The sequence below is a fragment of the Schistocerca piceifrons genome, chromosome 3 (assembly GCF_021461385.2).
Source record: "Schistocerca piceifrons isolate TAMUIC-IGC-003096 chromosome 3, iqSchPice1.1, whole genome shotgun sequence".
Taxonomy (NCBI): Eukaryota; Metazoa; Arthropoda; class Insecta; order Orthoptera; family Acrididae; genus Schistocerca; species Schistocerca piceifrons.
Window position 1 is genome coordinate 886,852,465 of NC_060140.1, and position 126,386 is coordinate 886,978,850.

A 126,386-nucleotide genomic window follows, 5' to 3' on the forward strand; every position below is an offset into this window, starting at 1 on the left:
ATCCTAACACTTCTTCGGCCTTGCAGCAAGTTAGGCATAGTGAATCTGTCCCGATTCCAATTCGACCTACCGTTCTTGAATATTTGCAACAAGAGAGCAGCTCAGAAAATGAATGTGATGACAGTGATATTTACAAGTCGAAAAAAGATTGTGCACCAGAATTGTGCTCGTAACGTGAAAGAAGTGGTATTTGGTGACTTATCAGCAGCGTATGACACTGGCAACCACTATCTGTTACTGGGGCCGAGTCTAGTGTCCTTTCCTCAAAGTCTTCCGTAAAAAGGTTTGCTACCAAAGGCGAGAGAGGACTGAGGCCTAGACTCGGCAGAACTTAAACCGAAAGTTTTCTGTCGATGTGTAGATGACACCTTTGTAGTGTGGCCCCATGGTGAAGAAGAACTGTCACGATTCTTGCAACATCTGAATGCAATCCACAAGAACATCCAGTATACGATGGAAGTAGAGAAGGATGGTTGCTTGCCGTTTTTGGACGTCTTGGTTACTAAGAGAGTGGAGGGGTCATTAGGGCATTCTGTCTACCGTAAGCCAACACATACGGACCTTTACCTGGAAGCGTCGAGTTGTCATCATCCAGCACAAACTACCGGCGTCCTTAGAACGTTGGTGCACCGGGCTCTTGTTGTTTCTGATGGAGACAGCCTTACAAAGGAGTCGGTGTTCAGAGGCAATGGTTACTCTCCACGTCAGATTAGATCAGCGCTAAGAAGGAAGAAACGTGGCCACCTACAAAATGAAGAAGATAAGTAGCTATTCAAGTCCAGGGCGTTCCTTGCATACGTCGGCAACCTTTCATCTAAAATTGGCAGGATCCTAAGGAAACAATAAGTTAAAGTAATCTTCCGACCACCGGCGATGATTAGTGCCCTTCTCGGTTCAGTAAAGGACGATCTGGGTCTGCGGAAGGCCGGGATCTATAAAATTCCTTGCCAGTGTGACAAAGCTTACATCGGTCAGACGACACACACAGTACATGAAAGGTGCGTTGAACACGAACGCCACACTCGCCTTTCGCAGCCCAGTAAGTCGGCCGTAGCTGAGCACTGTATTACCACAAGACACGCTATGGATTTTTCTGCCACGAAAATCTTGGCCCCAGATAAAACTTTCTGGGATTCAGTAATTAAAGAAAACGCCTAGCGCAAAATCTCATAAATCGTGATGGCGGTTTAGAAAACTGGACAAGGCTTGGGATCCGGTGATTTCTCTAACTTCCTCTGAGAGAAGACATTTTATTCATAGTGACACGTCTGGCGACATCTGACGTCCGTTTTTAGCGCCGCAGACGCGCATTCCGACAGAGGGCGGACATGTAGTTTTCACCTTTACGCATGCGCCTGCGCGCCACAGATAGAACAGTAGCTACAAAGGGCGCAAATTTCCATAGAGGACGCTCCTGTGACGGAGGCCAATGCGCATGCGTCTTCGCGCCAATTTTTTGCTATAAAGCTGACTCCGAGAACTTGCAGTCTCCAGTGACGGACACTCACCTGAAGATGGCTCGACGATTGCCAGCCGAAATATCGTGGCAAGAAGTCTACATGATCCGGCTGCAATCCCGAAGTCTCATCGTTCAACTGCTTCTTTATTTACGGTTCAAAATGTGGGCGAAGATATGAGGTTGAACACACAGTCTGACGCAGAGTCGTTCATTGTGTTACTGGTCAAACAAGGCACACGGTATCTCAATCTCCAATACCTTCGTGCACCAAAGCTACACTGACGGAAACGGAAAGTGTCACACCCTGAAGCACCTATCTAACTTTGTGTAGACGTTCTTCAGATAACAAGTGCGAAATTATTAAACTTTCATTTCATTCGATGAAAGCCCCCAGATGCCATCCTGAGGAATTTCTTGCAGCGCCTGAAATATAGCTGTATCAATTTATGAAGATCGCTGGCCGGAGGCAGGTATGAATTTTAGTGACTGGGAAAGAAAACGCAGAGAATCCCTCAGGGCTGAATTTTGGGACCACTCCTATTCCTTATATATGTCAATTAGCTTCCACTTCAACATTCAACAAGCAGAATTGGTACTTTTTGCAGACGATATTAGTGTTATGATAAATCCCATTAGAAAGCAACAGAAGATTTGATGAATGATATTTTCCAAAGAATTACTTAGTGGTCCTCTATAAATGGACTCTGCCTAAATCATGAAAAAACAGACAATATTGAGTTCTGTACAACAAATAGAGTCATACTAATAATTGATGTAGCACAAGAGCAGGGATCAGTAAGTTTGATACAGTGCTCCACATTTTTAGGTTTATATACCGATAAAAACTTGTACTGGAAGTCGCATTTTACTGACCTTTACAAGCAATTAAATTCAGATACTTTTGCTCTTAGTATAATTGCTACTCTTGAAAACAAACGTACCAATTCCTGGTACAGTTTGCGTGCTTCCTATGGAACAATTTTCTGTGATAGCTCATTACTTACACAGAAAGTACTGACTGCACAAAAGTTGGAAGTAAAAATGATATGTGTTGTTGACACACGGACTTCACGTAGGTACCTCTTCAAGATGCTAGGCATTTCGGATGCTCCGTCACAATACATATTTTTGCTAATGAAATTCTTCATAAATAATACATCAAAATTTGAGAAGAACAGTGATGTACACACCTATAACACTAGAGGGGAAAATGATCTTTATTACCCATTGGTAACTCAGTCAGTGGCTCAGGAAGGAGTTCAATATAATGCAACAAAAATTTTTGATCATTTGTGCAATATCGTAAAATATCTGACAGATAGCGAAGCAAGTCTTAAATCTAATTTAACATCATTTCTCCTGGGCAACATCTACTACTTCATTGATGAATTTCTACTTAAAGACTGCTAGCCAGTGCTTGAGTAGGGCTAAAAATAACAATTTGTTCATTAATGTTAACACTAATCATGTATACATATCCTGTAAATCGACTCGTGAAACATCATTTCGATAGTTCAAATGATGTATAGAACATGCAGCTAACTACCTACATCTTTCCGTTGTACTCCCGACATGTTCTAAGGAAATGAAGTGACTAGGCAGTTTTGTCAAACCTCCGCACATCCCTCAAGGCGTTTGTGGTGTTAGCTGCAGCTGCAGCTGTTAGCTTGCTTTATCCTGCTTTAATATGCCTTTTGGTGCACTAGTGATGATATATAAGAACAACATGTTCAACAATTACCAAATCTGTGCTGTTATCATATTCAATAGGTTCCCACACGATGGAACTGAATAGGTATAGGTCTTGAGAATCACTGCTTCCCATGACCTTTCACCATGTCGTCTACGGACTCGTTGACGTCCATCTGAGAGCCACAGGCAGACTCACCGCTAAACACCGCAGAATGCCATTCAGTTTTTTAGATGACACAGGCTTTACATCATGCAAATTTCTGTTGTCTGCAGTACAGTGTCAGAGTTAAACGACGTATGGTAGCTCGATTCCGACTTCCGAGGCCCTAATGAAATCCCAGTTCAGTTTTACAAAGAATACTCTAGAACATTGGCACCTTACTTATCATGAATCTCTCGCCTTGAACAACGTTCCAACTGACTGGAAAAATGCCCAAGTCACTCCTTCATGCAAGAAGGGTAAAAGAACGGACCCACAAAATTAGAAACCAATATCTTTACCATCCGTTTGCTTCAGAATCCTTGAACATATTCTCAGTTCTAATATAATAAATTTCCTTGAGACAGAAAAGCTTCCGTCCACAAATCTGCACTTTCTTAGAAAGCATCGCTCGTGCGAAAATCGGCTTGCCCGTTTCTCATATGATACACTGCGAACTGTCGATGAAGAGCAAAAGGCAGATTTCTTATTTTTAGATTTCCGTAAAACGCCTGAACAGTGCTACACTGCCGACTGCTAACGAAGTTACCAGCATATGGAATAGGTTCCCAGTTAAGTGGGTGGCCTGAAGACTTATTAAGTAACAGAACCCGGTCTTGTACTCGACGGTGAGTGTTCATCAGAGACAAGGGTATCGTCAGGAGGTCCCCAGGGAAGTGTAACAGGACAGGTGTTATTTTCTATACACATAAATGATCTGGCGGACAGGGTAAGCAGTAGCCTGCGACTGTTTCCTGATGATGCTGTGGTATATAGGAACATATCGTCATTAGAGAAGCCTGGAGATACTAGAAGGTATCAGATAGATTATATAATGGTAAGACAGAGATTTAGGAACCAGGTTTTAAATTGTAAGACATTTCCAGGGGCAGATGCGGACTCTGACCACAATCTGTTGGTCATGAGCTGTAGATTAAAACTGAAGAAATTGCAAAAATGTGGGAATTTCAGGAGATGGGACCTGGATAAACTGGCAGAACCAGAGGTTGTAGAGAGTTTTAGGCAGAGCATTAGAGAACGATTGACAGTCGAAGAACAATGGGTCGCTTTTAAGGATGAAATAATGAATGCAGCAGAGGATCAAGTAGGTAAAAATACGAGGGCTAGTAGGAAACCTTGGATAACAGAAGATATATTGAATTTAATTGATGAAAGGAGAAAGTATAAAAATACAGTGAATGAAGCAGGGAAAAAGGAATACAAAAGTCTCAAAAATGAGATTGATAGAAGTGCAAAATGGCTAAGCAGGGATGGCTAGAAGACAAATGTAAGGATGGAGAGGCATAACTCACTAGGGGTAAGATAGGGACCTTTGGAGAAAAGAGAACCACTTGTATGAATATCAAGAGCTCAGATAGAAACCCAGTTCTAAGCAAAGAAGATAAAGTAGAAAGGTGGAAGGAGTATATAGAGGGTCTATAAAAGGGCGATGTACTTGAGGGCAATGTTATGGAAATGGAGAGGACATAAATGAAAATCAAATAGGAGATATGATGCTGGGTGAAGACTTTGACAGAGCACTGAAAGATCTGAGTCGAAACAAGGCCCCGGGAGTAGACAACATTCCATTAGAACTATTGATAACCTTGGGGGAGTTAGCTGTAACAAAACTCTACCATCTGGTGAGCAAGATGTAAGAGGCAGGCAGAATACCCTCAGACTTCAAGAAGAATATAATAATTCCAATCCCACAGAAAGCAAGTGTTGACAGGTGTGAAAATTAGCGAACTATCAGTTTAATAAATCACGGCTGAAAAATGCTTACACGAATTCTTTATAGACGAATGGAAAAACTGGTAGAAGCCGACCTCGGGGAAGATCAGTTTGGATTCCCTAGAAATATTGGAACACATGAGGCAATACTGACCCTACGACTTATCTTACAAGCTACAATAAGAAAAGGCAAACCTACGTTTCTAGCATTTGTAGACTTAGAGAAAGCATTCGACAATGTTGACTGGAATACTCTCTTTCAAAATTTGAAGGTAGCAGGGGTAAAATACAGGGAGCGAAAGGCTATTTACAATTTGTACAGAACCAGATGGCAGTTATAAGAGTCGAGGGGCATGAAAGGGAAGCAGTGGTTGGGAAGGTAGTGAGACAGGGTTGTAGCCTATCCCCGATGTTATTCAATCTATACAATGAGCAAGCAGTAAAGTAAACAAAAGAAAAATTCGGAGTAGGTATTAATGGAGAAGAAATCAAAACTTTACGGTTATCTGATGACATTGTAAATCTGTCAGAGACAGCAAAGCACTTGGAAGAGCAGTTGAACGGAATGGACAGTGTCTTGAAAGGAGAATAGAAGATGAACATCAACAAAAGAAAAACGAGGATAATGGAATGTAGTCGAATTAAGTCGGGTCAATCTAATTAGATTAGGAAATGAAACACTTATAGTAGTAAAGGAGTTTTGCCATTTGGAGAGCGAAATAACTGATGATGGTCGAAGTAGAGAGTATATAAAATATAGACTGGCAATGGCAAGGAAAGCGTTTCTGAAGAAGAGAAATTTGTTAAAGTCGAGTATAGATTTAAGTGTCAGGACGTCGTTTCTGAAAGTATTTGTGTGGAGTGTAGCCATGTATGGAAGTGAAACATGGACGATAAATAGTTTGGACAAGAAGAGAATAGAAGCTTTCGAAATGTGGTGCTACAGAAGGATGCTGAAGATTAGATGGGTAGACCACATAACTAATGAGGAGGTGTTGAATAGAATTGGGGAGAAGAGGGGTTTGTGGTACAACTTGACCAGAAGAAGGGATCGGTTTGCAGAACATGTTCTGAGGCATCAAAGGATCACCAATTTAGTACTGGAGGGCAGTGTGGATAGTGCAAATCGTAGAGGGAGACCAAGAGATGAATACACTAAGCAGATTCAGAAGGATGTAGGTTGCAGTACGTACTGGGAGACGAAGACGCTTGCACAGGATAGAGTAGCATGGAGAGCTGCATCAAACCAGTCTCTGGACTGAAGACCACAATGTCCAAAATCGTCATTGACTGACTGTAGAAAGATACAAGATGACAGGAAAAATTTCTAGTTGGAGTGATGAATGGCACCTAAATCTAAGTGGAAGAAAATGTAAATTAATGTGTATGAGTAGGAGAAACAAAACCACACTGTTCGAGCACAGCATTAATACTGTGCTGCTTGACACAGACACATTGGTTAAATATCTAGACGCAACGTTTTGAGTTCAATATGAAATGGAATGATCATATTAAGATTGTGGTAGGGAAGGTGAATGGTCGACTTTGCTTTATTGGGAGAATTTTAGTAAAGTAAGGTTCATCTGTAAAGGAGACTTCACTTATGATACTGGTGCGACCCATTGTTGGCTTGTGTTAGAGTGTTTGGAATTCGCTCCACGTCGGATTGAAGGAACGCATTGAAGCAGTTCAGGGACAGACTGCTGGATTTATTACCGGTATTTAGAATAATGTGCAAGTATTACGTAAAGGCTTCGGAAACTCAAATGGAAAGGTGATGTTCTTTTCGAGGAGCACTATTGAGAAAATTTAGGGAACAGGTAGCTGAGGCTGACGGCAGAACAGTTTTACCGTCGCCGACGTATATTTCGCATAAGGACCATGAAGATAAGGTTAGAGAGATCAGGACTCGTCGGGAGGGACACAGACAGTCGCTTTACCTTCGCTCTGTTTGCGAGTGGAACAGGAAAGGAAACGACAAGTAGTCTTACAGAGTATTGCAAGGTACCCTCCGCCACGCACCATTCGGTGGCTTGCAGAGTATGTATGCAGAAACAGATATAGATGTAGAACTTCCAGTACTATTCGCGAAGTTCACAGTGGCAGTCCGACTGGAACCTCTTCCTGGATTTCAATTATTATCACCTGTCTGTCAGAGCCAGTCGAACAATCCTACAGTCTTCTCGTGAAGTAGTTCTTTTGGAAGGACCTGTGGCTATTCTTCTTACCGGAATACTGAACCAAGTCCATTTCGTCACCACTTATTCTGCAGTCATTGCACTACAGATAAAGCGAGCGAGGTGGCGCAGTGGTTAGCACACTGGAGTCGCATTCGGGAGGACGACGGTTCAATCCCGCGTCCGGCCATCCTGATTTAGGTTTTCTGTGATTTCCCTAAATCGGTCCAGGCAAATGCCGCGATGGTTCCTTTGAAAGGGCACGGCCGACTTCCTTCCCCGTCTTTCCCTAATCCGACGATGACCTCCCCCAAAAGCCAACAACAACTACAGATATGTATTTGTGTGATCTGTCGGCATGATGTAGCCACGTCCCTCGTACAAATGGTTCGAATTTTCTCAGATTCCGTCAGCCGGTGATAAGTTTAATGTGCACGTTCTCCGGCATGCTGTTTTGCGGTCTCCACGTAGAAAGTTCCATTAACGTTAGACTCACCCAATCCTATCATGTACTCCATCCGTTCGTCATCCGTAGCAACGGCTTTTGTGTACTGAAAGTACTCAATATAAGTTCGTAAACGAATTACATCTTCGTTGTCATACCCACAGTTACAGCAATACTGGAGAGTATCAGCTCGGTGGCATGTGGTCAAAATGTCGGTGGTGTTCACACTTTCCACATCCATTAGTGTAGTAGAAATCTCTCACTCCATCCAAATTGTGAGCTTTACTCCACTTAACAAAATGAGATGAAGGCATGAACGGTGTTTGTTCTCAGGATTTTTTTTATGAAATACCAAATTAAACAACATGATTTTTTATGTGTTACATAAGCCACTGTGGTGGAAGTAACAAGTGGTTGATGATAAAACTTTTGTGAGCAATATATTGGGATCAGACACTTGCCACATTTGTTGCAACAGCCCGATAACTTGAGGTTCAACATACAGTGTACTCTGTCCGCAATGAAATTTATTTGGCATATCTGTCTACAGTCATATCAAGAACAATTACCACCGTTTAGGGACGCGAGCAAACGACAGAGAAAGAGCACGCATACGCACACACAAACACACACACACACACGCACACAGAGAGAGAGAGGGGGGGGGGAGGGAGAGAGAGGGGGGGAGGGAGAGAGAGAGAGAGAGAGAGAGAGAGAGAGGAGAGGGCTACTTCCCTGTTGTTCCCAGAAACCGCGACGGCGGGTCAAGTAGCGAACCTGGTCGGCCTTGCGTGTTTGGCCCGCCGGGGCATCGAGCCAGGTCCCTGGCTGGAGGTCTACAAGGTGGGCCGAGTGGACACGCCCTGTGCCGCCCGCGCAGAAATCCACAGTTCCAGAATTCTGGAAATAGCACGTCACGTACACTATCGCACCACGAAAGACGTCCATCACTGTTTCCTTGGTCACATTTTCTTCGAAAATATTCGAAAAAGTAATGTACTCTAAAACAGTCTCACATTTAAGTAAAAACAATTTACTTACCATATCACAGTTCGGATTTCAGAAGGGTTTCTCGTCTGAGAATGCTATTTATACATTCACTCGCAACTTAGTTCAAGCTTTAAATAATAAAACATCGATAGTTGATGTTTTTTGTGAACTTCTCGAGACGTTTCATTGTCTGGATCATGTTGCACTCTTACAAAGGAAAACTTAAGTTTTATAGAATTTTTGGCTTTACACAGAACTGGTCTGAATCGTACTTAATAAATATAATGCAGAAAGTTGTGCTGAATAATTCAGACAATGTTGGAAAGTAGGAGAGTTTAGTGACTGGAGAGAAATCACAAAGGGAATCCCATAGGGTTAAATTTTGAGTCCAGTTCTATTCCTTATATGTGTGAATGACTTCCCACTTAACATTCAGCAAGCAGAGTTGCTACTTCTTGCAGACGATACTATTATAATAAATTCCATTAGAGGGAAAGCAAAAGAAGAAAGTGTTACTGATGTTTGTGAGAAACCACTACATTCAGTTGTCTACAACTAATACTGTCATATCAGCAGTTGATATAATAAAAGAGTAGGAGTCACTGAACGATGCAGAATGTTCCAAAATTTTGGTTGGGCGTATTGATGAAAACTTGAACTGGAAGAAGCACACCACTGAGCTTCTCGAACAATTAAGTTCAGGTACTTTTGTTCTTCATATAATTGCTGGTCTCGGAAACAGGTGACTCAGTCTCCCGACATATTCTGTATGTTTCCATTCATTTATGTCTTGCGGAATAATTTTCTACGGCTACTCAACACTTAGGAAAAAAGAACTGATTGCACAAAAGCGAGTAGTAAGAATAACAGTTGATGATCGCCCTGGTTAGTCATGTAGGTACCTCTTCGAGAACTTGGGTGTTTTAACTGTTCAAATGTGTGTGAAATCTTACGGGACTTAACTGCTAAGGTCATCAGTCCCTAAGCTTACACACTACTTAACCTAAATTATCGTAAGGACAAACACACACACCCACGCCCGAGAGAGGACTCGAACCTCCGCCGGGGCCAGCCGCACAGTCCATGACTGCAGCGCCTTAGACCGCTCGGCTAGTTTTAGCTGTACCAACACAATATATACGTTCGTTAATGGAATTCATGGTAAATAGTCCATCTGAATTTGAGACGAACAGTGATACCCGTATCTCTAATACTAGATGGAAAACTGGCCTTTCCACGTAAAGAGGGAGATGAGGGGCAGAGAGTCAATTACGCTAAATACGATGTCTGTCCAACACTATTGGTGTAGCGTAGCCCCACTTCCTCTACCTGTGCTAGTGCACTCCTTGCTCAGCGCGCCTTGTTAGTTCAAAATACATTGTGCTAGCTTAGTGGCCGCTGCTTTGCTCCCGTAGATCATACACTGAAGTGACGAAAGTCATGGGACAGCGATATGCACACATACAGACGATGGTAGACAAAGTATAAAAGGGCCGTGCATCGGCGGAGATGCCATTTGTACTCAGGTAATGTTCGTGAAAAGTTCTCCGGCGTCATCATGGCCGCACGACGGGGGATTAACAAACATTGAACGCGTTTGGGCTAGACGCATGGGTCATTGCATTTCGCAAATCGTCAGGGAGTTCAGTATTCCGAGATCCAGTGTGTCAAGAGCTTACCAAGAATACCAGATTTCAGGCATTGCCTCTCACCACGGAGAACGCGACTTCACTTAACGACCGAGAGCAGAGCATCGGCGTTTGCGTAGAGCGAGCTGTCAGTGCTCGCAGACCAGCAACACTGCGTGAAATAATCGCAGAAATCAATGTGGGACGCACGACGAGCGTACCCATTAGTTCAGTGCGGCAAAATCTGACGTTTATGGGCTATGGCAGCAGACGATGGACGCAAGTGCTTTTGCTAACACCACGATATCGGCTGGTGCGCCTCTCCTTGGCTAGTGGCCGTATGGCTTGCACCCTAGACGACTGGAAAATCGTGGACTGGGTGGACGAGCCTAAATTTCAATTGTTAAGTGCTGGTGGTAGGGTTCGAGTGTGGCGCAAACCCACGAAGCCGTGGACCAAACTTGTCAACGAGGCATTGTGTAAGCTGGTAGCAGTTCCATAATAGTGTGGGCTGTGTTTACATGGAATGGACTGGATCCTCTGGTCCAGCTGAACCGATCATTCAATGGCAATGGTTATGTTCGGCTACTTGGAGACTGTTTGCAGCCATTCATGGACTTCATGTTCCCAAACAACGATGGAATTTTTATGGATGACAATGCGTGAAGTCACCGAGCTACAATTGTCTGCGATTGGTTTGAAGAACATTCTGGGCAATTCAAGCGAATGATTTGGCCATCAAGATCGCCCGACATGAATCCCAGCGAACGTTTGTGGGACATAATCAAAAGGTCAGTTCGTACACAAAATCCTGCACCGGCAACGCTTTCGCAGTTATAAACGACTATAGAGTCAGCATGGCTCCGTATTTCTGCAGGGGACTTCCAACAACTTGTTGAGTCCATGCTACGTCGAGTCGCTGCACTGCGTGGAGCAAAAGGATGATGATGTTTGGTTTGGGGGGCGCTCAACTGCACGGTTATCAGTGCCCGTACAAATGCCCAACCCTTGCTCAGTCCAGTCTCGCCACTTGCAGGAATGATGATGAAATGATGAGGACAACACAAACACCCAGTCATCTCGAGGCAGGTGAAAATCCCTGACGCCGCCGGGAATCAAACCGAGGACTGGGCTCGGGGAGCGAGAACGCGACCGCGATACCACGAGCTGCGGACCCGAGCAAAAGGAAGTCCGACAAGATATAAAGGCGTATCCCATGACTTCTTTCACGTCAGTATATGATCTGCACAGACTTTCGTTTGCTGTTCTTTAATCGAATTTTTATGTTGTACCCTAATTGCAACAGCTTCTGAACTTTGCACACTATTTAAGCCCTTAGAAGCACTGTCTTTTCCGAATGCACTTCTGACCAAAAAACAATTCTGGTCTCTAAAGTCGTAGGTCTCCGTTACTCCTGCCTTTGAGTTGTAATATTTCCATAGAAACTTTCATCCCCTAACACATATTTCTTTAGATGTCAAACACAAATTTTTAGAGATTTAGCTGTAAAAAGGTTTTAATATAACGAAATAATTTCATTCTCCATTTCAGCCCCTTAGGGATTGTATTTGCAAAACCCACTATTCCACGTATTTCGTATTTGTAACCGAGAAGCCAAATATAAATTTTCAGAGATTTAGTTTGAAGATGCTTTTGTAATGAGACATTTACATAACAACTTTCATCCCTTATTTTACCCCCTGCATGGCTGAAATTGGAAAAACACTGAAACGCGTATTTTTTTATTTGTAACCGAGAAGCCAAATGAAATTTTCTTAAAATTATCTTTAGAAATGCTTTCTCTATAAATTTTTTTAATTTTCATCTCTGCTTCCTCCATCACCTCTTTAGATGTTGAAGTCCAATAGCAACTTTCATACATGTAGATTTAAAAAAGCGTTATTAGTACCGGTACTATAATAATCATTTATTTTCAAAAACTTTCGGCCACTATGCTACCCCCTTAGTCGTTGAATTATTTGTGACTGAGAAACGAAATACCAGTTTTCCTATTTTAGCTTCAAATTTGAAGGGAAGAAAAAGTCTGATCCCCTACTTCACCTCCTTAGCGATGGGGTTTCGAAGCATCCCTTACTAAACGATGCCTACAGCATAACATCAACGCTCTCACCAGACCTCAAGTTTCTATCCTTAGCGGTTTGGGCTGGGCGATGAAGAGACAATCAGTCAGTGAGTCAGGACGTTGCCCTTTGTATACAGAGATTGCTAGCAGCAGTTGCAAGTTTCACTGCCGCACTACTGTTGTGGAATATCCCTCCTGCCCAACATCAGTGAGTGCCACCAACAGTAGAATAAATGAAACAAAATGAAAAGTAAATCATATTGATCAGTATGATCACGAAATTTTGGTTCCAAATTTATAACTACCCCCAGTTACTGCAGAATTAAAATACGGGCAGATAGCTTTGGCGAGCGGAAGTGTCACATGATGACGATGAGGATATCAAAATAAGGATGGCGTTTGAGAAAGAAAGTCTTACAACCGACATAAGCCGTCTGGTTTTAGTATGTATAGGGTGAGACTAACTTTCTTTTGAAAGACATAACCAAAGAAAGTTTAAAAACTGTAGGGGAGTAAGCTCTTACGAAGTGTATCAGTTTAATAGTTTGCAGCCGACCATAATTTCATAATTGTTGTATTAATTAAAATAATTTTTATTTATAGACGGAATCACGTTTATGTTTTAGGATAAATGGAATAAAACTGTTCTCTCGAGATCAGTAAGTCGAAGTGTAGTCATGGAAACCATTAATGACAATTCATTACCAGCCTAGGCACCATGTTCATCTGTGTCTGCAGATAAAAATTATTTACCTAAACTCAGAGATTAACATTCTCTTTACTTCATTGACTTCCATTTTTACAACTATACACCTACTACCAATGTATAATAAACTCCCTTGTCCTATTCACAAATCTGCATTATGGGTACACCATGATGTACTTAGCCAACAACGACCGTGTTCATGATGTTCTGTACAAAGATGACAACACATCTGAAGTATAAAAACATACGAAATCCAAGGAATTAAAGATATTAGTCTCCAGTGGGCGTCGATGTAATCGTATATCAATGGGGCAAGTTGAAAATTTAAGCCCAACCGGGACTCGATTTCAAGTCTTCTGTGTACTAGTCAGATACACTGAGCACTATGTCATCTGGACATAGTGGTCACCAGAACCGCATTGATTGTCCTAGCACGTCCCCCGTCAGACCAAAATTCTCAACTTACACCACACACTACTGATGTAGTGCCATTGCTCCTTGGCTTGGTATGCATCTGCACTGAAGGGATCATTGGCCGTTCTAGCTTCTTTCCACTTCTTGTTTGTCCTGATCGTCCACACTTCACTTCTGTACAAGCAACACTCCTCACAAATAGGTTCAGAAAACACTCCCTCAAATTTATTAAGCTGTGATACAGCGACTTGCGCTTCCCGATCTTCATAACAGTTTCTTCACCATCTGATTCACGAAAGTTCTTCTATTTATTGTGACTAGTTACGGTTCTCTTCGGAAACCATAACCGGCACTTAAGGGCTCTTTATCATGTGCAGTTAAACAAACATGACAAACAAGCCACGAGCTCTGACAATGGTTTTCAAAGCGAAGCAACTAATTTGCTATCCAAATTGTGGAAAACTATTGTAACCGTAAATTTATTTTAGATGTTGAGCTATTTTCCTTTTTCCAAAACCATTTCTAGCTAATGCCAGTCTAGATTTTCTATCTTCTGTCCCTTGCCCACCGTCTGTTATTTGTTGTCTAAAATAGCAAAACTTATTTACTACCTTTACTGTCTCATTTATGAACCTAATTTCCTCAGCGTCCCTGACTTAATTCGACTACATTCTCATTTTTGTCGACGTTCATTTTATAACCTCTTTACAAGACATTATCAATTCCGTTGAACTGCTTTTCGGAGTCATTTGCCGTCTCTGATAGAATTACATCGTCATCGTCATCGCCAAACGTTAATATTTTTCTTCTAACTGAATTTCAAATTTCTCTTTGGTTACCTATTCATCTTCCTCAATGTACAGCTTGAATAACATGGAAGATAGGATACAACCGTGTCTCACTTTCGTCTCAACTATTCCAACCCCCCCCCCCCCCCCCCCTTCGTAGCAGCAGATAACTTTTGCTCTCGGCATTTTATCCCCACTTTTTTCAGAAATTCAAAAAATATGTTCCAGTCAGCATTATAAAACTCAGGAAAGAGAATCGATGAAGGGATATGAGAACGTGAAACATGCTTACAAAAATCAAACAACATACTGTCAGTAGTTTGTAGGTTACGTATAAAATTTAGCAAATTCTTCTACATGCATGTTAGTGAACAAATCACATGAACTGAAACATCTCGAGTGAGAATACTGAACAACAGCGATGAATACATGACTACTTTGGATATGTTTCATACGTACCACAATCATCTACAGATCGAAAAAAGTACCATATCACAAACAAGAGCAGTCGTCAGCACAGTTTGAGGTAATCCCTGTAGGCACTACAAATACAAACCGAGCCGGGTAGGGCAGTGGCTAGCACACTGGACTCGCATTCGGGAGGACGACGGTTCAATCCCGCGTCCGGCCATCCTGATTTAGGTTTCCTTGGTTTCCCTAAATCGCTTCAGACAAATGCTGGGATGGTTCCTTTGAAAGGGCACGGCCAATTTCCTTCCCCATTCTTCCCCAATCCGATGGGACCGGTGACCTCGCTATTTGGTCCCCTTCCACAAATCAATCTGTAAAATTTTGATTAAGAAGATAGAGCACTATTTTGTTTTCTGAGAAAATTTAGAAGAGATGGTATGATTTTCACACCACTATATTTCAAAGAGTTAAACTACCTGGTGCTCTGTTAGCCTCGGATGACTCAATAGAATGACACTGTTTCGACAGAAAATTGCGTCAGCCGTGCGTTTACGCACAGACAGAAGTGGCAGTCGCCTCTCATAGTTAGTCCGTCTACCATAAGGATACGACGTGCAAGTGAGTTGTGCATCCAGTGGCAATAACAAAGCTCGGGACGAGTGTTCTAAGCAGTTACGTATTGCGTGTGACGCTTTGCTTGGCAGAAGTTACTGACTCGTACAATTCAAGTTAATGCGTAAACGTCGAGCGGTATAACCTTTAACAGCTGCATGAACTATTTATATTTCCTCAGGTGTTCAGCGAAAATCAGTTGTTTTACAACGGAAAATGAGACGTCGTTACAAGTGTTACACACGCCTCTATGCATAATCGATTAGTTTTCGACGAAGTGGGTCTTTTCCTTCGTGCAAAACGTGAGTACTCAGTGCTACTTAAAAAGTGACCTCGTTCGTGTTGGAACCATTTAGGAATAACAGTATTATGTCCGTATTGTCACTTTCGTATGAATTCAATTTTGACGTAGTCAGATTTTACTCTAGTAAATTTTACTTTCGATGTATTTGTAAGAATAAGATATATTTTCGTCGCTATTTGGAACAGACCAAGAATTACGAGTATCTTTATTTTGGCACAGTATTCTGCTACGACGAATGTTCTCAAACAAGTAGTTACGTTAATGTGGCGAACATTTTCTCTAGTGTTTTCCTTAGTTCTGGTCGATTTGTTCCACTTCTAGAATTGTATTGCGTAAAATTCCAACTTAAACAACTTGTCTTTATTTCATTGTAGATCTCTTTGTAGATGCATGTGGCGCTTCTGAATCCTCAACGTCTCCGCTTCCTCCTTTCGTATTAGAGGAAGTCTGAATTCTTAGTTAATGCATCACTTCTTCAATAATATTGGTACGACTGAGAATTCTTCAAATTTTTCAAAGGTCTCTTCGTCGAACCATTTCTACGAATTACTCTTATTTCACTAAATACCTTCATTTTTCCGTATCTTCTTCGGTAGTAATGAACAATATCACATGATTATTTCATGAAGTCAAAACGTAAAAGATGGGTAAAGTTACGATCTACGACATCATACACATCTACATCACTACTCTGTAATTCGCATCCAAGTGCATGACAGAATGTTCACGGAACCATTTTCAGGCTATTTCTCGATCATTCCACTCTCTAACAGCACGTGGGAAAAAGGAACAGCTCAGTCTTCCTGTGCGAGCTCTGAATTCACTTATTTTATTATGACCGTCTCTAATGACCTAGTTGTCGACGGGGCATTAAACACAAATCTTCAATCCTTCCTTTTTATTACGATAGTCATTTCTCCCTATATAGATGGGAGACGACAAAATATTTTCGGGCAGGAGAAAGTTGGTGACTGAAATTTTGTGTAAAGGTCTCGGTGCAACGGACGAACGGCTTTGTTTTAATGACTGCCATCCCAGCTCATCCGTCATACCCGTGACACTCACTCCCCTGTATCGTGATAATACAAAACAAGCTGCCCTTCTTTGAACTTTCTCGACGTCCGCCGTTAATTCTATCTGGTAAGGATCTCATACCGCACAGCAGTACTCTAGCAAAGGACAGGCAGATGTAGTCTTGCCATTCTCTTTAGCGCATTCTTTTGCTTCTTGTAAGTATTCTGCCAATAAAACACAGTATTTGCTTCGTTTTCCCACAACATTTTCTATGTGATGGTACCAATTTAAGTTGTTCGTAACTGTAATCCCTTTAAATTTGTGTTATTTATCGTTTTACCGAAATTTAACGGGTTCTTTTTAGAACTCGTGTGGAGAACCTCACACTGTTTATCCCTCTTGGCCAATTATCACTTTTCACACCATACGTATATCTTGTCCGAATCATTATATAATTCACATTGATCTTCTGATGAGTTTACTAGACGGTGAATGACAGCACCATACGCAAACGATGTAAGATGGCTGCTCAGATGATCTCTTAAATCATTTATATAGATCAGGAACAGAAGAGGGGCTACAACGCTTCATTGGGAAACGCCAGATATCACTTCTGTTTTATTCAGTGATTTTCCGTCACTTTCTGTTTGACAGGAAACCACGAATTCAGCCGCATAACTGAGACAATACCCCATAGGCATGCAAACTGATTAGAATATTCCTGTGAGGAACGATGTCAGAAGCGTTCTGGAAATCAAGAAATATGGAATCAACATGAGATCCCCTGTCGATACCACTCATTACTTTGTGCGAATAAAATGCTAGTTGTGTTTCACAAGAATGATATTTTCTGAATCCGTATGACTATGTGTCAACAGAACGTTCTCTTTGAAATATTTCATAATGTTCGAACACAGTATATATACCAAAATCTTACTGCAAATTTATGTAAGTGGTACGGGTCTGCAATTCAGCCTATTAGGTCCGTTTCCTTTTTTGAGTATTGATGTGACCTCCGCAGTTTTCCAGTCCTTAGGTATGCATCTTTCACTGAGCGAGTGGTTGTATAGGATTGTTAAATATCGAACTCCTACATCATTAAGGAGACCCAAATTGGTTCGGGTCGGAAGATTTACCTTTACTAAGTGACTGGAAGATTTGCTATTATTAAGTGCCTTAAATTGCTTCGCTACACCGGGGGTATAGCTCTACTTCAAAGTTAGTCATGCTGGCAGTTGTTCTTGGCTTGCATTTTAAAACATTTACTACGTCTTCTTTGATGTGGAAATTTCGGAAAACCTTGCTTAGTAACTACGCTTTAGTAGCGCTGTAATCGCAACATTATTAAATATACGTTGCTCGCGAATTCCGAAAATTCTTCTACTTACTTTGCACCGAAGCAACGTTGTTACGAAATTCAGAGATACTTGATGATGATTTGCACCAAGGCAAAGATTGCCAGCTTCCCTTCAACATAAACCAACGCACTGTTACGCGCGAAAAGAGACGAAAGGATCCGTGCAGTTTGATTATGCAAATGGACAATCAACTGCTGTTATCAGTCGCAACTTTCAAGTAACTAGAGGTGTGTGTCCTGGGCGTTTCATTGTGAAGCGAAAACATAACTACATTCATGAGGAAGACGGAAGACTAACGCCCCAGATTCACATTTAGTGGTGGCAAGGAAGTGTAATTCAACTTCGTTCGGTCAACTTTTTAATATTGTTCGAAGGTCTGGGACCGTTACAAAGATAAATCAACGAAGAAAATTAAATTAATGAAAAAATTCAAAGAAGACCTTCGAGCTTCGTCACGTATTCCTTCAGTAAGCGTGATAGTAACCAGGGGTGCTCGACCAACAGCAGTGGGAGCCGCTACAAGAAAGACGTGGCGGATTGCACTTACGTGAAAGAGTCACGGAACATATCACTTCCTCCAACTTAAATCCAGTTCCTCCAACTTAAATCCAGCGTAGTCACCCAGACAATTAAAAGTAACCAGGCTCATAAAGGTGGTCAACAACCTTTCTTTCCGCATACTGTATTTGAAATGAATTGGAGGAAACGGTACCGGTGATACAGTACGTACCCTTCACCACACACAGCGCTGTGGCTTGGCGAGTACGTGTGCAGGTGTAGTTATGGAGGCTGTTGCCCCAATTAGTTGTTCTTAGCATCACAGTCTTTCACTAATCATCTTCCTATCGGAGGCAGCGTGGAGTAGCCGCGCGGCCTGGGCGTCTTGTCACGGTTCTCGCGGATTCCCCCGTCGGAGGTTCGAGTCCTCCTTCGGGCATGGATGTGTGTGTTGTCCTTTCCGAAAGTTAGTTTAAGTTAGATTAAGTAGTGTGTAAGCTTAGAGACCGATGACCTCAGCAGTTTGGTCCCATAAGACCTTACCACAAATTTTCCTACCGGATATGTTACGCCGTGGCTAGTTCTGACCTTTGAACTGACATGCCCAACCAGTTATAAGGAACTAATAGTTTCAAATTGATTCCGAATCACGGTCCGATTTGTTATTTTTACATATTCAAAACACTGTCACAGGCGAAAGACGTGATACATTAGATAAAAAAATCCGAGGGCTGGATGAGGATTTAGCCTAGAACGACTGGGGCTTTTAGTATGCCATTTACTGTCTTATATATTTACATACTAAGCCACACTGAATACTATACGCTAATTTTAAGTATTCAAAATTGATTATTAACTTTCTCTCAAACATTCCTCTTTTATCCCTTGATTCTGACCTTCGAGCGCCTATTATTTTAATCTTTCTGTCTTTCAGAGTCTTTAGTTTTAATACTTTGATTCTGAAAGCATTTCTTTCTGCTGATATTTCTTTAATATTATTTATTGCTGGGCTTCTTTGTAAGTTCTAGAAGCCAGTTTGTCGTTAGTTTCTTTTCCCCGCAGCAATTTATGGCCACTTTTGTTAGCTTGCAGTCGACCTATCTAACATTCATTTATATGAACTTACACCAAATAATTCAAAAAATGCTTCGTTTGGTATTGAAACTGTCACAAAAGTTCAAAATTTTTGGCGTCATTACATGAGTCCCCAATTGACCATGAAACAGACAAGATTCTATCTGACGAAGCAATGAGACGTGTCGCTCGGGAGCTGGCAAGGGACTTTTCTTCTATCTTTTCATAACTGACGCCTTTGGGGAAGCCTGACTGTTAGGAGTGTTAAAAGGAACGGTCGAGTGTGTGACTAATGAAAGTGTGGGCAGTGCAGTGTTGTTGTCTTGTTCATGTTCTTCCTGATAATGAGAAAGCCCGGGGATGATATCAGGTGGTTGCGCATAAACATACTTCTCTATAGTAACAACAAAGGGTCAGCCAAACGCAACGCCTCTACCTGACAAAGGGGTCGCCATCAACAGTGTCCCATGCCCTCACTCCTCTAGACGCTACGGAGAGGTTTGGAATTTATTCCAGAACACGGGTGCAAAGTCTGGTAGTCGGGAATTTTACGCCGCCGCCATGACCACCTCACCGCTCTTGCAGACCAAATACTGCTGATGAAAGCAATTTTAGGATATTCAGCCCATTTATCAATCGTGTGATTATAGCCACAATATGTTTCGGGACAACATTATTCCATTTTCAGACGCTTAGAACTTTTAATGCCATTAGGCCTCGTCACAACGCAAAAACAAGCTGCACAGGTGCGCTGTCAACTCAGCCATAACACATGAAACATCACAAACCAGTGCATCCACCGTTCCCGAGGTGCAGTCGCAACTGTGACGAGGCCTAATGACATAAAAAGTTTGAAGCACTTGAAAATGGGATAACGTTGTCTCGAAACAGTTTGTGGCTATAATCACACAACTGACAACTGAGCTGCAAATCCTCAATATTTGGTGGATGACAGTTGTGTGATGGCTTCACACCAGTTATACTGCCGCTGAAAATCAATTCCGTCTGGAGCCGCGCTGCCGCTACGGTCTCAAGTTCGAATCCTGACTCGGGCACGGATGTGTGTGTTGTCCTTAGTTAGTTTGGTTGAAGTAGTTCTAAGTTCTAGGGGACTGATGACCTCAGATGTTAAGTCACATAGTGCTCAGAGCCATTTGAAGCATTTGAAAATCAGTTACACCACTGCGATTCAAACAGGATTGAGAGCCACATTATAAGGGTGCGTTCGTGACCTCGGCTGTAGTGCGCAATTTCTGCCTGAGAACGATAAGATTACAGCAGGTCGACGTGTAACTACCACTGATACAAATGGGAAGACGTCGTAAATTATCTGCAAGAACACAGCTTTGTTCGTAAGAAACCAGCCTGTAGTGTGAATGTGTGCGTCACGACATTGCAAAAACATCATAATCATAAACTTTGAGTGACTGCAGCTACTTATGGAAAGAAGGTGGAAAATAGTACACGTCGTTGTTCTTGAAATACAACGCAGCGCACGTCGCGGGATACTGACAATTATTAAATTTATTTATGAGATGGACAGAATCTTCTCCATCATAAATGTTGATGGGAAGAGAAGTTTTGTAGAGTTGTTGGTTATTAACAAGGAGAGCTTTTGCATGAGACAGTGTGGCCATAACAATGTATATTTATACGATGAGACTCTTACTACGCCGGCCGAAGTGGCTGTGCGGTTCTAGGCGCTGCAGTCTGGAACCGCGAGACCGCTACGGTCGCAGGTTCGAACCCTGCCTCGGGCATGGATGTGTGTGATGTCCGTAGGTTAGTTAGGTTTAACTAGTTCTAAGTTCTAGGGGACTAATGACCTCAGAAGTTGAGTCCCATAGTGCTCAGAGCCATTTGAACCATTTGAACTCTCACCACCTGTTTTAGTTGCTGGCGAATCTTTCGGGTTGTACGGTCGTGCTCCACGAACTATCGTTCCTAACATTTCGTCCAGAGCTGCGTTGGACGTCTTTAGACGTGTCCCTGGCTCCGCTAAGTCTTGTCGACTTTCCCAGCCCGACGAGAAGCACCTCTTCGATGTCCAACGCAGCTCCGGACGAAATTTTAGGAAGACAAAATTACACTTCTCTCGAAAGTCTAGTCAGGACGACGCACTCCGCCGGACGAAGGTGTGGGGGCAGTGTCGTAACGCTCGTGAGCAGAGGTGTTCATGACGAAATCGCTAACGCGCACGTGTGCTGTGACGTTCGACTCGGAGGTACCGCTATCCAACCTTATTGCTGTTCAGCATGAGAATTTGAGCAGGAAGGGTGTAATTAGCAGACAGTGATCCGTTCGTCGGATGGGTACTTTAAGCTCGACGTTAAGCTCGTGCTGTTCGTGAGGGGTGGGAAATGCGCCGCCACCGTTTTCACCCGCTTCCTTCGCTTCACCCATACCGATACGGTAACTGCACAACGCTCCATAAGCACTCATCACAACCATCCGCACTAGAAAGATGTGTGGGAGGCAACATAATGGAGGAACGGAATGGCAGTGCTCAGGCCGTCAATTCTGGATTGCTGCATCGTTTCCTGAGTATGCGTTTGATTTGGACATGTGTTTGTGTACCTGCTTTAATTAATACTGTAGAAAGTATGTCCCGATGGGTTTCGAATCTTGAGCATTGCAGTGATTGGGATCTGAAAGTTTCTGTGGGTGACACTCGTAGTACGGTGATGGAAATATCCCCCGCCCCCCCCCCCCCCCCTGTACAGATGAGACAGGTCACAACCCTGTCCGAACCTGACGCGAGTGAATACTCAAATAAAGCGGGAATGTTTGTTTTTTGGAAAGATTTTTATTTACTTGTCCAGACACAGCTCCGGAACGTCTGGCGTTAGGAACTTGCTTATTAATGATGGTGATGCTGTAACTGTTGGTTGGCAATATTTACTGACAAAACGCAACCTAACGCTAGACTGCGTACTTACGGCTATCCTGTGTGGCCGTTTTTTAGTACGAATTTAAAAGAGAGAGAGATTATTAATTGATCACCGATTGTGTTCAAGAGACGTACGGATTGATTACGCGAATAATTGACTTTTGACCCGGACTGCCTTCACGCAATCGTAATCTTCGATGAACATACCTATGGGACCTATTTGAATATAAAAATGGAAATGAAAGCAAATTAGTGGAATTAACAGATCGGAAGTTGAACACATTAGTGGTCTCCCAAATACAATCGAGACAAGGCAATAAAGAGCGAACTGTAACAAAGCTCATATACAATTTGAACATCATTTTTGGTTAGTGAAAGAAAAGAAGAAGAAGGAAATTACTGCATCGTAAAATATTAATTAATGTAAATTAATGTAAATAATATAAATTAATATAAATATTTTGAACAAATTGACATTAAACTTCTAAACATTGACAAATAGACAATAAATGGGTGACTTACATGTGAAATTTGTTTTGTGGATGGCGCAGTCCAATAATCGCTGCTTTGTCAGTCCGTTCCTTCTTAAAATTAAATGTGCTTGCGTGTACGTAAATACATTGTATCCACACCCGAGTTACCGAAATGTATGTTTGTCGTTTCACATAGTTTTTACACAAAATAAAAATACAACTTGTAGCAATGCTATGTAGTACGTCTTAACATATCGGCGACCAAAAGTACAAGGGATAATGAAGTCTCTAAAATATTTCTTAACAAAAGATAGATTGTTCTTTCTTCTGTTTCGCTGCTTCTTGCTATCAAGCGCTGCGGCAAAGATTTTAAACATCTGCGCCCAGCGGGTCGTAGTGTTTATTTAGAGTATTTAAACGCTGGACGCGCGTTTTGGTATAGGCGCACATTAAAAAAATATTTCCTCTCTTTACTCTCGCGCTGTGATGCTTGGCATCTTTACGAACTACAGCTCGTTGGCTGTCCTTTTCTTTAATGACAAATATCTCACATGCAAAGTAGCTGAAATCCAATAATATTACAACCTCGATGTTTGGGATAGCGTTAGCTCTCTCAGCGATGCGTTTTTAATCTCATCTATGCTTGTAAGAAGACGGCTCTTTAACGTGTCCTTTATTTTTGGAAACATGGGGTTATGTATCACGAATACTGAGACTGCGACTTCATTACCGTCTTCGTGACACTAAACGTTTCCACTGGAACGACTAAGCCATCTCATCGAAGGCAATAATGGAGGAATGCAGAGGCAATGCTCAGGACGACCGTGAGGGATTCCTGCATCGTTTCCTGAGGGTGGGTATGATTTGGACATGTATATGTATACCTCCTTTGGTTAATGCTGTAGGAAGTATGTGCTGCTGGATTTCGAATCTTGAGCATTTTCATGACCAACTGTTCTACATCTACTTCTACATGGATACTCTGCAAAACCACATTTAAGTGCCTGCAGAGGGTTCATCGAACCACCTTCACAACTCTCTAATATTCCAATCTCGTATAGCGCACGGAAAGAACGAACACCTATATCTTTCCATACGAGCTCTGATTTCCCTTATTTTATCGTGGTGATCGTTTCTCCCTATGCAGGTCAGTGTCATCAACATATTTTCGCATTCGGAGGAGAAAAATGGTGATTGGAATTTAATTAGAAAGTTCCATCGCAACCAAAAACGCCTTTCTTTTAATGATATCCGGCCCAAATTCTGTATCACTTCAGTGACACTCTCTCCCATATTTCGCGATAACACAAAACGTGCTGCCATTCTTTGAACGTTTTCGAGGTACTCCGTCAATACAATCGGATAAGGATTCCACATTCGCAGCAGTATTCTAAAAGAGGACGGACAAGCGTAGTGTAAGCATTCTCCTTAGTAGGTCTGTTACATTTTGTAAGTGTCTTGGCAATAAAACGCAGTCTCTGTCTCTGTGTCTTCCCCACAACATTGTAATTCCAAGGTATTTAGTTGAATTCACGGTCTTTAGATATGACTGATTTATCGTGTAACCGAAGTTTAACGGATTCCTTTTAGCACTTATGTGGATGACCTCACACTTTTCGTTATTTAGGGTCAACCGCCAATTTTCGCACCATTCAGATATCTTTTCTAAATCGTTTCGCAATTTGTTTTGATCTTCTGATGACTTTATTAGTCGATAAACGACAGCGTCATCTGCAAACAACAGAAGACTGCTGCGCAGATTGTCTCCCAAATCGTTTATGTAGATAAGGAACAGCAAAGAGCCTGTAACAGTACCTTGGGGAACGCTTGAAATCACTTCTGTTTTACTCGATGACTTTCCGTCAATTACTACGAACAGTGACCTCTCTGACAGGAAATCACAAATCCAGTCACATAACTGAGACGATATTCCATAAGCACGCAATTTCACTACAAACCGCTTGTAAGGTACAGTGCCAAAAGCCTTCCGGAAATCCATAAATACTGAATCGATCTGAAATCCCTTGTCAATAGCACTCAACACTTCATGCGATTAAAGAGCTAGTTGTGTTTCACAGGAACGATGTTTTCTAAACCAACGTTGACAGTGTGTCAATAGATCGTTTTCTTCGAGGTAATTCATAATGTTCGAACACAATATATGTTCCAGAATCCTGCTGCATATCGACGTTAACGATATGGACCTGTAATTAAGTGGGTTACTCCTACCTTTCTTGAATATTGGTGTGACCTGTGCAACTTTCCAGTCTTTGGCTACGGATCTTTCTTCGAGCGAACGGTTGTATATGATTGTTAAGTATGAAGCTAATGCATCAGCATTCTCTGAGGGGAACCTAATGCGTATACAGTCTGTACTAGTAGACGCTTTTATTAAGTGATTTGAGTTGCTTCACTACTCCGAGGATATGTACTTCTACGTTACTCATGTTGGCAGCTGTTCTTGGTTCGAATTCTGTAATATTTACTTCGTCTTCTTTTGTGAAGGCGTTTCGGAAGGCTGTGTTTAGTAACTTTGCTTTGGCAGCACTGTCTCCGATGGTATCTCCATTGCTATCGCGCAAAGAAGGCATTGATTGTTTATTGGTGCTAGCATATTTCACATACGACCAGAATCTCTTTAGATTTTCTGCCAGGTTTCGAGACAAGGTATCGTTGTGAAAACTATTATAAGCATCTCGCATTGAAGTCCGCGTTAAAATTCGAGCTTCTGTATAAGATCGCCAATCTTGGAGTTTTTGCGTCTGTTTAAATGTGGCATCTCTGTTTCATTGTTTCTACAATAGTATTCTGACCCGTTTTGTGTACCAAGGAGTATCAGCTCCGTCGTCTGTTAATTTATTTGGTATAAATTCCTCAATTGCTGCCGATACTATTTCTTTGAACTCAAGTCACATCTGGTCTACACTTATTAATTTGGAAGGAGCGGAGATTGTCTCTCAGGATGGCGTCAAGTTAATTTTTATCTGCTTTTCTGAATAGGTATATTTTTAGTTTATCCCTGTATCCGTTTTGATGCTCGTTATTAACTCAGGATTATTTGTTGCTAAGAGGTCAAGTGTGTTTTCACAACCGGTTACTACTTGCGTGGGCTCATGAGCTAACTGCTCGAAATAATTTTCGGAGACTGCGTTTAGCACAATTTCGGATGATGTTTTATGCGTACCTCCGGAATTAAACATGTATTTTCGCAAAAATATCGAGGGTCAATTGAAGTCACTACTAACTATAATTGTATGAGTCGGGTATGTGTTTGAATCTTATAACCTTTTAGCAACTGTATCATCTGAATTGGTAGGTCGGTAAAAGGATTCAATTATTATTTTATTCCGGTTGTCAACAATGACTTCTGCCCATACTAACTCACAGGAACTATCTACTTCAATTTCGAGACAAGATCAACTACTTCTAACAGCAACAAACACGCCACCTGTTGTTTTATCGCCTGTTACTACAAGATATATTAGATCTGCATCTTCGCTGACTTCATCTAGCAACTCCTGAACAACTTGCATACGTCGCTGTTTTTGTTCGAAATTCAACAATATTGCTCACACACGTCACATATCAATAACACCAGAAAAAATTTTATGGCATGAAGCAATAATATACCAACATCATCAGTGGCATCTCTGACTGTGATTCGATGATGGTTCATAACCGTTTCTTCCACTTCTTCCACGATTTCATACGTTGATGATGTGCGGGTGCTTTCGTCATCTTCAACGTCTTCACTGCCTTCTTCGAAACGCTTTTACCACTCGTAGTCCCTTATTTTACTCACAGGAGATTCGCCAACACCAATAGTTAACATTTCGAAAACTTTGCTGCATTTTATTCCGTTCTTACACTAAAATTTAATACAAATTCCGTGATTCATTTTTATACAAAATAAATAACCGCCGATACTACCAAAACATGTGCATTTTTTGATACCTGTCGTCTAAATATCCGGTATAGCTAACCCTGTGTAGATACTTAACTAACTTTCTCACCAATATAACAAAGAAAAATCGCGCATATCGGACTAACAGAACATGCGATATTGCAAATACTCCCATCACCTTTAGACCCACTTCGTACGTCACCATTGCGCATAAAACCTTACGGTGTGTGGTGGAAGGCTCTTTTGGCCCCTCTATCTTTTCTTCCTTCTTGTATAGCGCTCAACAATCTGGCCTGAGAGAATCTTGTAGTGTAGAGACATGAGGCTGATCTTTCGCATAGCCTCACCCTTTCGTCAGTTAGGAGAATACGAGGGTCATTCAGTAAATAACGCATGAAGTTTTTTAGAGGCGTAAATATCTCTAGTGAAACGTCTCTTTACGTGCTCCAAATTTGATATTTCTGCTGCACATGTGCGAAATTTTGAACAATTCCGACAGATGGCTGTGCCATGGTAAAGCATCAGGAAACTCGTTAGAAGGAACGTGCTATAATTAAATTCTTAGTTGTGGAAGAAGAAATCGTTGTGAACATTCACAAATGATAGTGCGTACTACATGGTAAGTATACAGTTAATTGAACTATTGTTGGGCGATGGATGAAGGTAGGTACAGCACCAGGAAGTGTAGACACTGAGCTACTTGATCGATCATTTTCGGACGTCCTGTGACTGTCACCGGTCACGAAATGGTGAATCGTGCCATTATTTGTGCAGATGGGCGCATCACAACTCGAAAATTGGCGTTATCTGTCTCTCAGCTTTGGAAACCCGTTTCAAACGTCAGAGACTCTTGGATATTCAAAGGTATCCTCAAGAAGGGCTCCACGAATGGTGATAGCAGCCCACCAGATTCAAAGAAAAACCGCTTCATCTGAAGTGCTGGAGCAGTTTCAGATCAGTGGAGGGGCCTTTCTGCAAGGCGTTGTTACAAATGACGAAACCTGGGCACTTTGAACCAGAAACAAAAAGGTAGTCACTAGAGCGGTATCGCCCACAATCACCAAAACAGGTGAAAATTAAGGCAGGTCTTTCTGCTGGTAAAGTCATGGTGACACTCTTTTGAGATAGTGATGGTGCCATTCTCATGGATGTGCTGCCAAAACAGACACTCATTAGTTTAAAGACGTACGTGAAGACTCTGAACAAACTCAAGAGCCATTTCTGACGTGTTCGGTCTGAAAAGAATCCAACAGATATCATGCTCCAAGACGACAATGCGCGTCCACGTATGTATCTCAGAACGTGGGGACACGCTGCCAAAATAGGATGGACATCACTGCCTCATCCACCATTCAGCCTAGACCTGGCGCCCTCAGACTTCCAGCGGTTTCGCCCACTTCAGGTTTCTCCCCGTTGTAATGCACCTCTTTCTCCGGGGGACAAATATTAATTATTATCAATAGTAGCACATTAAGCTACAAATTATCATTTTAAACCCGTGTAGTCTCCCTGGTGTGCCTAGTTGACCACAAGTCCCCGTCAAGCTCTTCATTCTAACAACAGAGTACATACAGGATTGAAGACATGGAGAAAGAAAGGTATCGTCACAGTTTGAATTTAGAGTAATATAACTTTCTTACCTTTATTGGTCGTTGTTGCACGCTCGTGGTCCAGTGATGAATCTCGCCATCCGCTGTTTGTTAAATTAATTTGAGGTCTAGGGTGTGTATTCTGCTGCGTAAGAACTGACACATATTTGAAATTCCAACTTTTATTTTATAAATGCTGATCGTGACGATATTCAATAATTTTCAATGCAACAACTTTTCCAATGCATCATTTCGTTCCCTCTTTCCTTGACCTTCTCAAAGCAAGAGTATTACAAGACGTCTCAACACCAACTGCCTATTGTCTCTACACCCGCCAACCACCGGCTCCTGTTCACAGAGCTCACAAACTGTGCAGTACTGCCAGCTTTGGTTGTATATCGCACGTATACATATATGAAAAACATAGTATGAAAAATGAAAAGTGTTTATAATATAGTTCTGTGGCAATATACCTCATGATTGTCCTCGTATTAACAGTTTTGTAACAAAATAATAATATGTTTATGTTTACGCAGTTAAAGTTCACTTGCTCCTTCAAGTTGATTGACGGCACCGCACACCTGGCCAGCCGGTGGTATCGGTAGTTTCAGTAGTCCGTTACATTACACCGTGGAGCACGTGAAGATGATTAGAGAGTTATTAATGCAGTGAAAACGTGGCTATGAGCAGGGACAAGTGCTTTTACCATGAGAGGATAGATACTTTTACATGCCACTGGCATATGGCCATAGAACACGATGGAACTCATGTGGAAGAATGGTACATATAAAAGAAATGTTGATTGATATTGTCCCCAAACGTCCTGAGAAGAAAACTGTGTGTCATTGTTTACTGAATGGCCCTCGAAACTGCAGACGGCAGAGCCACGAGCGGGCGGGTCTCTTGCCGGATGCGACATTAGGGCGGACCGCGCAGGAGGTCGCGTGTGCTGCGGGCAGCCTACCGCGGGCCCGCAGGGGCGCATAGGCAGCCACGCCCTGGCCCCGGGCAGGCGCCTGTGTGTGTGTGTGTGGGGGGGGGGGGGGGGGGGGGCGGACGCCGGCACGCACCGGTTGGCATTGCAAAGTGGCGCGTCACGCGCCAGCCACGCACCGGCCCAAAATAGTCCGCCCACCGACACGTCCGCCGGGTTCTAAGTGGCCAGCTCTTTGTTCCGGTTTTTGTTACCGTACCACCAAACGGAGCTTTGTCATTCGCTGGAACCATCACACTGCACATCATCAGACACTACTAGTCTACTTATTGGGAAATTGTTGCTAATTTCATATCTCTATAGCGTTTAGTTTCACGAATGTGAGAAAATATTCTTGTGAAACAAGGCTTGTTGTCTGACGAGTGTTATCGACACTCAAACACAGAAGAACTCAAGGGCATTCCATGTTCCTATAGTTTTGTTCCTCGAAAAGGGTTTCTAATCGAATTGCTAGCCTATGGACAATCGCCTAAGTTATAGTACTGGTTTCGTAATTTCAGGTCAGATAGGAAACAGTATGTAGCAACTGGAGTGAACTCACATGAGCAAAAAAATGGTTCTGAGCACTATGGGACTTAAGAGGGGTAGGACGTCAAACGGGACGACTTGGAGCAGGAGAGACACCACAGGAATTTTTAAGTTCCACTGTCTATACTTTTAAAAATAAATTCATAAAACTTTGTCAGAATGACCAGAAAGGATTCAGGATTTACACTTATAGTGGTGGAAGTTCAAAAACATAAGAAAATAATTTATTTTTTTACATTTGTATTTCACCTTTTGTTCACTTACCATTCGCTGCCGTTGTTGCTATTGGCACACTTTTCTTCATAAGTAGAATTTTCCCACTCTATTAAAAACTGTGGTAAACATTGAGATAATTAACTATAAAATTTGAGTTTTCTCTAAACATAAAGTTTAAAATGTAACAGCACATTCATTTTTTCATAAATTTCTAGAGTTTCATACACTTGTAAGTATGGTTTGTATGCAGTGCAAAATTCATCGAAGAATCTCTCTTACTTATGAAGAAACGTATACCTATAGCAACAAACGCAGCCGATAAAGTGAGAAAATGATGAACTTTCACATGTAAAATTTTTTTTCTGTTTTCTGTTTTATTCTGTTATTTTTTTGAACCTCCAGTGCTGTGATTGTGAATCCTGAATCCTTCCTGGTCATGCTGACAAAGTTTTATGAATTTATTCGTAAAAGTATAGACAGTGGAAATTAAAATGTTCTGTGGTGTCTCTCTTGCTCCAAGACGGCCCGTTTGACGTCCTACCCCCCTTTAACATCAGTCCCCTAGAACTTAAAACTACTTAAACCTAACTAACCTAAGGACATCACACACATCCATGTCCGAGGCAGGATTCGAACCTGTGACCGTAGCGGTCACGTGATACCAGAATGAAGCGCCTAGAAACGGTCGGCCACAACGGCCGGCCTCACATAGCAGCTGAGATATATCTGTCGATCCCAGAGAAGTATGAGGGGCTACTTGCTTTAACTTGTGACATAAAGTTACGCAGGGAACATGTAACCATTATATCATCTACGATTTTTTCCTTCACGTGGACCCACAGCCTATAAGACTTACAGGAAGATACATGATGTGATCAAAAGCATCCGGACACGTGGCTGAAAATGACTTACAAGTTTGTGGCGCCCTCCATCAGTAATGCTGGAATTCAATATTGTGTTGGCCCACCCTTAGCCTTGATGACAGCTTCCACTCTCGATGGCATACGATCAATCAGGTGCTGGTAGGTTTCTCAGGGAATGGTAGCCCATTCTTTACGGAGTGCTGCACTGAGGAGAGATATCGATGTCGGTCGGTGAGGCCTGGTACGAAGTCGGCGTTCCAAAACATCCCATAGGTGTTCTATAGGATTCAGGTCAGGACTCTCTGCAGACCAGTCCATTACAGGGATGTTACTGTCGTGTAACAACTTCGCCACAGGCCGTGCATTGTGAACAGAAGTTCGATCGTGTTGAAAGACGCAGTCGCCATCCCTGAATTGCTCAACAGTGGGAAGGAAGAAAGTGCTTAGAACATCAATGTAGGCCTGTGCTGTGATAGTGCCACGCAAAACAGCAAGGGGTGCAAGCCCCCTCAATGAAAAACACGACTACCTCATAACACTATCGCCTCCGAATTTTATTGTTGGTAGATGATGTTCACCGGGCATTCGCCATACCCACACCCCGCCATCGGATCGCCACATTGTGTATCGTGATTCTTCACTTCACACAACGTTTTTCCACTGTTCAATCGTCCAATGTTTACGCTTCTTACACAAAGCGAGGCGTCGTTTGGCATTTACCGGTGTGATGTGTGGCTTACGAGCAGCCGCTCGACCATGAACTCCAAGTTTTCTCACGTCCCACCTAACTGTCATAGTACTTGCAGTGGATCCTGGTGCAATGTGGAATTCCTGTGTGATGGTCTGGATAGATGTCTGCCTATTACACGTTACGACACTCTTTGACTGTCGGTCTGTACGCTTTTGTGGTGTACGTATCCCTTCACGTTTCCACTTCACTGTCACATCGGAAATCGTGGACCTAGGGATGTTTAGGAGTGTGGAAATCTCGCGTACAGACGTATGAGACAAGTGACACCCAATCACCTGACCACATTCGAAGTTCGTGAGTTCCGCATAGCGCCCCATTCTGCTCCCTCACGATGTCTAATGACTACTGAGGTCACTGATATGATTACCTGGCAATAAGTGGCAGCACACTGCACCTAATATGCAAAACGTATGTTTTTGGGGGTGTCCGGATACTTTTGATCACATAGTGTACATGTACAGTACAATTGCAGAAATAATAAACAACTTACGTTATAGTGTAGACAAGCAACCTCAAATGATAAAAACAGTAGAAGTATTCAAGAAGCATCGCACCCAATGGTGTCATCAGAAAAATGAGCTTGTCGTATTAATAAAAATTGTATAGTCCGATACTTTAGAACAGTTGACATGATTTAGCTTAAAACGGTTATCTGGTGTATTTTAAAATTATATTGCATTTTTTCAGATAAAATGATAAAAGTAAACAATAACACAACAAAGTCAAGTGAGTTTTAAAACATTTATGCCCAGTGACGTCATGAGAAATTGAGCGTGTCGTAATATTATAAAATCGTGCAATCCGAAAATCTGTTAACTTGGTTTGCTATAAAATACGAGTAGTTACATTCTGACTTGTCTCAGTATTACAACTGCATGCTTTTAAAAATAAAAGCTGAAAGCAGTTATTTGGAATTAATAAAAGTATAAAATAGTTACAATGGATTAAGTGTCCAATTTGAGAGAGTAAAGGTATGACATCTAAAGAGTAAAATGAGTACCACAGGGAACTATTGAGGGCTATTGCATAGTTTTGATGCATCGACGATTGCTTACAGCTGCAGGAGGGAATGGATATGGAGAGGGGGATGAGAGGCATAGGTAGGAAGAGAGGTGGTTGGAGTATATGTTAAGAGACGGAGGAGAAGGAGGAGCTGGACAGATAGAGAGAGAGGGTGTAAGACGAGATGGACAGAAAGAGGGGAGGATGAGATGGACAGAAGGAGGAGGAAGAGATGGACAGAAAGAGGGGAGAAACGAGGAGATAAACTGAGAGGTGGGAGGAGGAGATGCACGGATAAGGAGTCAAGGTGATTATGAGCAGAGAGGGGCAAATAGGAGGTGGATGAAGAGATGTGCACATTACACTGATAAGCTAAGACATTAGGACCACTGCCCACCATGACATTCGATGACGCCTGGTGGCGTTGCGGGCACATGACGCGATAGCAAAAGTATGTAAGCAGTGCAGGCACGGACCTGGTATCACCCTAACGAAGATATGGGTTGCAAATGTGGAAATCCAGATAGATAAGCGACTTTGACAAAGGGCAGATTATTATTACGCAGAGTCTGTGAACGACTATGTTGAAAACGGCGAAGCTGGTCGAATGTCCATGTGCTACTGTCGTAAGCTTCCACACAAAGAGGTAGAAGGACACTGAAAATACCACTAGGAGCTAAATGGTTGGACGTCCACGACTCCTCATAGAATTTGCGGTGTGGAGACTTATCTACTCTGTAAAGTAGGATAGATGGTGATCAGTGGCATCTCTGCTGATGCACGTACAAGTGCTTCAGAGCACACTGTCCATTGTACATTGTTGAAAATGGAGCTCCGCACCCTTACGTGTTCACATGTTGACCCAACGACATCGTCAAGTACGATTGCAGTATGCACGAGACCATCGGGATTCCACGGTCGATCAATGCAAACGTGTCGGCTCTTCAGGTGAACCACATTTTTGCTACACTAGGTCGATGGTCGTCTCCACAAACGCCGTCATCGAGATGAACGGCGACTCGAAACATGCAGCGCCCTTGGATGCAGGCTGGCGGGAGTAGCATTAGCTATGGAAGACATTCTCCTGCGCCTGCATGGAACCTGTGGTAGTAATCGAACACACCCTGACAGCTGCGAATCACCTGCGTTCCTTCATGATTGACGTCTTTCAGACGGCGATGTGATCTTTCAGCGGTATAACTGTCCATCTCTCGGAGCCAGGAATATGCTACAGTGGTCTGAGCAGCAACTCACGATGATGTCTCGGCGACCAAGTGCGCCTGATGTAAATCCTACAGAATCCATATGGGTCGCTATTGGGAGCCACCACCGCGTATGCAAATCAGCGGCCCGTTATTTACACGAATTACATGACCTGTGCGTAGGTATCTAATGCCACATACCTCCATAAAACTACCAACAAACTTTCGGATCCCTGAGACGCAGAATCAATGCTGTATTTCGTTCAAAAGACGGACTAACAAGCTATTAAGCAAGTGGTCATGATGTTTTCGCTAATTAGTGTGTACGTGACATACACGTATGCAGGCGAAGCCGCAGGGAAAAGGCTAGTCTTAAAATACAGGAACCTCAGAATATGTATGCATACTGGTACCCTCTCCGAGGGCCTTCGAGCGAACGTCTTGTGCTGAGAGGACGAAGATAGGGGGGAGGGGGCCTACAATAGTTAAGGAGATACTGACGTGAAACATTTTAAACCCAAGCCGTTATAGGCGGAGCCATATACGCGGCCCTGCACGACAGGTGGGATGTGTGAGAATAGTATCGCCCTACACTATCCCACCAGCGTCTGGGACGTCTTCAGAAACTTCTTTGGCCTGAATTCTCTATGACTGGAGTACATCTGTAATCGGTGATGAGTCGGACTTCGAACGGGGCCCGATGAACAGTGAAGATGTCTCTGGAGACGCCCCAAAAAGTGGGCGTGGGAGACACGCCTGCCTATTATCTGCCTACAGCCCGCCGACCAGGAGTGATGGTCTTTGGTGCCATTTCTTCCCATAGCAGGACCGTTTTGGTAGTCATCCGCGGCACCCTTACAACACTAGAGTATGTGGACGATATCCTACACCCCATTTTGTTTCCCTTCATGTCGATCCATCTTGGACTTATACTTCAGCGAGATAATGCCCGTCCACACATGGCGAGAGTTTCTGCTGCGTGTCTTCGTGCTTGCCAAACAGTAATCGGTCACCGAGGGTGGATGATCTCTCCCCAGTTGAGAACATTTGGAGCATTACGGGCTGGTCCCTCCAACCGTCTCCGGATTTTGAGGATCTAACGCGCCAGTTGGACAGAGTTCTACACGATACCCCTCTGTAGGACATCCAACCACTCTATCAATCAATGCCCAACCGGATAACTGATTGTATAAGGGCCAGAGGTGGACCAATGGGTTATTGATTAGCTCAGTTTGTAAAGCTCTTTCTCTTGAATAAATTATTCAGTTTAACTGAAATTATAATCATTTGTTTCTATCTACATGTATATCACGTCCTTTTTTTATCATAGAGTGTATATCCAGAATTAATAAATACATCGAGGTGTGGTTTTCGCCTCGTTGTAGTGAACAGTATGGCGAATTTCCTGACGTTTGCAAGTAATTTTTGCCGTTTCTAATCGCAGAATTACTACAACGACTTCGTTTCTTTCTAATGGAACTATAAACCTCTTGTGTGGCGTTTGAAAAAAACTTGTAAGAGAACTTCAGCGACACAAAAAAATCGTTACTGGTTCAGCACAGCTTTTCCAAGCATCATCGTCGTCAGTCAGATGGAGCGTTATCTGAATATGGCCTACAAGCAGAGGCCGAATCTGGGCGTATCTTTAATATATGACTGTGTGAGCAAGATCATTTTTTAATAATATTCCTTTATTCACAGATCACTATTCCCAATAATTTTATCTAAAATTATTATTTTCAACGGCATAACATGTATGGGACTTGATCACACACCATCAAGATAACAGCGCCGCAAACCACTGTCCCGCCGTCAGGAGAAGAGGTTCCACAAACACCTGGCTTGTTATACCAAATGTAATGAAACACATAAGTCAGGTTTGGTTCTTGTGTTTATCTGTGCGCTTGAAGAAAATCAGTCTACGCTCTGCTGCTGTGGCAATCTGATGACTTGTTGGTAAAGGTATTGAGACTTTCACAATTTATACGACAGTCGAAAATGTGAGTATCGTCTACGGCGAATGTCATCAAACTACACTGAAGCGCCAAAGAAACTGGTACAGGCGTGCGTATTCAAATACAGAGATATGTAAACAGGCAGAATACGGCGCTGCGGTCGGCAACGCCTATAAGACAAGTGTCTGGCGCAGTTGTTAGATCGGTAATTACTGCTACAATGGCAGGTTATCAAGATTTAAATGAGTCTGAACGTGGTGTTATAGTCTGCGAACGAGCGATGGGATACAGCATCTCCGAGGTAGCGATGAAGTGGGGACTTTTCCGTACGATCATTTCACGAATGTACCGTGAATATCAGGAATCCGGTAAAACATCAAATCTCCGATATCGCTCCGGCCGGAAAAAGATCCTGCAAGAACAGGATCAACGACCACTGAAGAGAATCGCTCAACGTAACAAAAGAGCAACCCTTCCGCAAATTGCTGCGGAACCATGCAGCCTGCGAACCATTCAACGAAACATTATCGATATGGGCTTTCGGAGCCGAAGGTCCACTCGTGTATCCTTGATGACTGCGCGACGCCTCGCCTGGGCCTGTCAACTTCGACATTGGACTATTGATGACTAGAAACATGATGCCTGGTCGGACGAGTCTCGTTTCAAATTGTATCGAGCGGATAGACGTGAACGAGTATGGAGACAACCTCGCGAATCCGTAGACCCTGCATGTCAGCAGGAGACTATTCAAGCTGGTGGAGGCTCTGTAATGGTGTGAGGCGTATGCAGTTGGAGTACTATAGGACACGTTGGTACGCCTAGATACGACTCTGACGGGAGACACTACGTAAGCATCATGTCTGATCACCTGTATCTATTCATGTCCATTGTGCATTCCGACTGACTTGGACAGTTCCAGCAAGACAATGTGACACCCCACACATCCAGAATTGTTACAGAGTGGCTCCAGGAACACTGGCCACCAATCTCCCCAGACATGAACATTATTGAACATATCTGGGATGCCTTGCAACGTGCTGTTCAGAAGAGATCTCCACCCCCTCATACTCTTACGGATTTATGGACAGCCTTGCAGGATTCATGGTGTCAATTCCCTCCAGCACTACTTCAGACATTAGTCGAGTCCGTGCCACGTTGTGTTGCGGCACTTCTGCGTTCTCGCGGAGGCCCTACACGGTATTAGGCAGGTGTACCAGTTTGTTTGGCTCTTCAGTGTATAAGAGCAGCGGTGTGGTTGTATGCCGAAGAATATCCGGATCGTGGCACTCATGATCTGTCTTTGCAAACAAAAGTTCTACTAACCTGAAGTGTCGAGGAAAAAGACGAGCAACTGACGAAAGAAATGTCACTAAGAGGCCTCTCGGAAGTCCGGGAGGGATAGACCAAACGAGTGCTCTGCGAATAGTACATTCCATTGCATTTGGCTCTCTTCACATTTCGCTTCGCCTACAGCTTCAAGCCAATCACTTCCAAAATTAGTTATAGTTCTGTGAATGTTCTCCATGATAAGTGCAAAGTTGTGCGGCAATCCTATGGAAAATTTTGTTTAAGGAAGAAGGGTCGTCTACAAATCAAGGGCAATTAAGTTTTCGCATTATGCACTAACCGTCAGTTAAACTACCATGCTGAGTCAAAGGAGAGGATAAAAACAACGCTCTTGGTACCGTTGGTCCCAGTTTTATTGACGGGAATCTAAATATACTCAAGTACCTCGAGTTCCTAAGAGATGCTGCTGACGCAGTTATTGGTAGACATCTCACTGGACGTAAGGCTATCAGTGTTGTACCAACATAAAGGATGTCCCTCCCATTCCGGACATGTAGTGACAGACCCTCTTAAGAGAACATTTAGAGAGTATTGGAACGGTCGTTCAGGAAACTTAAGCTTATCAAACATAATACTTCTGTACTTTTATCTGCAGCGGAAATTAAAACAAGACGCCTATTAGGAAACACCGACGACTCCCAAAGGCATGTGTGCTGCTGTTAACTCCAGATTAAATTCAACATTCAGTATTGTTTCTCCAGAATCTCTTTATAGCGTGTAGCACTGCTCAGTTTCAACATTTTAAGAACTTGGTATGACAGCAGTGACAATAAACACCTGAGTTACGTGACTGCTTACATTTGGTATAATAGGGAGGACATTGGTTGCCAGATTTCTCAGTACGTCCCCGGTTTCGTGGTCGTCAGACTGTCAGACAATAAAAAACGCATCTCAAATTGTAACATAAATTACGTTTGTTAAGAATAAATACAAAGATACAATCAAAATTTACACGTATGTACATACGAACATACACATCAACTGTACTTATAAAGACATCAGGTATATATGTCTTTAGGAACAAAAACAATAAGCTTAATATAATCTCATATATTTTACAGGCTAACTAAATATCACATAAATAATCCTGAACTTTTAGCCCTTTTCTATGTGCTTTGCCTTTGACTTGGCTGTTTTTAACACAGCCTCATTATTTAATAAATAATCGTGCATTTCGGGACAATCAAAATCATAATTTTCCAAGCACAGATGAATACTTTCAACAGCGTCGACTGAAAGTTTATTCCACTCGTCCGTCCACTGTAATCCATCACGGAAAATATTCTTATATTCTTTCTACGTTACCGCTGTGGCGTGGTATGGAAAAAAGATTGTTGCAGATTCAAAATAAATCTTTATATTTCTCATGGAATTCTGTTTCTAGTTTGGAAAATACAACTATCAATTTTTTGGGAAAATGTGTTGTTTTTCCAATCTTTAGACCGTAATTCACACGTTAGAAAGGTTTTTACTATGATAATTTACTTAAATAAAAATGTGTCGTTTACAGTAACATTATTTGTTTCCAGTGTTCCTCCGATTTTTCTACATACTTCGATTCAGGTATTTTTTTCCAAAGTTATCTCCGAAAACACCAGGTATTTCTAAATGAATTTGTCCACGATTCCGAACAGTCAATCATTAATTTATAAAATTTTAATACTTCTTCACGAAAGACGTCAGTTCGTTTCTTGGAAATTACTCCATTTTCTTGGCGTTTACTTAACACTGTATTAGCCTGAGAATGTAAAAAATCGATTTTTAACTCTTTCATTGCTGCGTTTTCCGCCGAGGTAATAACATTTAAAACGTGTATAACAGACTTTTTTCTTCATTAAATTTTTAGTACTTGGAAATGAAAAGTGCTGCATCGGCTGTGAAGAAACCAAAGAGAGACTTTACTGAGAGGATTTCTGAAAAAATCAAACAGAATTTTGGGCGCTTTGCTTCTGACAAAAAAGGTTTAAAGCATCAAATAACTTTATTGTACGTTCAGTGACTGGTAACAACGATATCCATCTCGTTTTAGAATATGGAAGCAAAGATTTACTTTCTGTTTTAACAAATTTACGGACATCTTTTAGCCTTTCTGTCCTGACAGTGTATGTAGCAAAATAATTAAATAACTTTTCAATTATTTGATCAATGTCACACGATAATTGGTGAACTGCTATTTGTAACGTATTTTGTAATGTATGAGTAGGGCATACAATTCCTTTAGTATCTGCTTCAGTTTCTAGTTTCAGGTTATTGTATACTTTGTTAGTTCCATGTCTCTCTCGCCCCCCCCCCCCCCCCGCCCACCAAAAAGAAAAACTGACGTTAGCATTGTCGCCTCCAAACCCAATGCTTTTCTTCAAGTCAATTTTTAAATCTTTAAAACCTTTACACAAAAATTGACTACCATATCTGACGTCTCTTGTCTTAAGCTTCCTAGTATCGAATAAAAATGGATTTTTTTTCATTTTCATGGTTACATGTGTCGGTGCTAATGCTATAAAATGAGCAACTTTGAAGTTCATTACGAATGACATCAACTGAATGAGGTGCAAGAATTTGCTTAATCAAACATGTTGTTTTTGTTCTAGCTGAGACATACAGAGTGGCGGTTTTTGGTTCATTAGACGTTTTTGGTATTAACTGTTAAGACAGTCTTTAGAAGCAAAAGATTGATGTTTTTTGATCACATGGCATGCAAAACATACTTCTGCTACAGCCTTTTTTTTCCTTATAAACTATCGTGATTTACTAGATTTACTAAGTAATTTGTGGGAGTTTTATTTGTACTTGAGGATGATACGTTGAATATATGATTCTGCTTTCCAATGCCATCCTTTATATCTGCAATTTCTCCATTATCCGGTCTTAAAAATGTATTACAGAGTTTGCAGAACGCTTCATATTTTGTTCTGCCTTCTTTAATAAAGGGGTATTTCTTGCTATATTTGTCAGAAAATTTGTACTTTCTCTTTGACCATTTGGACAGGGGTAAAAAATTATAAAATACGATATATAGAAACTTCGTCATTAATTTAAAAAACTATATATTTTACGCACAGTAAGACAACTTTTTAAAGAGTTCACTTTAGAGGGAAGTGACTGGGAAGGGGCAGTTCATGAGCAAGCTGTTAACAGCAGTTCGTGCATTATGATGATTACCTGACATTGTCAGCTGTATCGGAGGCGATCTTACAATCTAAACGCAGTTGTTGTTCTTATTACAGAAGTCCATTCGCCAATATTGCATGAAAATACACAATGATTACTAGTTTCAGCGAAATTGGATCGTCATCTTCAGATCATTTGCACAGAAATAATTTTTACATGGCCAATCCATTTCGTCGATTTAATTTCTCTAAAACTAGTGATCACTGTGTACCTTTATGCGATCCGGGTGAATAAACTTCTGTAATAAGAAGAACACCCGTGTTTATTCTGTGCATTGCTGACAACATAAACTTTGGCTGATCATCCGCTACGGTAAAAATGTCACACGAAAATAAAAAGGGTTGGCGACTGCGCACTGTAAGGACGTACACATTCAAATCTGATATTATTTGTAGTAATAAATATTAAAAAATAACTATGACTCAATAAGAAGAAAACCAATCACGATTTAAACTACATGACGTACTATTAGATAGCAAGTGTTGGGAGCAACGAGGGAAGTCACGTTATTTATCGATTTATACCGATACGAACAGAGTGGAACTAAGAGTTCTATAAAGAGACGTCATACTGTAATTGCTAGCTTTAGTAAAATTTACTTACATTGGTAGCAAGCTGTAGACAGAAGCTGAAGAAAGACACAATATGATATCTACTTTGTCGTCAAACACATTTTAAGCATCTGAATATAATAACAATCAGAACCTCTGTGTGTACATTTGCAGACTAAGTGTAGAGTTGGTGCTACAGGTTTGACAGTGCAAACACGGTTAAGAATCAAAAAGGCGATAAACCTGAACATTTCAACATCCCGAAAGATGTAACCGGGACAACAGAACTTCAAAACCGCGACAATCCCGATTAATCTGGACGCCTGGCAATCCTAGGGCAGGCTTTAGTGACATCTCTTCTCCTGACGGGGCGACAGTGGTTGCGGCACCGTTATCTTGATGCTGTTTCATCAAGACCAATACATGTTATGTTATTGAAGTTCTCTGAGACGCATCTTCCAAATTTCACAGAAAAAGTATACAGAGCCATCGCAAAAAACGAAGTCAGTCTCGTAATTCGGCGACCAAAAACGATAAAAATTACATGCGGACGTCAGGAAATTCGTCGTATTGTCCACTACAACTAGGCAAAAACCACACCTCGATATATTAATTTTATTACTTTTGGATATATCTGGGGTGGCATACTTTAGCTACCTCACCCTTTGTAGAGGGGCTACACAAAGGAAATGATCGCGAAGACAACATTATAGATATGAATTGGGAAGTAGACAAAGATGAGGTGCGATAAGTAATGTGTTACTGCGAGAAGAATCTGACAGAGCACCGAAAGACTAAGTCGAAACAAGACCTCTGTGGTAGACGGCAATCCCTTAGAAATACTGGTAGCCTTGGGAGGGCCAGCCGTGACAAAACAATTCCATCTGTTGTGCAAGATGTGTGAGACAGACAGAATACCCTCAGACTTCAAAAAAACGTAATAAATCCAGTTCTAAAGAAAGCAGTTGCTGCCAGGTGCGTGACAGGTGCGAATATTATCCAACTTCAGGTGTTGGACAAAACTATGGAAATTCGTCGAAAATTGCATGCTTGAACATAAATGCAGATTCTAACCAAGCCTGCGTGTAGGGTTGTTGTGTCTGGCCAGGAATGGCACCTGTAGAATGTCTCCAAACGTTTCATGTGTAAGTTGCGGTCACAAAAGTGTTTTGTGTAGTTGGTGTTCTGTGTAGTTGTGAGTGCATTATGTTGGGTGCATTATGTCGGACCTAAGTGAATCCGAATGTGGGCAGAAATGTTTGGTGCTTCAAGAGGCGCCGTATCAAAAATTTATACCACATACAGGAAAGGCGGGAAAACAACATTCGTCAACTCACAACACGGACGAATGCGTGTGACGAGCGATCGTGACGGGCTGTCATTGAGGAGGATTGTCACGAAAAATAAAAGGACGACAGCTGCAAATGTCCCTGCAGTACTGAACGTCGTATTCCCAAATCCTATTAGCACCCAAACAACACAAAGGAAACGCTATGTGCAGGAATTGCTTGGCGAGCTGGAATTTCAAAAACCACTCATCAGTGGTACAAATGCCTGTAACAGGAAAACTTGGTGTCGAAGCCATAAAACCCGGACTATGCAGCAATGGAAGAATAAATTTGGTAGCATGAGTCTTGTTTCCACTGTGTAACCTCCCCCTCACTTATCGACCTTAATGACAGTAAAAATTAAACTGCGTGTACTTAATGGAAATTTGGGAAAAGCAATCGTCACCGAAGTTAATCTGTCGGTAAAGAGGGAGGAAAGGATTGCATCTAAATCAAAGGAAAAATGCAAATGAAACTGGTGGAAATTAATTTTGAGAAGGGGTAAAGTTAATAAAGAAAGTAAATGTGCGGTCGTTGCGTTAACAATTAACTGGCGTTAATTAGATATTTGAGATTTGGGGAAAATTACAGTCGCCAGTCCTATAGACAACTACTATAATAACTGAAAAAGAAAGGTTATTGCACATATAATTAGCACTAAAAGCGTGGCAACAGAAGGTTGACACGTGTTGTCTGAAAACTGAATGTTTGTCAGAAGTAATAAATTTCGCTACACTCTGACTTAATTTAGCAAAAGAATTAATAAAACCAGAAAACTGAAAGTTAATTTAGTGACTGGAATTAATAGTGAACTTTGTTTCTGAAGCACTACGAAATTCAATAAAATAAGGTTAGGCTTGGGCTACCTCAACAATCATTTCAAAAGCTACTAGAATCTACGCAATTTAGAAATAAGAGATTTAACTTTGAACTTGAATTAAATGATTCTTAACAATTAACAATAGTAAAATTTAGTACGTACCAAGCTGAGCTGCAGTCACAGGTAAGCTAAAATATGGTAACAAAACTCACACTCTTAATTTGTGCTTGTGTAATCTAAATATTGTAGCCAGCTATGAATACGTCGACTGAACTTTGAAATTAAAGCAGTGAAATCGAATCATATTACTTTAATGCTGGCGTTTGAATTTCAATGACACTCGAGTTCATTTCGGAAAAGGAAGTGACCATGCTTGGTAATGCAATTGGGACAATGAGCAGCAAAGGTTCATGCTAAGTTGCTGTATTTTAGTGATGCTAATGGAATAGTTTGAAAAGCTAAGGTGTGCCATATAGTTCTAAAACTTCACGTGCTTTCAGTCTTCCTTGGTCGTTGATTGAAGGTTTGAAGTCGTCGATCGAGGAGGTGGCGACAGTCACTCATTGTCGGCCGTAGCTGTTGCAGAAGCTGCATGTTGGTGGGACTTCTTCTCGACACGGTCACCATGCGAAACGGGCTCTTGATGTGTGCCTGCTAATGTTTCCCGTCCGCGGCACCGTGCTAGAAACTATCATAGCAAGTCGAGCGCAATTACATGCTGCCAAACCCCGAAAGCGCGGCAACTCGCGGGAGCGTCACACAACACACCTGCTCCACTGCACTACTCCAGCCAGACTCTCCTCTGCCCGCGATCCACGCGACAGAGTTAACACTACCAAAGATCCTAAACACATTGGTTTTCCACACGACCTATTGATGTAATCGTTCGATAGGATAGTTTTCCCTAGGAAAGACCCAGCATAAAAATACAAATAGTATTTACAAAACAAACCAATTATACATCGACATAAATGCATATTGTAATTGTTTTATTATTTGTATATACAGGGTGAGTCACCTAACGTTACCGCTGGATATATTTCGTAAACCACATCAAATACTGAGGAACCGATTCCACAGACCGAACGTGAGGAGAGGGGCTAGTGTAATTGTTTAATACAAATCATACAAAAATGCACGGAAGTATGTTTTTTAACACAGACCTAGGTTTTTTTAATGGAACCCCGTTAGTTTTGTTAGCACATCTGAACATATAAACAAATACGTAATCAGTGCCGTTTGTTGCATTGTAAAATGTTAATTACATCCGGAGATATTGTAACCTAAAGTTGACGCTTGAGTACCACTCCTCCGCTGTTCGATCGTGTGTATCGGAGAGCATCGAATTACGTAGGGATCCAAAGGGAACGGTGATGGACCTTAGGTACAGAAGAGACTGGGACAGCACATTACGTCCACATGCTAACACCTTTTATTGGTTTTTTTCACTGACGCACATGTACATTACCATGAGGGGTGAGGTACACGTACACACGTGGTTTCCGATTTCAATTACGGAGTGGAATAGAGTGTGTCACGACATGTCTGGCCAATAGATGTTCAATTTGGCGGCCATCATTTGCTGCACACAATTGCAATCTCTGGCGTAATGAATGTCGTACACACCGTAGTACATCTGGTGTAATGTCGCCGCAGGCTGCCACAATACGTTGTTTCATATCCTCTGGGGTTGTAGGCACATCGCGGTACACATTCTCCTTTAACGTAGCCCACAGAAAGAAGTCCAGAGGTGTAAGATCAGGAGAACGGGCTGGCCAATTTATGCGTCCTCCACGTCCTATGAAACGCCCGTCGAACATCCTGACAAGGGTCAGCCTAGTGTTAATTGCGGAATGTGCAGGTGCACCATCATGCTGATACCACATAGGTCGACGCGTTTCCAGTGGGACATTTTCGAGCAACGTTGGCAGATCATTCTGTAGAACGCGATGTATGTTGCAGCTGTTGAGTGGTACTCAATCGTCAACTTTAGGTTACAATATCTCCGGATGTAATTAACATTTTACAATGCAACAAACGGCACTGATTACGTATTTGTTTATATGTTCAGATGTGCTAACAAAACTAACGTGGTTCAATTTAAAAAAACCTAGGTTTGTGTTAAAAAACATACTTCCGTGGCATTTTTGTATGGTTTGTATTAAACAATTACACTAGCCCCTCTCCTCACGTTCGGTCTGTGGAATCGGTTCGTCAGTATTTGATGTGGTTTACGAAATATATCCAGCGGTCACGTTAGGTGACTCACCCTGTATATATATATATATATATATATATATATATATATATATATATATATATATATATATATATATATATAATAAAACAATTACAATATATAAAGACACAGAAATGTCATATCTTCAGGTAACAAAATAAGGAAAAATTTATAGTACAATAGATGGAAATAGGAGGATATGAATTTCCGGCGTATTACTGCCAAGGATTACGTGACAATTGTGGCTGATAATGTCCATCGCAATGTACAGTGTTTGTTCCCCAATGGTGACTCACTGTTCCAAGTTGACAGAATCTCTGTTCACACAGCCCACATCGGGCAGGACTGCTTTTGTGAGTACGAGGAGAACCTGTCGCATTTCCCGTGGCTACCAATATTATAGAGACTTGGTGGTCTGGCGACATAGCCACCACCCATACAGTTGTGTACTGTCCGTTGCCGCATCTCCAGCCCACTAAGGAAATGTCGTCTGAGCCTTAGACAAAACAATCCGCAGCAGCACACAGACACGCCAGGTTATTTACTACAGAATATCCAGCAGCCACCAAGCAGTATCGCCGCCAAAGGCTTAAGCATCGCTGCAAACAGCACTGCCATTGCGGCACTACCTCGCCGTTGCCTTTGGCGGACGGATCGACCTTCCAAGATGACGCGTCTGCATGTCTCTTTCTCAGGTTTGCTCCTACCAGTCTCATCCGAGCCGTATTCATCCGTGGCGGGCACATTGAAGCTACCTGCCATCAGCCAACGCTTCCTGGATGCAGACCTCTACTTCATAAGCACTCAGGAACCGCCACCCCGACTCTGGGGCATCTTCTCCCTACATCTTCTTCGAGACGGCTACACCATCTCTTCCGTCGGGGGGTGGGGGGGGGGGGGGCAGGGATAGATGGATAGTGCATCCCCTGTCGACCCAGCCACCAACACGAACATGCAAGGTTATTCACAACTAAACATCCAACCGCCGAAAAGTAACTGTGCTGACCAGCCTCGCTGCCAGATGAGTAAGCACCGTCGCAAACAGCGCAGCCATCGTGACGCTGCCTTCCTTCCATGTATCACGGGCCTCCGTTGGTATCCTTCCAACAGACGAGTATTCAGGTCCCATCCGCTTGCTCTGCAGTGACTTCGCCCTCCAAACTTTACACCAACCCCGTCTAATCTGAGTGCCTTCGCCGAGCGGACTCTATGCTCTGGGCACTATGCTGTCCATGACTAGTAGTCCATCAATCGGAGTTCTTCCGCTGAGTACTCGGTATGCTCCATGCTCTACGCTGGCCACGTCTAGTGGTCCATCAGTCGGATTCCGCTGCAACTCAACGCCTTTCGGGACTTTGTCTCCGACTCATCTCCAGGCTCACCACCACATGAGCCACTATCACCACGGACTTCGTCCACATATGAACATTCCAGTGCAATGGCAGTGATTATCTGCTAGGAAATTCCAGTGTAACGTAGTGATTATCTCGTAGGACATTCCATTGCTTCAGTTATTTGTTGTCAGGCTGAACCGAGTAATACAGACTCACGTACCAAACAACTTTCATTGTACTTAGTTTATTAGGTTCAATAAAGTTCCATTATTATTGGCTACCTGGGAAGGTTAAGCGTAATGTTTGGTTCCCCTCAGTCACGGATGCTACAATACGGTGCAATGTGTAATATCTTATAGGACTTAACTGCTAAGGTCATCAGTCCCTAAGCTTACACACTACTTAACCTAAGTTATCCTAAGGACAAACATACACACCCATGACCGAGGGAGGACTCGAACCTCCGCCGGGACCAGCCGCACAGTCCATGACTGCAGCGCCTTAGACCGCTCGCTACAATACGGAACGTAGTCGAATTAAATTTAGTGACGCTGAAGTAATTAGATTGTAAGATGAGACACTAAAAATAGACGTAGAGTTTTGTTATTTCGCCAGTAAAATAACTGATGACAGCCAACATGGAGAGGATATAAAATGTAGATTGATAATGACAAATAAATCGTTTCTGAGTAAGAGAAATTTATTAACATCTAATATAAATTTGAGTGTTAAAGAGGCTTTTCTGAAGGTGTACCCTTGTCAGGCGAGATAAGCGAACGATAAGAAGTTCAGACAAGAAGAGAATTGAAGTTTTTGTAAAGTGGTACTAAAGCATAATGCTGTAGATTAGATGGGTAGATTGCGAAACTAATAAGAAATTAGTGAATAGAATTTGGGAGAAAAGAAATTTGTGGCGTAACTCGACAAGAAGAAGGGTTCGGTTGATAGGACACGTTATGAGATATGAAGGAATCGTCAGTTTACTACTGGGGCGAAGTGTGGAGGGTAACAATTATAGAGACCAAGAGACGAATGCAGTGTGCAGGTTCAAATGGACGTGTGTTGCAGTAGTTATTCAGAGATGAAGAGGCTTGCACAGGAAGGAGTTGCGTGGAGAGTACTTTTTCCATTAATTTTAGATCAGTTACCTGGAAAGTCTAAACAAGTCGTACATATTTAGTACTCATGGTGGCATACAATATTTTATATCATATATATATATATATATATATATATATATATATATATATATATATAATTACAAATTTATTAACAGCAACCATTGTTAATATTGATGCAGAAACAGAACAGAATATTGAAAAAACATCCAAATAAAAACAATATAAAATAAAAGGAATGTAATTCTAGTTCCAAGCGAATAATTTCCAGTTATATATTACTTCGTCTCTTACTGGCAAGCTCGGGAGAGCTCCAGTTTAGCCGACTAACTACGAGTATAACTACTCCTAGACCTATTGTTGCTACACTATTCTACATTTCCCACAGTGGTATATGCGTGCTTCGGCAACACTCGAGTCTACGCATACCCGTGCGGGTGTCAATCGTTTTTTTTTCTTTTTTCACATTTTTTATTTTATTTCTGTTAATTATTTTTATTCATGCCTATCATTTTCTATAATGCGACTGGCGCGAAATTTGAACAGACATCATCTTTCAGATGTAGAAAGACACCTACCAACTTTCGTTTATGTCGCACAACTCCTTCTTGGTGCAGCGATTTCTTTCTGTCAGTGTATATGAAAATACAAATATGCACTCTAATAGTTTTGGCTACCGTCGAATGACTGAAAATAAAGCTGACGATAAAAGGCGAAAATGTTAAAGAAACTGTGTCATTCGAAAAATGTCACATGCAGCTCGAATTTTTGCCACGAGGTGCTCTCCAGCCTCGACAGGTGTACCGCACATGGCTTTTCGCATGATGCCACACCAAGGAATCAAGGTGTCATTTCAGGTGAACGAGCAGTTCACGAAGACCTCACATTCATTCTGTCTTTCAGGCAACGTCTCCCAAGATGTTCACAAACAAAATGTGCAGATTCAGTTGGCCATCATCATTTTTTTAACCCGATACATCCATGGAAGGCCACGCCATCTGTAGTGTATTAGTAGCGTTGCCTATCCCCATTTCTCGTCGTTTACGTTTACATATAATCGTCGGAGTTTCTCATCCTACAATGTTCGTTATTACTCACATAATAGCCTAAATCAAAATATGACCTCGTGCAGACAACTATTCGTAGTTTAGTTTAGTTTAGTTATGCCATGTTCCGCAGATCATTTTCACGATTATTTTATCGATATGATGTGGAACAAGTCAGATTACAAGATATATACACACACATGAATAGTGCTAATATTAATATTACTGAAATTTTTAGTTCTACATATGCAACTACATTTAGAGGTACAAATTATTATTTATTATTATTATTATTATTATTGTTATTTTGCCAGTTCTGAAACAGAAACTCGTCCATAGAATAGAAGGAGTTGTCCAAAAGAAATGATTTTAAGCTAGATTTAAAACTTGATCTGCTACCTGCCAGACACTTTATGTTGTTGCGCAAGGATCAAAGATTTTTGTTGCTGAATAATGTACTCCTTTTTGAGCAACTGACAGCTTCAATAACGGATAGGAAAGCTCATTTTTTCCTCTAGTGTTGTACGTATGAACATAACTGTTCTTCGCGAACTGATATGGATTATTTATAACGAATTTCATTTGCGAGTATATGTACTCTGATGGTGCAGTTAAAATATCTAACTCCTTTAATAGGTGCCTACATGACGTCCTTGGGTGAACACCACTAATTATTTTCACTGCTCTCTTTTGTGCAATAAATACTCCATGTCTAAGTGGTGAGTTACCCCAGAAAAGTACTCCATAAGACATTATTGAGGGGAAATATGCAGAGTACGTTAGGAGGCTGATCTGTTTATTACCAAGACTAGCGATTATACGAAGAGCGAAAGAAGCTGAACTTAATTATTTGAGAAGCTCAGTAATATGCTTCTTCCAGTTCAAGTTGTCATCAATGCGAACACCCAAAAATTTACAGAAACCTACCCTGTCAACTGAGCCCTGTTCATATGCTACATCAAGTGTTGGTATGACTCTATTCGATGTACATAACTGGATATAGTGAGTTTTTTCAAAATTAAGGATGAGTCCATTTTCTGAGAACCACTTAATAATTCTCTGAAAGACATCTTTAGCAATATCCTCAGTTGATTTTTCTGGAAAGGGATTTATTATAACACTCATGTCATCTGCAAAAAGTACTAGTTCTGCTTGCTGGAACAGCAGAGGAACCAAAATTGAGCCCTGTGGGACTCCCTTTGTGATTCCCCATTCACTAGAATTTACCACCCTCTCAACATTATTTGTGGTATTCAGCACAACCTTTTTGCTTTCCGTTCGTTAAGTATGATTCAAAGCAGCTGTGTTTATACCCTTCAATTCCATAAGACCTGAGTTTTCCTAAGAGTGTGACATTTTCCACACAGTCAAATGGCTTGGAAACATCACAAAAAACACCACCTTGCGATAATTTGTTATTTAGGGCTTGTACTATTTGATGGGTAAATGTGTAGATAGCATTTTCAGTCGAGTTTCTCGTCTCACTTTTCATTTCTTAAATTTCGATTCAGTCATTTCTGTACCAGGACCTCTTATCTCGGACTGGTAAGTTAGCTCTTCTGCGTCATTCGTGAAATTTTGTAACAGCATCAACTAAACAGTCTACACATAGGACGCAGAAAAAAACTGATAACTTCAAAGTAAGATAGCAGACATCGAATCGAGCAAAATTCGCCATCCCTACCATACGCTGTTCTTAATACCAGCACTTTTCAGATGGTTTTCCACTTTCGTTGTTTCCTCTTGGTCCTTGTACATACTGTTTATTACCTACTTTTGTCTGTAGCGTTATACCTACGTTTATCAGAATCTCAAACATCTTACAATATTTCAGGTTCTCGATAAGACAGTAATGAAACATGTAGAAATGTCAACCACTTCAACAGCCGAAGGAGAAAAGTTGCGCTAATGACTGAGTCGCGAGCGCCACAGTTAAAAAAAACTAGGAAACAAGTTCAAAAATAGGCAGTACGTGGGTCCCGCTACGTTACGTGATACTCCTGGTTGGACCATATTAAGGAAACCTGTCCGCACAACCTCTGTTCGCGGCAACACCAGTCAATTAACGGAAGATAACGGCTTTCGCTACATTCGACGCAGGCAACGGGCAGAAAGTAAGAGATGTGAAGGATATGCATAGGCTTCAGAACACCAAAAGTTGTCCAGTGAACAAAGCAACAATATAAATCACCCAGCTCCACGGATTTTTATCTTCGCGGCAGATTACGGAGGATTACATTCGCTAAACGCACTATGTATAAGTAAAATTAAACTCACAATAAAGAAACATAAAATCTGAATCGCACAAAGTTTGGTATTGGTCTTCTCCTGTTCCCAGTGCTTCTTTTCTAAAAAAAAAGTTTGAGGGTACTCCGACATGGGAATAATTCTGCAAAAATTAGTTATAACTGAAGCATAGGATACCATCCGTCTGCTTTTAGCTATGACGTCATCAACATGTCGAACTAAAAGAAAATGGTATCGGACTCTTCTGTTGACTTTGCTCAAATGAAGCACGCGATACCGAGAAACACATACAAGAGAATTTGGTATCGAACACTTCAGTTTACATCGCCTCAAATGAAGCATGCGATTTGAGCGTACGCATATCCGTTTAGCACTACCAACGCCCACTATTAGTGGGCGAGGGCACTACATGCTTGTCGAACTGGCTGCCAGCGATTCAGTTGTCGAGAACGGTTGCCGCAGCTTCAAAATACTTGAAACAGTAAATGACATCGATTTTCCCACCAAAAACTGCACTAGTATCATTCGTATTGCAATTACCAACACGAAAAAATGAAATAAAAAATTTACGTCCGTGAAATAAATCTTTGGCACACTTCCAAGTTCTCAACATCGTAAAAAAATTACTTTGTCAACGAAAAAGTTTAGGGGTACGCAACCCCCAGCGTTCCCCCAGAAAAACAGCACTGCCTGTTCCTCATCTACAAAAATCACCTTCCGGTGTTTAAAAGGGCTACTCGAAAACTATAGCGTTTTTTGATGGCGTAAGGATATTAATAGACAACCCAGACCCAACCATACCAGGCACATCCGGGAGAAGGGATGGAAGAAGCTAATACATATCTATAAATAAAAGTCATCTGCAGGTATCAGAAATAGACTTTAATAATTACATGCAATGTGGTGTGCGAAGTTCCAAGCTGTAATGCTGTCTCGTGGCGAGCTGCGGCGTTACGATCCTTTTAAGTTTCATCAGCAGCCATGTAGAAGGTCAAAATGCTAGCACAGCTGCACCAAACGTGCTGGCTGCGAACCTAACAGCACGCGTCTGACACTCGTCGGAAAATGGCGGTAGAGTAGCGGACAACATCAAGTTGTGGGCGAGAATTCGTAGAATTCTACCTGAATACTGAGGGGCAGGTCCCTGGTTGCTCCACCTCGACAACGCCCAGCCAACAAAGTGAAGATCATTCATGAGTTTTTGGACTGCAAATGGATCACATCCTGGATCACCAGCCGTATTCGCCGGATTTGGTCCCAGCTGATTTCTGGTTGTTCCCTAAATTGCCGTTGACAATGAAAGGACACCGTTCCGACACAGTTAAATACATCCAAGAAAATTGTACTGCAGTACTGAATGCAGTTCCCGAACAGGAATACAGTGACTGCTTGAAAACAGTTTTGAAACAATTTCAGTGGTGTGTTGATTCAGGAAGGGACTATTTTGGATAACCACTGTGATTTTGTGAACATAATCTGTGACTTATTTTTCATAATCACTGTCCTGACGGAACTGGAACACTCTGTCTACAGTAAATAAAATAGTATTAGGGTAATTCGTTTAGGTAAATGTGTATAACAGGAAAAAATATAGTCAGCATTTACAGGCTGATCTCGAACTCCACTGACAAAATTTCAGAGGTTGTTCCGGGACATTTGTTGCGTATTTAGTGTAAGCGACGCGTGGTGTCCGGTGGCACGTTACCCAGCAATTGCATGCCTTTTAATTTCCTCACTCCAATTTATCTTTGTTTCTGTGCTGAACTGGAAACATCTGCACAACAGCGGAATGATCGACGGTATGCACCGTATTGTGTGTGGAAGCAAACTTGTTCCATTTGCTAGTGGTACTAGCTGTCGACAACGGTAATGCCCAGTTTACTCTTAACCGTCAAACTTGCATTCAGTCTCTAACTTGTTTTTCTGGCAGTCTAAGTTGTATAGTAAGTCACTGTAGACTCTGCCGTGATCATGGTGGGTGACATTTTGAGCGATACCAGTAAGAGAAGATTTCTGCATTTGTTGTGTACTGCCAGAACAGGTCGAACACATTCTGACAAAAGTATACATGTTTCGTCTGAAGATATTACATTACTCCATGTTTTGTGTTGTAAATTTCGGTGATTGCATATTACAGGCTTTATAACTGACGTGAAGGTATTTTCATACAAACGCGGGTAGCTGGAGTAATAAACCAAATACATCATAATTACAGTATTACTCTATGACGAGCCAACGAAGACCACGGATCCCTCATACCAAATTACTCAGAAATTATGCTTGAACAACCTCCAAAATTTTGCAGGTGTGTGTTAGGGTTCACTCCGTAGATTAGAGCTGGTCAAGAAACCGGCAAGCGAGAGGACTCTGACTCACATGCCTCAGCTTTCTCGCCTGGCTGCACATCTGCCCCCACAGCCACACAAGGCCCCGTGAGACAGAGAGAGAGAGAGGCGGGGGGGGGGGGCGGTGGAGGGGAAAACTGTGAACGTGCACCATTTAAATGGCAACGCACTCGCTCTGCATGCGACTTGGTTTCTATTTCGTATTTCTCAACAACATAAATCACAAACAAAACAAAATTTCAGTATTATTTCATTATTTTTGGCGTGCTGAAGACATAATATAATTTTTATCTGGTACGAACTTTCAACTTATGGACAAACGCAGAAAAGTTCACATATTTTCGCACTCAGGTTGCCGTGTAATCTTGAATTACATAGTTTCAAAATCGAAAAAAGCCTTCTACAAACGTATGTTAATCGAAATATCTTATCATGTTTGCAACCTCATGGTGGAGACATAGAAACTCTTCCCAAGGAGCCGGCCGAAGTGGCCGAGCGGTTCTAGGCGCTACAGTCTGGAACCGCGCGACCACTACGGTCGCAGGTTCGAATCCTGCCTCGGGCATGGATGTGTGTGATGTCCTTAGGTTAGTTAGGTGTACGTAGTTCTAAGTTCTAGGGGACTGATGACCAAAGTAGTTAAGTCCCATAGTGCTCAGAGCCATTTGAACCATCTTCCCAAGGAAAACAACGTATACCTCCAGGATAGTTTTAACGTAAAAGAATTTATCTCTTAAATGGGAATTACACTACACATCAATCAGTTCCATCTGCACATGCGTAGGGGCGCTTTGAAATGAAATAGCAAATGGTCTCGAAAACAGCTCGAAAACGGATGTAACATCGGCATCCTTGTAACTCTTTCAAGGCCACAACAAATTCTTCAAACCGCGCGTTTAGCTTAACGCCAGTGAGCTTACGGAAATCGACGGTGTTTTTTTTTGTCACAATTTGTCCCTTCCTCATTGTGATTTTGTGTTTAAACGCATCCTCATAAAATCAGAACTAAGTTATTTCTCAGCTTGGAATGTCTCACTGAGGGCAGTGTGCAGTCAAGCCCACTTAAAAAGCGACGTCTGCAATCCAATAAGGATGTTCTAATTTTCGTTCCTCCTCTTCTTTTTCCTTCGCAAATTCAGTAATAGCGGGTTTTAAATCAAAACTTCATTCCAGGAATGCCCTTGACTTAACCAACTTACTATGCGACGATATATAAAGTCTCCTTACTCTTCAGTCAATTGCGTCGAAAACTGTTGCAACACGTGCTGCAAATCATGTCTGCAAATTAGCACCAAGTGCTTCTTCTTATACAAAACAATGAATCCCGTGTTTCAATCGCTGTAATTTTTCCTCTTTCATCGTTAACGAAATCTTTTTCTTTTTTTGCGTCGTGGCTAAATCACAGCAGCTGTCAATTATGTAGCTGCATATCGCGTAATAAATATTAAGAATTTAGACTCCTTCTTCTCTGTGCAAACATTCACTGGACCTGTGTACTTCTTTTACACCACAAACAAATAGCGCTAACAGCACGATTCTGCCAAACTGAAGAAAATCGTGCAGACCGAACAATGCCACACCACAATGCTATATGAAATGTGGTGCTGTACCGAATGGTTACGAGAAGTACCGAGCAAAATCGAGACAGAACATCGTGCCCGCCTGCACTTTGGAACGTCATGGCCAACCCTGGTTTAAATAAAATTATCAGGGAACTTTGTTTGATATGTTCTACACTTTAAAGAATCTGCCTCTGTGTTGACTTATAGACCAGAAGCGGTTGCTCATTTTACACTTTCACTCTCTTTGCGTTACGAAATCATCTCTTGGGATAATACATCTAAATTAAAGAAAGTATTAAGCGGGCAGTAAGAATACTTTGTAAAGCATATGACCACACGTATTGCAGAAGCCTCTTGACCACCACATTCAGTACTTACGTCTTGCTAATAATAAAACTGGATCACTTGAAGTGCGAATTTCACGACCACAGCAAAAAACAGAAAAAAATTACACCTCGACTTTGAACCCTTGCCTGGAATTTAGGGTGTTGCTCTGTATTATAATAGTGTGAAGACTTTCGCGTATCCAAGCTGACCGATGAAAGAAATCAAGAACCTCTACAAATGCAAAGCAAAATTAAAAACATACCTAATTAGCAACTCCTACAAATTAGCCGATTATCTATGTTCTAGATTCCTGTTACCTACGAGACTAGTAACACTGTTCATTTTAAACAAGTGTCTATTCTCAGAAACCACAGATTATTCTCGTTCTATGATAAACAGCACATAGTCTTGTAGACCTTAATCTAACAATGGTATGAGGCGTAGCGCCGTATACCGATCCTGCCTTAGAGGCGGTTAAGTAGGAGATGTGTCTCAGAGCTGGATAGTGACAGACGGTGATGCGAGACTGGACGCACACGTAGTTTATGTATCAGCCGATAGAGGACAGTATTGGATAGGGGACTGATTTAGTTTCGATTGTGCCCACTAGAGTGCACTAAAGTAATAGACTGTTTTTCATAAACTGTTCTAGTATTTTCATAAAATGTTATTATGTCTTTTGTGTATGTAAAATGTTATAAATGTGTTTTAGCAGTATGAATGATGCGTGAGTGTGGTTTAAGGTTAATATGAAGATAAATGTTTAACGAGTTATGTAGTGGGATTTAGTGTGGGAACATTTCGAAGAAGTATGGATGTGGACAAAGGGAATTTTTGTAGAATAGATTTGTAAAGTAAGTTTATGGTAAAGGGAAAGTTAATTCAGGTATAAATAACAATAGTAAATAACTTTACGCGTAAACAAAACTTCAGCATATTAGATATTTACGTCGGTAAAAAGTGCAGTCGTTAGGTTTACTATTTTGCAATTGGTTGTTGGTGAAAAGGGCGGATTGACGCGGGCGAATGTTGTTTTGCTATTGGCTGTTGAGTAAACTGACCAATGGTAAAGCAATATTCTTCGCGCGCCTTTCTCTGCGGGTAGAGAAGACTTAGAGTATTCTAGAGAAGAGTCGGAGCCTAGCCATGAAACATTTCGGACGTGTGTAGTAGTAGTTCCGATGGAAACGATAAGTTGCCCGATCTAGCAGTGTTTCATACGTCAAAAGTGTGGTAAAGTGACCGCATAATTATTCGGATGGGCGTGTAGAAATTTCGGAATTTTTAAGTGAATTTTATGACGAGAAAAGACATATATTCTGCGTGGCGTATTGAGCAGGTCGGTGGCTAAAAACTGTGACTGCATTTGGTACCGACAGACTTAATATTTGGCGAGCATTCTCAATCAAAAACAATCAGTATTTTTGTAGCTATTGCGTTTTCGGGAAATGCAACACCATAAACATGCTAGGGATTGTGAGTGCCTGTGTTAAGACTAGCATGGGCTTGGCAGTGATACTTGTTCACCTAAGTTTCAGAATATAATAATTGAGGACAAAATCTCCAACCTTTCATTTCGTGTGAAAACTTTCTCCCGAAACGTAGATTAGTGAGTTTAATTGCAGCCTGGTTCACGTCGAAGTACAGTAGGTTTCACTCGGCTTCCCTACTGATGATATGCTAAGACAATGTTCACAGGTAGGTGCAGGTTCGTTGTAAAGGGACGGAAAGAACCGCGCCGCCGCAGGTAGATAAAATGTAAATATTCAAAGCACTGTGGAAGTAGCACTTTTGTTCTGTTAATTTTACTATCTTAAATTTAGCAGTAGCACCCAAAAATGGTTTTACAGCATTTTAACGATAGTTAATAATCATTGGACTTCTGACAGTTACTTCACTTCGTTAATATACGTGTGCATTGACTCGTTCCACGTGGCTGAAGCCGTTTGTTGACATAATTTATCAGAATACGGTGAACGAATGAATTGAGTGTTTTTGTTTCATTACATAAATGTGTATGGTACATTTATCCGTAAATTTGAGTCGCTTCAATAGCAAATAAAAGGTTTTCATAGCTGTTGTTGTCTTCAGTCCTGGGACTGGTTTGGTGCAGCTCTCCACGCTACTCTATCCTGTGCAAGCTTCTTCATCTCCCAGTACTTACTGCAACCTACGTCCTTCTGAATCTGCTTAGTGTATTCATCTCTTGGTCTCCCTCTACCATTTTTACTCTCCATGCTGCCCTCCAATGCTAAATTTGTGATCCCTTGATGCCTCAGAACATGTCCTACCAACCGGTCCCTTCTTCTTGTCAAGTTGTGCCACAAACTCCTCTTCTCCCCAATTCTATTCAATACCTCCTCATTAGTTATGTGATCTACCCATCTAATCTTCAGCATTCTTCTGTAGCACCTCATTTCGAAAGCTTCTATTCTCTTCTTGTCCAAACTACACTCCTGGAAATTGAAATAAGAACACCGTGAATTCATTGTCCCAGGAAGAGGAAACTTTATTGACACATTCCTGGGGTCAGATACATCACATGATCACACTGACAGAACCACAGGCACATAGACACAGGCAACAGAGCATGCACGATGTCGGCACTAGTACAGTGTATATCCACCTTTCGCAGCAATGCAGGCTGCTATTCTCCCATGGAGACGATCGTAGAGATGCTGGATGTAGTCCTGTGGAACGGCTTGCCATGCCATTTCCACCTGGCGCCTCAGTTGCACCAGCGTTCGTGCTGGACGTGCAGACCGCGTGAGACGACGCTTCATCCAGTCCCAAACATGCTCAATGGGGGACAGATCCGGAGATCTTGCTGGCCAGGGTAGTTGACTTACACCTTCTAGAGCACGTTGGGTGGCACGGGATACATGCGGACGTGCATTGTCCTGTTGGAACAGCAGTTCCCTTGCCGGTCTAGGAATGGTAGAACGATGGGTTCGATGACGGTTTGGATGTACCGTGCACTATTCAGTGTCCCCTCGACGATCACCAGTGGTGTACGGCCAGTGTAGGAGATCGCTCCCCACACCATGATGCCGGGTGTTGGCCCTGTGTGCCTCGGTCGTATGCAGTCCTGATTGTGGCGCTCACCTGCACGGCGCCAAACACGCATACGACCATCATTGGCACCAAGGCAGAAGCGACTCTCATCGCTGAAGACGACACGTCTCCATTCGTCCCTCCATTCACGCCTGTCGCGACACCACTGGAGGCGGGCTGCACGATGTTGGAGCGTGAGCGGAAGACGGCCTAACGGTGTGCGGGACCGTAGCCCAGCTTCATGGAGACGGTTGCGAATGGTCCTCGCCGATACCCCAGGAGCAACAGTGTCCCTAATTTGCTGGGAAGTGGCGGTGCGGTCCCCTACGGCACTGCGTAGGATCCTACGGTCTAGGCGTGCATCCGTGCGTCGCTGCGGTCCGGTCCCAGGTCGACGGGCACGTGCACCTTCCGCCGACCACTGGCGACAACATCGATGTACTGTGGAGACCTCACGCCCCACGTGTTGAGCAATTCGGCGGTACGTCCACCCGGCCTCCCGCATGCCCACTATACGCCCTCGCTCAAAGTCCGTCAACTGCACATACGGTTCACGTCCACGCTGTCGGGGCATGCTACCAGTGTTAAAGACTGCGATGGAGCTCCGTACGCCACGGCAAACTGGCTGACACTGACGGCGGCGGTGCACAAATGCTGCGCAGCTAGCGCCATTCGACGGCCAACACCGCAGTTCCTGGTGTGTCCGCTGTGCCATGCGTGTGATCATTGCTTGTACAGCCCTCTCGCAGTGTCCGGAGCAAGTATGGTGGGTCTGACACACCGGTGTCAATGTGTTCTTTTTTCCATTTCCAGGAGTGTATTTATCGTCCATGTTTCACTTCCATACATGGCTACACTCCATACAAATACTTTCAGAAACGACTTCCTGACATTTAAATCTATACTCGATGTTAACAAATTTCTCTTCTTCAGAAATGCTTTCCTTGCCATTGCCAGTCTACATTTTATATCCTCTCTACTTCGACCATAATCAGTTATGTTGCTTCCCAAATAGCAAAACTCCTTTACTACTTTAAGCGTCTCATTTCCTAATCTCATTCCCTCAGTATCACCCGACTTAATTTGACTACATTCCATTATCCTCGTTTTGCTTTTGTTGATGTTCATCTTATACCCTCCTTTCAAGACACTGTCCATTCCGTTCAACTGCTCTTCCAAGTCCTTTGCTATCTCTGACAGAATTACACTGTCATCGGCGAACCTCAAAGTTTATATTTCTTTTCCATGGACTTTAATACCCACTCCGAATTTTTCTTTTGTTTCCTTTACTGCTTGCTAAATATACAGATTGAATAACATCGGGGACAGGCTACAACCCTGTCTCACTCCCTTCCCAACCACTGCTTTCCTTTCATGCCCCTTGACTCTTATAACTGGCGTCTGGTTTCTGTACAAATTGTAAATAGCCTTTCGCTCCCTGTATTTTACCCCTGCCACCTTCAGAATTTGAAAGAGAGTATTCCAGTCAACATTGTCAAAAGCTTTCTCTAAGTCTACAAATGCTAGAAATGTAGGTTTGCCTTTCCTTAATCTATTTTCTAAAATAAGTAGTAGGGTCAGTATTGCCTCACGTGTTCCAACATTTCTGAGGAATCCAAACTGATCTTCGCCGAGGTCGGCTTCTACCAGTTTTTCCATTCGTCTGTAAAGAATACGCGTTAGTATTTTGCAGCTGTGACTTATTAAACTGACAGGCATCCCTGGCACAGGGGGGTTGCATCAGAGGCTGCCATAATTCGCGCTGCCAGATCCTCATCAATCTTAATAGGTGTCCAGTTAACAACTGAGTTTTCAGGCGTACCCAGACGAAAAAATCAAAGAGCGTCAAGTCGAGGGAATGCGCAGACCATGCCACTGGCCCACCTCACCCTATCCACTTCTCGCTAAAGGTATTATCCAAATGATATCACACCGCATGAGTCAACTGTGCAGATACACCATCATGTTGGAGCCACATGTGCTGTGGCACATAGAGTGGTGCACGTTCCAATAGCTCTGGGAGTGTTTCCCTTAAGAAGATCTGTTTGCGTTCAGTCATTGGAAGAGCGTATGTGACCAAATTATCGCCTAGCAAACCAGCCCAAACGTTGACGGCGAAACGCTCTTGGTAATGATGAGCAGAGATGGTATGTAGATTTTTATTTTGAACATACGTTTTTAAGGATGCCTCCTCGCTAAAAAAAAGTACGAAGTGTGAGACTTAGATTGAATGGCATACTTCTGCAAAAACCACTGGCAGAAGTCAATACGACATGGAAAATCAATCTTCTGCGTTAAAGAGCTTCAACTTTCTGAAGGCAATGAGGGTGCAAATCGTCTTCATTCCGCACACACCAGACCGTGGAATGGCTTACATCCATTTCTCAAATAACACTCTGCGAGCTTATTGAGGACGTGTTTTGTAGCAGTGCTAACGTTTCCTCTTCAAACTCTGGTGTATGCACCGTGCGTTGACAACCACATCTGTCCGTCCTCCATACCTATATCAGAAAATGAACGCTTCAGGTTTCGATGTAGGCCTTAAATATACATTCGCCATTACATCACCTAGTCAGTCGACAGTTCACTGCAAGAGAATCCGTCTATCATAGGAGTACATGGATCTGGCACTCGACAATTCGGAAACCGATAAACACAACCGTTTAGCAGCGAGAGCATTTTCAACCGCCGTAAGCCCAATCCATGTCTGCCCTTTCCTCTAACAAAAGCGCCCCATTTTCCATCTACTCTGCACAGTACCAAATGCAACAGCGTCCCCGTTCGTTGACTCACTGACGCAGGTTGAACCACACTCTCCAGCGTGTAGAGCTGCCGTCCTCTGCGTGACATCGTACCCAAAAAGCATTTGCACTGCGAAACCAAACGTGTTCGCGCCCCAGCAGATACCGAAAGAAACTCCGTGGTGTTGTCCCATCAGGAAAACCTGCTGTCATTTCGATTCGGATGGCGAGTTGTACGAGTTTACGTACCTTCCTGGCGGAGCGTAACACTATTAAGTGACACCTGGCGCCAAACGCAGACGTGGGTTGCTATGTGAAAGTTGGTGCATTGTACCTATCAACATGAGGGGGAAGGTGCCAGATGCTGTAATCACATTATCTAGACCGATCACACTACTGCCATCCTTTTACAAACTTTATAATGCATGATTAAACACAGACTGGATTGATGGGCAGAAAAAAGAAATTTTCTCCCAAACGAGTAATCAAGCTGTAGAGAAGATCTTGGCACCTCAGATGGCCTTATTACTTTAGTTACTGACATCCAGATTTCCCAAAGTGACACCAAGTACACTACTGGCCATTAAAATTACTACACCAAGAAGAAATGCAGATGATAAACGGGTATTCATTGGACAAATATATTACACCAGAACTGACATGTGATTACATTTTCACGCAATTTCGGTGCATAGATCCTGAGAAATCAGTACCCAGAACAACCACCTCTGGCCGTAATAACGGCCTTGATAAGCCTGGGCATTGAGTCAAACAGAATTTGGATGGCGTGTACAAGTATAGCTGCCCAAGCAGCTTCAACACGATACCACAGGTCATCAAGAGTAGTCACTGGCGTATTGTGACGAACCAGTTGCTCGGCCACCATTGACCAGACGTTTTCAGGTAGTGAGAGATCTGGAGAATGAGCTGGCCAGGGCAGCAGTCGAATATTTGCTGTATCCAGAAAGGCCCATACAGGAACTGCAACATGCGGTAGTGCATTATCCTGCCGAAATGTAGGGTCTCGCAGGGATCGAATGAAGGGTAGAGCCACGGGTCGTAACACATCTAAAATGTAACGTCCACTGTTCAAAGTGCCCTCAATGCGAACAAGAGGTGACCGAAACGTGTAACCAATGGCACCCCATACCATCACGCAGGGTGATGCGCCAGTATGGCGATGACGAATACACGCTTCCAATGTGCGTTCACCGCGATGTCGCCAAACACGGATGTGACCATCATGATGCTGTAAACAGAACCTGGATTCATCCGAAAAAAATGACGTTTTGCCATTCGTGCACCCAGGTTCGTCGTTGAGTACACCATCGCAGGCGCTCCTGTCTGTGATGCAGCGTCAAGGGTAACCGCAGCCATGGTCCATGCTGCTGCAAACGTTGTCGAACTGTTCGTGCAGATGGTTGTTGTCTTGAAAACGTCCCCATCTGTTGACTTAGGGATCGAGACGTGGCTGCACGATCCGTTACAGCCATGCGGATAAGATGCCTGTCATCTCGACTGCTAGTGATACGAGGCCGTTGGGATCCAGCACGACGTTCCGTATTACCCTCCTGAACCCACCGATTCCATATTCTGCTAACAGTCATTGGATCTCGACCGACGCGAGCAGCAATATCGCGATACGATAACCCGCAATCGCGATAGGCTACAATCCGACCTTTGTCAAAGTCGGAAACGTGATGGTACGCATTTCTCCTCCTTACACGAGGCAGCACAACAACGTTTCACCAGGCAACGCCGTCAACTGCTGTTTGTGTATGAGAAAACGGTTGGAAAATTTCCTCATGTCAGCACGTTGTAGGTGTCGCCATCGGGGCCAATCTTGTGTGAATGCTTTGAAAAGCTAATCATTTCCATATCACAGCATCTTCTTCCTGTCGGTTAAATTTCGCGTCTGTAGAGCGTCATCTTCGTGGTGTAGCAATTTTAATGGCCGGTAATGTATTTGCCGGCTGTTTATACGGACCTTACCAAAGCCTACGACTTTGTCCTGTTCCAACAATTAGCGCAAAATTTAAAGAATATTGGCGTGACAAGTATGTTTATCTGCAATCTATATAATTTTCTGGGCAACAGATCATTAATGGCACGTCAAGATAAGGGAAACATAGGGCCCCGATACTAGAGGAAAGGTTTGCCCCAGGGTTCGACCTCACCGCCACTATTACTTAATCTTTACACTGTAGATTTACATTCACATCTGCCAGAGTGTCGAGATGGCACAATACACAAACGATCTATGCTTTCACATTACAAGTTTTCACATTACTACGTATGTCTCTCACTATAGATAAGTTTCAGCATCGGAAGTTTTTACACATATGACCAGACAAATCCGTCGCTTACGTTCATACGCGACATATACGGCAAGAAACAACAACGATTTTATTGAGTCCATTTCATATAATAGTCAAAAAAGTTGTCATGTAATTCGGCCTCTGTATCGACCAGAAGCTTAGACCATCCATATGACATACACTCTGCAAAAAAGTGAAAAGGCTATTTATATCACACGTTCAATTACAGGAGTTTGATAGGGGTCAGCCCAAAATACAGATGTAGATGGACTGCCTTCACCTTTGCTATGGTTCTGCCCTACAAACGCTTGACAGACGCCAGTACAAAGCGAACAGATGCCATGCAGTCTACGCCTCTTCTTGTCGGAGATAATGAACCTCCACACGAACACAGTGCATTGGTTCGAAATACCTACTCAAATACGCACAATGTGGGCGACCAACAGCCTTTTTTCTCGAGGATACATCTGTTGGCGAAAGGAAAGAAGGAAAATTAGAATTTAAAGTCCCGTCCACAGTGCGATCATTGGAGACAGAGCATATGCTTGGATTACGAAAGGTTTTGGAAAGAAAAAAGCCGTGCCATTTTCAAAGGAACCATACCGGAATTATCATGGAGCAGTTTACGGAAACCACAGAAAGCCTGAATCTGAATGCCCAGACGGGGATTTGAACTGTCATCCCCCCTGACCACCGCGCCGCCTCGCTCGGTGTGTTCTCCAATAAATGCTTCAATAGCAGGTACTGACTCATAAAGTAACTTCCATCACTAGCATACGTCTTTCGTAATATTTCACCACTGTGTCATCGAATTGCTAACGTCTCGCGCCACCGTTGTTTCATGATAGAATACAGGCATACCACAACATATTTAGACATGTTAGGTTCCACGTATAGTTCATCCGTGCGAGATGCACCATATGTGGAACCTAACATGTGCCTGCGCCTGGTAAAGGACTTTTGAAGTGGGCAGGAACGTGCGCACTGTCTCTACACTGATGGATAACGTATTATTTTGTATAGTGTCGGAAGTGCATATTATGATGAGCAGATATGCCAAAGCGGCCAATTCCAGCTCTCTCTGGAAGTGTCGGTACTTGCAGAGCCCCTTGTAATACGACATGGGCTTAAATACGCTGAGATACAATGATTATTCCGGCAGACTTTCGATCGGCAGTATAGCTCATACGGAATCAAGTCGCCAGTAATATCAAATTTACTTGGTGCATCAGATTTTACACCGTATAGCAGAACTACAGCATGTAACAAGAAAATCGACATGCTGTGGATGAAGTGGCGTGATGGTATCACGCTCTCACTAAGTGTGGCATCCACCGTGGAGCAAACACGTACGAATCTCTTCCTTACACGGACCTCTTGCTAGACGTCCGGTGGAAGATCAGAACTTTGTGGAACAATACGTTGGACCTTTTGTACCAACAAAAGGGGAAGATCCGAGCGAGATGTCGCAGTGGTTAGTACACCTGACTCGCATTCGGGAGGACGACGGTTCAAACCCACGTCCGGCCAACCGGCCAACTTGATGTAGGTTTTCCTTTATTTCCCTAAATCGCTTCAGCGAATGCAAGGGTGTTTCCTTTGAAAGGGCACGGCCGATATCCTTGACATCCTTCCCTCATCGATGGGACCGATGAACTCGCTGTTTTGTTCACTCTTCCAAATCAACCAATCAGACTGGGAAGACATTATGCAGATGTACTACCAAGCATCCCTGCATGACCGTGGTACTCCCTTGGTATGTACCACAGAAAGTTTCTGGTCACCATGTTCCGCCGCCGGCCGCAGTGGCCGAGAGGTTCTAGGCGCTTCAGTCTGGGACGTGATGTGCGTGATGTCCTTAGGTTAGTTAGGTTTAAGTAGTTCTAAGTTCTAGGGGACTGATGACCTCAGATGTTAAGTCCCATAGTGCTCAGAGCCATTTGAACCATGTTCCGCCTCCGCTTTAACTACAAATGGTTCTCACTGCACCTGTATCAGCTGTAGTTGAGTGACTCATCCCTATGCAATTATTCCGTGGAGGATGACATCGACCACATCACTTTCAGTTGCCCACTGCGATACTACGCGACAAACAAGTCCCTGCAGTTTTTAACGCTTAGTGAGTAACAGCTTCCCACCAGAATAAAGATGCTGCTTACAACGCATGATGTGTCACTTTCTGAACATATACTGGGTGAATCGCCTAAAACTTACACCGCAAATATTGCTACTGATGTACGGTTTTAACAAAATGCTTTGGTAGGCAGGAGCTCGTATTTTTAGCCAATAAACAGATTGTAATAATACAGTGTATTTTTGTATAAACATACACTTTTTTAAAATAGAACAATGCCTATTAACATTCATCATCAGTGTTCTGCCAAAAGTCAAGTTTTCACATGGTAGTTCTCCAAGTTGTCCAGTCTTCTGCCATCTCTTCAAGTCTGCATAATTTCCTCTTCCCTTTATGTCGCCTATCATCTTGTATCTCCTTCTTCCTCTCAGTCTTCTCCCACAAACCAGTTCTTCCAAAGCATCTGCTAGCAAGCACTCCCTTCTCAATGAATGTCCCAACCAGTTCTTTTTCCTTTCTCTTACAACCTTCAGCAGACATCTTCTCTCACCAATCCTTTCGAATACTCTTTCATTACTCACTCTTTCAATCCAGCTTATTCTCTCCATTCTCTTCCACATCCACATTTCAAATGCTTCTAACCTTTTTTCATCCTCTCGTCTCAGCGTCCATGTTTCTGCCCCATATAGTGCCACACTCCAGACAAAACATTTGCCAAGCCTTTTCCTTAGTCCTTTATCTAATTTGCCACAAAGAGTCTCCTATTTCTGTTGAATGCCTCCTTCGCTATGGCAATTCGAGTTTTCACCTCCTGGTGACATCCCAAGTCTTCAGTTATTGTGCCTCCAAGATATTTAAATGTAATAACAAACTAAAATTAGGGCAAACTAGAATGTGAGAGCTGACTGTTGGAGAATTCTAGAGTGAGCCGTTTACGAGATATCGTACTTTGAAAAGTTTCCACACCGACATTCGTTTGTGGCATTCAACCTGCGCAGTTGCTAGCTACAATGTTATTATGTTTGCTTACAGTGTTCTTATGGGTTCCTTGAGAGCATTGCAACTTGCTATTCAGTTAGTGTGTGACAGTCCAAGCAGTAGGCCGCGAGTGGACGATGGGTTTTTTTCTCTTGGTGTTCCCACAGTGTAGGAAGAATGCAGTTCATTCTTGTACACTGTATGCGACAAGATATCCCAATAGACGTCCAACATCTCGGCAATTATTTATCAACCTCTTCAACGTAACGGAAGGAAACAGGTGACGACAGAAGAGGGGGAAATTAATGTTCTTGGTGCTGTTGCAGTTGATCCGCACGTTAGCTCTTGGGCAATAGCACGAGGAGGTGGCATGAAATAGACAAGTGTTCTACGCGTTGTCCATCGGCACACGTTCTAAGCTTAAGACATTTCTTTCCCTCAAGAGCTGCATGGAAACAATTATGAGAATCATGTTAACTTCTGTACATGGGCATTAAGACCGGATTCTCCAGATGTATCACGTATCTTGGTGATGAAGGTACATTTACCAGTCATGGATAGCTAAACCGTCGTAAAATGCACTATTGGTCTGTTGGATTCGTGAGGTGGAATGTCGGCGTCCATGGAGTGTAAACGTGTGATATTGGATATAGAACCATCAGCTCATAGACCATTTTTCAGAGGCGGAACAATGAACGTGCCCAAGTATCGCAGCCTCCTAACGATCTCCTTCCACGGATGCTAGAAGACGTTCCTCTGCAGGCTAGGAGCAACCTATGGTACCAACAAGATGGCTCTCCAGCCCATAGAGCACTAAGTACTACAGCATTTCTTCACGAACTGTTTCCAAATGGTTGGGTTGGACGCAGAGGACCTGTACCTTGGCAGTCCCGTTCCCCGGATTTGAGCCCTGTAGACTTTTTTCTTTGGGGAAATTTGAAAGACGCTGCAAACCGCTCAGACATCTGCGCTGAAATGCTAGCACGCGTGCAGCAGTCGTTCCAAAACCAGACTGGAAGCGCGAACTGCCGCTGCCGGTGCTCATTTTGAACACAACCTGTGATGGTCAATTGTCTCGTTACTGGTCAGAATCCACATAACAGGTGTATGCACTTGTGTTGGTCTTTAGTAGGTATTGCACAAGTGTCGGTGTGGGAGCTTTTCAAAATACGACATCTGGTAAACACTCGCACTAGAATAATGCAACAAATGCCACTGACATTCTAATTTACCCCACTTTTAACCTGTTAAGATCAACAAACACTGTTCCATTTCAAAAAGTGTGTGTTTGCCCAAAAAATACACTTTCTAAGTATTATTATAATCTTTTTGTTGGCTTAAAATAAGAGCCCCTGACTACCGAATCTATTCTGTGAAAACAGCACGTCAATAGCACTTTCAATTTCCGCAGTATCTGCGGTGCAAGTTTTAGGAGCTCCACTCTGTATATTAATGCCTCCACGCGTCATTAGATAATTACATGCTTACAAACAAAGTAATGTCAGTCATGAGTGTATGCCTCCATCCGTCATTAGATAATTACATGTTTACAAACAAAGTAACGTCAGTCATGGGTGTATGTGTGTGCAGATACGTCATTTAATATGTAGCTCATCATTTGTCAAATGCAGAAAACAATGGAAACCACTGCATAGAAGACACATAACGAGTATCCACATGACACGTGGTCTGTAATTGAAAAAGTGTAATGACGATCTCTCCATTGGCAAAAGATTCCGGAATGGTCCCACATTCGGATCTCCGAGAGGGGACTGTCAAAGGGGAGGTGACAACGGGAAAATGACTGAATAACCAACGAAAGGTAACGTTCTACGAGTCGAGGCGTGGAGTGTCAGAAGTCTGAACGTGTTATGGAAGCTAAAAAATCTCAAAAGGGAAATGCAAAGGCTCAACCTAGATAGAGTAGGGGTCAGTGAAGTGAAATGTAAAGAAGACATGGATTTCTGGTCAGATGATTATAGGGTAATATCAACAGCAGCAGAAAATGGTAAACAGGAGTAAGATTCGTTATGAATAGGAAGGTGGGCAAAAAATGTGTTACTTTAAACAGTTCAGTAATAGGGTTGTTCTCGTCAGAATCGACAGCAAACCAAAACCAATAACGATAGTTCAGGTAGATATACCGACGTCGAAAGCTGAAAATGGAGAGATAGAGAAAGTATATGAGTACACTAGTGGCCATTAAAAATGCTACACCAAGAAGAAATGCAGATGATAAACGGGTATTCATTGGACAAATATATTAGACTAGAATTGACATGTGATTACATTTTCATGCAATTTGGGTACAAAGATACTGAGAAATCAGTACCCAGAACAACCACCTCTGGCCGTAATAACGGCCTTCGTACACCTGGACATTGAGTCAAACAGAGCTTGGATGGCATGTACAGGTACAGCTGACCATGCAGCTTCAACACGATACCATAGTTCATCAAGAGTAGTGACTGTCATATTGTGACGAGCCAGTTGCTCGGCCACCATTGACCAGACGTTTTCAATTGGTGAGAGATCTGGAGAATGTGCTGGCCAGGGCAGCAGTCGAACATTTTCTGTATACAGAAAGGCCCGGACAGGACCTGCAACATGCGGTCGTGCATTATCCTGCTGAAATGTAGGGTTTCGCAGGGATCGAATGAAGAGTAGAGCCACGGGTCGTAACACATCTGAAATGTAACGTCCACTGTTCAAAGTGCCCTCAAAGCGAACAAATGGTGACCAAGACGTGTAACCAATGGCACCCCATACCATCACGCCGGGTGATACGCTAGTATGGCGATGACGAATACACGCTTCCAAGCTTCCAATGTGCGTTCACCGCGATGTCGCCAAACACGGATGCGACCATCATAATGCTGTAAACAGAACCTGGATTCATCCGAAAAAAATGACGTCTTGCCATTCGTGCACCCAGTTTCGTCGTTGAGTACAGCATCGCAGGCGCTCCTGACTGTGATGCAGCGTCAAGGGTAACCGTAGAAAAATCAAGACACGTTCATAGGATTTGTTGACATGGAAAAAGCGTTCGAAAATGTCAAGTGGTGCAAGATCTCCAAAAATCTGAGAAAATAGGGGTAAGCTATAGGGAGAAACGGGTAACGTACAACATGTGCAAGACTCAAGAGGGAATAATACGAGTGGCCGATAAAGAATGAAGTGCTCGTATTAAAAGCGTTTAAGACAGGGATATATTCCTTCGCCCCTACTGTTCAATCTATACATCGAAGAAGCAATGTCGGAAATAAAAGAAAGGTTCAGGAGTGGAACTAAAATTCAAAAAGTGGTTCAAATGGCTCTGAGCACTATGGGACTTAACATCTGAGGTCAACAGTCCCCTAGAACTTGGAACTACTTAAATCTAACTAACCTAAGGACATCACACACATCCATGCCCGAGGCAGGATTCGAACGTGCGACCGTTGCGGTCGCGCGTTTCCAGACTGAAGCGCCTAGAACCGCTCGGCCACACCGGCCGGCAACTAAAATTCAAGGTGAAAGGGTATCAATTAGATTCGCGGATGATATTGCTATCCTCAGTAAAAGTGAGGAAGAATTACAGAACCTGCTGAATGGAATGAGCAATCTAACGAGTACAGCATACGGACTGAGAATAAATCAAAGAAAGATGAAAGTAATGAGAAGTAGCAGAAATGAGAACAGCCAGAAAGTTAACATCAGGATTGATGGTCACGAAGTAGATGAAGCAACTGTGCTACCTGGGCAGCAAAATACGCAACGATGGACGGAGTAAGGAGGACATCGAAAGCAGACTAGCACTGGCAAAAAGGGCATTCTTGGCCAAGAGGAATCGACCAGTATCAAATATGTGTCTTAATTTGAGGAAGACATTTCTGAAAATGTACGTTTGGAGTACAGCAATGTATGGTAGTGAAACAAGGGCTGTGGAGAAACCGGAACAGAAGAGAATCGAAGAATTTGAGATGTGCTGCTACAAACGAATGTTGAAAATTAGATGGACTGATATGGTAAGGAATAAGTAGGTTCTGCGCAGGATCGGAGAGGAGGGGAATACATGGAAAACACTGACAAGAAGAATGGACAGGATGATAAGACACATATTAAGAAATCAGGGAATAATTTCCATGGCACTAGATGGAGTTGTAGAAAGTCAAAACTGTAGAGGGAAACAGAGATTGGGATAGATCCAACAAATAACTGAGGACGTAGGTTGCAAGTGCTATTCTGAAATGAAGAGGTTGGCACACGAAAGCAATTGTGGCGGGCGGCACCAAACCATTCAGAAGACTGATGACTAAAACAAAAACAAAAAGAAAAGAAAAAAATCATGTTTCAGATGCTGACCGAATGGATTATGTCCGAAGGCCACAATCGCTGAGGGCCTAACGCTAGTTAGCGCTATGATTTTTCGTAAATAATTTTATTTTGTTATCAGTAATTGACCTTGAATCTGATCACCCTGGTTCAGAAGTCTTGTGAGTCCCATTAAGACGGTGCTGGAAGGCTACCCAAAACAACGTCGGGACCGCTTTTCTCCAGCATTGTCCTCCAATAGAGCTGGTGAACCGTTCCTAAAGATCCCAAAGCCTGAGTTATATTACACTTTAGCAGATCTTGTCAGTGAGAATCTCAAAATAGTAGTTATTAATTGCCAGTGTATTCCCTGCAATGTCTCTCAAAGAAAGCAGTCGCCCCCACAGATTACGTACTGAGAGTTGGTTGAAACCCTAAGTGGAAAGTAGGGAACTTTTGGACAATACTTGGAAAGTATACTGGAAAGATGGATTAGACTCTCCAGGAGGACTGTCTATAGCAACAAGCAGAAGCATTGGATCTTGCGAGGTGAAAATGACTCCGACTGCAAACTAATAAGGCCAAAGGTAACTGGAGTTATGTGTTTATGCTGACCGCCAAATACAGATATATCTACATCTGTATCTTATGTAGATACTCTGAAATCCACCTTATGGCGCGTGACGGAGGGTACCCCGTACCAGTACTTGTAATTTCCTTTCCTGGTTCACTCGCAAATAGAACGAGAGAAAAACGACTGTCTGTATGCCTCCGTATCAGCCCTCATTTCTCGTATCTTTATCTTCGTGCTCCTTATGCGCTATGTATGTTGGCCGCAGTAGAATCGTTTGGCAGTCGGCCTCAATTGCCGGTTCTCTAAATTTTCTCAATAGTGTTTCTCGAAACGAACGTCACATTCCCTCCCGTAGCATCTCCGTAACATTTAAGTGTTGTTCAAACCTATCGGTAACAAATCTAGCAGCCTGCTTCTGAATTGATTTGATGTCTTCCTTTAATCCGACCTGGTACGGATCTCAGACGCTCGAGCATTACTCAAAGACAGATCGCACTAGCATCCAACATGCGGTCTCCTTTACCGATGAACCACACTTCCCAAAATTTCCCCAATAAACGGCAGTCCACCTTTCACCTCCCATACCTTAATCTCCATATGTTCGTTGCATTTCATATCGCTTTGCAAAGTTACACCCAGATATTTAAACGACGTGACTGTGTCAAGCAGGACACTAGCAATACTGTATCCGAACATTACAGGTTTGATCTTCCTACTCATCCACATTAACTTACATTTTCCCACATTTAGCCCCAGCTGCCATTCATCACATCAACTAGAAATTTAGTCAAAGTTATCTTTTACCCTCCTACATTCACAGTCGACACCTTACTGTAGACCACAGCATCTTCAGCAAACAACAGCATGCTAACTCTAGTACACACTAACTCTAGTACAGTATAAAACGTATATTACGGAAACTTACTTAGTATCGGTTTATCAGATGTCTTTTTCATAGAAGCATAATACCATTGTATGTCCAGAAATGCACACATTGTATGTGATTATTTTGAACACTGATTGACAATTTAGAGTAACTGAATCACGTCTATGTATTGTTGTGCTAGCAGCAAGGAACATATATAAAAACATATAAGCATTCTTTACATACCTTGGTTATACAGGGTGGCGCAGGGGAACGGGAAATTTTGAACGTTACAGTTGGCAGCACTGCAGCGCCGGCAGATATTCGAAACTTTGCACAATTGATGTGAACGCATTGCCATTTAGTAATCATGGATCATTGGACTGGTGCGGAACGTGCAGTAGCTGTGAGAGCGTTTTACAAAAATGGTGATAGTGCGACTGCCGCGCAGAGAACATTTCGGCAGCATTATCAGCTTGGACGTCATGGACGTGTCCCATCTGCGCATGCGATTACAACGTGGGTGCGTAATTTTGAAGAAACAGGATCTGCCTTGAAAAAGAAACCTCCAGGTGGTGGCATTCCAACGGTACGTACCCCAGAGAACATTGCAGCTGCAATCGAGAGAAGTCCTCGCCGCTCCGTTCGACAGCATGCATCTTTGCTAGGGATTAAGCGAAGAAGCTTAAAAATAATACTGCACGAATTAGACTTCCATCCCTATAAGTTGCAGATTGTGCAACACTTACATGAACGAGACCCAGCGTCACGCATGGAGTTTAGTAGCCAGATATTGGCTAAAAACAAAGAGGACGCGAATTTCCTTGGTAACTTATGGATATCAGACGAAGCCCATTTCCACCTGAACGGATTCGTGAACATACAGAATTTTCGTTATTGGGCACAGGACAATCCTTGTGAGTTTCACCAGCGACCATTACATAGCGCCAAGGTCACAATATGGTGTGCTGTATCATGTCATGGTGTTATCGGCCCTTATTTTTTTGAACGTGAGGATGGTAGTGCAGTGGCAGTAACATCCGCTCGATATGTTGAAATGCTTCAAACATTCTTTACACCGAGACTGTACGAGCTTAATCTTAACGTCGAAAACACGTGGTTTCAGCAGGACGGAGCCACGTCACACACTGCTCGACAATCGATGACAGCAGTTCGTCAATTGTTTGGAAGACGCATTATTCACGTAACGGTGACATTGCAAGGCCTGCGAGATCCCCTGATCTTAGTGTGTGCGACTTCTTCCTGTGGGGATATCTTAAAGGCAAGGTGTACCGTACACGTCCTGCAACAATCCATGAACTGAAGGAGAACATTGAAAACGAAATCACTGCCATTCCCCAAGATTTGTTACACCGCGCATTCCAGAGTTTTCATAACAGGCTGTTAGTGTGAACGCCGAATGGGAGCACATCTTTCCGATGTCATCTTTAAAAAGTAAAGAGATAGTTTTGGACATTTTGATTGTAAAGACATACTGAATAATGGCATACTGAATACATTCACTTTCGTTAATAAATTACTAGTTTTATGAATTTATTCATGGAAATGACGTTATTTCGAAATTTCCCGTTTCCCTGCGCCACCCTGTTTTATTATGCATGCTTTTATATATGTTCCTTACTGCCAACACAACAGATAGATGTGATTCGGTTTCTGCACCACAATTTCTAGGCGCTTCAGTCCGGAACCGCGTTGCTGCTACGGTCGCAGGTTCGAATCCTGCCTCGGACATGGATGTGTGTGATGTCCTTAGGTTAGTTAGGTTTAAGTAGTTCTAAGCCTAGGGGACTGATGACCTCAGATGTTAAGTCCCATAGTGCTTAGAGCCATCTGACCCATTTTTGATAATAGTCTGCTATTTCGGTGATGTACTTGGTGGGCCAATACACCCGCCAAGTGTAGCTATCCTCATCTTTGGATATATATACAGGATACTGTTGTACATCCTGTAACACTTTCTCAGCTTTCCTCCGACTTTATTCATTTCGTTATGCTTGATCTTCACTATTTTCAAGCATTCGTCCTTGATCTGATAACGACGCATATTTTTACAAATATTCTCTATCTTCTTTCGTCCTTCTACGTCTTGATAGTAGGACAATCTCAGAACACCTTCAGATTCGTCTTCCACTATTCGCTGATCAGTTTCAGGTAAACGGGACAGTGCATCCGCTATGCAGTTGTCTGTACTTTTGCATAACATATATCATGATTAAACTGTTGTAAGTAAAGGGACCATCTTGTCAGTCTTTCGTGCAATAAAGGACAATGTTTGAGATAAGTGAGCGCCTTACGCTGTTTGTAAATTAGTACTTTTCGCTCCCACAAGTAATCTTTAAATTTCCTAAAATGCCATACGATTGCGAGACCTTCCTTCTCAGAAATCTTATAGTTTCGCTCACTTTTCGTCAGCGTCCGACTTGCGAACGCAACTGTCCGGCGTTCCTTGTTCTCTCCTTCTCCTACCTCCTGGAACGGTTGCGCACCTAAACCGTAATTTGACGAATTCGTTCCCATGTGAAATGGTAACGAAAGGTCAGGACGGTACAATATATTACCCTGTAACAGCTCGCTTTTCAGTCTCTCAAGTGCGGCCCGACACTCGTTAGTTCACACAAGCGGTGTATTCTTGCATAACAAGTTGCTAAAGTTTGAACACGAAACGCTTGCCCCTGTACAAATTTGCAATAAAATCTGGCTAATCCAGTAAATTTTTTAATTGTTTTCTAGTCTTAGGAGGTGGACAATTAGCGATTCCTGCAGTAATAATCACGCGATGAAGAAAATTCAATTCTTGCTTCACAAACTCAGACTTTTTCAGTTTCACGGTCATTCCACCCTTGCGTAACGCATTGAAAACCTCGTCTAAAAGGTCGTAATGTACTTGCCACGGTAGAGAGACAGCCTGAAGGTGGTTCATTGAACCCTCTGCCAGGCACTTTATTGTGAATAGCGGAGTAATCACGTAGATGTAGATGTAGACGTCGCATTCGCCAGCAACAAATCGTCCACGAACACTATCAGTTTGTAACATAGGGCCACACCTAGAACTTTATCGAGTGCCCAGATAAAGACAGACACTGATATGTTCAGTCCAAATGGCACTACCTTATTCTTGTAACACCTACCTGCAAACAAAAAAGCAGGGTATTTCTTAGATTCTTCCTTGATAGTGATCTGCCAGTAGCTTACGTGAGGTCGAGGCTGGTCAAAAATACACATTATGAAATCTTTGCAGTATCTCCTCCATACTTTCTGGTCCATCCTTTTGACGTTGAACAACGTTTTTCAGTCTACATTTACATCTACATGGTTACTCTGCAATTCACACTTATGTGCTTGGCAGAGGGTTCATCGAACCATTTTCATACTACTTCTCTATCATTCCACTCTCGAATGGCGCGTGGGAAAAAGGAACACCTAAATCTTTCCGTGCGAGCTCTGATTTCTCTCATGTTATTATGATGATCATTTTTCCCTACGTAGGTGGGTGTCAACAAAATATTTTCGCATTCGGAAGAGAAAGTTGGTGATTGAAATTTCGTAAGTAGATCCCTCCGCAAAGAAAACCGCGTTTGTTTCAGTGACTGCCACCCCAACTCGTGTATCATATCGGTGACACTCTCACCCCTACTGCGCGATAACACAAAACGAGCTGCCCTTCTTTGCACTTTTTCGGTGTCCTCCGTCAATTCTACCTGGTAAGGATCCCATATCGCACAGCAATATTCCAGCAGAGGACGGACAAGTGTAATCTAGACTGTCTCTTTAGTGGTTTTGTCGCATCTTCTAACAAGGGAATCTCCCCATCGCACCCCCCTCAGATTTAGTTATAAGTTGGTACAGGGGATAGGCATTGAAAAACTGAACACAGGTCAATCGAGAAAACAGGAAGAAGTTGTGTAGAAATATGAAAAAATAACCAAAATATACAAACTGAGTAGTCCATGCGCAAGATGGGCAACATCGAGGATTGCGTGTACTCAGGAGCGCCGTGGTCCCGTGGTTAGCGTGAGCAGCTGCGGAGTGAGAGGTCCTTGGTTCAAGTCCTCCCTCGAGTGAAAAGTTTAATTTTTAATTTTCAGCTAATTACCAAATCAACTTCGCTCTCCAAAATTCCAGGACATGTTCAGATTTGCTTGGACATATGCAGGATTTGACGGTCTACACACGGAAAAATTTGAAAACGTTAAAAACATATGTTTTGACAGAGCACAGGGAAAACTGTGCGACTGTGAAACTGTTTGCATTCATTTGTTGCAGTTTATGTGACAAACTCTCACGTTTTCATCACTTTTTTAGGAGTGACTATCACATCCACAAGAAAACCTAAATCGGGGAAGGTAGAAGAATCTTTTTACCCATTCGCCAAGTGTACAAGTTAGGTGGGTCGACAACACATTGCTGTCACGTGACGCACATGCCGTCACCAGTGTCGTATAGAATATATCAGACGTGTTTTCCTGTGGAGGAATCGGTTGACCTATGACCTTGCGATCAAATGTTTTCGGTTCCCATTGGAGAGGCACGTCCTTTCGTCTACTAATCGCACGGTTTTGCGGTGCGGTCGCAAAACACAGATGTCAATGAACGAACGGACAGATCATAACTTTGCGAAAACAAAGAAGGACCTCTCGCTCCGCAGCTACTCACGCTGACCACGGGACCACAGAGCTCCCAGCCTCACGCTCTCCTGATGTTGCCTATCTTGCACATGGATACTCAGTTTGTATATTTTGCTTATTTTTTTCATAGTTCCATACAACTTCTTCCTGTTTTCTGGGTAGATCTGTGTTCAGTTTTTCAAGGCCTATCCACTGTGCCAACTTATAACTAAATCTGAGGGGGGTGCGATGGGGAGGTTCCCTTGTAAGTGTTCTGCCAACAAAGCGCAGTCTTCGCGTCGCCTCCCCACAATATTATCTATGTGGTCTTTCCAATTTAAGTTGTTAGTAATTGTAATCCCTAGGTGTTTAGTTGAATTGACAGCACTTAGATTTGCGCCATTTATCGTATACCCAAAATTTATCGCATTTCTTTTAGTACCCACGTAGATGACCTCGCACTTTTCTTTGTTTAGTGCTAATTGCTACTTTTCGCACCATACAGCATTTCTCTCTAGATCATTTTGTAATTGGAATTGACTATCTGATGATTTTACTAGATGGTAAATTCAGCGTCATCTGCAAACAATCTAAGGGGGCTGCTCAGATTATCACCTAGATTATTTATATAAATCAGGAACAGCGAAGGGCCTATGACACTACCTTGCGGAACGCCAGATATCACTTCTGTTCTACTCAATGATTTACCGTCCATCGCTACGAACTGTGACCTCTCTGAGAGGAAATCACGAATCCAGTCACACAACTGAGACGATACTCCATAGCCGGCCGGAGTGGCCGAGCGGTTCTAGGCGCTACAGTCTGGAACCGTGCGACCGCCTCGGGCATGGATACGTGTAACGTCCTTAGGTTAGTTAGGTTTAAGTAGTTCTAAGTTCTAGGGGACTGATGACCTCAGAAGTTAAGTTCCATAGTGCTCAGAGCCATTTGAATCATTTGAACGATATTCCATATGCACGCAGTTTGATTAATAATCGCTTGTGAGGAATGGTATCAAAAGCCTTCTGGAAATCTAGGAATATGGAATCGATCTGAGATCCCTTGTCGACAGCACTCATTACTTCATGAGAATAAAGAGCTAACTGTGTTGCACAAGAACGATATTTACTGAATCGTTGTTAGTTACATATCAATAAGCCATTTTCTTCAAGGTGATTCATAATGTTCGAGTACAGCATATGCTCCAAAATCCTACTGCAAATTGAGGCCAGTGATATGGGCCTGTAATTCAATGGGTTACTCCTATTTCCTTTCTTGAATATTGGAGTGACCTGTGCTACTTTCCAGTCTTTAGGAACATGCCTTTCGTCAAGTGAGCGGTTGTATATGATTGCCAAGAAAGGGGCTATTGTGTACTTGCATCTATCACTGTCCTGACACTACCATCTCTCTTTCCTACTACAATCAAGAGATTGTTATACGTACTTTATAACATTCATTTCCAGCATTCCATCTATTTCTTGCTGTACAGCCTCCAGTAAAAAGCTCTGAATTATCCGGAAACACTTTTTATTTCTCATAATTACGTTATACTAGTCTCGTTTCTGTCCAGGTGTAGCATTTGGTACACCTTCTACAATACTCTCTAATTCGTCTTCCAACCTATTGTCAACATTTAGATTCCACATACTGTAGTATTCCACATTTCTGCCAAAACCAATCTCACCAGACCAAGTAACAACGTGAGTAGCTTGGCATTGACTACTCAAACCATCACCTTTTTCTTTAAAACTCTCACTAATTTCGCTCTTATCTTTTGAAATGCACAGTCATTTGCTGCGTGGTATTTCATTAATCAGTTTAAGCCAGTTATTATCTCGGTGCTCAAATCTGGCACGACGATAAATTCATGTTCAAATTGTTTCCCTTGAATTTCGAAACAGACAAATATTTGATGGGATACAGATTTGCTACTCTTTCCAGTAGCACCGATTATTTTAACTCCCGCATTACTGGCAACGGCCTTGCCGCAGTGGATACACCGGTTCCCGTGAGATCACCGAAGTTAAGCGCTGATGGGCGTGGTCGGCACTTGGATGGGTGACCATCCAGGCCGCCATGCGCTGTTGCCATTTTTCGGGGTGCACTCAGCCTCGTGATGCCAATTGAGGAGCTACTCGACCGAATAAGTAGCGGCTTCGGTCAAGAATACCATCATAACGATCGGGAGAGCGGTGTGCTGACCCCACGCCCCTCCTATCCGCATCCTCAACTGAGGATGACACGGCGGTCGGATGGTCCCGGTAGGCCACTCGTGGACTGAAAACGGAGTGCTTTATGGGCATTACTGCTACTCCTAGTCTTTCTTTTAACAAATGGAAAATTTTTCCAGACATAGCACTTGGCTCTGCACCAGTATCAATTAAAACGTGCATTTGTACACTGTGCTTATCGACGGGCAGTATTATTTGTCTAACCTTATCTGTGTATAGTTCTTCGTTTCCCCATAACAATTCCTCATCCACATCAACGTCATTCCAGAAAAATCCGTCCGGGTCTGATACCGATAGCGGTTTATCCGGTGGTTTTCTAATTTTCTTTTCTTGGATATTCTTAATTTCTATCTACCTGTTCTGCGTCTGTTGAAGCCGTTTCAACCCCCAACACGGTTACCTTTTCATCAATTTCTTCGATTAACGAACCTTGTTTTACCAACAATTCGCTGACTGTCAAGTCAGGTGCATTTTCTTCGGAAAGATGGCTATCATCTTCCAAATTGCTTGGAGGAATGTACTCTGTTTCTGCTTCTAATTCTTCTGCAGGGCTTACGCAACCCACACCTCATCTTCTGACTGTATGACGTCACTCTTAACCTTGTAGATGTCGTAATCTACTTGGCATTCAGTTAGTTGACTTAGTTGTGTCCGGTCATCATCAGCAAACTTGTCTTGCCCCTCTTCAGAAATTTGGCCTCGGTTTTCTTTAGGATCAACGTTGGGGTTGACTACTTCAATTACTACGTCATTTGGACAAGCCTGCCTCTTCGGTACAGAGCTTTCTGTTTTTCCACAAGCGCTAATTTCGTGCGGTTCAGAAGCATCAAATCTTGTCCGCTATCCCAATTAGCACATCTCCCATACAATCCTCTATACGTCTCTGGTTCGTCGTATATCCGACCGAACTGACCAAGCCACAGCTCTTCGCGTTCCGTGTTGCCCTGAGCGATAACGAAAGTTTTATCCGATATCGGCTTCTTTAATTCCGCCGGTGAATCACACTGTGTTGGAGCCTGCGGTATTGTTGCTGCTTTAAAAGCGACCGCCCCTTCCTTACTGACCGGTACTCTATTTTCATATTTATTATGAAGAGTGATCGCTTTTTCTACTGCCGCTTCAACTTCAATTATTCTTAACCTAACTGCGTTACTGCCTCTGTCTTAATGCACATTCTCCCATCGCTAATTTATCTATTCCGACCTGTCATACCGACGTTAACTAAGCTTTTTTCTGGGCCGCCAAGATCTTCCCACGCCCGGTGGCCCCCAAACCGGAGCGACTAATCGTTTCCCTGATGAAGTACTGCAAGGCCGTTTCTATCAGCCTGTTGCAACTGCTGTTTCTGTTCCCATCTGCCATCTCTCCACTGAGAACCACTTACCATATTCACCTGACACTGTCATTTCTGTTACTGTTGTTCCCACTATGACTGTTATGTTATGGTGGTGTGAGTTGTTACTATCATGGAGGTTGTTACCATTATTGCCATGCTTATTGTTATTATGGTTGTTGCTGTAGTGGTAATTGTTACTATTACCGCGGCTTTTACAATTATCGCGGTTATTCCGCCAGTTATCTTCATCTTCTACCTTTTAATGGAGTAACTATGCTGTAACTATTGTCTATGTACCTCTTGGAATCATCTGGAATCTTCTTCCTCAACAATCTCTGCTTCAGTCCATCGATTACGCAGATATCTTAATTTGCAGATCCAATTTTCACAAAATTCTTTCATCGAGACGCGGTAGTTCGCGTCATAGGGTTTGGACGCCACGAAATCGCACCATTCACTCTCCTGCTACTGCTCTGACCAATATTCTTTCAAGAATGCATTCTTAAATTTTTGAAAACTCAAGTTCACAACATCGAAGTTTAAGCCCCATCTCTTAGCCTCAACCGCTAGCACGTCGATTACAGCATTAATTTTTCTCTTATCCGTCCACTATTCAGGCAACACCCTTTCGTAATTTTTAATGAAGTCGGTTGTGTGCAGTCCACCCCGCCTTTTCGCTTCTCCTTCGATAAGATTTCAATATTATGTGCGTGGTATGACACATGGCGCGGGTTTTCGTCTAATCTCTCTTCTAGTTTGGTTACTTCTGTAGCTACTTGGCAAGTGGCCATTGCTAACGTTTCAACTTCCCTCTTTTTCTGCCAGCCGCTGTGGCCGAACGGTTCTAGGCGCTACAGTCTGGAACTGCGCGACCGGTACAGTCGCAGGTTCGAATCCTGCCTCGGGCATGGATGTGTGTGATGTCCTTAGGTTAGTTAGGTTTAAGTAGTTCTAAGTTCTAGGGGACTGATGACCTCCGATGTAAAGTCGCATGATGGTCAGAGCCATTTTAACCATTTTTTTTTTTCCTTTTCTCATTACTCGTAGTCAACTGTTTCTTCACTCTACTATCTAAGTCTGATATTAAAGCTTTCAAATTTGTAAGCTTTTCCAAATTTGTAACGTTTTCCCTTTCGTCTTTTCGTGCTGTGGTAATTCTACCTTTTCAATTACTTTATTTTCAATAATGGGATCAACAGCCTTTTCCAGTTCCTGTTCGATCCTCTCTACTTCTGTCTCAAAACGACTGTTTATGCTTCCTATTTTTGACTCTACCTCTGTCATCTCTTGCTTAAGATTACCTATTTTGGTATTCATTACAATTTTCCTTTCTTGATTGCATCTACTTTCGTGTTAACAACTCCAATATATTATTGTTAACAATCTTGATTGCTTTGTCCTGATCACCCATTTTACTTAATTGTGAATCAATTTTACTGTTAATTGATTCGGACTGAGTATTTATTAATTCGAACCGAGCATTAATTTTACTGATCAACATCCACAACAAATCGTTTATATTTCCAGATATTACTGGTTTTGCCTCTCTCTCTTTCTTTCTTAATGACTTCCTCGTATCCACTGTCAATGGATTCGTTTTTTATTTTTATTCCGAATTCCATAGCATCTGCAATCTTTTTTCAGCTTCTTTGTTTCAGTGGCAGCGTCTGCGATGCTAGCTGCCGATTCCTCAACAATGGGTTCCGCTTCCAGCGTTCCCCTTTGTTCTATCGACTGTTTCCCATTAAGTACAATCAAATTATCAGTTTCATTTATGTTCATAATGTTGCCTGTTTTACTGATTAATTCAAATTTAGAAATTTTGTAGCTTATTTCCACCACTTAGTATTGTCGTATATAATCGATTTCATTCGAGCAAAAGGGTTTAATTCATTACGAATCTTCACACTGAGAAACTCGTGCTAAGAACAATACTAAATCAATAGTGTCCTGACACTATCATTGCCACATGTAACCTCCTCTTCCTAAACGGCCTACTGGATTGCGATATAAATGACAGTGATCGCGTATGCCAAATGAAATTTTTAAAATGAGTAAGGCAATCGTCACCGAAGAAAAATAATACCGGTTACTAGGAGGAAAGTGTACAACACACTCTTCTGAATGAAGAATCTATTCTAAACCTAATCTAAATACTGTTAGTTTTGAAATGGTGGAATATAGTGCAATCGCTCACGGACCACACAGGAAAGGGGGGGGGGGGGGCGGGAGGGTGCCACATAATATTTAATGCAAAAAATAATGATTAGAAAAAAAAGGATAATTAAACGGTCGCCAGGCCACTATGGCAATGAATATCCAGACACTTCAGAAAATAACGGCAAAGAAAATTAAATAAACATTGGCGTGGCAACAGAAGTTTACCACGTTCTTCCACAACACAATAGTTCACGAGAAAATAAATGAATCAGAAAGCACTGATTTTGCAGTTACTTATTCTGAAATACTAGATTTTGAAAGTAAAGCTAAATGAAGTCGCTGGTAAAATGAATGACTGACTGTGAAAAAACTTTGTTACATAAAGAATTACTTTCAGTAATCTCAGCGTAACGTAATGTAAAATTTGGAAAAACGCAAGCAATTTACTTTTAATTATTGAAAGACTGAATTGAATTTATTTTAAACAAATCAGCAACTGATTCACTTTTAACATTAGAACAATAAAATACATACCAAGCTACCAGAAGTGACTTGCTAAGCTAAATACAGTATAAATGAAATTGCGCACTCTTGATTTGCGCTTTATCTTTAGTAATTAGTTTTGCCAGTGAAATTTTACGGTACTTTAGGTGGGTGAAGTTAATACTCAAAATCTCATGTTAGTTACGCCTCTGTTATGCAGTACAAGAATGAACAGTTACTGAGGCAGCAAAATTTAGACTGAAATTGGTCATTAGCAAACAAACAAGGCTGACAGTTCAAATGTGTATGAATTCCTAAGGGACCAAACTGCTAAGATCATCGGTCGCTAGAGTTACAACACTACTAAAACTAACTTATTCTAAGAACAATACACACACCCATGCCCGAGGGAGGACTCGAAACTCTGGCGGGAGGGGCCGCGCAATCCGTGACATGGCGACTCAAATCGCGCGGCCACTCCGCGCGGCAAGAATGGCAGTAAACAGTTAAACAGTTCTCATATTTTTACGACACTTGGTGATTGCGTGGAAAGGAAACGGGACCCTCCTTGGTAATGTCTGAGGTCAATGACAACGAGGTGCCCTACAAGTTCTAACTATTGCAGGTTATAACTCAAGAAAGTTAGTTATTCAAGTTCGCGAAAGAAATGCCACTGGGTAATGCCTGTACAATATTAGTTATACTTCGTCAGTTAGTCTTATGATATTGTATCTGTGCCGATGACGAAAAATGTAGGTGACGACAAAGCTGAGCTGCTGCTATTGCTGCTGGTTGCGAATCACAAGTCGCTTCCAGAGCTACGGATAATGATGGGACAGGCAATAGCTGCAGCTTCCTCGCCTATCCACTCAGACCACATTCTCAATGCTCGCAGGTTAACCAAGTCCTGTCTACACGGGCGCGATCATAGATGCACACCGCGTCTGCGGGAGCGCCCAACGAACACTTCCGCAGTTTTTCGTGACTGTGCTCGCAGCGCAACTGACACTCTGCATATACGAAGATAAACAACGGCACAGCTACTGCCATTTCGTCGTTGCTATCGATACGTTTAAATAGAGTGCCCTTGGCCATTACCCAGCAATTTACAATATTTACATTATAATTATAATCAGTTATATATCAGTACAATACTACATATATTAGTACGAAATATAGTTTCTGTAATGAGGCTTACAGATTCAGAGTCAGCACTACATAACAAGTTATCAAGCGATATTAAACAGAGAAAAATTATGGATGTGCAGAAGATATTTTATCTGCATTTTCGTTGTTACACTGCGAACCGCCGCAATGAGGTGTTTAATAAAAAAACTATCCGAAAAATTTAAGCTACCAGAATCTATGATTTCCTATGGGGCCACAGTGTGGTGGAAGAAGGTAGAACAGCGGTTTGCTGCTAAAGAGCTTGCTAAGATGCAGAGATTGGCCTGCTTAGCCATAACGGGCGGAATTAGCAGCACACCAACCGCTGGAATGGAAGCCATGCTGGTTATGCCTCCACTTCACCTTTGGGTTAAAATGGAGGCAGCAGCTGGGGCATACAGACTTAAAATTGACCAAAACTGGGTCTCATGCGGATATCCAGAATCACACACTAAAATAGTGGGTGAGGTAAATATAGGTATGGCTGGGGAAATGCACGCTGACTATATAATAACTCCGAACTGCTTCGACAAGCCTTACAACATAATAATTGGAAGTAGGGAGCAGTGGGAGAAAACAGTTCGACGCCGTACAGGGGACATCGTTTGGTTCACCGATGGGTCGAGAACAGATCAAGGCGTTGGGGCAGGGTTGTATGGGGTTCAGCCAAGACTGGAGAGCAGCATCTCTCTAGGGAAACTGGCCTCTGTATTCCAAGCCGAAGTTACTGCAGTCAGGGCATGTGTGGAGGAGAATGTGAGTAGGTGCTTCAATGACCGTAGCATCTACATCTATTCAGACAGCCAGGCAGACCTGAAATCACTGGCAGCTCCTGCAACAAGATCTATGATTGTTGCAGATTGCCACAGGGCTCTGGTGGAGGTAGGGGGAAGCAATATGGTAAACCTAGTGTGGGTCCCTGGCCACTCAGGGATCTGTGGCAATGAACAAGCCGATAGATTGGTTAGGATGGGGGCAACAACTCCATTTATTGGACCGGAACCTGTCTTGACAATCACCAAGGCTATGATCAAATTAGAACTACGGAACTGGCTTTGGAAACAGCACGTAGGAATTGGACTAAGGTCCATAAACAAAAACATGGTAAGGTAATGATGCCCAAGCCATGTTTTATAAGAAGCTCTGTAATCCTGGGATTGAACAGAAAAGAGATCAAACTCATGTCTGGACTGGTGACTGGCCATGGGAAATTCCAAAAACACCTACACACAATGGGTATAATGGAAGGGGACCCTAAATGTAGGATCTGTGATGAGGGTGAAGAAACTGCATCACACCTAATCTTTGAATTCATGACATTGGAGAGTAAAAGATACAGAATTTTCGGGACAACTAGACCTGAAGAAATTGTGTCTAACAAAAAACTGGTAGAGGTACTCCTTGCACTATTTAACGGCACTAATTGGCTTTACTAGATATACAGGGAGCGATACCGCACAATAAACCCAGTTTCGGTGCGGGCAGTGGCAGGTTAGACCTAAGCTGTTTTAACTCTCCTGTTAAAATCAATCAATCAAATCAAATTACTTGACCATTGAACTGTAAACATACTGAAAAAATCGCAGCGCAAGAAGTAATGAACGTAGAGTAATGAAATTTCGAGAACACACTTGTCTGGCTAACATATTTAAGTGGTTAAAGTTGCAAGATCAGAGGATAATGTAAGGGCGAGTTATGCCATTGCAGATGTGAAATGCTGGTACATTAATGTCTGGTGTAACCCCTGGATATTGAGTGCAAGCACTCAGACGTGAATTCATTGTGTTGTGCAGGTGCCCGATGTCAGTTCGTAGGATGGAGTTCCATGCCTGTTGCATTTGGTCGACCAATACAGGGACAGTTAACGCTGTCTGTGGATGACGTTGGGGTTGTCTTCCGATGATAAGCCACATGTGCTCGATTGGAGACAAGTCTGCAGGAACAGCGGTATTTGGGCGAGCGTTAACCTATTGGAAAACGTTCCTTGGAATCCTGCTCATCACTGACACCAAAACTGGTCTAATAAGCAGACTGGCGTACAAATTTGCAGTCAGAGTGTGTGGGATAACCACGAGAGTGCTCCTGCTGTCATATGAACCATAACTCAAGGTGTAAATACAGTGTGTCGAGATAAACTGGCCCCTCTCTAACCAACACACGGTCATCACTGACCCCGAGGCAGAACCAGCTTTTATCAGGAGACACAACAGATCTCCACCCTGCCGTCCAATGAGCTCTCACTTGACACCACTAAATCGCAAATGGCGGTGGTCGCGGGTCAATGGCATGCACGCTACAGATCGCTGCCATGGAGCTGTCCTTGAAGTAACCGATTTTTTACAATTCGTTGTGTCACTGTGGTGCCAATTACAGATCATACAGCTGCTGCAGATACAGTACATGCCCCAAAACCAAACACAGAACACGATGGTCTTTCCTCTCGGTAGCGCGACGTGGCCGTCCAGAGCCCGGTATTCTTCCGACCGTACATTCTCGTGAGCACTGCTGCCAGCAATCATGTACAGTGGGTACAATCCTGCCAAGTCTTTCTGCAACAGCGCAGACGGAATGGCCAGCTTCTCGTACCCTATTACACTACGTTGTTCAAAATCAGTGAGTCTTTGTCGCCTTAAAGGCATTCTTGAGTAATATGAACTGACCATGTCCAATCTCAAAAGTAACTAATGCTCACGACCGTTACAGAGGGTGTTTAAAGCAAACCTGATTTGCATCCTCATAGTGGCACGACTAGGGCCACTATTATGCGACTGTCACGAAATTATAGTTGACATCACCTTTCTGATGTATAAACACGCCTACCAACTTTTGTTTATGTTCCACAACTTCTTCTTGGTGTAGTGATATTTTTTTTTCGTCAATGTATACTCATTCAGTAATATTACAGGCACCGCATTGGCGCCTGCCTGCCAGCAACCCGTCTGACGCCCGCGCAATGCTTGCCACCCCGCACACAGGTGTCATCGCGGAAAAAGTTCGCTCGGCAACTATCACCGAACTGAGTAAGTAAACAAAATGTAAGTATAACACATGACGTACAAACGGGGGTGATACGGTAAGAGGACAACATCCAAGGGACAACCAGTCACAGAAAGCCACAGATGTGCACGGAGGGAATAGTTTCACAGCGATTATTTTCAAAAAGCTTTGTTGCCCACAGTAGCAAAAATGTTGTGAGAACAACACAGTGATTCATCGCGTGCGATATTTGTACAGAGTAAGTGTCACCGTGTAATGCGACTGCCATCATCCAAAAGTGACAATTCGTCTGATGGTTCAGTAAGTGATCAAGTACGTTGTCTGGACCCGAGCATTGTGTTTTTTTCCCGAGTGCCAGTGGTGCCAAAGTGAGTGATTATTAATATCATGTGTATCAATTATAACAAGTACAACAACATTTAAACAAAAAATACACATATCAGTTATTTACACTATGTAAATATCAAACGAGCCAGACTACACATGAATTTCGGACGACTCATTCCCGTGGAGCGCCTCATTCAATGTTTCATGTACAGTCCAGTCGTCGTCAACCTTTTTTGCACGAGGTCCTATGCAGACATTGTGGGGCGCACCTTAGGCCGTCTATGTACCGGTCTTAATATTAATTGGAAACCTACATAAATTAGTATGTTAAGTGCCTCCAATAGACTAGCTCTAGTAACAGTGCGATAAGTTGTCCACCAGCTCCCACGTACTGATCGTCAACTGTCAGCACCATCTGGAAAGCTTCGTGTCAACGTTCTCCGTTTCAGATTACTGCCACTCTCATCGACCCCAAACTAGTGACACGGGAATTGTTGACTAAATGTTTTTGCATTGTCTGTGTGAGCGGATAATAAATTGATTAATAACATTAACTGGACTTGTATTTAAATTCATTATGCAATGTGACACACCATCATAAATGTTTACTAAATGTTTCGAATGTCACTTTTCTTCTAGTCATTGCATTGTATTACAATGACCTTAATTTAGTATTTCTTGTTACACATAAGTACCGCATTTGAATACTGTCGTAGCTCTGACATGCAGTATCAAATCCTCTGCCCCTGACGTAAGCAGCCAGATTTACTTAGCTCATGACAGACTTCACTAACATCAATTAAAATCGAGCATATCTGAAAATATTTCTCTATGTACTTTTATTTGTTACTGAGCAAGAAACCAACAGCCTCAAGAAGATTTTAACGTTAGTTGACGTTTATGGCTTCGGCTATTAGAGGTTAGATGCACCCTATTCTAAAATACAGCTGAGAAACGCGGACTGCGCAAATACGAGCCGCAGTTTAACGACCACGGACGTTGACTCTTGATGGCACCGGGGTAACGTCTGCTACGACTTTCATTTACAACATGACTCAGTGTTTGAATGTCACCACAGTCACATGTACTGCAGTGCAAAAGCCCCACTCGTGCATGTTGTATCTACACACTTCTTACGTCCGGTATCTGCTAAGTTGTATCCCTACCTCCCTCAGATGATGAAAGCCTGGAACTTTAACAGCTGGGCTGTCAATAAATTGATGGTTCTGGGTTTCCTTGACTTGCCACTCCTGTTTCCATTCAGCGTCGTGGTTGAACCCAGTGGAGAGCGTTTGGACTCATCCCTCATAGGCTGGTCGTCTGGAGTTCAGGCGTTTCCTAGGCAGCGAGAGTAATTCTTCGTGAAGAGGAATTGATTCATTCTTAGAAAATTGCTGACAAAGGTTGTGGAGACCCACTTTTAGAGGAAGATGGACAGATGGTCGATAGTATTGGCAGCAAGCATGTAGGTGTAGATCTAAAGGTTCTCACAGTTGTTTTCCCTTGAACATCAGCTTTCTTCACATGAACGCTGCAGAGCCAAACTGGTGTGCAATATTCTGCTGCAGAGTATACCAACGCAACGAGTGCTCCAAGGAGAACTAAAGTCTTTGCTACCCGTGTACTACTGGTAACTTCCGCAACAGGTTCACCCTTGTATGTATCTTCTTGCACCCAAACCTCCAGATGTCAGACACTCAGATCGGTACCAAACAGTGTATGTTGATAGATTATCAACCAAAACAGAACATGCATAAGGGGTAACTAAAAGTAACGCCAGAACTATGGAGCACAGGAAAAGCGTATCTGTGAGTGACTGTTTTGCACATCTCTGGTGAGTGATTTGGTAGTGTGTGAGGTCGTCATGCCAAAGGTCCCGTGTTCAAGCCCCACCACTGTTTTAAATGTTTACGGTGAAAGTGTTATATGGGAGAACATCATCCTGATGAGTAAAAGGACTTCTCAGAGTTTGAAGCCATGTTCTTTTTGCAGTCTGCTTTCGCTTTATTAGTTAAAAGTAGCGAACCTATAGGGGATATTTGTACAGCTATGTGTGGGGTTCTGTCAGACACGTGCGACAGAAAACAGACAACACTCGTGGTGAAGCAGCTAGTGCATTTGTAGTTACACAGAATAAACATAAACAGTCGAAACAGTAGAATTAAGAAACAATTGCATCACATGTGTGGAAGTGTTAATAGTCCTATACAAAACTTTCACACATAATACAGTAAAAACAGAATTGCCATCTTAAGCATTCGAACTGAGGACCCTTGGTACGACGCTATAACGATCTACCAACTTCCCCACGGAAGCTATACCTATTACGGTACTTACCCATAGTTATGCTTTTCCTGTGCTCCGTAGTTCCGGATTTACTTTTAATTAACATTTACGCCCGTTCTGCTGGACGACAGCACGTAGCATTAACTACATCGGAGCCTTGGTTGATACTCTATCGACATATAACATTTTGTACCGATCCGAGTGCCTACGACCTGGAGGTTTGGGTGTTAGCTGTGTTGGAAAGGAGTTTTTGATAACATCATCATTCTGTCTAATGTGAAACCTAGAAACTATTTTGGTTTGTCGTTGTATTTGACTATGCCAATATGATCAAATTGTGGGGCGATCTTTGCTGATGCTATATGATCAGAGACGTGCAAAAGACAAACTTCTGTTTCAGAAATACTAGGTATAAGTCGCAATGTCTGGAAATATTCATAAAGTTTAGTTAGGGTGTTTGCAGGTATTGTTCCCATTCAGGAAGATCTACATTCTCATATGAAACTGCAGGGTCGTCTGCATGTTGGAATTTCCAGTAGGTCTGTCGTGTAGACATTGAAAAACACCAGAGCAAGAAAAGAGCCTTGAGGCAACCTATCATTGAGTACACGACGTCTACACTTCTTTCTGATTTGGTGTCCTTTAAACCTCCGCTTGCTCAACATTTTTCTTAAGAGGTTACCTATAGTTTTACATGATACTGCTTTCCTAAATTTCAATATTAGGCACTCGCACCACACAGTGCCATAAGATGCAGAGAGGTCAACAAAAACTACCCCAATCTTGTGCGACGAAAATGTGCAAAAGCGTAACAAAGTTGAAGAGTTTTATGGACTTTTTTCCACAGATGAAATATTTGAATACATGAGTGAACAAAAAAATATTTATACTACACAAACGACAATTATTTCCAAACGTTTGAATCAATGTGTACCAAAAAGTGAGGATGAAATTAATGAATGTTGTAGATGGCACTGATGAAATTTTCATCCACACATTTATATTGGTTCCAGAATGTAATGTTTTTTCAAACATTCCCCCACAAGGTGGTAAGTAGAGATGGTTAAGAAATGCTGTTGAGAATGCTGCATTTCATATACATTACAAAAGTCGATGCTTTAGACCGTGTCTCAAAATTTCAGTTCATCATAGACAAACTGAGCAAATATTTTAAAAAAATATTATGATCCTGTCGAAATACTATGTAGCGAAGAGTCTAATACGATTCCAAGGACGAATTACACACATCAAAAAAAAGTTTTGCATCACCTCGGTTCCCAGAACTCCCGAAGACAGACGTTGGCTGTGGATATTGTGTCACAGACACACTCCCTTTGACTGTTAAGAGATGTCACTAAACCCGCCCAAAGAAGTAAACAACCATGCTTGAGCAGCGCCTATTAGACGGAGGGGGTCTGATAGCGAGATCAGTTCCAGTCACTTATCCAGAAAGGAGGTACACGGCTCGTGTTGTCTGTAGTTCAACCATGCCTTGACGGTCAATACCGTGGTTCGATCGCGTGCGCATTGTTACTTTGTGCCAGGAAGGGCTCTCAACAAGGGAAGTGTCCAGGCGTCGCGGAGTGAATGGTTCAAATGGCTCTGAGCACTATGGGACTTAGCATCTGAGGTCATCAGTCCCCTAGACTTAGAACTACTAAAACCTAACTAACCTAAGGACATCACACACATCCATGCCCGAGGCAGGATTTGAACCTGCGACCATAGCAGCAGCGTGGTTCCGGACTGAAGCACCTAGAACCGCTCGGCCACAGCAGCCGGCCGCGGAGTGAACCAAAACGATGTTGTTCGGATGTGGAGAAGATACAGAGAGACATGAACTGTCGATGATATGCCTTGCTCAGGCCGCCCAAGGGCAACTACTGCAGTGGATGACCGCTACCTACGTATTATGGCTCAGAGGAACCCTGACATAAATGCCACCATGTTGTATAAAGCTTTTCGCGCAGCCACAGGACATCGTGTTACGACTCAAACTGTGCGCAGTAGGCTGCATATTGGGCAAATTCACTCCCGTCGTCCATGACGAGGTCCATCTTTGCAACCATGATACCATGCAGTGCAGTACATATCGGCACAACAGCGAGCCGAATAGACCACTCAGGATTGGCACCGCGTTCTCTTCACCGATGATTGGCGCATATGCCCTCAACCCGACAATTGTCGGAAATGTGTATGGAGACAACCCGGTCACGCTGAACGTCTTAGACACACCGTGCAGCGAGTACAGCAAGGTGGAGGTTCCCTGCTGTTTTGGGGTGGCATTATGTGGGGCCGATGTACGCCACTGGTAGTCATGGAAGGCACCGTAATGGCTGTACGATACGTGAATGCCATCCTCCGACCGATAGTGCAACTATATCGGCAGCATATTGACGAGGCATTAGTCTTCATGAACGACAATTCGCGCCCCCATCCTGCACCTCTTGTGAATGACTTCCTTCAGGAGAACATCTCTCGACTACAGTGGCCAGCATGTTCTCCAGACATGAACCCTATCGAACATGCCTGGCATGGATTAAAAAGGGTTGTTTATGGACGATGTGTCCCTCCAACCACTCTGAGAGATCTATGACGAACGCCGTTGAAGAGTGGGACAATCTGACGCAACAGTGCCTTGATGAACTTGTGGATAGTATGCCAGACGAATCACGCATCAATGTAAGAGGACGTGCTACTGGGTATTAGAGGTACTGGTGTGTGCAGCAATCTGGACCACTAGCTCTGAAGGTCTCGCTGTATGGTGATACAACGTGCAATGTGTGGTTTTCATGAGCAATAAAAAGGGCTGAAATGATGTTTATATTGATCTCTACTCTCAATTTTCTGTACAGTTTCCATAACTCTCGGAACCGAGGTGATGTAAAACTTTTTTTTTTTATGTGTATATTACGAGGTCAGATTATGTCACGGCTTACTGGAAAGAAGTGTGTTTTAATTTCGTCATTGCATGCAGATGTTCAGACTGGAATTAATTCTGCGAACATAGAGCGCACCTGTAACACGCACAACTGGCCCTCACGATCAAGGAGATCAGCAAGACGACAGCAATTATTGAATTACACGCTCAAGGACCTTGGACTAATGACGCAGCTGTTGACGATGCGTCAGCAGCATCAGCTAACGAGAACTCCTTCCCAGAAAAATTGGCAAAAAGATACCACGAACTACAATAACTGCTCATTCATTTTAATTGTAAATTGTCATACTGGAGTACTATTCAGCTTTATTTTCAGTAACATTCGAAGCAGCAGTTAAAACTTCGTTTCATTCATTTAATTATTTCTTTTCACAACGGTAATAACTTTGCAAACTTATTAATTTCCTACACAGTCATTTTTTTCCAAACAATAGTTTGTAGCTGGTGTTTGTTTAGATTTGCGTGTTTTGTGGTTCTGCATTTAATTTTGTACGAAATTTTGTGGCCTCTCATTGAATTTTATGCATTGTGCATTAACTGCCACCGCATTAGTAGGTACAAATCCGCCACGGGTTGTTCAACTTGTCTAGGAGAACATTTTATCACTGGAAGTCTGAACAGGACTAAAGGGTGATCATTCATGTTACAGTTTTTCGTGAATTTTTTGCATGCGTGAATGTAACATTCAGGGAAAATGAAGAAAATTAGAATACACCTGGTTCCAGGTAACTTAAAATTTCCGGATGCCGAACATTTAGGGGAGACAAATCAGAGTATTGTCTGTTCGAGAAGTTGGACACGGTCGGTTCTAGGTCAGTCGACGTTCGAGGAGACGTTATTTCAGATGTTTCTGTTACATTGTGATACCTTCTGATTCGCCACACCTCATAGTTTGAGATTCGTTGCCCTAGTTTTCACATGGGAAATTAACATTTTGTGGGGAATTAAAAAAACTTATTTAACTAGACTGTTACAATGGTATATTGATTATGTTGACAAGACGACAACAATGCTACTCAAATTAATCGTTGAATGAATTAAATTATTTTACCATTTAAGTTTATTTCAGAAAACACTCACATATATTGTATAATAACTAGCTTTCCAGCTAACTGGTCATTATCATCTCATACATAAAAATGAATATATATTTGTTTGTTTGTTTGTTCGTCTTCTATGCATCCCTGTAACATTCATCTGATTATAATGAGACTTTGATACGTTGGTGGGCGCATGTCTGCAAAGGTCCCTGTGGAAGTAAGAACCACCTACCACCCACTGGAGTGGGGGTGTAGACAGGTGACATTGAAGCTTAATGCAGGAATGCCTGGCACAATTTCAATCAAATTTTATATGTACACGAGCCATTATTTGTACAATTATACATATAAAAACATTGTGGGTTTGGGACGACATGACATGTAAAAATACTTTTGAATGTGCTACATTAGTATGGAGTCAGTTGTGATGACATTTCACCTGTAGGGATCGCGCAGAGAGAGAGAGAGAGAGAGAGAGAGAGAGAGAGAGAGTGTAACCACCTATTGCACCTATTGGTACTTATTTCCTACAATTAGTTAAAAGTAAGAAGCACAATCTATTCCTCATTTGCAGTCCCCATCCATGTCCTCCATGTTTGCCTGTTTGAGATTCCCACAAGAAGTCGAACATTCTTGTGCATCGGCACTGAAGATGGTGAATTCATTGCCCATCAAAGCAAATCAATTATATGAATACAAACTATCTGTTCTTTCAGACATGGTTCTCCATCCACATCCCTGCCCACATTAAATCCGCCAACCACCAACAGTACCTGCATTTCGACAACTGGCATCCCTTCCACACCTAAAGAGCCTCCCAGACAGCCTGGCCACATGGGGATAATGCATCTGCAGTGACAAGAACTCCCTTGTGACCAGTATGATGGGTGGCCTCAGCAAGGCCTTCACAGACAGGCAGTATCCACCAGACCTAGTTCACAAACAAATCTTCTGTGTCATTTCCCCTTACACTTCCCAATCTTCCCACCATCCCCAAGAACCAGCTACACAGGGGTGCCCCTTTGTCACACAATACTGGAACAACTGAATGACAACCTCCATCAGGGCTTTGATTACCTATCACTGTGTCCTGAAATGAGGGACATACTAACCAAGATTCTTGCTGCCCCTTTTAAAGTGTGTTTGTCACCCACACAACATTCTAGTAAAACCCTATGTCACTTCCAATCCCAAACCCTTGCCACAGGGATCATATCCCTGTGGAAGACAAAAGGTCCAAGACCTGCCCAATCCACCCACCAGCACTTCTTATTCCAGTCTTGGCAGAGGCTTATCCTACCTCATCAGAGGCTGGGCCACCTGTGATACCAGCCATGTCATATAACCGCTTTGCTGCAATCATTCCACAGCTTTTTACATCAGTATGACTACCAACCAGTTGTCCACAGGACGAACAACCATCTGAGACCAAGAGGAACGTACACCACCCTGTGTCACAACATACAGCTGAACACAACATTTGATTTCAGCGGCTGGTTCATCAGCCAAGTCATCTGGATAATCCCCTCCACCTTCAGCTTTTCTGAACTGCACAGACAGAAATTATTCTTACTACACTTTCTCCCGGAATTATCCCGACCCCAATGTATGGTAGCCTGCTGTTCCCACCCCCTCTGTCCTATCACCTCCTCCCTATTCTCGACTCCCATCCTTTTTATCTGTCATCCACTGCCAATGCACCCACCTCTCTTTCCCCTTCTCCTCTCCTTTCTTTTTTGCGGCCCATTCCCCCTCCACTCTCCCTATCTGATTGCCGCATGGTGCTGCACCTGTTGGCAGTCTAGTCCCTGCACACTCCCCTAGTCAGTGCTCTTCTCTCCCCCCACCACCTCCAGATTGCTGCATCCGTTATATGTGACAGTTGCATTCTGGTCTGAGCTGCTTGAGTTGCTCTCTCTGTGTGTGTGAGCTGTGACTGCTTGTGTGAATAAATGTGTGTGCATTTCCTTTTCTGACAAAGGCTTTGGTGGAAAGCTAATGTGTCTGCAGCTCAATATATCTTTACTGTGAGTAGCAACCTATATTTTCCTTCTATTTTTGATATTCCAACCCAAAATTTGCTCTGTTCATATACACCCATCCACGTCGCCTCTCTATAGTTTATAATGTAATCTTGTACTCCAGTTTGCTTCCCAATCCATTTGTTCATTTTCCTGTATCTGCTAATAATTCCCAATCACAAGAACTCCATTGACGATGAGGAACCATCAGTTTTCGAATGGTTTATATACAGGGTGGTCCCGAATTCATGGTACAAACTTTAATGGTAGGTACAGGACATTGTAACAAGGATTTATTGTATAGGAATGTATAGTCGCAGGTGACGCGGTGAGGCGTAAACAGGGGAAAGAGAAATGGAGTGATCGGTTGGTGTCACTGCCGGTAGAGGGCAGTAGATGAACATGATGTATCGCAGTAGGGACAAGCGCCATTCACAATTATGCTGCCGTAGACGATGGGTGACTTTACGTATGCAGAAAAAGCAGACATGCATTACATGTACGGCCGTGCAAATGGTAACGCCAGAGCTGCGTTACGAATGTATCGCGCGGAGTATCCTAATCGACGAATGCCGGATCATAGCATTTTTCAACGGTTACATCGTCAACTTTGTGAAACAGGTACGTTCGACGTCAACAGACATGACGCTGGTCGATTAAGAGCTGTACGCACTCCAAGACTGGAAGAACGCATCTTGAACATAGTGGCTGATAGACCCGAGTCAAGCACAAGAACTGTTGCGCGTGACGTACATGTGAGTCATCAGACTGTATGCAGAGTGTTAAATGAAAATCGCTTACACCCCTTCCATTTTCAAAAAGTACAAGCATTGAATCCGGCAGATTATCCTCTTCGCGTGAACTTCTGCCAGTGGTTGTTGCAGCAATGTGCGTTGCAGCCGGATTTCGTAGGTCATGTACTATTTACAGATGAAGCGACATTTTCACGCGAGGGTGTCTTTAATGCGCACAATTCCCATGTGTGGGCAACAGATAATCCACATGCAACGCGTCCACATGCGTATCAACAACGTTTCGGTATTAATGTGTGGGCTGGTATTGTGAACGACTTTTTGATTGGGCCATACTTACTACCCACGCGACTCTGTGGCGAAAGCTATCTTATTTTTCTGCAAGAAGTGTTACCAGAACTGCTGCAAGATGTTCCGCTCGCCATTCGTAACCGCATGTGGTTTCAGCACGATGGAGCGCCAGCACACTTCAGCACTGCTGTACGGAATTACCTGAATGCCACGTTTGGTGCTAGATGGATTGGGCGTGGTGGACCAGTCCCTTGGCCACCCCGATCTCCTGATTTCTCTTGCCTCGTTTACTTTTTATGGGGACATCTTAAGAGTCTTGTTTATGAGACTCCAGTTGACTCAGATGAGGATCTCGTTGCTCGCATATCTGTAGCTGCTGCAGGTGTGCGTGAAATACCAGGCATCTTTGAACGTGTACGCCAATCGCTGCACCGACGCTGTCAAGCATGGTGGACGCAATTTTGAACACTTACTGTAAACATGACACTTGTCAACAACGATTTCAATAAAATCTTTCGTTTTCCTTTCGGCCGTTATTTCCCCTGTTTACGCCTCACCGCGTCACCTGGGACTATACATTCCTATACAATATATCCTTGTTACAATGTCCTGCACCTACCATTAAAGTTTGTACCATGAATTCGGGACCACCCTGTATTAGAAATGCCCACATATCATTGCAGTAAGTACCGATAATACACATTGGTTATGAACTTCCCTTCTCATCCAGAAGCTTAGTTTCAAAACTATTTAAATTTCCAAAAGCCAAATAGAAAAGCTCATTAATAATTCCATGACTTCATGGTTAATGTGTCTTATTTTCTTGTCAATATGTTGCCTATTCATTTTGTAGTCTCATTATAATTGAATTTCAGACTTCTATTCAAACTTGCTCTATGAAGTTTTCCCATTCATTGCTGAAGCAGTATAATATCATCAGCAAAAAGGTGGTGGTATAGATACAGTTTTTTTTAACATCAAATCCTTCATTTTACCAATTTAAGGATCTGAAAACTTTCCAAGGCTGCTGAAGACTCCATGACACTGAGTCTCTTTGTCTGAATCCTCTTTCAATTCTGAATTTCTCACTGTTGTCATGAAGTTAAATGGAAGTTGTGGCACTGGTCTTTATTCTTCATTATACTACCATGGGCTGTATCAGTGTCTTCTTTCTCAAGTATAGTTTTCATTGAAACTCAGTAAAACGTATTTTTCTTTCAAATTCTATAAATTTCAGCCAAATTGATAATAAACTGATACTAATTGCTCTCAGCTATAAATTCATTAAAGACTTCACGAAGTTATTTGGTGAAAATGTTGGTAAAACACAATGTTTGCTGTATGTTTTTCAAAAATTTGCAACCAGATTAAAAAGCAGAATGTGGGTTACTAGATTTACATGGGACAATCTAGTGTCATGTTTTACTAAACTATAAGTGACATGAAAATGATGTGTCACTTGAAGTGAACATGAAGCAGAAGATGCTAGTTTCACACTTAGCTTACTTGGAAGCGACATCAAAATGTTAGGTACCATAATCTGCGGTGAAGTGATATGATGTGGTGGAGTGAGACAAAATATGTCTCTGTATTAGCAACTTAAAGTAAATGTTGGTAATAATGATATTTCTCTGACCATATAGGTCTGTTCTAAAGCCTGTGACAGTCAGTTGTTTTTCCCTGCCAATTCTTCTGGTCAGTTGAATTGTTTACTTTGACAGGTTATGTTGTGCTTTTTTTAAGATACTGGAAACTTTACTCAACTAAAACATATCCTAAAATTGAATAAAGCTGAATTTCTTGTAAAAGGTAAGGAATGTATCTAAGATCATTAACTTGCTATTGTTATTATATAATTAAAACAGGTTTTCTAAAAAATAAAAATTTTTAAAAAAATTTTCTTGCCCGAGGTGAAGTGGTACATGTATCACTTCATCCCACTGAACCTAAATCAGTACAATGCTCTCCAAACACTCAACTCATCTTGGCCAGCCTCTAGATGTGGCCTTTTTTTAAGCCTTTGAAAAGTAAGTGGAGGTCACTCCTCCAAATGTGGAGAAATCAGGGTAACCGAGGCTCTCTGACTAAGATACATTTTCCTCCTATGTTGAAGAAACTCACTGAAGAGCTGAACGAAAGTTGTGGAGGCAACATTAGCAATGGTTTCATAAAAAGTGGCATTGTTTCATTAGATCGTCAGGAAATATTGAATCTGCTGCCTAACAAACGTGTTGATGCAAATCCTGTTGGGATTGAAGAAAACCTGGATGAATCTGTAAAAAGTCTGCTTCGGGAGCTACGCTATGGGAAAGAAAAACCGAGACCAAGAACCAGGCGGAAGGAAAAGCTCCACGTTGAACCACGAAGAATGCTGGAAAAGATGAACCAGAATCAGAAGAAGAACTGGAGACGTCTCATGACAGCAATGACTTGTTCACAAGTCTCAGGTGTGTCAGAAACCAGCAGTGGTAGTAATAGGGTTATAGAAGTAAGTTTTTTAAAACAGTGTAGATGCCATAGAGAGACTTTTGTATGGCCAGAAATCAAGGAGTCAAGTATCGTATACCCTCATGAAGTTATCGCATGTATTCCAAAGCCACCAACTCTTCGCTATGGTCGCCTTCAGTTCCCAAAAATGTTTTCTAATTTTTTTGTGAATTAATAGTTTTTTAAAAACATACTATGTGTTTCAGTTCACACCAGCACTGTTAGAACATGATACAGCAGCCATTTCATATACTGTATCATTCCACCCCCTTACCTGGGGTGAAGTCATAAAATAGTTTCTTCAAAAAAAAAAAAAAAAGTTAAGGAAAATAAGAAAATTAAAAAGGATTATATGGACCGATACTCCAAACATGGATCTAATCAGCTACTGGTATAAAGAGATTTTTTTTTTTTAAATTGTGTGTGTTAATATGATTTTAATTTGCAAACTGTATCACTTCACCCCACTTTACGGTACTCAATGTGACTACAAAACTACAGTTGACCCAGTGAAAGCCACAAGTGATGCAAGATTATCCTGTGTGTGAGTGGACCTTAAGAAATCATAACATATACGGAAAAAGAAGTCAATTATTTGTGACAAACAGGAATATAAATGCCATTGTGGCTTATTTCACTCATAGTAATTTAATCTGCAGTTTTAGGTTTCTGCCTAACAACAGCCTCACAAATCGCTACGTGTTTTGAATAAACACCCTAATACACAACTGGATTTTAAAATTGCTACACCAAGAAGAAATGCAGATGATAAATGGGTATTCATTGGACAAATATATTTTACTAGAACTGACATGTGATTACATTTCCACGCAATTTGGGTGCATAGATCCTGAGAAATCAGTACCCAGAACAACCACCTATGGCCGTAACAACGGCCTTGATACACCTGGGCATTGAGTCAAACAGAGCTTGGATGGTGTGTACAGGTACAGCTGCCCATGCAGCTTCAACACAATACCACAGTTCATCAAGAGTAGTGACTGGCGTATTGTGACAAACCAGTTGCTCGGCCACCATTGACCAGACATTTTCAATTGGTGAGAGATCTGGAGCATGTGCTGGCCAGGGCAGCAGTCTAACATTTTCTGTATCCAGAAAGGTCTGTACAGGACCTGCAACATGCAGTCGTGCATTACCCTGCTGAAATGTAGGGTTTCACAGGGATCGAATGAAGGGTAGAGCCACGAGTCGTAACACATCTAAAACGTAACGTCCACTGTTCAAAGTGCCGTCAATGCGAACAAGAAGTGACCGAGACATGTAACCAATGGCACCCCATACCATCACGCCGGGTGATACACCACTGTGGCGATGACGAATACACGCTTCCAATGTGCGTTCACAACGATGTCGCCAAACACAGATGCAACCATCATGATGCTGTAAACAGAACCTGGATTCATCCGAAAAAATGGCGTTTTGCCATTCGAGCACCCAGGTTTGTCGTTGAGTACACCATCGCAGGCGCTCGTGTCTGTGATGCAGGTTCAAGGGTAACCGCAGCCATGGTCTCCGAGCTGATATTCCATGCTGCTCCAAACGTCGTCGAACTGTTCATGCAGATGGTTGTTGTCTTGCAAACGTCCCGATCTGTTGACTCAGGGATCGAGACGTGGCTGCACAATCCGTTACAGTCATGCGGATAAGATGCCTGTCATCTCGACTGCTAGTGATATGAGGCCGTTGGGATCCAGCATGGCGTTCCATATCACCCTCCTGGACCCACCAATTCCATATTCTGCTGACAGTCATTGGATCTCGACCAACGCGAGCAGCAATGTCGAGATACAATAAACCACAATCAAGATAGGCTATAATCCGACCTTCATCTAAGTCGGAAATGTGATGGTACGCATTTTTGCTCCTTACATGAGGCATCAGAACAACGTTTCACCAGGCAACGCCGGTCAACTGCTGTTTGTGTATGAGAAATCGTTTGGAAACTTTCCTCATATCAGCACGTTGTAGGTGTCGCCAATGGCACCAGCCTTGTGTGAATGGTCTGAAAAGCTAATCATTTGCATATCACAGCATCTTCTTCCTGTCGGATAAATTTCGCGTCTGTAGCACGTCATCTTCGTGGTGTAGCAATTTTAATGGCCAGTAGCGTATTTGTGACAAGCAAGGACACAAATATCATTCCTGCGAGTTACGTGACCAGCAGTTTTATTTATCTCCTAAAGGTTTTTACCACTGATGTGCCAATAACTCACATTAAATTGTAAGAAACCATTCCAAGAGTAACGAGTTTGTGATGAATCTTCAATGATGCACTGTTGCCTTAAAATGGTGATAAATCTTTAATGTGCCATTTTCTTGAAATGGAATACTGTCAAAACATGGTAGCTATAAAATGAAAACAACTAAATGTGGTGAAATCCAATATAACATTTCCAAAGTTCATTTATCAATGGCTATGAAGTTTCATGGTGGGCAATCTAAGGTCACACTGGGCTTATCCAGAAGTAACATCAAAATGACGTGGCACTCAGTGTAACAATGAAACCCAACAGCAATCAATAAATGAAGAACTGTGGGGACTCTTTATTGGATTTATCATATGTTTTGTCTTTATTTTATAACTAGCATGTTTTGACAATATGCCATTTCAAGGCAACAGTGTTTCAAAGATTTATCACTAGCGTATCAGCTGATTGGTTAATGTTCTTGACGTCCATTTAGTGTGTGCGCTTGTCTGTATCTTTGGTCTGTGCGAAAAAGGAAGCAATAGTATGTATCTAGTAATTTTCCAACAAAAAAAATAGTTCAAATGGCTCTGAGCACTATGGGACTTAACATCTGAGGTCATTAGTCCCCTAGAACTTAGAACTATTTAAACCTAACTAACCTAAGGACATCACACACATCCATGCCCGAGGCAGGATTCCAACCTGCGACCGGAGCAGTTACGCGGTTCCAGACTGAAGCACCTAGAACCGCTTGGCCACACCGGCTGGCTTTCCAATAAAGTGAATACATCCAAGCTAAAGAACAATGGGTGCAAATTCAAAAAAAAAAAAAAACTTTAAAATGTCATAAAATGAAGGATTTCCTGATATGCAAGTGCTGAAGGACAGCTGTACTTTTGTCATGTGGGATGTCAAAATTAGAATATTATTTACTGCACAAGATATGTGTGATGTGCATGGAAATGAATCACAAGAAAAATGTGACAGAAAAAAAATGAATTTCATTCAAGGCTGTCAATCAGCAGCTGTGAAGCACATGTTAAGAATAGAAACAATCAACTGTCAATTGCACAAATTTTTATTAAACTAATTTCTTGACTAGTTTCAAAAAGTTAATTTAATAAAAAACTGTGCATCTGACAACATTATTTCTATTCTTAAAAGAAAAAAAGAAGAAAAGTCAGCAAGGCAAAACGTTACACAACAAAACAGCTGTCAATAAGGTAAAGTCCTGTATGTTTTGTTGTGAAACTTCCATGGGCATACATGATAAACTTAAAGTAACATACAAAATAGATACCGCTCAAAGAACTCGGCAGTTGCTTCAATAATTTCATAGTTTCAAATTTGACAAAACTAGAGAGGTACCTAGTAGTGTCAGAGATCTACAGAATATAGCATTTCAATTGAACCATCTTGTGTGAGAAGAGATTTTCCACTATCCTCATATGCAAGGTACTGTCTGTTTTGCCAGGTGAATTCGAACTTTTATCTCTAGCGTAGGATTCGTCATCAAGTGGTGAGAAGACTGTGGAAAGTCAAGCTGCAGTGCTCATAACAGAAGAGAAACGACTGAAAAATAACTATCAAGAGGAGAGTGTTACCTTTGATGTTCATTTTAACAAAAACAAAAGAATCAATCTGATCTGTAACAACTGTGGTGGACATAGACATTTCCCAAGAGAAAACAAGAAGCCTACGAAGAAAGAACACTGTTCTAAATGGAAAAAAATACTATCACAGAGAAGAGTAGTGATACTTAACACACACAAAACTTCAAGAACAAAGAATGAGACCTTTCAAGCCCTGTCCTCTCTGTAAAAGAACAACCACAGAAGAATAAGAATATTGTTTTAAGAAAAAAGACAACACAAAAATAGCATTTCTCCCATTAGAACATATCAAAAAAGATCCAGTCATTGAAGGAAACAAGAAAGAAGACATCACTCAAGAGCACAAGAAAGATGATGTCACTGAAGAGAACAAGAAAGAAGTCATCAGCGAAGAATTTAAGAAAAAAAACCGTGTACTTATTGCATATGAATGCAATGAAGAAAAAAATTCAGAAGAATTTAATGAGAAGGAAGAAATGGTCATGGTTCCTTATAGTGCATGCGCAGGTCGTGTCTGTAATGAAGTAGACAAGTTAAAATATGTGAGAGGTTATGACAATGTTGTTGAAGTTGCCAAACAAGATGGCTCAATGAAGACAGTGGCAAGAGAAAACTCTGTGGGTGAAAACTGTATTATGAAGGACCTTACCTATGTTTCTAAACTGTACAAAAATCTGATTTCCATGAATGTTATTACTGAAAAAAATTGCACAGTTGTGTTAAACAATCTGTTCAAATTTGTAAAGAAAAATATTCATTCTAAAGTAACCTAAACCCATAAATGTATTATAAGAAATTAACAAGAAATCAGGAGCAAGGTTATCCAGCCATAAGTTGAAATTCAAGGACCAATAAAATGTGTAATGGTGTTCCTTATAGTTCATGCTTAGCAGAGAAAATGTGTGAAGCTTGTGTGAGAGTTAAGCTAACAAGAAAGGCATTTTTCATCATGAGAGAAAGAGCAACAAGACCACTCCAAATAATACATATTGATATGTTGGGGGTGGAGGGAGGAGGGGGGGGAGGAGAGAGAGAGAGAGAGAGAGAGAGAGAGAGAGAGAGAGAGAGAGAGAGAGATCTTCCGCACTTAATGGATATACAGATACATGACAGTATTAGATGATTTCTCTCATTCATTAAGATATAGGTCAGAGGTTGAAAGATTCATAAGGAAATGTGTGTTGGAAAGTGAAAATCAGTTCAATCTCAAAGTATTAAAAATAAGATGTGATGGTGGTGACAAGAACACCAGTCATGGGTTTAAGAATTGTTGTGTAGGAAAAGCAATTGTACTAGACACTTGTGGCTTGAGAGTATACATTCTGGGTGTTCACAAACTTTTAGATTCAGATAAATTAGAAAGTGTGAAATTAATAGTTTTCACTGTATAGCACTTGTGTTTATCAACAAGTTTATACTACAGCCACTGCCAATAATAATAATAATAATAATAATAATAATAATATGCATAACTTACCTGACAAAAGAAAGAATTTTTTGTGGAATTTTGTTGTTTTGTACATAATTAAGAATAGTTTAGGGCAATAATGAAATAATATGTAAGCTTTCACAACTCTCCATTTCACATTTTTGTGTAAGTGGGAGTTTTCACGCTTTTTCCAATTTTTTTTTTTTAACAAATGCACAACATCTGAACAGATATATTAGTTCACAAAGTTACTTCTGGGCTGAAAATCAGATATTCTTATGCTGTACCCACACAACAACTTGTGCTAAATGTACACTTCCTTGTTAAATGTTTACTTATAGTTAACATTTACTCAATTTTGTCACTCTCTCAATGAATGGATCTGTTCTCAGAGGCCCTAGTTCCTTTGCTGCTAACTTTTAATGATAATTTACTTTTCTGTTCCCAGAATGAGATTTTCACACTGCAGCACAGTGTGCACTAATATGAACCTTCCTGCCAGATTAAAACTGTGTGCCAGACTGAGACTTGTACTCGGGGCCTTTGCCTTTTGCAGGCAAGTGCTCTTACCAACTGAACTACCTATGCACTTCCCACGACCTGTCCTCACAACTTTACTTTTCTGTTGGCATCTAAAATACAATCAACATAGTCTATGTTTACACTGCACATGGATGCCAATCCTTGCACAGTAAACAACCAATTCCAGGAACAAAGTGCCATTTGCGGAAATGATTAAACTCAAGTAATAATGTCTACCAACATGGTCACTTGAGTACAACACAAATGAGGCACTGAGATCCATAAAGTCTAAAGCACACTGCCATCAATCACACATTTCAATGAGTATCAGAAAAATCAGTGATACAGTTTTTCGTAATTTTCATATATACAATGTGGGCCTACAGCAGAGGTAAATGTGACTCACCAGAAGATCAACATATTTCTGAAGCATGAATAAATGCTATAATTTCACAATGGATGGTGATGTGCTTTAGGCCCTTATGATTCTGAGTGCTTCTAGCGGATTACTGCATGATAAAATGCATGCTTAATATACCACAACTCATTCAGAAACCCACAAGATAGGTTTACTGTCAGTACAACTTTATCATACACCGATGTCCAATCTAATTTTACTACAGTCCATTATGAGTGAATTAACATATATGAGGAGTGTACTATCATCTAGCAGGATTTATGCTGAGTGAACGGGGTTAAAAGTCTGCTGCAGTGCACTACCACCTGATGGCACTCATGTGAACATCTAGTTGAGTGGCAAGGGCTAGCTGTGCACATCATGAACTGTGCACGTAGTTTATAAAATCTGCTTGCATTTGGGCTGTAAGGCAATTACATCACGCGAGTTGCACATGCACAAAAGCTCCTTAAAATGTGCACAACTGAAGATGTGTTTGCGATGCTGATGCCAATTTTCACGGAGTCTAGAGGAGCTGCAGTGCAATATATTTAAGTGCTATATCTTTCAGATTGCAGCATCTATGTTATGTTTAACAACATTCAAAGAAAAGTAACTCTGCAAGTTGTCAAAGATTATGGAGTTTACATGCTCTTTTCCTCTTATACAGCAGCCATCACTGGTCCTAGAATATAGTATTCCAACTCAATGGGGAAGAAGAGCAACTAAATTTAACAATAACGAACAACGCACGAGCTATGATCTTTGCAGCAACTGAAGAAAGAGCTATGGGGAAAAACATGCTTAAAGTTACAAGTTAATCAATAGAAGTCCAACTACCATCAATGTGTCACACATGTTGAAAAGTATTTTGGGAGAAGATCAGAACTGTCAAGACTTCAAACTTTCAGAGTTTTTACAAAAAATCTACACTATTTGAAGAAATTTGAAGACAGAAATAAATCACACATTTTTGGCTGGTTATATTCCATATGTCTACAGATTGTCTGATGCAGAAAGAAGAAGTATTGTATCAGTATGTCTTGTATGAGTGACAAAAGAAACTTCAAAGGAAACTCCCGTTAGAAACTCCCGTTACTAGTGAAGAATCAAATGAAATTGCCTATAAAGTAAATTCAGGTTTCCTAAAAACAGAAGAACCTGTAAACAGATCAGCACATATCTAGAAACATAACTGAAGAAATGTACATAGCTGTACATGTGGGTGATGGAATAATTATAGGAAAAATGTGGAGAAAATGGGAATCATGTTGAAGAAACTTGAGAAGAACTTTGAAACGTCTGTGGTATAAAATCCAGATATATACCAACAGATACAAATAATTAGGATAGATGATGAATATTTCTGGAATAAGAACTGTATGAGAAGAAAATACTGTAAAAGTTCAGTATAACTTACTGCAAGGCTCCCCTAGCTCCAAAGGGGAAGGCAAGCGAAGAAATCACCAGAATTAACACATCAAATTTCCTTATCATGAAGCCACAGGAAGTCTTCTTTATTTACGATGTAAAACTAGGCAAGACCTTGGATTCACAGTCACTTATGGGAGCCACTTCACTGATGATCCAAAAAAAGGAACCTCTTTCTGTAAGTCCACAATGTTAGTGAACGACCCCCCCCCCCCCCCCCCCCCCCCCCCCCCACACACACACACACACACACACACACACACACAGTAATATCCAGTCACACTGGCCAGAATTCTCCAGCTTCTCAAGCCACTGTAGCACAATTCTGGCCAAGCGACATGGACAGTTGTTCTAATAGCCGATGCCATTGCTGTCAGGCATGGTGGGATGCAGGTGCCCGCAATAATATTCATGTAATAGATGGCTGTCATGGTGCCTTTGATTACTACTATAGGCCCCAGGCCCCACAGTAGCCCAGCTGAATGCCCCCCCTTCACAGCACAACAATGCCCTGCTTAGTAAAGCATTACAATGTTCACACAAAACAGTGTGCTTCTCGTTAGTATACTAGCCCACATGAACAGCTCACTTCATAGATTTCTCCCATGTGCATCTTGTCAACAGCATCTTTCATGGAGGTGAATACACCTCTGGCTTTGTTCATGCTTTGAACAGTCATACTGAAGTGACAGAACTGCCAGAGCTATGCCCCCTCTTTGCCTGCACCCTTGGTGGGGTCCCGCCATGCCTTCAGTACAGCCCTGGCTTTGATAGACTGACCTAATAACCAATTGGTGGAGAATGTTTCCCACATGTTCACCAATTCCCTGAATGTGCGATGATGGAGGTGCTTTTACTCCAACTGCTCCTTGCCGTTGGCTTTATTACACGTTGCCACAATTCTTCTTCTTCTTCTTCTTCTTCCTGAAGCATTTCTGCTTGTGCAGGTCATTCACCACCATTCTTAGAACTGTTCTTTTCTAAAAGCTATTGTCTTTAAACATATAATGTACTTTACACAGTTAGAACTCTAGATTCCTGCATCATTTGTAACATATGGCTTCATGGTTAATATGCACAGTGTACAATTGTTCTGCTTGGGAGGGATGTCAGTAAGCTTATTACACTCTTTGACATCAAGAAAGAGTAGTACATCCTTTACGCTTTGTTTTGAAGTACATGATAAACTGTAAGTCCTTTAACAACCTAAGTAAATCAGTTCAAAGTTCTTTTCAATTTCCACAGGAAGTTGGATGTGACAGTGCAGTTGGATACAGAGGTGGTGGAAGCAGTGCAGTTCCTCTTCAGGTTGCAGTCAAAACTTTTATAAGAAAATAAGATCCATCAGATGTAATGTAAGTTAGTGAAACTAACAGTAACTGTAAAATATTTTCTACCTTGAAGCGGGAGCTTATGTAAGGCCTGTCTAGTGAGACAGAAAGATGAAAAAATAGTCCAAATACACAGCAATTCTATCACATTGTCAGCTGTGCTATAATCTCTTACAGTTAAAAAATGTTACCTCCATAGCTGAGATTTTTGATTGACAATAGAGGGGAGGCTGCTGACCGGAAGTCAGCTAGTTTGATTCCTGGTGGTAGAATGATATTCCAGTCGAAGATATGGCCAGCAATGAAAGAAGAAACGGTAGAGAATGGTTTCTGATCACCTGTCTGTGAGGTGATGTCCTACATTAACTCTCTCAATCTTTTAGGAAAGTAGGGTGTTAATCACTATTGACAAATCTGTCCTTCAAATGGATACCTAGTTGGCCACTCTTTTGGTTTTACTTGCAAGAGGAGTTCCACCCTCGTCCTTCCTTCAGAATAAAAAATGCTCTATACCTACTAATCACAATCCTTTCCAGCTGCACATATTCTTTCGGAAGGATAGACACCAATATGATCAATAAAGAAAACCTTTCCAATTAGCATCCTGAGCTACCCTTTGTGGTCTCCCAGCAAGGATTTACTTTAATTTATGATTTTTACAATTAGAGAAGATATGTTAATCTCTAATTATTATTCTCTCTTTACAGGAGAATACTGTTACATTATGCAAATTATTTGGTAACCAATATCTGAAGCTGAACTGATGAGAATCTTTGTATCAGAGAAGAGCTTGAAATGCCACTGGCTGAAAAAAATAAATAAATAAGTCTTGACAGATGAAGAATGAATGAAAAACACTGTTGCTTCTAACATGCTGTAAGACGGTGGCATATCTTTGGTGCAGGGTCAAAAGGGCTCACGTCAAAACTATAAACTTTTTTTTGAGGAGAGCTACAGCAAAGACCACAATCCTCTCTAAAATCCAAATAGGTATGTATTTAAACTAACAGCACATTATTACATAGTAAATATTCCCTATTTTATGGCCCAAATTTCCTTGGGCTCGTAAGTTTATTTTTCCCCTCTTTTCAGCCCGTAAACGTAGATATGTGTTGCAGCCCATTCCATAATAATTTTATGACCTTAATGACTGTGACATGAAACAACTTTATTTGCAAATTATTACCACATTCAGACTACATTATATGAGGCACACTAAATATTAAACAAGGAAGTACATACTGTGTAAATATTTCTATAACAACACATTATGAATTTTATGAACAAGAACAATATTGTGGATTCAGTTATTCCAGAAATCAGCCTGATGTTATAAATAAATCTAACAGGATATGACAAGAATGCTACTCCTAGTCAATTTCAGTTAGATCTGGATCTTGTGCAATTGTATCATGATCTGTAGGAAGACTTTTATAAAAGTTATGAAACACTGGTGGTGTAAGAGGCAGTAGGTCAAGTAAATCCTCCTCCTTTTCACTGGATACAGACATGAGTGATTTGTATTTCCTTTCCACTTGGTCCACTGATGGCCTGCCCCTTCTTCTGAAACTCAACGTCTTGAAAGGTTCGTCACGCAAGGAATTCTTGTAGTTGACCATTCCTTCATTGTTAGTATACTGGAGCCATTGAACAGCATGCCATGAGTAATGTTCTCAATCTGTGTTTTTCTTTCTAGAAATCAAACTAGATTTGAGCAGTCCAGCAAAGTCATAAAACTGATCTTGGTTTAATTAAATAACATTTAATTGTAGTTTTTTGGTTCAAATGGCTCTGAGCACTATGGGACTCAACTGCTGAGGTCATTAGTCCCCTAGAACTTAGAACTAGTTAAACCTAACTAACCTAAGGACATCACACACATCCATGCCCGAGGCAGGATTCGAACCTGCGACCGTAGCGGTCTCGCGGTTCCAGACTGCAGCGCCAGAACCGCGCGGCCACTTCGGCCGGCATAGTTTTTTGCCAGTGCTCCTTGGCAACTGGTACAAATCATGAGGATAGTAAACTGAAACCTTGCATTTTTTCTTCTGTTTCTCTATCATGGAATGGTTGATGTCACATTCCATGTGCTTCTGTCCAGCAACTAGGCATTTATGATTGATAACCTTGATGTGATGGAAGTCTCTCAAAGCCTTAATGAACATCGCTGCAGTATGGGAGTTTTTATTTTGACCCCCACATGTGTAGCCAAATGCATGTATAAGCACGAAGCAATTTCATTTCCTACCCCACCAGCTAAAGCTTCATGCCACATAGTTGGTGGATTGTCCTGTACAACTGTCATGTACTGTCAAATTAAATGTCCACAGCTGACATTTGTAGAAAGCTACAGAAGAACCAAGGCATGGTGTAGGAAGGCATTGCTGCAGATCAAAGCTGAAATGTATTTTTTAGAATCATCTTGCTTACACATATCATTGTCTTTTGCTTTTGATAAATAAGCAACGTCAGCTGCCTCTTGATATAGTTTTTGTTCAGCTGAGTAATTTTGTAGATCTGCTGCATTACCGGTTTCTTTTGCAAACTTCTATTTTCATATGTAAGACGTCACATTTGTGGCATATATCTACTTCGGGTTTTTTGAAGGAGGGTTTCAAGGCATGAAATTCCCTTTCGTAGATAAATCTGGATACAGGTTTTGCTTTGTTCTCTCCATATAACTGGTACATAATTTGCAAATTCAGGTGAGAAGGGAGATATCTCTTGTCATTGCTCCTTCTGGTATAACGACTGTCATACGAAGGGAAAGACAATAAATGAGCTCTTACTTCATTCAATTCTTCCTCACTCATCTTACATTTCAGAGTATGTTTTCCATGCCATTTACTGGGGGGGGATATTCCAGTAGTGCTTCGTCTTTTATTTTTAATGGCGTGTCTAACAAATTTCTCATGCTCATCCAGTGTGCTGAGGGAACAGTGTTTGCATACAGGTTTCCTTTGACCACTGATTTCAAAACATTATTCACGGGTAATATTCCTGGTTCTAGAACATGTTTCCTTTCTGGTCTCCTGGTTGCCACATGTTTAGTAGTGACATGCTTTGCTATAAACATTGATACCGAGACCCCAGTATTCCGAAAAAATAGTTTTGGGAATATCATTTTCCAGTATGAAAAAACATTTATTATTGCACTATTTAAGAGGTTTCATCTTTCTAGCACGTACTCCCTTCCCACTAACATTAATGTATGACTGTCCAGTATGTAGAAGAACAGCTCGTTCTTTGCGCAGTGCTCTAACCCAACGATACTGAATAGCCATACCTTCACCATTGCCATTGCTTGTAGAAAGCTGCTCAATTCCGTATCTTGAAAGAGATGTCTCCACCATAGGGTTCGCAGGAATATTTTGTGCAATGTATTCTTGCTGCTGATCTGAATCATCAAGAGGGACTTTTAGTTTTTTAGTAACATGACTTTTTCTTCTCATTATTATTTCATCATCTAGGCAGCTCTGACTTTCTGAACCCAGTATATATATCTTGTCTTGATGACAGTCACCATCATAATCCAAAATATCTGACAATGAAGATGCTAGTTTGTTCATTGATGGTTTGTCAGGGGCTCCCTCCATTATATACCGTATTTTATTGTGTTCGGATAATGGTGAAGACAATATTAAATTGTTATCACTGCATTCATCTAAAAATAAACAATAATATATTTTGTAGAAATTAGTAGTGTTTCGTATTCAGTATCCTCAATTATTGTTTCTGTAGTTTTACAAGAAGTGCAATTTGACACAACTTTTATAAAGAGGTCTATATGACTACAGTTTATTTAGTCTTGTAAAATGGAAGCTACTATATCAGTTTAAAGATCCACTTGCTTGTGTTAATGCCAGTCTGTTTCTGCAGTGAATGAACCTTTTCCTTCCCACGGGTAAACACTATCGAACACATTCAATAAATCAGTGACTGTTAAATCTTCCCTCTTTCACAATGCAACAACAATGCACATATTTATAGCACAAACTTCCCAAATAATACAGTATTGCCAAAATGGGGAAAGATTACCGAATACCAAATATAAATTAATAATGTTTTAGATTAGATTACATTTACTTTCATTCCAATTTATCCGTAGTGAGGAGGTCCTCCAGGATGTAGAACATGTCAGAAAAGCAACAATACATGACAAATATTTACAACTCAAACAAATAAGCTAATGTAACATTCCACAGGTCCGAAGTGGAATGACCATCATTTTTTAATGAACACTATATGAAAGAATCATTTTACAAATGCTAATGCACTGAATTTAAAATAAAAAAGTCTTTTTGTTTATTTATAAGGTAATAAATGTGTAATACAACTACTATAATACTTATTTTGCACTGAAATGGTGCATAAGTTAGACTCTACTAACTTAAACACACACACACACACACACACACACACACACACACACACACACACACACACTTATTTACAATGAACACATTACTGCATTACTGTACTAAATTGTGCAGAAGTTATCAGTTGGTTCTACTGAGAAATTCTTCAATTGAGTAGGAGGAGTTGGCCACCAATAAATCCTTTAGGCTTCTCTTAAACTGAATATCATTGGTTGTTAAGCTTTTTATGGCTGCTGGCAAGTTATTGAAAATGTGTGTTCCTGAGTAATGCATACCTTTTTGTACAAGACTAAGTGACTTTAGATCCTTGTGAAGATTATTCTTAGTTCTAGTATTGATTCCATGAATTGAGCTGTTGGTTTGAAAAAGTGATATATTTTTAATGACAAATTTCATTAAGGAATAAATATAGTTCCCTAAACAGGCTTCTGCAAGATGTTCTCGAGTTCACACCACATATAGCTCTTACTGCACGTTTTTGTGCCCGGAAAACTTTAGCTTGGCTTGATGAATTACCCCAAAAAATAATTCCATGTGACATTAGGGAATGAAAGTAAGCATAGTATGCCAGCTTTTTCATTTTTATATCCCCTATGTCTAACACAATTCGCATTGCAAATAGAGATTTGTTAAGACGCTTCAGCAGTTCTGTGGTGTGCTCCTCCCAGTTGAAATTATTATCAAGCTGTAATCCCAAGAATTTAACACTGTCCACTTCTTCTATCTGCTTGTCATCATATGTTAGGCATATACTCGTGGGGCACCCCTTACAATTTTTGAACTGCATGTAGTGTGTTTTTTCAAAGTTTAGTGACAAAGAATTGGCTAGGAACCAGTGATTAATGTCCAAAAATATTTTATTAGCTGATCTACACTTGATTTGCTACTTATTGCAATGTTTGTATCATCGGCAAACAAAACGAACTTGGCTTCTGGTAATGTTACTGATGAAAGGTCACTGATATACACAAGAAAAAGTAAGGGGCCTAAAATGGAACCTTGTGTGTTACTAAGGGCATAAGTCAACATAAAACTTATTCAGCTTATAATACACTGCTGATACTAAGGGCATAAGTCGACATAAGCCCTTAATGCCAAACAAATGCTAGCAAATATGACTTAAGGCACAGTGCCCATTTGATTTAGTAGGCCTTGTTTTGCACCCTGATGTAAGTCCTTTATACCACACTAAAGCTTGGGTTTTCCTTGTCATTGTCATTTAACAAACCATAATTGACCAAAAAGTGACTTACATCCTTACAACCCTGCACTAAAGACATATATCCTGTAAATGCCTGAATCATTCAACTCATAGTTGGAAAGCTGCAACTAAGTTACAAATGCATGCAGAGCAACAAAGAAATTACACATAGCCAAATGTTATTAGTAAATAGTAATAGATTGGTGGCTCGTCAACTGTTTTCAGTCAGTTAATATGTCATCATTAAGAGTTTCAGATGCAATAACTACATATCACTTTAAACAGCAATGTATCTGAAGCAGGAGATATTTCTACCATGACAGGAAACAGCCAACTCTAATGTTCATGGGTCTGGTGAATAAATAAATAAATAAATAAATAAAATACATACACCTAACCTCACCAGACGAACAGGAAGATTATGGTTTAACACCTTGTCAACAGCATTATCACTATAGATGGAGAACAAGCTCAGACTGTAAAAAGATGGGGACACAAACATGTCACATCATTTTCATATGAACCAAAACATTTGTCTTATGTAATTTAAAGAAACCACGAGAAATCTAAATCTTTGTAGCTGGATGGTTGAATGAAGTTCCTCTCAAATAAAAGTTCAATGCCCTAACCATTATGTCACTTCACATCATACAAATAATGTCACCTTGATCCTGTGAAAGTTTAACAGGCTTGCAACTTTTGATATAAAATGCTACTTGTTGTGGCATGAAGTGGACTAGCTTGTGAAAGTACTGAAAAAGTATTCTTGACACTTGTTGTTTGGGTGGTTGTATCAAGTTGTTCTATAGGATTTTTTTTGCCAACAAATATTCCATTACATGATGGCTAGGTGTTTATTAATACTTAGCCCATGACTCAAACCTTATCTTGGAATAATATTGTTTGATTAGTGGTGATTGGAAAGTAATTTGAAGCAAAACTGTGTCAATAATGGAAAGCTTATAAGTGGGGAGCTGTGTGAAGAGGAAACAACATTTAATGATGCAAATGCTGCAGCAATCAATTAGAAGATGTACAATGTAGTGGACAAAATTGAAAAAGCTAATGAAAGGTTGTGTAAAATGATAAAGCAGAAAGATGATTTAGTAAACAGAGACAGAGTGAACAGTACATGTGTAGTACAAAATAGTAATGGTGAGGCGTTTGAATTAAAAGAAAGTAGAAGGTATGTTAGTACAAAGAGACCATGCAAAAATATATTTGATATATGGGATGAGGAATATATGGGACTGGTTAAATTAGAAGCTACTGGTTTGTCTAAAGAGGACGTGAATCTTTGAAGTATAGAACACCCAAATACAGGAATCATTATGTGAGGACAGTAATTTACTTGTACAAAAAAAAAGTGTCAAGTAAAGAGACAGATAGTTCTGTCGTTGAGAAGATTCCACCTAATGTAGGCTTATATGCTGCTGAAAGTAACAAAATGTGGAAGAGAACCCATTTAATGTTGCTAAAGAAAGAGTATGACAGCAAAAGTAAGGAGTTAGCAGACGGACATATTGAAAACATCTGTAAAGTAAACGATGAAAGTTTCATGATGTTGATTATGTCTCGTAATGACTGAGTTCTATTTAACTTTACTGGTATTGGAAATCATTATTATTTTGTTAACTGTTTGAGGATACTGGAAATTATAATGTGGGGTAATATGTGTACAGCATACAAGGCAGTAGGTTTACATGCAAAGTTGCAAAGAATGTGTTAAAAGGAAAATAGTTTGTGTGTCAGTGCTTTACTTTGTTAAAATTTTGAGGGAAAGATGTATCACAAGTACATGCAAATATCATTTCTTTAATAGAAACAGATCATGCAAAAGGCGACGACGATTTGAATGAACATTAGCATGTGAGCCCTAAGGGGTTCATGCATCCTTTTCAAGATATTTATCTGGCTATCACAAGGTACTGAACTATTTTCTGTTTTTCATTCTTCTGCATTTCATCTTCCCATGTTACCTTCTTCTGTCATTCTGTTCTCTCTCCATTCAGTAATAAGGGCACAAGTGCTAAACTTTATTCAGAATAATATCACTATAACATGGAAAATTTATTCACATGTATTACTGGAAAGTGAAAAATTATCTCAAGTTTTCTAAAATGAAGTTGAAATTTACAGTTTCAAAATAGGAAGTACTTCTGATAGTAACAACATTTAATGTGTTTCATATTTCATACTTCAATAGAGAGTAATATGTTTGAATACTGACTGTATTTAAGGAATTATTACGCTTTATTAATGAATTATGGTCATATATGGGAAAAATTATGTTTTATTTAAAAGAATGTGAGTATGCCCTAGATTATTTTATGAAAATTAGAATGTTAAGACTGATGAATTGTCATAGTGTAAACCTATTGTCAGCAAATGGACAGTGATTATTATGGAAAATCTATTCATAAAATTAATAAATTAATATTGTTGTGAATAGAAAACTTCAAACTGGAACTTCATATACTTTAAAAACTTTATTTACTGTCTTCATTACACTTTGAAATGGATTTTGATCAGAGAAGGCGAGCTGTTTATCGGTTTACAGGTACATAGGTAAATGAAAGTGGATGTTTATGAGACCACGCCAGTAATAAAATTTTTAAGGGCTGTGCGTTTCAAGCTATATATAAAACGCATACTTGCTAAGGCTTTTTGTTGTGCCTATCTACAACTCATTATCTCCACGACATGGGTATTAATGTTTCAAATGCCTTTGATAAGAATTTGAAGATTTTGTATGTGTGCTAAACAGTTGTGGACTGAATATGAATGTTTTCAGTTCTGCACATCCATATTCATTTCACAACCGTTCATATTCATTATGCCGAACAGTATTTATTTACAGCAAGGGGTAAGATAACTTTGAGATGTTCCGACTGCGAACCTGATGGATATAAGAAAAATGTAAGAGTTTCAATCAATAGTTATGTAAATGAAAAAATGTGTTAGCATAATGAAAATTATGGAAATGGTTGACAATAAACAATATTCACTGAAATCATGTTGTTGCTGACTTAACAATTCCTGACTTCTCAAAAGTACTAATGTAGAAGTAGAATGGGTATGGGGAAGCATTTTTGCTGAATTTGTTCTGTATGTCTTGTGCACGCAAACATCAATTACATTTTTCTTTTTGATTTTTTTCTCTGTTCCATTGTGTATAATAACAACTGAAAAATTTAAGAAGTGACCAGTGAACCAAGGCAATCAGTGAGAGCTAAACAGCAGATTCCTTGTTGCCATAGGTTGCAAATGAGCGCATGGCTGGTTTGAAGTGCACTCAAATATGGTTTTGTAGTGCAAGGGTCTTTTAGATGAAGTAATTGAAGATAACTGGATGAACATGCATATCACTGAAATCAACTTCCTTTACGCAATTTGGACTAGTTTTTGTGCATATGAAAAGCAAAATTAAAAAAAAAAGAAATGTGAAGCTAGTAATTGAGAAGTCAGGTTGTACAAGTGAATAAGTGTTGCACAAACGTGTACGTGAAGCTGCCAATTCAAATTTCTTTTTATGTATAGATAAATGTATTTTTTATGTAAAGGTAAATGTAATTTTTCCTTCTTTATTTTATTTGTATTTGCTTCCTGTGTATCTAGTAAGCTGCCATTTTTGGAGTTGAGTGTACAGTTTAGTAAGATTTCTGTTTTAAGTGACTTTACCTGTGTGCAAATTTTGCCTGGAGATAATATCTGGCACTGTGTGAAGATGCTTGACATAGGGTGACCAGATGTCCTGTATTTTATCAGATCATCCTTTATTTTAGCTCAAGTGTTCCCTTGTCCTGACAAAATACATACCAGGGCATATACTGTCCTGTTTCTCATTAACTGTCCCTTATATTTTGAAAGGTGCATTTTCAAGAGAGATGTAGTATAACCGAAAGGAGAATAAACGTGGTCATACCCAAAGAATAAAGAAAATACCCCTGTTGATTAAACCAAACTAAACCAGGAATGCTTTTTGAAATCCTTTTGTTGGTACTACTTAAAGCTTTCACATGGCAAGCAGTTCATCACTTCCACTTTCTTTGTGCATTGCCTATTGCTTCAGCTCACCACATTTAAAGTCACACCTAACCTTACTTGATGTTGCATATTGCAAACATTTCATATAAATGCCAAAATGAATGTACATATTTACTGACTAAAGCTAAGTTTCCATTTCTGAAATTAGAATAGTAAAGCGAGAACTTATTTTGCACATTGTGTAAAAGTACTTCTTGAGTCTACAATGGAAGTCAATATGATGTTCTGCAATACATTAATGTTAAGAAACACAAGTTAGCAGTTTCAAGCATAACTTTGTCACAAAGTATGATGTCTTTTTGCACAAAACTTGAGAATAGTGTCACTGCAAAAGAAGAAGAAAATCGTCTCACTGCTGTGGAAGCTTCAGTAGCTTTCCATGCAACGTAATTAAACATTGTGTGGCGAGGGCCTCCCGGCGGGTAGACCTGATCGCCTGGTTCAAGTCTTTTGAGGTGACACCACTCTTCAGCAACTTGCACATCGATGAAGATGAAATGTTGATGATGGAGACGACACAAACGCTCAGTCCCTGAGCGGGGAAAATCTCCAACCCAAATGGGAATCAGACCCCCCCCCCGCAACATGACAAGTCAGCATGCTGCCCACTCAGCTACAGTGGGCCGGACAATGAAACATAATCATTCCTTCAGGTCAATACTTGTATAGTCAAGGTGCAGTTTGGAACACACTATTCGAAAAGTGTAGCTGAAGAGGAACCAGTTAAATAAAGTATTTTTTTTTTTTCAAGTGATCAAGAGTGTGACCCTGGTAAAAATAAAGAGGCAGGTGAAACAGAAAGAGACAATTGCAAATCGAATATTAGATGACTTCCATTCATCCACTAGAGGGCAGCACCAGGTGATGGACAAGAGCTACTGGATGAGAAATATTGAGAGTGGACTGGGTTATCAAAAGAAGAAGAAGAAGAAGAAGCAGGAGTCAAGTCGAAGGAAGGAAGGAGGTTAGAGTTTAACATATTATGGACAGTGCAGCCATTACAGACTAAAGCAGAGTCGAGTGGAGTGGGGGTAAGGAGAATTGAAACTACATGGATGTGCTACTTTTTATGAACTGATAAATAGTAAGGTTTTGGTTTGTATAAATTGAGATGATGAGTGTGACTTAATTCATTTTCACATCACAGAAATTGTTACTAGTTTTGTGGATTTTCAGTAATGACAAATTGTAGAAAGTTTAATTGTTATGTGAAGAAGCTATCTCAGTTTTTGGTGTTATAACAGAAAAAGTTTTGAATATATTGCAACTGCATCTACAGCAAAAATTGTGTAATATTAATTTCAATTTTCTGAATATCCTGGTCCTAGCTTTTTCAACACGGGATATTCAATAATAGAATGCAGTATGACATTAATCAACAAGTAATGCAAGTAAAAGAACATTTATCTTATTAGTAACAATAAGAACATTAAGTACTGAGTTTTGGTACGTCCTGTGTTTCATTGTTGTGTTAAATGTGAGAATCTTTAATTTCTGTTATGATTGGTCATGTTAATGGTACCAAGAATACGGGATCCCATTTTGAGATTTGTAGATTGTCAGTTGGCGAGAGAAATACTAACTTTTGAAGTGGCAGAAGTTGGTGTTTGAGTAGAATTCTGGCCTACCATTTCATCACCTCTCATTACAAATTTTATATTTAACAATGGACTTTATGTATCACACTTGTTCCACACAATGGTAAAACTTTTTATGCAGGGCTTTGTGGAACAGGCACTCTGATCATTATTTTTAAAACCCATGGTATTTTCATGAAATGTTAATGACACATGTACAGGTAGATTTTATAGTAAGGATGGTCGCAGTGGTTTTTACATCATCTTAATTTGATACATTGTAACATAATATTTACAATGGAGATGGAAGAATGTGGCTGCATGCCCTTTTTACAAGTCTTGGTGTAACATAAGAGTATCAGATCACAGTACTATCGGGCATGTGGTGCATCTAAAGTACACTGATAATTCATACTCGTATGTGATCAACTAGCATTACTGACAGACAACGACCATTCTCCAGACAGTGGTACATGGAGCTCAAAGCATTTCAAACACAGATAACCTGCAAACAGAATCGTAACATCTCCAAACTAAATTTGTGCTATCAGATAAAGAGGGTGCTACCAATACATATAAACCACAAGGAAGAAGATAATGATAAGAGTTTCACGACAACAGCCTGTCAGTCACGAATCAGAAAGTTTCCACTAGAATAATTAGAGTAATTAGGATACACTAAGTTCAAATAATGTTTTCTCCTTCCAGTCAAAACTTCAGAGGTTTTGAGCTCTAGCAAAGATAACATAGCAACCACACAGACCCAGAATTTATAGGACTCCAGATAAATGCAACGAGTCTTACACAGGACAAAAGAACATATACCCTTCACAAGTGTGTTGTAGATCACCAGTGACATACTAGTCTCCAATCCAACAAATCTGCTTAAGAACATTGCATTTCTGTGAGTCATTTGATGTGCTACAATGAAACCTACAACTCTGCAGACACCATGGGTTAAGGTATTTGTAGAAATTTGACTGCCACAAAACATCAAACAGGACAGGTTTCACTTGGATACCACAACACAGAATACATCATCTATGTAATCAGCATTTTTCTGCTAATTAATTAAAGAAGAATCATCAATCCAATATCAAAAATCTGTGTTATCACTACGGAGCGCATAGTTATGTAAAAGCTTATTCCAGTCACAGATACACAGTTACTTGTGAATACACCACGAATGCACCAGCGGCAGGTTAAATGGAGGAATTCACTATGCTTTCGCCTGTTTACACCAAAGAAGACAGATTCAAAATGTCAAGGCACCATGGATAACTGGCAGCTTCATCAAAATTGTGTGGAACAGTGAAACCTAGCTGCCCACCAGTTTGCTCCATCGATTCTGAGCCAATGTTCCTGCAGTCTCAGCAAAATGACCCATACCTCAGTAATAATAAATAATATCGACAGGTCTGACCTCAGCAACCAGAGACAATGGTCGTGTGTGTGTGTGTGTGTGTGTGTGTGTGTGTGTGTGTGTGTGTGTGTGTGTGTGTGTGGCTGCATTAGCATAAATGTGTGTGTATGTTGTCTGTTTCAGAAGAAAGACTTATGTCCGAAAGCGTAACATTTTTAGTGGTCTTTTCGTCGTGCAGGTCTGCGACTCAACATCTATGCTATACGGTGAGAAGCAATCTATCTGTTTCATATACTGTCATTCTTCCAGACTGGATTTTCCATTGTTTAATATTGAGAGAAGGCCTCTTCCCTCTACCACCACCCATAGAATCCAATTCTCTCAAAACAATTCCTGACATCTACTGTTAGATTAGATCAGAGCAATTTTTCATTACAACGATCAACTGACACACACACACACACACACACACACACACACACCTGTACCCAACACCCAACAATTCTGCAAGGCCTGTATCGCATATGTTACACCTATGGGTCTGTGGGTTCGTCCTAGCACATTCGAACAAGAGACTGATCTCATTTTTGTTGCTTTCTGGTAAGCTGTCTTACCGACTAAGCTACGGCATTCAACGTATGCTTATAGTAGTGGTATATTTTACTTTATCACAGCACAGATCTGCATGACACAGGCAATGTTCATAAAAGATTATAAATCATTTTAAACAATATCGAGACTCCCCAGAAAACATATACTACACTCCACCATTGATAAGCACCCACAGACGTTTTGGAAAGTCAGCGTCCTTGCTCTATTTATGAAGGAGGTTAGATGTTAACCCCCTTGGCTGGGATGGATACCACAATGCCTCTGTGCTTGGAGACGAGTGCTCAATGCGGTGCTTACTATTAAAAAATGCAGCACTTGCTATTAAACAGATGCCGAATGAGCTATATCTGTCCCAAAAAGAACATTCTGAATACTGTACACACAGTCTTCAGTTGCTGGAATTACCAGAGAAGTTTTATGAGGTACTCACGTATAACAAAAACATGTAGTTTCAATGATACACCGCACTAAGGATCTCTCCAAAACATGTTGTTCAGAGTATGGTTTATCATGCCATGGTGACGACTTTGCTCCATAAGGGTTCTGTTATATTATGAATGGATACAATTTGTGTGTGAGTAAGCAAGTATTATTTAATTAAGTAAAAGTAGATTTGCAGTTTCACAGCAGCTCACTTTATTCTAAAAACTGAATATTAATGCAATACTGGCAGTAGGTATATTGAGATAATCAGAGTCTAGTGCTGGAAACTTCACTGCTCTTTGAGCACTTGTCCAGTGGATTTGAGAAACGAAGTAATAAGATTTCTGGTAGCCGCATTATTTCAGATTCTGTGTAGCTTTTAATTTTAAAAAATCAACTATATTACAGTGCCTTTTACGGCACTTGCACGAAGCATACTTCCAAAATTCAATGTAGAATAAATTGAAAACTTCATAGTATTTGGGGTCACGAGTGAATAAATTGGCTTTTAAATTAGTATTTAGAGCATGGAAAATAACATCCTATACATCACACAAAAGCTTTGAAACTGTGCTTTTCAGAATGCAGTATAGACCTAATCATTGGAAAGACGTAATCACCAGATGTCAAATATCAAAGTGACACTTATAGTTTTACTTGAGCCAGAATGGCATCTTTAATGAGAGTATCGGATTTTTTAACACATCTCCAATCGCCTCCAGGTAAGCACAAGAAATCTATTTTGCTGAATTTATTTCAAATTGTGCAGACATATTTCACTTAACTGTCAATGACTGCCATTCAGAAGACGTGTGAAAGACGAACACAAAGTCTGGAATAAGATACTCTGAACACCTAAAGCACTGTAAAGTGGAAACACGTACATGCGCCACATTTGAAAACCACTTCATGGAACAAAATAAGCAGCCTACTGGCATAAAAACACCAGTAAGCAGCAACAATAACTTGTAGACAGCTAATGTCCACCTACCACAACCCAAAAGATCCACTACAATACACTTCAGTCATAAGACGCACCATCCTCGTCACTTCACAAATTATTTTTCTAGGTTATAATCTACACCTAAAATTTCCTATAAAGATTTTGCCTACTTGTGGTTTCCAACAAACTGCGATTTCAGTCCATAGATTCTGAGCTATATTCCAATTATATTTTTCATCCTCGGGATGACACAAACTACTCCTTTGACCAAACTTCTCAGTTTCCCACAGTCATGTTTAATATTGTGTTGGCCATTATGACTGAAAAAAGAAACTGACTTAAATTTCACCGATTGTTGTCCAAAATCTGTACTTTCTGGTGATGAGATCAGCTACATTGTGGCCGCGCAAGTAGTGGTGTTCTAATTTGACAAAATTGGACGATGCCAGTTGGCAGTGGAGTCCACAAATATCGGTGTTACTCTGACCACAGCTTTACGAATTGTAATTGCTGACAGTAGGTTACTTCTCTGCATATTTCATGTTAAACTCTTTGGCATTGGTAGTGGGAAAGCACTTATGACGTTATTTAAGACGATCGATAACCAGTTATGAAGTTATGAGAAAATTCCAAACTGTAATGTATGTCAATACAATGCAAGACGCCAAATTCAATATGTCTGGTTTATTAAATGAGCACAAACATTTAAGTTCCCAACAAATCAAGAAGAAACCAGCATAACTATCATTAATGAAAACCCTGACAATTCTGTTCACAATATTAAAGCCCACTGGCAACGAAGTACTGATATCTTTGAAAAGAATTCAAATGCTGAACATATAAAAATTTTCACCACATTTGGATCCGATTTGTCGAAGCTACAGACTCCATCGAGTATTACATAATTTACTGTCAAAAAAATAACCAGTGAAAAGCTAAAAAAATTAATGTACCACCTAAATCAATTGCTCGTGTCCATTCATCACAAACAAAACATGCCACAAAACAAACATGGATTTGCAGCTCTCAGTCAGTGCACATGGTAATTACAAATCTGTTCACAATTGGAGCAAGCACACCTTAAACTAAACACAAATTTGTAAAGGGAATACGTGTTACAAACCCAAGAGTGTTCAAGGCACTGCTGCCTCCTATTGTCAAAGGAAAAGGAAATACACTACCAGGATATTGCGTGGATTTGATGGGCAGTGGAATATACTATAGGAGAGGTGGGGAGTATTCTAGATTGGATGTTTGTTGTTCCCTCACACAAAGGTAAATAGTCAACTCCCAGGTGAAGGACAAGGTTCAGTTGATCCCATCTAGGACAATACTGAGCAATGAGTGGAGTGGTCATATGCAGCTGGTTCTTGTGAGTGTGAGAATACAGTGCAGCCAAGGGTATTCTCGTCACTGCAGATGGACCATCCATGATTGGTCAGAGTATATGGCACTGACTTTTTGATGTTGTGTTTATCGCTGTCAAAATGCTGGTACTGCTGATAGTGGCATGATATGGACAGAAGTATGGATCGAGCTTGTCAAAGAGGTGGAAGTCAGTGTCCAGGAAGGTGACACATTGGGCAGAGGAGAATCAGGAGAAGCAAACAGGTGAGAGGAGACTGGGGCCTTGTTTACATAGGACTGGGCAATGGAAGCTAAATCATGGGCAAATTCTTAAATTATTATTCAGCACTATCTTTGAGTATGACCACACTAAATTAAATTGCAACAATGAATATCACTGGAATTTTGACAAGCACCACTTGGTTGTTGCCAAATATGCAGATGCAGTATCAGACTGAAGTTTCAATTACTCAGAAATACTTTGAAAATATATATATCCTACCATATTTAAAGAAGAATGACTGGAAAAGTTACCACCATGCTTAATTTTAATTATCCCGAGACTTCAGACTATTGACACATTTAAGTCCATGTTTTACAAATGTCTCTGACATGCTCAAAAATGATAGTTCCCCTACGTAAAAGACTTTAATTTCTCTGCACAACAATGAAGACAAATATATGCAACTTAAATATAGTAGATATATTAACTGCTGTCAAAATACGTCATCTAAAGTCTCTTTGTCCTGACCAACTGGCAACTGTGATAAAGCAAACTTCAATGCCGAATAGAGTCATAGCTGTCACTTTTGTTGATACTGTAGTCTCCATAGTCCTCTGGTGCAACTTGTTCATATCCTCCTAGCACCATTTTTGCTACTATTGTGACTGCAGTGATGGCTGCAACAACTGTTCTTGTATATTACACTCCACAATGTCATGCGTTTATGTTCATATCACACAAAGGAAACTTTTAACAATTAACAAACTGCTTTATATTTTTATTTGACTGAATAGAGTGAATGTTACACATACACTTTAAACAACATACATGTAAAGGCTTCCACCACAGTTACCTATGATCTGTAAGATGGACAGCTGCACAAACTTGCTTTTTGGAAAAATTTTTGTACTAGACAACACAGATACGTATTAATTCCATTGGCAATGGTAACAAGAGTACTGATGCATCTCTTAGCATATGTGAGTAGACAATGATGCTACTCACCATATAGCAGAGATGTTGAGTTGCAGATAGGCACAAAAAAAAACGACTCTCACAGTTAAAGTTTTTGACCATTAAGGCCTTCATCAACAAAACACACACACACACACACACACACACACACACACACACACACACACACACGCGCGTATGCACATGACTGTAGTGTGGTTTCAGTTGCTTGAGACTACAAGGCCTTTAATGACCGAAAGATTTAATTGTGAGGGTCTTTTTGTTGTGCCTATCTGCAACTCAGCATCTACACTATATGGTGACTAGCAACTTTCCTTCTCTAATATTGTTACATTCTGTCCTGGATTTTCCATTGTTTGAGCAGATGATGATGTTCATTAGACAAAGCAATTAAAGTGGAATGAACACACTGTAGGATCCACCCATAGAACAGTATCTGATGAACCTAGTTAGAAAACGTGTACGTAAAGATGCATCCAAATATAATTAACAGCTCTTAGTATCAACATAATTTTACAATGATATAGGAAAGACAGATTGCTACTTACCGTAAAGAAAACAGGTCAAGTTGCAGGCAAGCACAATTAAAAGACACTTACATAAAGCTTTCGGCCACAGCCTTTATCAGCAAAACACACACACAACCGCTAACTTCAGCATCTCGGGCCACAATTCCTATCTGGAGTTTCCGTTGTTTGATTTAATTTTACAATGAGTAACACATGATGGAGGCAGGGGATTAATGCAAATGAATTTCAGAAAACATTTACTTATTTTGACAATAAGTACAATTATCAAGTATGTAAAGTTTACATCTGTAATCTACAGGTCAGTAGGTCTAGCCCGTATGCAGTTAGCAACTGTTAGTCAAGTACGATCAGGAAGTTTTAAAAGTAATGTTGCCTCTCCTCTCCCCCCCCCCCCTCCCCCCAGC

General features: G+C 41.4%; 1 long non-coding RNA gene and 1 pseudogene across 4 annotated transcripts; both read left to right on the forward strand.

Moving 5' to 3' along the window:
- The first annotated feature begins 15,324 nt into the window (after positions 1–15,324).
- LOC124787658 lies at positions 15,325–119,274 on the forward strand. 4 transcript variants are annotated; one of them, XR_007015982.1, is made up of 5 exons: positions 15,325–15,640; positions 87,193–87,307; positions 108,277–108,386; positions 109,070–109,352; positions 118,741–119,274. It is a non-coding gene; the product is annotated as an uncharacterized LOC124787658 (long non-coding RNA). The 4 variants fall into 4 exon arrangements; XR_007015983.1 differs by lacking the exon at positions 87,193–87,307 and having other exon boundaries at positions 115,765–119,274; XR_007015984.1 differs by lacking the exon at positions 87,193–87,307 and having other exon boundaries at positions 117,142–119,274.
- Positions 78,883–79,000, forward strand: LOC124790700 (annotated as a pseudogene).
- Positions 119,275–126,386: the final 7,112 nt, after the last annotated feature.